Genomic DNA, 121,896 nt, shown 5'->3' on the forward strand with positions numbered 1-121,896 from the left:
TAATTGCCAGTGATGCTTCGAGGGATTAGGCAGCTTTGCAAAACTCCTCCACCCAATTCAAAGCATTGTGACTAACCCTCCTGCATACAGACCATTTCCTCAAAACAGCAATCAGAGGTTGCAGACAGCAGACAAAACCTTCCAGTGATGGGAGACTGGTCATGCCTGAGTGACGTCCTCAATCTTACCAGTTTAGTGCAGCACGGTGGAAGGAGCATTAAGATGGGTGTGATACCATGCCGAGGAATTCCAGTGTCACTAAGTAATTATTTGTAATAACTCAGAATAACAATTTCCATATGTAGAACACAAAAACAAGAACTGCAAGTTGGGAGATGCCTTCTCCAGCTTGTTAGATGAGAGCAGGATTTCTATCTCTTCTAAATTAAGATCTATCCTGTTTCCTATTCTGCTCTCCATTACACCACCGACATAAAATCAGCTGAAGACAGATCTGTCAGTGAGCAGAGTTGGAATTTTTGCTAGAGGCTGGAGGGGGTGTTGGCATGGGATGAACTCTCAACACCATGATCATATTTTACTTAATAAGGAGCTGGGACAGATGCACCTTTCACTTCCAGTGTAGATGAGAATCCTTATGGTCTCCTGTAATATGGCAAGTTTTGCTCAATGAGACTGGGAAGCCTCTGAAACAACCTTCCTGTATGGTGATTGTGCTTTTTTTCAGGTCTAGCCAGAATGTGGAAATTCTGAAACAGTTGGAAAGATGGAGGGGAGGTGGCGAGGAGGAACTAAAAAACTAGGACTGAGGGCTTACTGAGAACCTCCATCCAAAGAGGTCTGTGTGCTTCCCCAAATGGAGAAATGGGATTTTCCCTTACCCATCCCTCAGAGAGCTTCTATGTCCATCTGCGCAGTAAAAGCTAGGAAGCTAAGGGTTAATGCTAACAAGGTTATTTAGCTGAATGGTGTCTTTTTTTTTCCCCTCCCCCCAACCCCCCCCCCCCCCCCCCCCCCCCCCCCCCCCATCCCTAAGCAAGAGGAAGGAATTCCCTGTGCAGCCAGATGGCAGGACATGGGCCAGGGCCCTGTGACACCTCAAGCTGGTGCTGACCTCCTCCCGCTGTGCCCCCTCCCGCGTCGGGAGCCTGGCCACTGGGACCAGGGACAGGCACACAAATGCTCCTCTGTTCCTTGCCCGCAGCCTCATCCTGGCTGTAGCCGGCACAAACCCTCTGGCTCCTAGCCAGGCCTCAGGGTTTTTTCCCCCTCTCTCTGCCAAAATAAATTGACTTCTGACACCTTCCCTTACGTTTTCATCCTTTAAAGGGTGGAAAGCTGAAAGCCTGTCTTTGCTGTACGCACTTCCACGCCTTCTCCTTACTCCCCCAGCCAGACATTAAATAAGCTCTTTCAGGGAGTGCTGGGCTCCTGGGTTAGTGGTAGGCAGCTCCTTGCAGGCAGGGGGAGTGCACATCCTGCACGCCTGTGTCGGCCACAGCTGAGCCGCGTGGTCCTGAGACCACGTCCTGAGCCGGGGCCGGCTGCCCCGCAGCCCACCGCAGCCCACCACGGTGGTTGCCTCTGCAATGTCTGGTGAAAAGCGCTGTTTGGAGTGTAGGTGTTAGGCGTGGTGCCTAAAACTGACAGCAAGCAATGCTTCCATACCTAACTGCTTAGCGTTTGTTCCTGCAAGAATCCATCACCACTGTCCCTGTAGCAAAGCAGGTCTTGGAAAGACATTCCAGGAGAATCAGTTAGTCATAGAATTGATTAGTTATATTGAACTGGCACAGGACAAAGGCATTTTCTCCCTTTGCCTCTAAACATTCCTGATCCTTCTTTTCATGTTGCTTCCTTGTCATCTCAAAAACAATCACAAAAAAACTTAGACATTTGGAAATTCTTAGAAATGCAAATTTACATTAAAATTTAAACTGTCCAAAAATGAACATTGCAGGAGCACTCAGACCTCCCAGTTTGATCCTGGCAAGTCTTTGCAGTGCCAATTCAGTAATCCTCACAGCAGGTGAGAGAAAAAAATTGTTTAGGACCTCCTTTTCCCACCAGTGAAATGCAGTGAGCTGGGAGGAACAGATTGTCTGAGTACACAGTGACAGCACGCCCCAGCTCAGCTCCATGAGGAAGATACACTCAGGGCTGTGGTCAATTGCAGGCACAGTTTGTGGCATCAAAGTCTGTCCCAGAAACCTGTCACCCAAGGAGCTGATGTTGCTGCCCTAGGATTTGTAAAGGCATTGTGTGATGGGGCTGAACTGAAGCCCTGCATCTCAAATGTCACTCAAATGATTGACTTCGTTCTGAGTTACTATATTCATGCTTTTGACTTCAGCAGTGCTATTCTCCACATATATCATCACATATATCGTCACATTTCAGCCATTTCACGTGCCCATAAAACACCATTTTAAACCTCTCATCTCATTAACCCTCTAGAAGGTGAGCTGGCTGAATTCACAGGGCTAAGACATCTAAAGGATGCTTTTTATGCCAGTCGTCACTTACTTCTCTCTAATTGAAGAGACTGCTGCACAGCTGTGAAATAGCTGTTTCATGGGCCGCCATACCAGCAGGTCTCCAGCTGGAATCAATGACAAAGTTTGGAAGTAAATTGCTGACTGCTTAGAGCAGGAGAACCAGGAAACCCAGCCCTGCTCTGAGCTAGAAAAACAGAAACAGCCACCACCAGCCACCATGTCACATACCTCTCACGTCTATGCACTTCCTGCAGACCCACTGAGAGTGCCTCACTGGAGCATGAACCAGTGCTCAGGGAAGCATAGAATTCACAGGATTTCACACACAGCTCAGGGAAAACCTAACCTATACCAGTCCTGAGAAGGGACTGTCTGTTCCCAACCATGATTGCTTTTCCAAACATGAGCAGAGCAGCATTTCCCAGCCCTGGCTACTGCATCGGTTTGTTGCATATTTTACTCGGCATGCACTGAGCTATTCTGAAGCAAAGACTCTTACCCATGCTCCCCATAAATCAAATCAATTGACAAATCAGTCCTCTGTATAGCTATGGGGAGATTTCTTCCACTTTGTAATTCGCATCTACGATGGACATGAATACAGACTTTGACTGACAAAGCTCAGTTGACAGCAACTGTAGAACCAATCACATTTGCAAAGTTGCACCAGTTTCACCATGGCTGTAATATATTATAATACAGCCTAAGTAGTATCTGTTCTTGGAGCACTTCAGAAGTAAAGGTCAGGCTTCTTACTGATTTAAAATGGTCTGAAATTGTAATACATCATAAAATATGGCCAAAAACTATAAATAGAATACTCTCTCTCCATGGGTCTTACTCCTACGGAAACTTAAAACCCAGATAAAAGAAACCAACAGAGTTCATGCAGACACTTAACAGACATCTCACAGTTTGTTTTTTATGAATAGCAAAAGGGATCTAGTTCATTGTTTCTTAGATACCTCATGTATTCTTAGTTTTGTCTTGTCTTTAAAAAAAAGTTATATATTTTTTTAAGCTTTGGAATAGTTTTCAGCTAGCCCTTTCTTGACTTTTGACATTTTAAGATAATGATGTTTCTGCAGGTTTGAAAAACATGAGGACTGAGGGTAAACAGGGAGAACTTAATGTAGCTTCCACTTCAGGAAAGTATGCAATCTGGTCCATCCCTTTTTTGACGTGATAAAAAAACATAGCAGATTGTGACTGAGAGAGAAACCAAAATTATCTAGCCCTGTGGATTGTGGATCTCAGTGTCTTCTCAAAAAAAAACAAATAAACAAACAAACAAAGTTATTTATAACAATCCTTTAGAATCTGAGATAAAACCTCATGCTGACAAGTGGATACCTTGTCCTATGTCTTTCACATTAGCAGAAACCTAATCTGCTTTATAGTCACCAGCCAAAGAATTATCCTGTGTTTCCAGATTATATAGAGTGAAATGTAACAGTTTTTCCTCTTAGAAAGGTCCCACCTTGACTTCATTTACTAGGCATTGTTCTTTTAGGCAACTAAAGGTTTTAGAGACACAGGGCAAAAGGAATCAAAACCAAGTATCCATTTCTTTGCCCGCGCAACAAAGAAGGCCAACAACATCCCAAGCTGCATTAGGAAAAACATCTCCAGCAGCTTGAGGGGGGTGATTCTTCCTTGCTGCTCAGCACTGGTGAGGCTGCATATGGAAAGCTTTGTCCAGTGAATGGCTCCCCAGTAAAAGAGAGACATGGACATACTGGAAAGAGTGCAAGGAAGGGATACAAAGGTAGCTATGGAACTGAAGCAACTGATATACAAGGAGAGGCTGGAAGGGCTGGAGCTGTTCAACCTGGTAAAGAGAAGGCTCAGGGGGTGTCTTTATCAATGTGTACAAGTACCTGAAAGAAGCATATACAGAAGACAGTTTCTTCTCAGCAGTATCCAGTGGCATAATTAGAGGAAATGGATACAAACTACTTGTACAAAGTACAAGTACAAATTTCTTGTACAAAGTACAAGAAATTCTACATAAACATATGAAAAACTTTTCTATTGTGAGCGTGAGCAAGCATTGAAATAGGATTCTCAGAGAGATTGCACAATCTCTATCTTTGATGATATTCCAACCCTGACTGGACACAGTCCTGATCAGCCTGCTCTAGGTGACCCTGCTCTGAGCAGGGTATTGGACTAGCATGCTCTCCAGAGGTCCCTTCCAGCCTCAGTTATTCTGTGTTTCTATGGTTTCCATGTGCAACGTGATATATGCTACTGGTTTCACCTGGTCTGCACTGTCTGCCAACAGCCTGCTTGAGGATAGAGACAGTTTTGAACCTGTTCCCTGAAAATAACCTTCCTGATTACCTAACTGTACCCATAAGGCTTTAGACTCAGACTGTACAGCAGGCTACATTTTTTTAGAGACTAGGACTATGAGAAGGGACCATTTTAGGCTGAACTTGTCTTAAACAGCTTCTGTCGACATCTGGGAGAGTGAGAAGGGAGTCATTCTCTTGATTGTGTGGAGCATTGAATGAAAACATCACTTGTGTGGGAGCTAGGCAATATTGGTATAGATGTTTGCAATTTGCAGTAATAAAATCCAGGTGTTACTCTTAACATTTGCAGTATGTTCACATCTCACAGCACTCTCTGAGTTGCACCAGTCTGTCACAGAAACTGCACACACAAAAGTTACATACATAGTGTAACTTACATGATTGAAGGCTAACAGATCTACTCATGTCCTTGATCATATGTAGTTTGCAGTAATTTTCCCAAAAGAATGAGAAAGGAAAAGGATTGGCCAAGAACTGAATGAATTCTGCCTCTTCTACTCTGTATCTTTGTCTTGCATGAGATTAAGAGGGTCTCTCTCTTGCTTTGTGCTTATGTGAAATTTAACACTGGCATTATCACCATCCAACATAATGAACTGATTGATAATAAAGGTGATGTCAAAGCTAAATAGGATCATCTGACAATTTGTTTAGCTAACAGGTGCAAAAGAGCAAGTCCAGTGTCCAGTGGAAAGCAACTGTGAACGTATGTGTAATCCAACGAACTTGACCTTACCAACAAATCCATTAGCTTTGCCGTAAATGTAATCAGGATTATATTACCAGATCTAATACATGGAGAACTAAAAAAGCACTGTGCGACAGACTAGCATGAAAAAATGTGTCTTGCCAGAGTCTGTTCTTCCTTGATTTCTAGTGCAATTTTTCCTATTACCAAAGTGGTAACATTAATATTACAGTACTTAGCTGCACACCGCTGTGGTAAGGGCATCTCATCCCAGCCTGTAAAAAGCTCAGGGCCCAGAGGTAATGCAGTGTGCCACAAAAGATCAGAATGTGTCATCTGGCCTTGAAAAATGAGAAACAAAAAGCTTCAACATATGCAGGGACCATCCATGTCTTCCTGGGACCACATAGCAAGAACATAAAGAAACTCAAACATACATGGAAAGGAATGTCTCCCTTCCTCCCTTTGCATGTGCTTCAGTCAGGATGTTTGTACAAGAAGAAAGTCAGTTGAACAATAAAACCCATATGTCAAATGTTGAAGGGAAGTCTGGAGTCGAACATGCCAAAAAAAAAAAGAGAGAGACTGAGACCAGTTCATCCTTATGATAAGATTACTCACTCAAATATGCACATCACAACATCCTTGCTTGGGGACCAAACTGACATTAGTAACCATGTGGTATTTGGTATTTTGAACTTTTCAACCAAGAATTGCAAAGCATTTTACATACGTTGAAAAAGCCTAAAAATATCTCTCTGTGAGGTGGAGCAGGGAGGGCTCTAAAGGGATAATTTTGTTTATTTTGAGCATGAAAAACACAGTTCCATTACAACACAAAACAGAAAGCTCTAATCCACCTGAAAATGGTGCTTTTAATGAATTTTAATTGAATTAGACTCCAAGGCTAGTGGACTTGAATATTGCTAGGAAGAGAGTCCTAAGACTCAGTTTTTGAGGAATAAGCTGAATCCAGGGCCAGACAGCTTTATCTGAAGATGGAGCTACTCCATGGCCAAATTCAGACCTTCACAAAGATGTGAGTGTGAAGAACTGGACAGAAAAGCTCATGAGAGCCAAAAGATCTGCCATGAATTCTTGATGGCTTCCTGCTGTTAACTATGGCCGGAAATGCTGCAAGAGCAACTTTTCTCAACACTTTCTTTGTTTGGGATTACGTTTACTCACTCCTCAAATAATGGAGCAGGAAGGGAAGTGTTGTGGTCTGAGTCTGGCAAGCCATAATTTGAAACCAGGTCTAGACACTGGGAGTACTGAGTACATCTGAGTACTTGATTTTTTTCATCAAGTTTTCATCAGATTCATCAGTTTTGACTGGACAAATTTTGGCCTCTCATCTCTCTGTGTGGGAAAAGTTTTTGCTAACATGGTTTCTTTTAGCATGTAACCCAAAAGTAATTAAGCTCATAATTAAGCTTCCAACAAAGTTCTGGCAATGACAGTGCCTGGCAAAACAGTCAGCAGTCCTAACTGGATTTGGGTCATTAGGCTTTTCCAGAGAAAAGCACTGAGCATCTCTCAAAGTTCACAACAAGCCCTGCTCATCCTGCCCTCCCCAGCATCCTCCGGCTCCTTTTCATCTTTCTTGGCTGTAGGCAGCTCAAAGAGATGATAATATCCTGGAAGTGGTCCTGACGCCAAGTTTCTCTATTAAAACCAACTCCAGGCAGTGATCAGGTTTGCCACATGCCAGTTGTCCTCATCATTCTCAGGCAGTTTCAGCATTTCAAAGACTGGGGTTGGTTTCATTTCATGTCTCGTGCTCCTGCTGCTACAGTCCCCAAGTTCAGGATGGGCTGCAAACAACGGAGTGGGGGCTGCATCTTTATTTATCTCATCTGGCAGTAAATGCCTTACAAAATGTATCAAGCCAGATTCTGCAGCTTCCCTGATGCATTTCTTTTTCTTTTGTATTTCTATAGAAAGCTTAAGCGAGTGAGTATGGCCCTGGATGAGGAGTAAGCAACAAGGCCTGTTACACTCCGTGCTGTGGCACTGACCACCAGAGGCTTCTGGCTTCCTTCATACCCTTTGCCTGTATTTTTATACTCTCTTTAAAGTGGCATAATCTGTTTTTTCTGCCAGAAGAAGCAATCCTGAAAAAAGAGTTTGCATGGTGATCCCAGTGTGGGATCTTACCCCAGCTCAATTTAACACAGCAAAATAATGTATATATGTTACCCAGAGATCAGTCCTGTAAGCAGCTGTGCAAGCCCTCTCACGAGGACTGTGCTACCAGAGCATCTCTCAATTGTGTTGTGCTAGTCCAAACTCTTTGGGACAGGAACTGTGTCTCACTAACTGTGTATACAGCACCCTAACATGATGTAGCACTGATCTCAAGTGGGATCCCCCAGGTGGGATCCTTGGATCCTATACAGCATCACCTGTCCTTCAATGGCAAGGTGCACCTTGCTAATAATGCACACCGATACTAAAGGTAAAACAAGGAACACTAGAGCTTAAATAACACATTGACATGGCCTGTTGGTAATGAGGACTAGCAAGGAAAAATGTGGTTCTACTGCAAGAGGGCTTGTGACCCTAGCTATAAATAGTAGCCCCAATGAACGCTTTGCTGGTCATGAGTGGACAGCGTTGGAGAGACAAAAGCGTTCCCAGCTGATGACTGGCACAGGAGCTCTTCATGGGGGAGTCTTCAGGCAAACAGTTCAGAGACACTGCTGGAAATGTCTTCTAGTCCAGTACGAACCTGTAGGCTGCATTTTATCAGAGTAAAGAAACACTGCTTGCCTCAAAATGTGCTTTTTCTATGGAAAAGATGGTTTATATGGGCAGTGCCCTGCTGCTATTATCATTCCTGTTCTTTCAGTCATATATCCTCCTATCATTTGTTTTTTCTGGGGTAAGTTCCCTTGGCTCGCACAACCCGGTGTTATTTCTTTGACTGTGCTTAAGCTGTTCCGCCTTACAACAACTGAGAACTTGCTGCCACACTGGGAGATAATTTGGTGACCTGTGTAACATAAGCTGTTAGTCTCTTGTGGTGTCCCACATAATTGGTCCTCTCCAGCCCTTTTGCCATCACCCTTAAGATGGAGATAAGTGCTAGACCATGGAGGCACTCCCATGTTTTTCTGTTCCCCTCCATACTCATGCGTTTTTACAGATAAGGTAGATGTTACAGGAAAGCATGTGCTGGAAAACTCTTTGTCAAAGCTGCCTGGGCTAGATTTGTCCTGGCAAAGAAAAGTTGTTCTGTGAACATTTTCACAGTCCTGGAGCAGCAAAGGACAACTCACCACCACATCTCCTGAGCCTGAACATGCCTCTTCCTCTGGGTGTGCAGGCAGGAAGCAGTAGCCTACAAGTAGGAGGAATTTGGGGTGAAGGTTTGGCTGTCCTGCATTGACTGTGTGGCTGCTCTCAGCAGGACTACTTCCACTCCAAATGTGTTATTGCAATGAATAAACGGGAGATGGGTGTGGTTGCAGGGGCTGTATGGACAATAAAAGGAAATGCCTCTGCTCTGCATATGCTCTACAGAGGGAGGGTGTCTGTGTGTCCAGGAAAAGGGGACGTTGTGCGAGACAGAGTATGGAGGGGAGGTGTTTGCATGAAAACCAGAGGAGAAGGAAGTATTTGAGAGAGAGTGGGTGGGTGGGTGGGTGGTGGCCAGGGAGTGGGAACGGGACTAAAGAGTCTGTGTATGGCTGTGAAAGAAAGAGTCTGCTGAAAAAGAACTGGGAGCAGAGGGTTTGTGTGAGAGGACGGCAGAGGAGGGATGAGAGGCAGAATATCTGTGGGTGGCATAGAGATGGATGCAGTGCCTGCACCATGCTGCCAAACAGGACACCCTTTCATGGATGCTCTAGCTGTCCCTTGCAATCCCATGGGCTTATTTTGCCCCGTTAACACTCAGTATCATCCAATGTCCTCTTCTGAAGTTGGAAAATTCTTGCAGGCTGAGAGTGCCAGGGTTCAGAAAGAGCTGTCCATCCCTGCAAATGAATAAGTGCTGCATCTTTTCAAAACTCCCTTGAGGGAACAGGGAGATTTTAGAGTCACTGTAGTGCTGGTGGATTAAGGATCATTAGGGAACAGCCCATCCAGAACTGCTTCTCCTGATTTTTGAGTCAATCTTTTTTGAACCATCTTCTTCTTACCAAAGGCACTCTTTCATACAACTTTCTCATTTTGCAGTTCAAGGCTTTGTTTTGTCTGGTTTAAAAAAAAAAAAATAAGGCTTAGGGTTAGCACCCTGTGGTGCTAACTTCTCATGTTTAAGATTGGACACACCTCTAAGCCAGGGTCCTGAATCAGAGTTGGCATGTGCCAAGTAGATTGCTAAATAAAATTAACTCATTTGAAGCTGAGAGAAAGAGTGAAAATCAAGAGTGCTGATAAATATTCTGCAGAGAGTAAAAATATACAAACAGTGAGGTAGAAGAAGGCAGTATTCAAAATTCCAGAGGATCATGGTAATCTGATATTTACACTGACATCACGTGTTTGGAGTCCTCCTGAAAAATCAGACCAGAGCAACACACATTTTATTTCAGGCCCCGCATGTGATCTCCATGCCTAGCTATTATGATTCCAGTTTGCAAAAGATTTCTGTTTGTTCCCTTGGTGGATTCTAATTGCTCTGGATAAAATTCAAATAGGAGGGAAAATGTTGGGAAAAAAAAAAAAAAAAACAACACAAAGGGAGTCTTCAAAGGTCCTGAACATTATGGCGAGCTGGTGATCTCACGGCAGCAATGACCTCAGAGGTGTGTTTGGCTTGGTTCAGATTCACAGAAGTGGCTCTTGCCAAAGATATTTTAACTGGGCCAAAAACGTCTGTAAACACACCCATCCAAAAACACATGCTGCATACAGTCACAAACACACATCATGTATCTTGCAAAATCTTACACATGCTACTGATGGAAGACATGGGGTCTGCAGTCATAGTCAACCTGTCGCTGCTATTTATCATGCAGCTCAAGTGCCCCAACACACAGCTTAAATGTCAAGAGTTCAGAGCACACAAGCTCATCAGCTTGTAACCCATGCTGTGTGGTACAGCTGTCTCCTGTGCAGTTCATGGCACTGGATCCCAGATGGGGGACTATCCCCTATTTCTGTTTGTCTTATTTTGGCTGAAAACCAGTTCTAGGATAAGCAATCTGAACTTCACTGTGCTCCTCACAGTTAATCCATTTTCAACAAGAAGGAAGGTGTTCCCAGTGGTCCATTGGGAACAAATCATTCCTTTCATGCTAATTCCCTTCATTCAACCCACTTACTCCTCTTTTCCCACAGGATAAGCGGTCCAGGTTCAACAGATTCCAGATGTACTGCAAAAGCCAAGGATGCTGCTTAAGGCTCTTTACAATGGTTTTCACCATTGCTGTTTCATATCAGGAGAAATTCTGTGCTAGCCATACAGAATAAAACTGATTTTGCACCCTTTTTATGACAAAAAGCTTAAGAACAAGACTTCCTATATAATACATGTATTTCATTACCACAGCTTCACTTACATAAGCTATAAAACTTATATAAATAGTTCCATCAACTGCACGGCAGTTGACCCTGGTTTGTACTAAGTGAGAAAAGTAAGAAAAAACTCATAATCTGAATTCTGTTTTGTCTTACTCTGGATTTGTACAGGTTTAACTCCAATTAGATTCCCAGTTATTCCAAATCCACATTTCTCTTGCCTAGAGCAGAACTTTGCTCTGGATAGCTCACAGAATACCAGCTCAGGCCCTGCAGCATTTAATAAGGCATGCGGCATGCACATTTCTGAATCGTACCGGAATATTTTTTACCACTTAATAATCCCAGCCTACAAATTAATCCAGGTTTATAGATCCACTGCATCAACAGATTAATCAGAGGTGAAACCAACAGAAGGCACACTAAACTTAAAGGCTCAAAGCTATGCAGTGAGAACCCCTGTAGGCACGTCTTTGTCCTGATCCTGTTCCCAGCTACTCATTTCATTTATAGTGGCCTTGCCCAGTTTGCCCGCTCCCACCTGTCTTCATACAGCATAGGAAAGGCAGAGGTACACAATGAAAGTTACATGTCTGTGCTAGAAACAGATTATTTCTGTTAGTTGTGCAGACATCAAACCAAACTTGAAATGAAAACCATAGTCCTCTTCAGAGAAAAATGTGGTCCAACAGCCAGTCTTAGTATTTAATATTCACGCTGTTAACACCATTCACTGTTTTGTCCCTGTTGTACCAAATGTGGCAGACATGGTGAATGGTAGCAGCTATTTGCATATTTCTAAAGTCACATTTATATTCATCTAAGTATGAACATGAACCCAAGTTCTTGCTTTGTGCATCCCCAAATTGTGAGGAATGCAGATATCCAGATCTGTATTCCCCATCTGACTTCTGTGTTCATGTGTTTGTAGCTCAGCAAGTTTGAAATGGCCCCACGCTTAGGAGCAAACAATCCTACAGAAGCCCAAACTGTCATCTAGAGCCAACAGGAGAAGTAGGAAAAATGGTGAGGCTCAGAAAATGCAGTACTCAAGAGAAGCTAAATCTCTGGATAAACACTATGAGATGATACTGTAGATTCAGTGGGAAATACTGGCAAAACACCATAGAACCATAAAATAATTTAGGTTGTCAGGGGCTGCTGGAGGTCATCTAGTCTGTTCTGCCTCTCAAAGTAGATCCAGCTAGTTCAGATTGCTGAGGACCTTCTTCAGTCAAGCTTTGAATATCTCCAAGGATCAAGACTCTAGAACCTCTCTGGATAACCTTGTCTGTGTTTGACTTACCCTCACGATGAAAAAAATGTCAAACTGAAATTTACTGTTTTGCAGCTTATATCTGCCTGGCATCTGACCACTGTGCATTTCAGAGAACACTCTGACTGTCTTCTCTATACCCTCTCCTTAGATATCATAATATTAGGCAGTCCCACCCTCCAAGTTAGAAAATATGGAACTGAAATCACAGCAATGTGAAAGCAGATAAGAAAGGAGCTGGAAGGAAGGTAATCAGAGCCTCAGAATGATCCAATCCTAGAAGGTGACAAAGAGCGAAAGGAAAAGAATGGAAATCCTAGGCTTTTTTTTCTGAACATTGTGCTCCTCACAGCCATGAATGGTGGTTGCTTAAAACTGCAATAATGATTGCAAAAAAAAAAAAAAAAAAAGCACAGGTTGATCCCACAGGGAGCCCTCAGAGCTGTGCCTGCTTGACATTCTTGGTGCTCAACGCATGCAGTAAATCATTTTCACAAGCTGCTGTGCATTCCTCTCCAAACACGCACAGGATGCGCCGATTGCCTCTTCCTTTCCAAAGGCTAAATCATGTATGCAGAGCCAAGGCTGGAAGTTGGCAAGAGGAACAGCCCTGTCTGCGTGGGCAGAGTGCTACCATGGCAAAAGCTCCTACTCTCAAAAGCACATATTTTCCCATAAATGGCCAGTCATTAAGACACACCATGAACTGATAGGGGCGTGGGGAGGAGCCTTTATGTCCATTTATGATGAGGGAGCAGCTCTGTGACATGCTTGGATTGTAGGTGGCTTCATAGCCACTGAAACGCACACAGAGAGAGCTTGGGGCACTGCAGCCAGCACACAGGGCTTGAGACTTTCTATCTGCCAAGTGACCCCCAGGGATGTGGAGGAACCAAACCACAGCCATCTCTGATACCAGCACTGTTCTCCCTGTGGGCCACTCCTGCTCACTGAGCTAATGTGTGTCGAGGCAGAGCAGATACCAAGTCTCACCACCTCCTTTGGGAACAGGAAGGTGGTAACCATGGGCAGCACCACGCTTCTCCCTCCAGCTGGGGAGTACAGAGGAAGCAGGGCAGCTGGGCCCCAGGGTCTGCAGGCCTCTGGAGGTTTCAAGAGCAGTAGGTGCTTGGCTGGGTCCGAGTGGCACCATGCCCAGCGGGGAGCCATGCCTGTCCTGCCGCCCCAGCCAGCCAGGGAGGGCAGCCAGGCCACTCAGGACCATCACAGCCACTTAGCACCTTGCAGGCCCTGGCAGCGGGCTCTAGCCAGTGGGTACAGGAGGTGGCTAACCACCAGGGACAGGCAGCATCACACTTACCATGCTGTGACAGTAGCATGGGGAGGTACCAGGGAGTAATTCACATGCAGTCATTTTAGAGACCTTGTTTAGCACATGTAGGTTCTGCAACAATGCCCTGAGTGTCCAGACTGAGGAGTGCACTCCACTGACTGCAGCACCACCTGGGTACTGACAGTATGGGACCACATCCCCTGACTTAAATGAACCACATTTAAGTAGATACAATGTACCAGTACACTCTAACAATCACAGCAATTATTTTAGAAAAAATATAGCTTTAACTGATTGCACTATTTCTCAAAATCTCTGGTGCATAGTGAGTGTTGAAAAGGCTCCCTTAACTTTCTAATATTCAGCATATTTTGTCTCAAAGTGGTGTGTATTTCAGTGTGTTATTATGGCAGATATCAGCCTCACCAAGACAAGGCTGCAAAACAATGCTCATTGTCATCCAACATTTGCTTAAGATGCTTCCATTGAATATTTGACCTCATATTTCCCATGTTTTGGCTTCTCTCAATAGAGGTCATTTTGTTTTGAAACTGGGAACAAAATCCCAGTAGGTATTTTCAAGTTGAAGGAAAGTGAAAAGAAACAAACCCAAACCCCCCAGTGTGCAATCTTCTCCTCTGTAAAAATACTGAGACTGTACTTTTTTCAGACAGCCTCCAGCAAGGAGAGATGAAACGTAGTTCTCAGGATCAGGCCTGGAAACAGTACTTAATCCAAGGCTACTACACCTTTCGTGCACGTTACATTACATTGTTACACTGAGGTGTTGAAGGAAAGGTTGGACCTGGTGCTTAGGGACATGGTTTAGTGGGTGACATTGATAGTAGGGTGATGGTTGGGCCAGGTGAAGGTCTTTTCCAATGTTAATGATTCTGTGATTCTATGATTCTAAGAGAACGGTGGAATCTGAAGTGAAATCATTACCAGTGCTTGAAAATTCCCTCTGAGTGTGTCTGTTGGAGTTGTGTGATGCACCTTAATAAAGCTTACTGTCCTCAGTCTTGTGGACCAAGTCACTACTGATTCAGGGCTCCTGCTGTGACAGTTTGCATGAAGAAGACTTCAACATCAGCTGCCCAAAGCAGAATCCTCAGCAGACCTGTCCCCAGGTCAGGAATCAAAGAAGGTCACTGGTCTCCCTGCATGTAGGGAACTCCTGCATTTCATCTCCATTCAATAAGAAACGTAAGAGTGTGAGGAGAGAGACTACTGGAGATGTGCTTGTCTGAGTGGGGAATCAAGCCCTGGACTTTTATCTTTTATTCTACCTGAGATAAAGCAGTCACAACATAAACAGACATATTCCTGTCCTTTCAAACCAACTTTGTGTCAAGCTTTTTACAGCCAGGCAATAACAAGAGCAAGCATGAAGAAAGAGCCCTCCTTGTGCCATCACTGTTAAAGACCAAATGTTCTCCAGTTCTTTCACTCTCCAGTCTCTTTGCACATCAGTGCAAGACTGTTTAGAAAATACAGCTTTTCTAATCTGGTGGCATTCTTGTCTGAATTTGCAGGACTGCAAATATGAAATAGAGGCAAGGCAAAGCCTAATTAATCACATTACATAAAATCACAGCCCAAAGCTCACTCAGTTTACTCATGTGATTAATGTTTCATTGAAACAGAGAAAAAAGGAGCAACCCATGAGTTATCCCACTGGTCATGGATATTTGAATGAGTATTTCCAGCTACTCTTATGCTTAACCACACTGGAACTGGCTAGTTCAGTGTGCATGGAAATGCACAGGACAAGATTCCAGAAGTAACAACACCTTGGCCAAATAGCAAGTGCAAGGTATTTTCTAACCCTTTTTGCCTGTTTAATTGTGTGGCAAGGTACACTGAGTGTTTATATTGCAAACAGGAGCACAACTCAAAGTAAGAAATGGTTTTTAAAGATCTTCATGATGTCTGATTGTGTTCATGCTAGGAAGGAGCATGGGGGTGGTACCTGTGGGAGAACTTTAAATGTATTGTAGTCACGTTTTTCTCCTAGTCTAAATTATCCCTTGATTCTTTTTTCCACTCACATTCTTGTTTGGAAAAAAAAAAAAACAACAACAAACAAACAAACAAACAAAAAAAAACAACAAAAAAAACACACAACAACTTTCATAAAGCAGAAAATCAGTCCTTTTCCTCTTGGCTTTTGCAGAACCCCTACAGACACATACACATACATACACACGTCTAATATTTTAAAGTACATCTAGTCTCCATTCTCTCTCTGGCCCCACCTCAAAGAAAGAGGCCTCCAAAGCATCAGCCCCAGAGTATGATCTCTCCTGTACACTCACATAGGGATGTAGCTATATTTGCACTCTCCCATAGTTCCACATACACTCCCAGGCACATTCCCTTACAGCATCCCCTCCCTTTTTATTGGCCATGGTTCTGTGTGAGATCACAGGCTGAGTGTAAGAAAGGGCAATGACTGGAAACTGAAAACCTTAAATGGTGTTTAATAAGACTGTGGCAAGAAGGGCTGTTATAAAACAGACTTTTTGCCCTGAGGAAGGAAAGAAAAAGTAGTATCTGCCCTTAGGAAACATCTTAATTCAGTAGCCTTCATGGTCTTCAGACATGCCAAATCATTGCACAGACATCCTTATGGTATTTTCAGCTCCAAATGAAGCTACAGCAGAAAAATGAACCAGGCAAACAGGATGCCAGCAAGTCCTGCTAAAGGAAACACGATGTAAATCAGGGAGAGGAATACACAATGAATATAGAATGCATTCTTTCTATAGCAGGGGGCAGCTAAACCTTTGGCTTGAGAACAAGACCCAGCCTAAGCAGCCATTTTAAACAACTTTGTGTAGGAAGAAGGTGATGAGTCTTCATGCATCAAAGGTTATCATCAAAATTCAGGGCACAGGAACACAGACTTTTGTACAGATCTAATCTATGCCCTGGTTAACCCAATTTCCTGCTCCCAGTCACAGCCTATGACTTAATTCTTCAAGGGAAGGGGGAATTTCCCTGTGTTTCAGCTCCCAGACAGTGCAGCACTAGACACAAACAAGTTTCTTAGGTGATCCCTGCATTTACTCTGTAAGCATCAAATACAGACTGATGGACATCAGTTCATTACAAATATAGGTAGCAATGTTAGCAGTATGGCAAATGGCAGTATGCAATAATGAGTCAAGTAGTATTTCTTCAGCACTGTAGTAAGGAAAGCAAATCCAGGAGCACAGTAAATTTATTTGTTGATCACGTGTTGGCAAACTCTTTCAAATGGCTTCTCAGATAACAATTAAAAAAGAAATAAAATCCTATCTGTTGAGAAATTTACTTTTGGTCAGCACTACCCTGCCTCTGGTTGAGTTGCTCATGCCATACAGACACTTCATCACCTCTCCTCATGCAGCAGGGTCAAGAAATTTGGAGAAAAAAGAAGTTTTCAGCCATGTCCCATAAACTAGAGAAGTATTCCAGGGCTCTTCCCTGCCTTCACAGGAGGATGAGGAATGGACTATACTCTGTTTTGAATCAACTCCATAACCAGCAAAGGAAAGAACTGTATTGTAGTGGAATCCCTTGACTGGTCCTTTATTTTACAAAATAAATGTAGATGGGGCCAGTGGTGTGGAATTAGGTCAGACTGAGATGCCTCTGATGTAATAGTCTATAGCTTGCATCTTTCCAAAGCACAACAATTTGGAACAACAGTTGCCAGGCAATTTCTCTTGAATGTCCTTTTGAAAAAGAATTCCCAACAGTTGCTGTTCACTTTTTTTTGGTGTGGGTTTTGGTTGGTTGGTTGTGTTGTGAATTGTTGGTGTTTTTTTATTTGTTTGTTGTTTTTTTCGGGGCTGGGAGCAGTGAATAATTCTAAAAACTTATTCTGCATTCATTTTGATCTTTTTGCAAATGGGCTTCTCTGTTAGAAAAGGCTGTTTCAGTGGTGCACTGACATTTGGTGTCCCTTTGAAAGACATCAGGGACCTAAAGAACAGTGATGCTCTCAGATTTCAAAAGCTGAATTCCTCCTCAGAATATCCAGGCTTGCAGCCAATTTGTCTGTCTTGGAGCGGTTTAATCTTTAAAAATGCTTGATGTGTATTCACAATAAAAATAAATAAATTAAAAATACAAATACAAATACAAATACAAATACAAATACAAATACAAATACAAATACAAATACAAATACAAATACAAATAAAGGAAGAAATAGATTGCAGACTGATTCAGAAAGACAGGCATATGATGGAGTAGAACAACAAAGCCACAAGCAAAGACAACCCAAGAAGAAATGACCTTCCTTCCTAAATTCCATACCATCAGTTCTGCCTCTTGGAGAGAGTGCCTCAGCATTTGTATCCCAACATGGTATTCCCTTTCTCCATATCTGATCCTCTGCACAGCTGCTGTGATATCATAAAACAAACCAGTTTGAGAAACCAGCAGGCTATGTCTGAGCCCACTCTTATGAAGATGTACCACTCTTCAGAAAATGATTGTTCTTGCATGTTTCTTGGGAAGGATTCTAAGGGGAGGGAAGAAGATCCTCTAAGTTTCCTTGAAAATTTAGGAGAAATGTTCTTTTGACAAACTTTGCTGATCTGTAAGACACACATATCCTGAAATCCTATGCCCATGCAATGGAAGTAAAATAAAACATAGCTGAACTCTATTAAGCTACCACCATAAGTATAATAAGCTTAGAGGCTCTAGAGCACCTTTATTTAATATAAAGAGTGTTATTCAGCTCAGAAGTCACAGAAACTTCCAACTACAAGGAAAAACGTTTATGCTTGCTCTATTAGGAAAAAGGTACTAGCACTTTGGAAAGAAATGCTCGAGAAACTTTTATCTGGAGATCTTTGGAAAAGGCTGTATCATTTTAATTATAGTATTGTTGCTATAACAAGATAATGGGCAGAATTGTTACAGGATTGCAGATCCACTTCTATCAGACATATAAAAATATGAACGGAAAGCACTAGAAAGCTCTAGTATTGTTTGCAGTCGTAAATTTGTCTGGCCCGTTTGTACCTTTTGGCCTACAGGAAATGCCTCCAAAGGTATTTCCCATGAGAATGCAAGCCGATAGGGAGGGATTACATTTTTTTTTTTTTGTAATACTCCATGAACATATGCTGGCTGCCTTGTTTGTCCTTTTTCCAAAAGTATCTCTTGAGTATCCTATGCTGAAAAATATTTGTAAGAGTTGTTTAGAGACAAAGTAGAGATGTCATTACTTTTCAAATCTCGTATTCATAGAGAAAACATAAAGATCAGATCACAGTATACCTGGTGGCAAATAAAGCATTCCTCATATTTCTTTATAGTTTTTAAAAATCACTTGATTTTCCAAGACAGTCTGTGTGACTGAGATGTGGTCCATTTTTTTTTAAGAGTTCAGTTTATTTAACACTTTAAGTATGTGTTTGCATGACTGAACTTTTAATGTGGAAGAGATCAAAATCTTAGCATATATGAGAGCACATTCTCCCTCTGTATTCTTTTCAGTACATCTCCAGAGAGGATTTTATAGAACAGATATTTCCCCAAAGTGACAGAACTGTGAAAGTATCTGCCCTCGGTACATGTTTACCTTGAAATAGCCTCTGGACTTTCTCAACACAAATAGAGTTCCCCTCAGAGACAAAATTTTCCTGCAGAGCAAATTAGAAAGCTTTCTAAACAGAATTTCCTATTTTTTTTAAAAAAAACGCGGGGGGGGGGTGTGCAGGTTTGGACTTGGTTGCTATTGCTTTTCATGTCTTCTCAATGATGAACGGTCCCAGATACTTCAGTCTGTGAGACGTCCACACGGGCAGATCCCACTTTAAGCAGCACCAGTAATGAAGGATGGCAAGGAATTTGGGCATTTGCATAACTCTCAACTCTGTTTATGATGGCAAAACATTCCCATGACAGAATCTTTTAAAATCTTGGAGTAACAACTTAATAGAATACCTACTGGCTTTAGCTTAACTTTCAGCAGGACTTAAGTCCCTGCTTAACAGTGTCTTTCAGAAAATTCCAGCCTTATACATTATGGTAACACTAACAAATACCATAATGATAAAATCTATTATCACAATTGTCATTAACTTGCTTCCTTGCAGAAAGATAAAGGAAGAGGTCAAACAAATATAGGAAGGAAGGTAAGTAAGCCTTTCTCATAATGAGATAGCAACTCTCCACCTAGGGTCAAGCATGAAAAGGGAATGATATAGGAGAAGCACACGTATTCAATCTGCATTGTGGTAGCACAGTAAGCTCCCTTTGCAAGGTCACCAGCCTTCTACCTTCTATAATGCACAAAGAGTTGTTTAAAATATAAATAAATGAATACATTTTTTTTAAAAAAAATCATACGGAGTAAATAAACGACAAAATGTTCCAAGCAGATATTTAATGAAAGAGCTACAAAGGGGAACAATACAGGCTTTGCCAGCACACAGAAGAAAGATGAAAGATCTAGAAGATATGTTGATAAATGATGGCTTCCCACAAATATTCACCTAGTAATAATTAGAAAGGAAAAAGCAACAGGATAATCTAGAAATCTCTCCAAAACAAGAATCTGCATTGCTAAATGTCTTTCCGCTTTTACCAATACTCCCTTTAAGACCCATTGCATTTCTCATCCGTCAGCTCTACCACAGTGTTGTGAACATTACGCGTATGGTTGCTTCAAGTAGCAGGGAGGGTCACTGGTTAGCAAGTTCTCCATGAAAGGCACAGAAGAGTGGAAAATTGGATGACTGCCAACATACGTTATTTCTGATCCCATGAAACGTGCTGCAGTCATGACTTTTGTCAGTACAGGGGAAGCTGTAGGAATCTCATATGCTTTCCATAGTAGTTTCTGCCCAGCAATCATGGTGGAATTACGGAATTAATGTATGGAATTTCTACCTGCTCAGGAGCCCAAGGACACTGTCATTTGTGTCTGTTTCTGTATGCCATCAGAACTGCCACCACAGAGACATGCCCCTCATGGAAACATTATCATCATAGACCCTTGGTCTTCCTGACCAGACACCAGGCATCAGATGCCTTCCTTGAAAGTAGGAACCCACTCACAAGGCCTCCTGCATCTGACCGACCCCCAGAAAACTGACCTGGCCTGTACTCATGGGCTCTGGAAACACAAAGTTTTCAGATAGACAGCTGTGAAGCTGAGCTAAGCTGTCCAAGCCAAAGTCTTCCCTTAATGGGCTTTTGCCCTAGTTCCATCAGATTTGCCAGAACAAACATGTTTCCCCAAATGTGAACTATTCATCTCTTTCCACTGGGGAGAAAAAAAAAAAAAGAAAAGAAAAGAAAAAAAAAATCCACTGGAAAATTTCAGACCATTTCTTTAGTATTTGTATTGCAATAGATTGTAGACAGAATTATGACTGGTAGGTTGTGGTTGCAGTCTCTCCCCCAAACAGCCACAATCTAACTGGAGAAAAGATGCAAAGTAGAAAGCCTGAAATGAAAGAGGTGAGAAAGCTGGAAGGAGGAAGAGTGGGGGTCAGGAAAAATCATGTCATACAGAGGAAATGGCTACAACTTGATGGTCGCAAATACACTAATGTGTACCATTCAGCTGTAACCAAAATTTTCCTCCCGAAGGAATGAATGGACTGCTATGTTGGGCCAGATTTTGGGGGACTGTGTATGGAAACGTAAGGAATGATACAGCAAAGTGGGAAGCTGACTGGTGTTAGAAGCTGGAAAATCAGGTGAGCAAGGCTATTCCTGGTATATGGGCCAGTAGATATGGACATGAAAGTGAAGGAAGAAATTGGCAATACCTTGTAGAGTTGTGTCAATGCCCTCATGCTGAGGTGCCTGAACTTGTAGGGACAACTGCTTTCCAGAACAAGAACCTGACCATCTCTGGTCCCATCAGTTCTTGGCTCTTCTGCTCAGTATGCCCGCAAAAGCTGTCCGTTAGCATGATTTTCTGTGTAGCTTTTGCGCCGTATTTAGTCCCTGCCTCCACTCTTGGGCAATACCCGCAGTGGAAAGTGAGTTTCTGCACCACTGGGGGTAGCGAAAACATCGCCTAGCCCGCGTTCTATGCCAGGTTCTCTTTGCGTTGCTTCGTAGTTTTCCAGTCTGCAACAACTTGTGCTTAAACCCTGCCCAGAAACACTTACTTTCAACAAGCAGATCCTGCCCTTTTCCCCCAGCACGAGTCCTTTTTTTCTCTTTTTTCTCCGCAATGCTTTGAGCAAACAAAGGACCCTCAGGTGAACAAGGAGAGCGGTGGGTTCATCCCAGCAGGATGAGTCTGGCACATGCCAACCCACCACCCTCTTCGCGCTGGGTGAATTTTCCCACTCTGCCTTCCCCCGTCGCGTTTCTCGGGAGGGAGCGCAGGCTGGGAGTGCCGGCAGACCTTGCCGCTGCTGCTCGCCCACGGACCGGGTCGTTCCCCCGGGCACCCACGCCCGGGCGGGCGAGCGGGAGAGGACGGGGCTCCTCCCACGGGGTTTTCCGCCTCCGCCGAGCTCCAGCCCCGCAGGAGCGAGGCGCAGCGCTCGCCCCGCATCCCCCCGCCGCCCGCGCCCGAGACGAGCGCGGCGCCGCCCGGCCCCTCGGTCCCTCCCTCCCTCCCTCCGCCGCCCGGCCCGCCCCGGCCGCCGCGCCCGGCCAATGCCGGCGCCGGGCGGAGCTGCCCCGCTCGCCGCGGCCCCGCGGCCCCGCGGAGCTCCGCTCGCCGCCCCCGCCGCCGCCACCGAGCGCGCAGCTCCCGCCGCCGCCGCCGCGCACCATGCGGCGCGCCGCGCCCCGGCCGCGGGCATGACTCGGCCGCAGCGCCCCGAGCTGCGCCGCGGGCTCCGCGCGGAGCCAGGCAAGTACCGCGGCGGCGGCGCTGACGGCTGCCGGGGCGGCCGCCCTCCGCCGAGCCGGTGCCCCCCGCCGGCTGCCGCCCGCGCTTCGGGGGCAGGTCCCCGCCGGCCTCCCGCAGAGCTGCCCGCGGGGCGGGGGTCTCCGCCCGTCCCCCGGAGGCGGCGGCGTCCCTCGAGCGGGTGGTGCCGGGCGCCTCGGAGGGTCCGCCGAGCCGGGCGAGGGGGCGCTGGGGCTGGGGGAGCCGCCGGCAGCCGGAGGGGAGGCCGAGGGGCTGGCGTGCTCAGCCCGGCTGCGGAAGGGAAGGGAGGCAGGGGGAGGCGGGAGAGTTGGGGTGCGGGTGCGCACGTGGAGCCGGGGATCCGTCTGTCGTGGGACGGGTCAGGAAGGAAACAGCCGGAAAATTCCCGCAGCACGCAGTTTTGAGAGCGGTTTTGCTTGAGGTGTGTTCGCAGTAGGCTTCTCTAGAGCGGTGGCGGAATCGCAGCCCTTTTGCCTCTACGTGCTATTGCAGGAGACCCGTCGGATGCGTTTTACATTTGTGTCAGGTCATCGTGACAGGCAAAACAGCCCTTGTGTTACTGCCTCGTGTTTTCAGACTCACCAGGAGAAACTGCTGGCTCCTCTGGTGTGAAGAGCATGTGGCGCTGGCTCCAGCAAAGCAGAGAGCGTGCTGGTGGGGAAGAGATGCTCAGCCCGTACTGAATGGCAGTTGCCTCTAGTGATGCTTTTAAAAGCAGTAAAGCAAACAATAGAGTATCAAACTAGCTTGGAGTTAGGCTGAAATAATGGAAAATAAGGGAAAACCATAAACGTTACTCAAAATGCCAGTTTGAAATTCTTAGAGCAAATCATCCAGAACAAACAGTAGCTGAGTGGAACAATTTTCTTTGGAGGCTGTTTCCACTGGAATAAATAGCGAGTTCGATTAAACAACAACAACAAAAAAAAGGTCTGCAGTTAGCTGGAATACTAATAGTGCTTGCCAAGGGCTGGAGAGTGCCCACAACCAAGAGGGACTTGGAAAGATCCATACAATCCAGTGAAGTATTATTGCAGCTTTTACTGCCTGTTCTGGGGATGCTTGTAGCTTTTACCTACAAAGCCCTAACTGGAGCAGTTGAGACAGAGATGTCTGTTTTTCCCTTTCCTTCCTGTCTTCTACTTTCAGAACATCCCTTAGCATTCCTTTTCCTAATGGGACCCTCTGCTGATGCCTTTTGTGTAATCCAAAGCATGGCTGTGATCTATTTTACCTGCAGATATGGAAAGCAAGGGCCTCGAACAGTCTGTTCTTTGCCTCAGCAGCACAGCTGGCTGTTAGCTCACGCAGCCAGAGCAGTTGGGCTGTGGGCGCCCACTTCTGCAGGAGTGCACAGCTCCTCCATGAGTTGTGCTCCCTGGGATGCATAGGGCGCCACAGGGCACAGCACCCCAGCCTTCCCAGTGCTTTCTTCAACAACCTGGTCATCAGTTTGTTCAGCATGGCTTTAAGCTAATTAAGCCACCGTTACTCGATGGGCTTTGTATTAATGGCAGTGTTCTCTGTCACGGGACAGCTGCCCCATTATCTTGCTGACACCTGACACAGCTCATGCCCAGCTTCAGGGAAGTTCCAGGGTGCATTTCACAGGTCCCTGGGCTGGTGTTCTCCAGGACACACACTTAAAGAGAACCATTTCATTTGTGAATATGAGAGAAAGTTGTCAGGAGGTCATTGTGATATGCACAGATGTTTTAACCCCTCTCCTCCCAGCAAGATTTGCGACTAAACAACTTTCTCCAAGATCTCACCGCCTATACAGGCAGTTGGGTTGATTGGGAAACCTATTTATTTAACGCCCTCTAGTGATGTTTTAAAAATTAACACAGATTCCTTTCAAGAGGAAAACAAATATTAAATTTTATTGGTTAAAACAAACTTACATTTGCTGCAAGTCTACTGCTTCCCTAATCCCTATCAAACACGACACCACACGCTGGGTCGGTGTACAACCTCGTTATCGACAGGCGTGTCATGGAGGCATTGATAGTCTCAGCCAGCCTTGTAGACTCTCAGTGGTGATCAATGAAGGTCTTTCCACCAATAGCGTTGAACACAGTTTGCTTTTTCTTGATTTGTCTTTAAGTGCTGCTGCATTCTAGGTTTTGGCTGAACCCACACACAAATCACTTAATGTGGCTAGGCTTGGTCAGCATGGATTGTCAGAAGGGACAATTTATGCTTCCTGGTGCTTCTGCTGTGTTCATTATACTTCAGCTGGCCCAGAAATGGGAAGCCTGTGGCCTTGTCCTCCAGGACCTAGAACTGTTCTAGACTGTAACAAGGGGAAGTGACTCAGACATTTGTAGTCAGGCTGGTTTTACTTCATAGGTGTGTGAGACGCTGAGGAGTGTGAGGAGATATGGTTTCTCTTAGCAGCTTTAAGATCTAGTATGCATTTGTTCCTTATGACTAGCCATGAGGGAACCCAGATTGCCTCCTGCTTGTAATATGGGAGACTCTGAATTTTTGTTTTTAAAAAAAGGGGGGGCATTTTCCTTGGTATTTTGTACATCAGTACACCAGAGCTGTGAGACTGGCTTCTCAATATGAAAACTCTATCTTACTGTCAGAAGTGAGAAGTGAAGCTGCTGGGCAAATTTGTGGCTCTGATGATCCTTCTCCTGGATCCTTTCCCAGTCCCTTGTGGACAGTATCACACCAGTATGCTGTACTCTAACTTCCTGTCTGCCACAGGTTCACCACCCCTTTGCTCTTTCACCCTCTTTGTCATGCCAGAACCCTCACAAACACCCCAGACTCCTGTATTTGTTGTGTTCAACTTCATCCAATAGTACTCACTATTCCACACTTGCTGGTGTGACCATCGCAGCAAGTAGCACCCCAGTAGCACCCATCGCTGTAAATTCCTACAGCGGCACTCAGTCACTCGTACTGTTATTGCATCAGCATCCTGCTTACAGCTGTGTACTGTCACACCTACATCTGACTGTACCCATCTCAAACAAACACCCTCAGCAGCCTCCAGAGCACGAGCAGCACATCACCTGTTTGGCAGCGCTGCTCAGGAGACAGCCTGTATCCTCTGGCTGGAAGCTGATATGCAGAGGTCATCCAGAGGAGTTACTGCAGTATGGTACACAAGTGATCTGCATGGTCGCTTTCTCAGATAAAACATGGAAATCCAGCCTTGCTAGTTCCCCGCCTCTCCATGTCATTCTGGTAAGGGACCTGGCGTCTCCTTAGGATACTCACTTTGACTTACCTGTGAAAGCATCTTCACTATGATTACTTATGCCTTGAACAGCATATAGAAAGTATGCTTAACAGCACCTTCTCCATTTCAGCCACAGACCAGGCAGTTGCTGTGATTAAAAAAAACAAAAAACCAAACACTTTTGTTCATCTTCTTCTTGGCATTTTCTCATGAGGGGTGTTAGAGCTGTGGGAGAAAGGACTGGAAGAAGGATGGGTGTGCATGGGCATGGGGTCAATCCTTCTGTTCTTGTCCACACTGTGCTACCCCTTCTCACATTTCTCTGCGAGCAAATGACAGGACAGATAATGACGTGAAAGTTTCCAAAACCTGGCACTCATAGTTAGCCCCTCTGAAAACAGTTAGGGTGGAGTCCAGCTTGTGGCATGTGAGAGAGAAACTGAAGCAAAACAGGATGTTTTTGTGATTTAAAACTTATTTTTCATAATTCCTATTGAAAGGCTTGGTTTGGTTTGGTTTTGAAGTTGGCTGCAGTGTCTGTTGGGAAGTTTATGAACGAAAGAGCTTTGTACATGTATGTTTATGTGTGCGTCTGTGCACATGTGTTTGCATAAGGAAAATAAATAAAGAGGCTACACATGGCATTTTTTTTCCATGAAAAATTAATAAAGCTGATAGGGGCTAACAGCTAAGTGGTGGAAAAGATAAGCACTATCTTTATAGCTCTACTGTAAATCCTGCTGGACAATTGTTTTCAGCTCTGGATTCCTCAAAATCAGAAACATTCTGTCAGATTATAAAGTATTTTTCAAAGACCCACAAAAGCGCTCATGACTGGAGGTATGAGTTTACACATAAACCTGTGTTAAACCCAAGTGATGGGGAATGAAGTATAAGGGGAAGGTTAGGAAGCTTTTGGGGTCTTGTGTGCCCTCTAATGTGCCCTATGTTTGTCCTAGTTTAAGCTGATAGAGTTTTCATACTAGTTCCTGTAAAGATTAAGGCAAAAGTGAAAAAAAAGTAGTGGGGAAAAACAAAGGTGAGGAAGAATATATGAATCAGAAGAATCGTCTTTAAATAGAATGTTTCTCAGAGTTTTCCACTGCCAGCTTCTTTAGGCTGCACCAGAAATACAGGCATATAGAGTGACATGTCGGAAAAGCCCCACAGCTGCTTGCGCTCCCCAGTGCCAGTGCAGGCTGGGTGCGACCTCTGCGTCCCCATGGCTACTTTATGTCTGCCTGTGCTACAGAGCAAAAATGCCTCCCTGACCCAAGCTTGTGCCTGTGCATGGGATATGCAGAGTCATTAATGTATGTAGCCTTTGCCTGATTCATTGGTGATGCTGTACCCACTCTTATAAATCGTAGCGCCTGCAAAGCACTGGCATTGTATCATGGACTTGAGTGGAACAAGGTGTTTTCTGCCTTAGTCATTTCTTCTCCTTGGCTCATCTATGACTTTCTGCAGTAGCCTGCAGCAGTTGCTCCCATGGGATAATTATTAACAGCCTCGTGCAAGGTTCTTAATGGGAATAATTTCGTTCCACTGCTTATATTTTTCCATCTCTTCTGCCATCCAAAAACTGGAACATGTTCTTTAATACCACACAACTTTACTTGCATGGGTTCGTAGCAAGAGGTTTTTTTTACTGTAAGAATGTACATATTTCCTTGTGAGCCTCACTTGGCCGACCATCTTGGCTTCCAGGTTATTTGATCTCAGCTATTTGTCCTCTGTAATTAGCTTCTCTCCTTCCCTTTCTCAGTCCACTGGCATCTCTTCAGGCAGTGTTTTCAGGCCCCTCCTTCACACCTTCTTTTTTACATGTACCTTAGCCTACCTTTCCATTCCTGATCTTTGCCTAGCTGCTCAGTGATGTCTCTCTTGGCCTTTTTCGGTGTTACACCCCTAACGTCTTCCTGCAACTACAAAAAACTGGCAAAAATGTGCAACTGTTCGAGCCAAAGTCTGCTTTTATTTGCCCAGCTCGTGTAACTTTAGACTTGCAGCTCCACTGAAATTCATGATGTTTGGATCCTCATTTTCATCAACTGCAAAATTCTGTGGGATTAAATCCTGCAATTCAGCACAAACCTAAAATGAGCTTTGAGGAGGGGTTCAACAGGGGATATTACTAAGATATTAAGTGTGTTAGCCGTCCTGTTGCTGACAGGCAGATGAGCAAACAACAGAAAGCAGAAATTGCCTTTCATGGTGCATGTGCTAGAAAAAGTGTTGTTATTAGCCCATTTTTCAGCCACTCAGCTCTAAGAATGCCATTTAACAACTCCAAGTCTGTATAGTGCTAACGGGATACTTATAAAGGGATTAATGTTCAGCTCTAATGAAATCCAGATGCACAGAGCTGCCTCTTTTCAAGTTCTTTTCCAAGGCTAAGCTGCCAATAAAATGATTTAATCATTGTAAATGCATGTGAAACGTCAGGCTTAAACTCACAGGCACCAAAGTCTGCTGGCAGTTACCTGTTGGAGAGGACTGAGTTACCCACTGATGCTTTGCTTGCAACAAGATTGATTATTCATAAGGTGGGAACTTGGGACCTTTCTTGGGGACCACCGTTCATGCACATATTTTCATTTAGGCTGAGGGAAGGTGGCTTGGAAGTAAGCCTGCTTCTACCCCTAAGAGAAAGATAAGGCAAATATAAAGGTGATGTGTGTCTGGTCAGTCTCTGTCAGGGATGTGTTGGAGGTCCACTAAGAACTTGTCAGCTCACAATGAATGTGCGTCCTCTGGGGTGGCAGGCAGAGGGAGAGGTGCGTTCACGTGGAGATGTGCTGCCTGCTCAATGGACCTTAAGCGCTGCTGTCTCATAACTTTTTGTAGTTAACATTTTCACTTCCTCATGCAATTTGTATCTTGTATCACCTGCTGAGAACAGGTACTGTGCATTTCAGGTGCTGGTAGATAATCTGGTCCCTAGTGGAGGCTGGGCCTGCATACTCAAGCTCAGAAGCTCTGCTTTGGAAAGGCTAAAGTAATTCTGTAATTGGGCAGATCCAGCTGTCTTTGAATTTTTAATTTTTAATATGGCAGGAGGAGGAGTTTTGAACCAGGAGAAGGAAAGAAAAAGGGGGCTATTTTAAAGACACGAAGGAATGTTTTACATTCTTCTGTTCTTCAGGTTTGGCTGCTCTGCAAGCTTTTTATTTTTCCAAATATCAATTCAGTGAACCATTTATTTGCATTAAAAAAAAAAAAAAAGAGCCTGGTTCTTAATTTACTTTGGCCTCAGTGATGAATTTTTATGCTGTGAAATCCAGTAAGCTCCCTCCCAATATTTTATATATAAATCTAACGCTAAAGTAGAAACTTCTGCTCTGAATTACCCGCCTGCATTAAATGGTTTAAACGGCTTTTTAGAAGTGTGCACCCACTGATTTCCCACATGGGTCTTGTAGTTAGTCACCTGATGCTAGAGATCAAATGCATGTGTAGAGCTATGCAGAGGTTTTCTTTAGAGCTATAGAGGCAAGAAGGTGTTCTTAGTGAAAGGTTCCTGGGGTAGCTTTTGGCATTGATTCAAAGGAAGGAAATAGATGAGAAAAGAGTCCCTTTACTACTGTGAGAGATTTTAAAGTTGTATCAAAACATGTGAGTGAAGTCAGTTGCAGTGAGTTTTCACCATGGGCATGAGCACTGCAGGAAAACCCCAACAGGTGATGATGTCTAACCTGTTAGTAAATATTTCAAATTTATTTAGCCCTGGACATCAGAATTGCTGCCAAACCTTCAGGACCTCCAAGAATAGATTAAAATATTTTGCAAAACAAGGTTTTACTTTTCCCACTACTTTTGGCCTCCTGAGTTGGTACTAGCAGGGGGAAGTGCTTCCTCCAGTGGCTATTAGTTTTTCTGCAGCCCAGATGCACAAAGTACAGAAACATTTCTAAATCAACACTGATATTTATCGATCTCTTCTGTTTCCATCAATTAGCATTTTCTGTGCTGTGCTGGCTACAGAGAAGAGACTTGCATTTGTGTTATTCAAAGCTTTTCAGATTTATATCAATGTGAAAAAAGGTTTCGCCCAAGTGCACCCTTCAAATGTTCATAGCCTGATCCTGTTGTAGGTGATGGCTAGTAATCATCCTCACCGGGACTAAGCATTTCTTCCTGCAGTGCATTTTTCTGTTGTTGTCACACAATATGTAGATGCATGCTCTTGTGCTGTACCTTCAGATTTACAGAGAAAAGACTGACAACAGATTTTTCAGAAGCAGTTGCCCATGATTTTCACAAATTCTGTCCACTGTCACTATATCATTGGACAGGGGCTAGCAGTGTGGTTTTTTTTACATTCTTGTATTCACCAGTTATCACATCTGTCTAGTACTGAATACAAGCAAGGAAGCACAGAGCTCCATTTGGGTACCCAGGTGTTTACAGAGGCACAGTTTATTTTCCTGCTTAAAGCTTTTGGTGTCCCTTTTTAGGTACCTGTCCTGCAGCTTGAGTGGCAGCTAAGAGTTTTGCTTGGTTTTAGGACACCCTGGGCAGTGTTAGAACAAGGGACCAAAACCCTGTGCTAATCTCCATGCATCCGCGCTCTCTTGGTGGAGGCTGGCACTATGCAAGCAAGGCTCGGTTCAGTAACTGGAAACACAGGTCCAAGCCTTGACAAATTCAAAGTGTTTTGATTTGGGATCCAGTGCAGTGTCATTTAAGAACATGGGCCAATATATCCACTGTTCAGAAAGAACAGCTTCAGTCTGGAAGGTCTGTGGCGTTTCCATGAGGTGTCAGTCCTCTGTGTTTTTCAGGACATCCTCATTCTTTGTCATCTGCTGTAAATGTTGTGCCAGCAATCCTGAGGAAGGAAGGCCCTGCAGGCACAAATAACCCATGGAAGCAGGGGGAAAAAATGAGATGGAATGGATTAGTGTGAGTCAAACTAGTCCCCAGTCACCTCTGGGTGGAAAACTCCATTGGCCTTTGGCAGCCGAGAATTGTTTCTCCCAGACCCCTTATATGGGACATTTAAAAATAAACCAGCAGGGCTCCATTTCTTGGAAGGAAAAGGAAATGTTTCAAAGTGTGTCCTTGCAAACTGATTTAGTGCCATCAGGCCCTGCGTATTTTAAGAAATGTTTGAGTTTGTTTGGAGCTGCTTTTTAACAGTGAGGAAGAGGGAAGCAATTAGTGAAACAACATCTGAAGATGGACTTGTGTAAAACATCTCAGATAAATATTTACACCCAAATTTCATTGGTCTGAGTTCACGTTAAACTCTACTCCATCTCTTTGAAGGGACTTGCATCCACAGCAAAATACTGTGCTGTGGCCACTCAACATTATTTCAGTCTTCTTCCTCTGATTAAGCTAACTATGGATCTAAAGTAGGTCAAAGGTTAAAGTGGTGGCAGGAGAGCTGAAGATTCTCCATAGCGTTGCAAGGAAGTGTTAATGCTTTACCATGTGCCCTTGCTGACAAAATTCATCCCAAAGAGATCATAAAACAGCTGCACTTCTATTATTTTTTTTTCTATCTTCTGTACCCTGAATTTTCACCCTGTTTGGAATGAAGTAATGTGAACCATTAAAATGTAAATGGACAGACAGGCATGTCCTCACCTGAGTGCAGCAATATGGAAAAAATAGGCTGGATGAACTGGAACGGTGTTGCATTAGCCAGAAAATGTAATGGACTGCCAGTGTCTCGGTGTCAGGAGGCACAGGGCAGTTAGTGTAGTGTTAATTGAGATGTGTGTGCACTTAGAATTGCTCCTTGTTAGATGGAATGAGTCATCTCTGTTACGGAGAAGCTTCCCCAGTGTTAATAAAGGAGCCTGCTTCTTCAGACAGGTGGAGGATGGCAGATTTTTAGGTATCGGGAATTCCTAGTAATATGCCATGAGATTTGATCTGTTATGATTCTGTCTGCTCACAGATGTTATTGGTTTGTTCTTTGGATAAGCTCCTTGGGCAGGAACCATGTAGGTCTTGTTTTTTCAATTAAAATGTCACAATAATAACTTTGGGGGAATATGTAACTTTTGATTTTAGGAGAAAGGAGATCTAGCTTTGACCTCTCCCAGAAGGAAGACCTAGCTTCCAAGTCTGGCTCTGTCAGTACGTCTCTGCACCACCGTGGACATGCTAAAGTCTTTGTTCTGAGCCTCAGTTTCTCCATTTTCCAAACAGTCACTCTGAAGCTGAAGTAGACGTATATAGGATATGGGTAAAGAAGTGCTTGGCTGAGTAAAAACTGTAGTATGTTTTAGAACCCATGAACTAGAAGGAATCATGGTGAAACAGTTATATAGAGGGAAAAGCAGAAAGCCGCTTTGCTAAGGACACCAGACACTTTGGAAAAGAGGCTGTGCCAGTCCTTGTAGCACTGACACTAGTCGCAGTCCTAAGAGAGCTCCTCACTTGGCCACTTGTAGCAGTAGGTATTCCTCTAGACATTCAGGGTTTGCTTCTCTTCCCCCATTCACCTGCCCTGGAGTGTATCTAGAGCAAGGACAAAGGACTCACGCACTGCAGGGATGCCCACGTGGCGTCCATTTGGGAGCTGGGCAAGGGGTGGTGTCATGGCACAAGGCGTGGAGCCACTCCTACAGCTGCTGGAAACGTTTCTGTCCCTGGAATGAGAAGCTGGGCAGCTGGCGCGTGAGCACTATGAGCTGGATGTCTGAGCGTGCTTCATTTTCTCCTGGCTGTTCTGAGTTGTGGGAAAAGGCTCATCTGGTATCTTGGGGTGGAATATATGACAGAGGTGTGAAGCTTGCCTGCAAAGCCCAGCGCTGCACAGAGACAGAGAATGTGGAGCAACTGCAGCTGTGAATAATATTTGTAGAGGTGCTGTAGGCCAGGCACCAAGCAGGCAAAATACATTATTTTTTGGCTGGCTTCCTCTCAAAATGAGGTACTTGCTGTCACACTGAGGACTGAGAGGGGATTGCACCCTGAGGGGATTGCTCAGACCAACAAAGTCTGAGCTTATTGGTGGATTGCACCCGGAGTTGGTGCGCAGAGAGGTCTCAGCAGCTGGGGAAGTTGCAGTAGGCTCTGTAAAGGAATCCAGCTGTGACATCTCACAGCCCTACTGCTGTGAAGGGTGATCCTGACACCCCCCTTGGCAGAAGATAGCCCACAGGTATTAGAGACCCATTTAACACAGTTCAACCTAACTAGTGATGAAGTTGCAGGACATAAACTGAACTGCACAGCAACATGTTCAGCTCTTGCCCTGAGATTTCACGTGCTCCCTGGTGAAGCCAGCCATTGCAGTTGTTGACACTCATGGTCGTCATATGCACTCCAACTTGGGGGAGACTAAGGGAGGGACAGATACAGGAGGTTTTTTTTAAAATGTGCTTCTCCTTCCTCTGGCCAACACTTCCATGAATGTTTTCATCTCCTGCCTGGCTCACTTTGTCTACATCTGCAGACTCACTCCCTGTTACATGCCTTACAGCATGTGCTGCAGGCACTGCTGATCCACCTTCTGACATCATTCCTGTTTGCTAATGTCGATAGGCACTGCACTTCCACAGATAAAAAATGTTAGGCATAGCATAATTTCTGGATGTCTTCTGAAGACACCTACATTAAATGTGCGTAATGCTACTGACTACAGTGGACCAGAATTGATTTATCTCAGCTGAGGATCTTGTCATCTTTACTGGCCTCTGCTCAGTCCTGGAGATACTCAGCAAGGTCTATGACAGTCTCCTGTCTTTCCATCTCCCTCCCCCTCCACAAAGCCCCTGAGACCTTCTTCACTGCAAACACCGGAGCTGGGGGTGTTTTCAGCCTGCCTCTCGAGGCCCAACTTCTCTGGGACTGTCAGTGAGGTTACGTTCATGGTGGGATGGTGGAGCAGGAGGCAGAGGAGGTCTCAGGCCAGCAGTCTGTGCAGGACACAGCTGGTCCTCTCAGGACCTCCAGGTTCACATGCAGTGTGTTTTTTGGAGGACCTTCTCCCTTTTGGCCGTCAGGCTGTACTGGCCTGCATGACTGGCAGCAAGCTGGAAGGAAGCTGATTAACAGTGCCTAATCATGATCACCATCATAACAGATCTCTGCTATATATAGCATCTTCCTCTGACTGGGAACTGGTCAAAGATGGGGAAACCAGCATGGGAACCGAGCTGCAGCCCAGGCCTTTGTCTCAGTCCTAGGACTCCAAACATTAACCTTTTAAGGGATGATTGGAGGAGAATTAGAGAGGTTTTATCTTATTATGGGTAGCAAGCTGGGCAGGAAATCAAGGCTGCAAAGAAAACAAGTCCTCTTCCAAGGGGCTGGTGGTATGGTGTAGGAAAGAGTGTGGCTTTTCAAGCCTATATCACCCAAGATCAGACTGGCAGAGAGCCCCATACAATGGGCACACCTGGATGAAATTCAGAGCAGGAACACGTCTGAGGCTGCTTCCCAGTAAGGTGGTACTGGGCATCTTGCAGGGGATTTTGCCATCTAAGGGCAAACGGGGGATGATGACAAGGCAGCAGCTGTTAGAGCCCCTGCTAAAACTGCTCCTGGTCATGGGGTCACATTCAAGTCTGCAGTTTCTCAGGTGGCAGATAAAATCTGGAAACAAGGGGGAAGGACACAGCAGCTGTACAAATGCAGCACACAAGAGGGTAGAAGGACTGCAGCAGCAGGTAGTGCTGGTGGTGCAGGGAGGGCTGATAGTACATGGCTTCATTTTCCTTCCCGCTGTGCCTGGTGAATTATGCCAGTGGACCACTCTGCTGCACAGTGTTCCTCCTGGTCTTACACCAGTCCTGAGGATTGCGGGAGGATTTCATTTATAGAGTTATTAATCAAACACTTTTTTCTCTACGCTAATTTTAAATGCAAATCAGCATGATAAAATCACAAGCCTACTTCTTGTAACCTAATGCGAGATGTCCTTTTTTGCAGCGAGCAATCTCTCCTTCTCTTTCTTTATCTCCCTCTAATTCAATTTTCTAACTAGAAATGCAACTGCAGTATTATACAGGCACTTTGTAAATCATTCTACGTTCACATAAACAAGGGATATAACAGAGCTGAAGCCAGAAGTGTTTCACATTATCTCACATTAAGATACTTCTGCAGGAATGCTGCTGCTAACATAAACTCATTGGATGGAAGAGCAGCAGCAGTTTTTTTCACGTGGATGGATCTAAGCCCAAGCCATCAGTTAATTGTTTATGCACTCTTAAATGGATTCTCTAATATTTTTTAGAGCTAAATAGCCATGTGCTACATTTCTGCAGTAACTTTTGCTTTTATGTGCATTTACTGGGATCAGCTGATTAATAACAGAGATCAGCTATCTGCTCTAACACAACATACCAATACTGTGATGAGAGTATTCATAGGAAGAGAGTGTTTCACAAGATCTATCCAAGAATGAGAATAATATTGGTGTTATTGACTCTGAGCAATCTGTGATACTCCAAATAATCAAAGACATTGTGGCTGATGTATTGTTCTTTCTGACAGTGTCCTTAGCAATGTAAGCCTCCCTAACTGATCTAAATGTCAGCATGGAATTGACTTGGAGTCCACATTTATGAACACACATATATATATTTAAGAGGATATGATACCCTTTCACTGTCTTCACAGTTAGAAAGTAGACTGCCTAAGACTTTGGAGATTGACATGGAGAACCAAATCCTTCACGTGAAAAAGTAGCAGAAATTAAAAAGTCAGAGTGGTGGGAGAAGTGAGTTTCCTTTGGAATTGTGAGCTGGGTACCTACATCCATACTAGTGACATTTTGGTAGGGTTGCAATTCTTTTTCTCTGTTCAGCAGTATGCAAAGAACTCATGGTGAAACATCAATATGCTGAAAATAGGGGTAGACCTAAATTAACTCTCTCTCTACATCTGATCATACTGCTTTTAACTCCCCTGAATACAGGAAAGCTAGTCCAGTGTCAGGTGTGAAGTTGGTCTAACTTGCATATGACGGTTTGTAATAAAATGCAGCTTCAAAGCTCTTTAAATCCTGCTTGTCAGTGTAAGAGCTCAATAAACAATCACATAGAAAGGAGCAGAGAGGGAAATGGTTAAGCTAAATTCAGAGCTCATTGGGGTAGGTGGACTGTTCATTCACAACAGATTAGACACTGATGGGTGAAATGTCCTGGATCTAAAGTCGTCTTAATTTTTAGACTATGTCCATCTCTAGCAAGGGGCAACTAGTAAAGTCAGTGTACAATGCTTCCTTTGTCCAGAAAAGGGAGGTGGTAGCTACCATCTTCGTTTCAGCAGAGAGCATATGGGATGGACATAGGCTAGCTGACTGATCTTCTGCGTTCAGTGCTCATAAAGAACGTTTCCACTACTAGCTGCAGGGTGGCATGGATGTACCAGGCTAGTTTTAAAGCTGCTAGCTAACCTCGTGTAGTGGCAGAGGCTCTGCAGAGCTCCATATTATTATTTCTACACTGCTATTTGTTTTCAGGCTGGCTTGACGATCTGTTTTAGTGATGACATACCCCATGGCCAAAGAACTACCCACAAACTTTTCGATGGTGTATTTTTTCCCTGGAAAATGCAGATTCATTGAAAACAAACATTTTTATGGAAACACTGCTTTGGAAGAGCCTTCCAGTAAAATGAAAGGAGGGCTCTGAGGGAACTCTTCCTACCACAAAGAATCTTAAAGCTTTTTGTCCAACATGTTTCTATGGTAAAACATCCTTGTTTTGTGCCAGCTTACCCACTCGGTGCCATAGTCTCTAGTGTTGCAGAAGCCCGTATTGTATGGTTTAACATAGAATTCAAAGTCCTGTAGATCTGCCACGTCTTACCATGCAGGTAGTCATAGAATGGCCTGGGTTGAAAAGGCCTTTAAAGATCATCTAGTTTCAACCCCCCTGCTCAGGGCAGGGTTGCCAACCACTAGAGCAGGCTGTCCTGCCTGCATCCAGCCTGGCCTTGAATGCCTCCAGGGATGGGGCATCCACAGCCTCTCTGGGCAATCTGTTCCAGTGCCTCACCACCCTAAGTCCTGGGCTTGCAGATGGCCAAGCCAACCCACTGTCAGCCTTGGCTGCCTAGCTCCCACATTCAGTCTGGAAGTAGGATCTCTGATCCATGCCCTCATAACCTACAGTCTTTCATAGCACGAGCAGCCTGTGAGTGATAGAGATGTGTTTTCCTGCTGCTTTGCACTGACCGATAGAGATGAGTCTGACCAGGCAGCTTCCCACTGCTGCTGGCAGAATGCACTGGTCTTGTCAACTTACACCAGCTGCTGGGGTCCAAGAAAACACATGGTGTTTTTGTAAACATGCGTCAGTGTTTCTGAAACAAATATTTTAATTTATGTTTTGCATAGAAATTGAACTATTAAAAAAATTCAATTTCTGAATATGAACTAAACCAAATATGAACTAAACCAGACATTACAAACTTTGACCAGCTATCAAGAGAAGGAAAATCCACCCTGTACTAAGCAGGTGTCATTATTTTTCAGCTCCCTCCCACCTTAACTATCTGAAGAATAGCATTCAAGCACAGAGGTCAGGGAGGGGTGCAGGGGCATGGAATCTGCTCGTGCTGGCCAATTGAACTGATATTGCAGGCCTTACATGGGTTTGGAATGAGGGGTATTAGACTCACAACTTTCCCAGAGCCAAGAAATACACAGCTAAAATTGGCAGCTCTGAGATGAGTAATGCACAAACACAGTCCGGAGTGTTGCAAGTGTTCAAGCACTTTCAGAGTATGTTGGGTAAATGAGTATCTGTTTCCGTGGTAACAAAACAGCACAGATTATGGCCCTTTGACAGTTCTCTAATTCGAGTGCCTGGTTAGTGTGAACAGAGCTGACTTCCAGCGAAAACACTCCCTGGCTCAAACATGATGGAGCACAGCAAAGTGTTCTCTTCATCTGAGAATACTGCTTTTGTGGAAATGTGTGATGCTGTCCCGTGTCCAGGTGAGCCCCAGCAGCTCACCAGCAGCTGCCTCCAGGCTCCAGCAGTTCTAGAGGGCAAGGAGGCCGTGGCCATGTAGAGAGCTCCTGACTGAGACAAAGGCCTTGCGGTGTTTCATCCATGTAGTAAGATGGGAGGCAGGCGCTGGAGTTGCCCGTCCCATAGAGTGCATGGGAATGAAGCGAGTATCTGGGCCGCCTACCTGCCGGTCAGTGATGGCGATGCTGGTTCAGCGATTCCAGTTCTGGTTAGTGAAGAGCATCCGTTAAAGGCGGTGCAGTGTGATGCTTCAGATTTGTTACAGGAGTGGTCTCCGAGCTGTTCACGTGTGTATTAATAAATAATTAGCCATTAGTATTGATCACATTAAAGAAAAACGTGACCTATTTTTCTCCTGTTGTTGCATCTGTGAAAATGTTTACATTGCATTTCAGTTTAATTCTTACAAATGATTTCTTGACATGTTCAGAGATCACCTCAAAGAGCATAGCTTACATTACCACCATCAGTTGCTTAAGTTTAATCACAACCGCATGAGGCAAATAAAAGTTCTGCTTCACTTGTTAACAGGAAAATGAAGGCACCAGGAAGGTGACTCTCCTTAGTCTTCTTACTCTCGTTAGCAGCCAAGCAAGAGCAAGAACCCAAGAGTTCAGCCTCATACAACTTTTATCTGTCAGTCCGTAGTGTCAATGACCTGTAAGACAAGAAAAACATTCAAGAGGGCCAGTTGTGGTACAAGGTTTCCCTTCGGGCTTTGGTGTAATGAAAGCCCAATCAGACTCCTGCAAAGCTGGAGGCTCAACATCTAGAGGCAAGACTAGTCCACCAGTTCTCTGCAGCAGAGCTAGAGCAGAGATGCATGTACTGAATAGAGTGGCATGTCCTGTCCTGTAATCATGAGATTTAGAGTGCAGATAATATGAGATGATATAGAGCTGTCGTGTGTGGTTTTTAATGTCCTTCCATTAGTGACATATGACAACAGATGTTGGTATTAAAAGCCATATGATATTTAAGCAGGCACCAGAGCACTTTTTACATGTCACTGAAAGAACACGCAAAGTGTTAGGAGACTCTTTCCTTGTCCAGCAGCTTCTTAAAGATACATCATTTACATTGGCTAGCCTATGCAAACCAAAATTGCGTGAAATGGGGTATAGCTAAGGAAGGAGGAAGTGAGCAACTATTTAACCTTGCACAGCTACAGAAAATTTATTATTCCTCTACTAAATATGCAAATAAAGTATATTAAACATGAGATTATGCCATTCAGCTGTGTCCTGTTCCCTCAGTAAGATGCCACTTGTGTGATCTTGTGGCCGTCATCTCAGTGGTGTCCTGCCAAGGATGCTCGACTGGCTGAGGTCACAGAGACTTTGGATGAGGGTTTGGAAAGCAATTTGCTGTTTTCCCTAGAGTCTGTTTTGCATCAGATAACTGGACCTCTGTGCAACCGATGACCTCGGTGTTTTATTTGGAGATAGTGAGTATGGGGAATAACTTGTGTCTTGTAGTCACAACATTTCACAAAAAAATAAAAAAAGTTCTGTCTTGATTGAGAGGCTTTCATAGGTAGTCCAGTGGCTGCTGGAAGCAGTGCTAGTGAACAGGTCCTCAAACTTCTCTGGAGAAAGCATGGGCAAAGACAAGGCTTCTTGGAGGGTATTGCTGCCAACATTCAGATACAATCTGGAACCATTCCTGAAGGTTAGAAGAAGAAATCCACCAGTACTTTTTCCTCTATCAGCTGTATGGTAAATCCCGACTCTCTGATATCTCCCATGAAACGTATTCTGAGTAAAATGTCCTCCTACGCTACACACACGTCATGTATATCATTGCTACTCTTTACCACCTTATACGACAGAGAAGACTAGTTTTGGGGTGGCCGAAATGATTGTTTTATCTACAGTGAAGTTATTACGTGCCATAGTATTCTTCAGAGCAGAGGATTCCATCACTTGCAAAGTTTTTCTGCAGTGCCATTCAAAATGTTAAAATAAAGTCCCTGGCCCAGAGATGCATTAGATCTCCCTGCATGCCTGCTTTATTCATTCAAGAGACCTTTGCAGCTGACAGCCACTTGGGGTTTTCCACCAAGCAACCACACCCTATGATATGGCATTACTGATGCTTTACCGTACTATGTTTTGTAGGAACATTTTATCTTATTAAGGCACCTATGAAAGGCAGATGTTCTCTTTCAGTATGGACTTTAAAACTATATATATATATATGTATATTCATGTTATTTTTATTTAGTTCTGTCTGTGAAACTTCCAAGGAAAGAACATTGTTTGGCAAGGTCATATCAAGGAATGAGGGAGAAACTGCTGCCCATCTGTCCCTCAGTCTACATATGTACTCATACATAAGGAAACTACTTGGAGAGCATTAGGGATGTTGCAAAGCTGAGCATTCATACATTAGAAAATGACTTAATTAAATTGCACTTGTAACCCTGCTCCAACTTTGAGTTATATGACCATACATTATTTTTCACAAAGCCACCTGTGCTTTGGAGGGCTCAGATGGACATGATCAGGTATTATTCAACAGTCTGTGTTGTAGAAAACCATTGCCCGTTGAGTTCCCTGGTGTCTTGTCACAGGAGTCAAGAAGCGTATTGTATATTAAAAGGGATGTGAGTAAGCATGAGCCTTCCCTGGCAGCTGTATTCCACCCCTACCTCTGCCACAGATTTTCTTTCTTTAGTGTGGTAAATCACTTCCACCAACTTTTGAAGTGGTTACTAATGTCTTGTTCTTAATTTTTGGGATTCCTCACATAAATGCTAGGAGACAGACTTACAGATGTGCTGAGCCCTTGTAGCTCTAGCAAAAAATGAGCGGGGAGAGTGCTTCAAACAAACCCCCTAATCCAGTCTTTCTGTCTACGCAGAAAAAGCAGATCCAATGTGTAGAACAGTGGGCACCCAAATTCATTGTAATCCTTTGTTCTTGGCCTTTTCATCAATGAAATGGGGACAATACCTTCCTCTAACATCATAAGAATGCCATGTTAACATGATTAATATAAGGTACCAAGCTCTAATAGTGTAAAGTACTCAGAGATTGTACTAATGAGTACACATGAAATGACTATTTCTACATTCAGCATAGTTTGAAAAGTATGTGGTTAATAAAAGTAACACACTTTATCCACAAGACCTCAACCAGCAATCCTAGTTTCTTTTATTCTTTGGATAGTCCATATTTTAATATGTTCAGAAGTCAAAAGATCAATAGTTCTGAACATAATCTTAACCTCCTGGTACTTAAAGCTCTAGCACAAGTGAATGCTGAAATTAGATATGAGGTAAGGGAAAGATTTTCCCATGCTTACTAAGTATGAGCCACTGAAGTGCGGATTTGTTTCCCAGGCTAAAATATGGTATCTTTCTCCAGCACAAAATTCATTTAGCAACTAAAAGAAGACCCGTGACCTTCTGTGTGTATGTTGACATATACTTATGGATGGTTATCATGTCTAACTCACAAGTCTCACCATTACAGTCACCTCATTTATGTGTCATACAAGACTGTGGCTAAGGCTGTTAAAAAAGGTACAAGTGTCTCGAGGTTACATTACCTGGAGAGGGACATAATAATAGTCTATTTGATTAATCTATAAATCGTGGAAAATAAAGAGAGAGAGAAATCTAATAAGTAAACTCATCCATTCCTTCAGCCCATAAAATATGGCTACCTATGGCATTAAATGCTGTCCATAGCTCTGTCCAGTCCAGTTTTAAAGGGGACTTCCATGCCCTTCCTTAAAAGACTATTCCACTGTCTACGAGATAAGAGTGTTAGGAAGTTTTCCCGACCTTCATCCCATGCTTTTTTCTCTGCCTAATTTCGTGTCATTACTTTGAATTTTGGCTGTGAAAACTGGAAGTGTTTCAAGGTAGGAAAGATTTAAGTGTCTCACATAAATGCGAGACTTTACAAGTGTTTGAAAAGTAAGTATGGAAGGGGAAGTGTCTCACATCATGGCTTTCAGTGGTGAGGTATGATAAGTGTTGGCAAGATAAAAAGAGAACTTGTAGAGTGCAGTAAGCAAATCTGCTTCCAAGGTGGCCAAACTAACTGGAAGGTATTTTTCTCTTGCAGAAGATGAAGCCCATAGTCCAAAGGAGACGATCTACACCTTCTGCCATTACTAAAGCTCTCAGCAAGTCAAAGTACCATTCCAGGTAAAGGAAATACCTTTCTGACTCCTTTTTCACTTTTCTGCCTATACAGGCTGGAAAGAAACTGCTTTTAAAATTCATTTAACAGTGTCAAGGGCAATTGGTTTGTGGACAGATCTGGAAGATTTTCTTTTTTACTGCAACATACTTTAAAAATGCAGTGCAGAGGATGTAAAGTGACAGACAATGACATGAGCTGCAAATGAGACAAACTTCCTGTGCCATTCTAGCTGGGCAGTCAATGTGTGTTTAGCTGACAGATTCATGGCTGTTTAGTCTGCCGTCTAACCCGCAGCAAGCAGCAGTATGAGAAGGTGAACAGAGGTGCCCTAAGAAATGAAACAGCTGATGTCTCAGGAAGTGAGACCAGTACATGAGGGCCTCCTCTGTTCAACAGTGCATTGCCGTGGGTGAGAAGCACAATTGCAAATTGTCAGAAAACGGACTTCGGTGCAGAGAGGCTGCATATGGGCCTGCCTGTGTTCTGCAAATGTCCACTGATTTGGGAGAGAGCACAGTCATCCCCGTCCCCTTAGTCCTGACTGCAGTGAGGGGCTGCAGTTTGGATTAATGGGGAAGGGACCATAAACAGTCCCCAACTGAGCAGGTGTGGAAGGAGCTGCTCCAGGGAGAAGAAGGCTGCACAAGCCACAAGTCTTTTCAGGAGAACAGGCAGCCCTGGGGACACATCCTGGCCCTGCAACCAGGGGGACTCTCCACTGGGGGACTCTCCACAGGAGACCTCTGTCCTCTGCTCTGCCTGTTGGACTGCCTGTGGGAAGGTCTGGCTTTGAGATTTGGCTCTGTTTCAGACACAAATTCACTTGGGAGTGTGAAGAGGCTGGGAGCTGCTTTAGGGAACAAGGGCAGTGCTGGGAAGTCTCTACGAGAACTGTGTGTGTGGCATCATCTCTGGTCATTTGGTGAGAGAGGATCCATCCTTCCTCTAGGAGAATCATGTCCCCTGTCAGAAGACAGCAGCTTCTACTTGCTACTAGCTTGGGTGGACAGGTTAAGTGACAACCTTGACATGAAAAACTCCCTCTCTTGCCAGCAGCTCCAGTGTTGTCCTGATGGTTTGCCCATTAAGGTATAAAGCACCAGGAGTGTCAGCAGATAGAGCTAGGTACAAACATGCCAGACTTGCAAATCTTCCCCTGAAATATCAAGTGCTAGCTATGAATTGAGCTCCTTCATCCTTACATGGGAGCTGAACCCTAGTCAATGTCATGCTCTCTTCCTCCTGCAGCACCATGTAACTACTAGACATAGCTAAGGGGACACCGTGCTCCTTTCTGCCTTGCGCTGATAATGATCTTATAAATAACACTTCCTGAGGTATTAGTCTAGTTTGATCTTTTTTTCTTTGTAAGAAAAAGTTGATAAAGCTGAACTGCTTTACATTTTGATGCTGACCAGCCCTCCTGAAGAATACACCTTTTATGTTACGCCATAGGTAATTGATGCATAGTACATCCTGCTTTTCTGAAACAACCATCTGAGGTCAATCTTGCGGAATCATTTAAAATAAAGGTCAGGAGTGATTTTCATTTGGTCATCTCCTGACCAAATTATGTGGCTTCTTTGCCATTCCTCCCTCCTTTAAGTTGCACTAAGGGAAAAAAAAAAAAAAAGAGAGCGAGGGAAACAAATTCTTGACTTTATTTGGCTGAAGAATATCCTTGTGAGGGAGGGAAACTTTAAACATTTCTCATGATGGATTGCTGTGGAAGGAGCTGGTACAATGCCATCTTTGCTTAGGCCACCAGAATATCGGTGAGATTTTTTTTGCTATCCTGCTGTTATGTTTACAAAGCTGTGTAACTCCTCCAGCTTTAGGAAGTCCACTGCTGAGCTTGTGTGATGATGTGGCTCCCACTGCTCAGTTAATGCACATGGAAAGCTTTTAATAGCAAGTTTAAAGGTGATTTAGCTTCTCACTTGCAATGGCAACAGATGTATAAGCCAAGACTTCACTTGTTGGTGACTGTGGTGAGGAGGGAAGAATGTAGTTTTTCTGTAACTGGGGAATGATTTTCAAAAGCAGTTAATAGCTAGCTTTAATCTCACTCCCTTGAAATCAAAGAGGCCTCATTATGAGATTGGTGGAAATTGAGTTAGACTAATGATGTCAAAAGTAGTACCCCTAAATTTCATGTGTTTTCTGATTTGCCTGTATAGAGACTGCCCTCCAACTAGAGAAGTATTGCAGAGGGGTGGAGGGATGGCAAGTATCTGTTTTACATGCACCCTTGCCTGCAGGCAAGATGCACATTTTTGTCTGTGTAGAGACAGGAGGATCTCTGTTACTTTCGATCTACATAAATATAGGGCCATTTCTCAGAGGTTAGCTAGTTCAGTCGGGATCAGGTACACAAACAAGGTCTTTGAACAAGACTCAGCCAAGAACTATTGCTTGTTAGTTCAGCACAATCCTACCTGCAGGGTGAGGGTAGACCCAGGAAATGGTGGTGTGGGACCTGTTGTATGGTCAGCACTGCTGATGACAGGCTGTTGCAAAATAGTCACCAGTGTTCAGTCACAAAACCTTATGAGAAAAGCTGCTGACAGTCATACAATTATTGTCCTCTTCCAGGGAAACTACCCTGTCCTCTTCCCATTCAGACAATGGGCTGCCAAGTTGGATGTTCAGCAGCCCAGGCTCCACTTTCATCCTGGATGAGCGAGTACAGCTAACTGTGGGCTTACAGACCCAGGAGAGACATTTGATCTTGTTCAGTGACATGCTGATCATCGCCAAGTCCAAGTAAGGCATTTGCACTCAACTCATTCTCCCCAGTACGTGCTGTTGAAGCTAGACCCTGAGCTATCTGTGTAATGGGCATCAAAACAACTCTTCTTTACAAATGTGGATCTAAAATGCGGCATCTCCCCTTTCCACCTAAAGAAATTCTTCTTGGTATTAATGTTTCACTACATTTTTCTGAAGGAAAAGGTAGCTTTTGCCCTATTCCTCATGGGATTCTTGGAGAAATCCCATGAGGGCAAGAGACAGTAAGTACAGAAAACTGATTCTTGGTCTCACTGTTTCTGCCACAGTTTCATGTAACACATGGTTACAACAATAATTAGCCCAAATCATTACCTGCCTGTGATTCTAGTGAAACACATTGCCCTAAGCCACAAGTGGAGCCGCCAACACCAAAATCCGCTTGCAAAACTCTCCTGCAGTGCCTCCACATGCCCAGACATTTAGTTTTGGAGGACTGTTAGTGTTGCTGCATCTGCAGGACGACGGTGGCACGAACAAACGTTGGAGGCATAGTTGTTAGAATATGGCTTAAGAAATTCGTAATTTGAATTGCAGGTCTTCTGCCAGCCTGAAGCTGAAAAAGCAGGTACATCTGAGTGAAGTGTGGACCAGCACCTGTCTCAGCGAAGTGACAGAGAAAAAGATGAGTCCTGAGAATTCATTTGTCATCGGCTGGCCTATCATCAACTATGTTGTCACCTTCAGGTATCACATCAGACATCAGACCTCTCTCCAACCAGGCAGCTGCCCAAGTCTTCCATGTGTCAAGAGAAATGATGACTGAGGATGCAGGACCCTGAACTCTACCACAGCCCTTCTCCCCATTGAGTGCATGACTCATATTAGGCAGTGTGGTAAAAATTTAGATCTTGGGAGACAGTCATATTTTAAAAGTATCTGCAGGCTAGTCCCTGAGAGACTTTTAAACTAGAGGACCATGCCTTGCAAGTGGTGTTGTAACAAGGGCTGGCCCTGCTGCAGAACGTGCTGGAACATCACATCCAAATCAGCCATAGCAAACTGGCTTGTGCCATCATGTAACCTACATACATGTTGTTTCAGCACCTGTCAGCAGACATTTCATAGAATCATTGAACAGCTTGGGTTGGAAGAGACCTTAAAGAGCATCTAGTTCTGACTCCCCTGCCATGGGCAGGGACACCACCTACTAGATCAGGTTGCCAAGGGTCTTGAACACATCCAGCCTAGTCTTGAACACCTCCAGGGGTGGGGCATCCACTACTTTTCTGGGCATTTCTGTAGGAGATTAATCCTAGTTTGGGAATTTTTCACTACAAAGGATGGTTTAGTTACATTAATGAAAATGCCAGATGGCTTTGTGCAGGGATTAAATGCCTTTATCCACCACTAATGTGGCATGGGCAGCTCCTGGGTAAACCTTGCTCCTGGAGTCATCATCCAGGATGTCTTGTGCCCACAACAACAGCCTGTAAAGATGACAAGGACTGTCAAGATAGGTCTGCACAAGCAGCACAGTCCAGACCTGTTTAGTCCTTGCTAACCCAAACGTCAGAAATGCAGGGGAGTGTGAAGCAGGCTAGAGAGAAGCAAGATCATGTCCAAATGCCATCTGAAAGGCTATTCAAGTGCTGCTCCTGAGCTCATAAAGCTCACCAAAAAGAGTGTGACTTTTTTTTTTTTGCTTGAGCTCAGTCTAGCCTGGCCAAATTGAATCTAGAGCTGGTATATCCACAAGGAGCTCAGGTCGCTGCTAGCTCAGGCATCTCTGCTTCACAGTCGGTTGTGAAACTGGGAGGCCATCAATCTTCAAGGGTCATTCTGACCTTAGGGGTTCTGCTGACTTGGCTAGAAAGGGCTGATCTAGCCTGATGCTTTTCCTTTTGTGGGGCAGCTGTCCTTGTGGGAAAAGAAATGGGAACCGTACCCTACTTTCACACTTGCTGCCTCATAATTTCCAAGGGTCAGGATGGTCTCTTCTGGGTGATGGATTCCTGGCCTTAGGACTCATGCTCTGACATGCAAGCAGCCATTTGTGTCTTAGTCCAAACTCAAAAACAGTTGCTATTCCTTCATGTCACTGAGACCTGGGTAACCCATGTTGGCAGCAGAAGCTTCTAAGAACAGCAGACATTGGAAAGGAAATAATAGTAGAAAGAAAATTGTAATTAAAGGTCACCTCAAAAATAATAAAGGCCCACAAAATGAGTTAACTCCAGAACCACAGGAAGATATTTGTTCCTTATCTGAACATATGCCAGCCTGGGCGGGAAATGTAGTCTAGTTTGTTCTTGGGATTTTTTTGTCATGGTTATTATTGTTCGTTGAAATAGGACAGAAGTAGGAAAGGACTGTGCTTTTGTTCCAGGGCTTTGCAGGAAGGAACTTTGACTTACAGCTATATATAAATGAAACTGGGTAAAGTTTCCAAAGGCTGTTACCCACTCAGCACTTGTTTGATGATCTGCCTCCCTTTTTATCTTCAGCTCAGCTGACGTGAAGGAACGATGGCTGTCTGCATTACTATGGTAAGTGACTCTCCTTTTATCCTTCTTTGGGGTGGTTCCTCTACAATACTCAGAGGAAATTTGTCATGCTTGATATCAAATTGCCCTCTGATTTTCAGCACAGAGAGTGTCTAGCTACTGTTTGAAAAATCTACCTTTGAAGCCTGATTGTAGAATCCATTGGTGAAAGCAAACGTAGTGTTTACAGTCCAGAAAAGATGAACTCCACTAGAAGATATTATTATTGGAGCATCTTTATTCCTTTGGTGCTGGAGGTTGGCTTTGCTAATCACTGTGGAAATGTCATACCTGGTATTGATTCTTCAGATGTTTTTTGATTTGATTTAAAGTTTGTATTTCATGGCATCTGGAGGCTCCAGTTGTTTCTTTTTAATGTTATGTTTCTATATGTCATTTCCACTAACATTCAGGCAGAAGTGTTTGTATAGATAGAGAGAGGGGAAAAGGTTATCTCCTGATTCTTGGAGAACAATAATGATCCAAAGAATGATGGAAGGTGTTAAGCCAGGCACGTCTATCTGCATTAGCATTGCCATGTGGGGTTTTCCTAGCCTGGGGCCTCAAAGAAAGATTAATAAGTTAGCAAGAGCACATGACCACTCTGTAAACATTGCATGTTATTATTACTGTTGTAGTTACTCTGTATTTGTTGCAGTGCCAAGGAGCAGGTCTCTTGCATCTCTTGGATCCAAACTTTAGGGTCCTTCTTGAGTTTGCTTAGGAAATTGTATTCTCCCCTCTCTTTCCTTTGACTTTCAGGCATATCAGTGAGATAAAACAGAATGAATATCTGAAGAATCTAACCCTTCAAATCTTTGTGCTGGATGCTGATAACTGTTCATCTGTAAGTAAAACTACAGCAGCTGTTGCTGCTACAGCTATCCTTGTTTAAAATTCGAGTCCCACCTGAAAAGGTTTTAGAGGGTGCATATCTATGCAGCTGCACACTTCCTGCTGGAAGCCCACTCAGAGGGTTTTGGGTTGGGAAATCATGAGGTATCCAGACCCTTATCAAAGAATAGTAAAGTCTTAAAATTATTCTTGGCTTCTGGCTTCTGTACTCTTTTCCTTTTGCTTTACTTCATAATTGGCAATGTTTTGTGGTAGAGTGCCCAGTAATTCCTATTTTCAGTGCAGTAAGTGAAGATACTGATCCTGAAAGAATCACTGGCTTAGTCTCCTGAACTATTTTACTAGAATATGTCCTGGTCTCTTCATATTTATAGCACTCATTTCTAGGCTTCACACCAAGCTTGGTGGGTCACCTTTACCTTTTAGCAAGTCGTCTCTCAGAGAGGGACCCCAGGCCTTCTTGATTTATTAGCTTTATCCCATGTTCACCCTTTGAACTAACAATGGCACTATTGTCAGTCAAATACCAATGTGATCAAATACAGTATCTGAACACCACCCAGTTCCTTTGTTTTCTACAGGATGAAGCCTTTGTATGCTAATAAACCAATGATGGAAGTAGCTGACAATAGTTTTCACAATGTATAACCCTCACCTATAACAGTGATTCCATTGTAGTTCAAATTAACACAACTGTTCTAAACATCAACATTTAGTAAAGACAGACAATAGACAGATGAGTGATATTTTTTTGCCAGATTTTCAAGCTACAAGAAACTGCAACCAATCTTCATGCCTTCTTAATGGCTTCCTACATTTCCTCTTTTCCTTTCTAGACCACTGCAGTCAATGTGTCCAATGTGGAAACTGCAGAGAGTGTGATGAGGAAGACGCTTCTACAGATTGGACTTCCTGTAAGTGACTGTTGCATAGATTTGCCAGATCTTAGCTAGGGGCAACATCTAGGTTTTGGGACAGTGCAGATACGGAGAAGTCTACATTTGCTGTAGTTAACCATCAAGACATTGATACTCTCTGGACTAGAAGGTGAAGAAATCAGTTTGTGTGGATGCAAAAATTTAGAAAGACACACATGCTTATGTTCCTACATTAAATTCAAACTTTGTAAGGTGATCCAGCATTAGGCTTGAGTCTAGCTTATCAAAAAATTATTAATATAGCCATGAAATAGTGAACAAATCAGTGATGTTATCAGATGAGTCTTTCCGATTGCAATGGTCCAGCAATTACAGTGTTTGGTAGCTTTTACAGTGTCCAGTAATATAATACCAAGGAAAGGTGTGGAACACATTGCTGAAATAGTCCTGGGAAGTCTCATTCTCTTTCTGTAAAAAGGAAATCACTTCTATTGTGTCATATGCTTATGTGTAATTCTGTGGAAAGGTGTCTGGGCATACTCCATAGCATTGCAGTCTTAAGAGAGACATTAATATTTCTCGTCTTTCTTCAGCTTGCAGAACGTGTGATGCCAATACATCATACAAGTATGGCAGTGCTGTGGCATGCTAGGGGATGGGGAAGTAGGGAATAGCTGGGACAGCAAGAACCCAAATAGGCCAATCTGTAATCTGACCTGGAAGCAACACCTAAATGCATTGGACTGTTGAGGCTGAAAATGGTACTGCACTCTGCGTTCTCCATATACAGTGTGGGACACCAGCATTCCTGAAAAAGCATGTCGACTTGGCTGGTAGTGCTTCTCTGGTTGTGTCAAGGGATTTCTTCACTCAGAGCCTACTGGGTGGGTGGTCAGGAAACCATTATGTGGTTTTACAACCTCATGCTGCTCAGTCTATTCTTCTTCTGAACCTTTTCCCTTCCACTCTCTATCAGACAGAGTGACCCAGAGCACCCATCCCTCCCATCCCTGTGTCCTGCAGTTAGCTATACATGTCTGCTGCTTCTGGGCCTGTTCAGCCATTATCTCTGTCTGTTGTTTTCTGAGTAGAATGCAACCCCTTGGACCCTCATCCTGGTCCGCTTCACCTGATATTTTTCTCTTTTCTGTTCTTCAACCACCAGGGCAGGACGAATGACCATCATCTCTGGGTGATCTCAGGAAAAGATGAGCCTGCTTACCCTCTCATTGGTAAGAGCTCTCCCATTTTCTCTTAATTCTAGCACCACAGAAGTAAGTGAAAAATGACACTGGTTTATGTAGCAGAGAAATATCTCAAACAGTGCATTCTTCACATAAAAAGGCAATTGTAGGGGGACCGTATCAAGCTGATGTAGAATGTCACTTGGCTCTTATGGTGTCAGGATACACATTTAATGAAGGTATGTTGACATCTTTGAATATCTTCACACTTACGTCCCTTTTTCAAGCAAATCTGTGCATTTCTGGATCTGAAATCATGACACTTCTCAGTAGACAAACCAAATTTACAGGAGATTTTTAAGCTGGATGAAGAATCTCTTTCCTTTCGGTGCTTGTGATGCAAGGGGCTGTAGGCAGGACATAGAAGAAAGCTTGCTCCTATCCCTCTGGCTGCTGGTATGAGCTTTCAGGTCTGTTTGCTTGGTGACTGGTCATTCTGTCCAGCACTTCTTGGAAGGCTTCTGCTCCTTACAGACAGTGCCTGTGGTCTGGGGCAGCCTCTGTCTGCCTTCACTACCTGTGATAGAGATATCCACTGATGTCCATCCAAACATCATCAGGAGCATCTCCGGACACCTTCTCAGCATTTTGTATTGAGGCCCTATGAGAAGTAAAAAAAGTCATTGCAGTTAGGCCACTCAGCAGAAGCATGGTAGGTCCAGGGGAAAGCAGTTGAGCAGCTTTCTCCTGGACGTAACAGAAGAATGCAGAATTTTTAGGTGGATCCACTGGTGACTTGTATGCTTTTTATGAAGAAGATAAGATGTTTATCTAACTTTTGTGGTACTTATTTATCTTTCATTGCATTGCAGTTCACAAATAATGAAACTGTTTTATATGGAAGATCTTTATATGGAAGATCAAAGCCAATTTGTTTCATAAGGCTCCTTATAGTTGTCCTCTGAATCTCCACTTTAACCCAATACTGATCTGATCTCACACAAAGACATGGGACACCCAAGGCAATGCCCTTTGCAGGCTGTTTATTTGAAAAGTTTCCGTTTTAACATTTTGTGTTTTGTTTATAGCAACTCCCAAAGCTTGAGGGAAAGGAGGTGTATATTTAGAGGGTTTTGAAGACAGTCACAGTGGAGGAGAGTGATGGAAATCTGTAGCAGATGATACCAGAAAACAATAAATATTTTAAAATAAAACTCTGAATTTTGATTATTCAGTACTCAGCATCGATCACTGAAGCTGGAGTTTTCCAATAATTGTAATAATAATAATAACAATAATAATAATTTCCATTTGTGAACTGTTGGCAAAAACAAGACACCAAAGTGTAAGGTTAAATGCAAAATTAAAATAAGGCAGAATATTTAATTTGGCAAAGGATGCAAAACATGTCTCTGTTTTTCCTGTTGTAATACATAATAAATTCTATTATTATGTTTGTATTCAATGATATAACCATATTTAGGTATCGGCCATTAAGATAAATTAAGAATCAATCCCAATTTGAACTTTTCCTGAAATTCAGAACACTTTAGTTAATTTTCCTGGGAAAGGTGGTGGTGTTTTAGGATCATTTTCTTTAAATACCTTCTTGAGAGTTTGCAGTTCTGTCAGGGACCGAAAGAGCAGGAGGGTCCTGTTCTCTTGTCCTTACTGCTAGGTGAGAGCAAGGTAGTACTGACAGTACTCATAGACAGCCCGAACTTGCACTAAGCAGCTCACTATTTAGATCTAACCAGAGAGGGAAGCAAAGATATACTGTGATTTACCCAACATGTAAACCAAAGCTGTTGGATGCATTTAAACTGCTCCTTGTTTCTCTGAAGGATGTGTCAGTGGTTCAGCCATTGCTCACAGTGTTGTCCTAGAGCATACTGCTTAGTTACACCAAACAAGTAATCTCTGCATTAATGCTGCATTATATTTTCAGAGATAACTCAATAAATATATCCCCAGGCTGTCCAAAGAAGTTTATGCCTGTTAGTTTATTCAGGAGATCTTGCTCTGAAGACCACATAGTCATATTAAAACTATTATTCTGGTGTTCATTAGACTGCATGTTTGTTTATTTGTGGGTGCTTAAAGATGTTTTCCAACTCCTCATGCCACATGCTTATTTTTTGTATCTGTCCAGTACATACTAGACTGTCATAGGGAGCTGACTGCAGCACAGAGCAATGCGTACAGTATTTTGTTAGTGTAATGGGGTTCATAAGTCTATTACTATTACTGAACCATAATGTTCTGAAGAGCTGCTAATGAAGAGTGACTGGCCAGGTTTAACTTGATGAACTTATTTGTAAAGCAATGATCATACATGCACAGAGGCACCCTAGCCTCTTTAGTCCTCAGGTGGAGGTTTTGAGCAACATTGCTTAAAGGCCCGGCTGCAATGAGAGCCATTGGATGTGGCTGCTTCCTCTTGCCCAGGTTTAGATCTGTTTTCACGTAAGTCTGCATCTTTACTTGCTCTTTACACACCTCTTTGTTCCACAGGGCACGAGCATCCTTTCAGCATCGCGTTGTACTCTCTCCGAGATTCTGTTGACCAGCAACAAGGAACCAACAATAACACCCTGCTGGCTGATGGGTCAGAAACCTCCTTCCTTGAGCAGCTTCCAAAAGAAAAACAATGTCAGTTTGTCCTGAAACCCAGGCTCCAAGTTCCATTGCAGCTGAAGAGAGGTAGGAGCTGCAGAAGTGCCTCACAACCAGACAGATTTTTCTGTTTCAGTGGCGGTACCAAATTCTTCCAAGCATTGTACATGTATCCCAGAGTCACTCCCATACCTTACTGCATGCATAGAGGATGGGATTGCAGAGGGGCTAAATTTGTTGGTGCAAATGTTCAGAATTAGCTTTCAGTTCCTGAGTAGCTTTCAACTGCATTCAAACATTGCATAGATGGTAAGGTTCCCTAAAGAACAGTGAATGAATAAGAGTTTTGATGATGGTTGAGAGATGAACAAGTGTTTTCACTGCGGTGGTTTCTACCTGACTATCACCCTTAAAGGTGTATTTATTATCGATGAGATGGTAGAAAGTTCTTGCTTTGCCGGGAACTCTTGACTCCCCTGCAGGTCAGTCACTGGCCAGTAGGAAGGACGATCACATGTATAATGAAGGTCTGTTTCCTTTTAGAGTCACTGCAGAAACACACCAAGAGGAAGAAGTCCTTGATTGACTGGGCCCTGCGCCGTAGCACCAGCACACCCACAGACAGCCCTCCTTCACAGTCGCCTACCACCCCACGGAAGCTCTTTGGCCTGTCTCTATCCTCTGTCTGTCCTGATGGGATCCTTCCCAAGCCAATCATGGTAAAGAGCAGCCTAGGCTGTTCATTCTGACATAAATGTGATGCGTTCGGTCAAGAATTTAAAGAAGACAACCAGCATTTGCCTGTGGTGTCAGTGGACTACATACATCTACATCGTCTAAATCTCATTCACTGCAAGAGTCCACTGGACTCTTGCTTGCCACAGGATAGGAGCACCCATGTGAACTGTACGTGCAACTAAGGTGACAGGCTCTTGTCCCTGTTTAAGTCATGACAAACCTCTCCTGCGTCTATCCTCTTCCCAGTGCTGACTAGGTCTTACACTAATTGTATGTGAGGGATAACATACACAAACAACAGGATAAAGTATTAGGTTCTTATGTATAACTGAGCTTTCTCTTAGGATATGCTGCTCCTGCTGTACCATGAAGGTCCCTCCACTAGGGGCATTTTCAGACGCTCTGCCAATGCCAAGACTTGCAAGGAATTGAAAGAGAAGCTGAACTCTGGAGATGATGTCCAGGTGGACGGAGAGTCAGTCTTTGTGGCTGCAGCTGTCATCACGGTATGTTGGGCCAAGTAACTCACCTGTCTGAGCTAATCATGCCTTCCTTCTTTTAGTAAGAAAGCAACGTGAGTCTTTATGGGGAGGGATGATTCAAAGCAGGGCAGGGCAGGGGGGTTGCACAAACCATTTCTAGCGAGGCACATTCTCAGCTGACAGCTTTGTCCTCTATGTGCACAAAGGTATCTGTCTGACCCAGTGGTGGTTGCTTTAACGTGCAGGTATGTGCAGTGGCCCTCAGGCCAGTGTTTCATTTTGCACCTCCCTTGTACAAAACAGCCTTCACCAGCAGTTCTAGTAACATCTACCTCCAAAATAACCATGGCTTCTACGCAGGAATTATTTCACAGTGTCAAATACCATGACAGTGCCTGAACTCAGCAATTCAGATGCTGGACGCAGCAGTCCATGAAGCCTTGTGGTGACAGCAGTGTAATTGTTTTTTTGTCCTTTTTGGACACGTGGAAGAGCGTGGAGGGAGATGTGGGAGAACTAGTGCCATTTGACTGCAGCCACTCTGTATTCCCCACAGAGAGGCCGTGCAAAGGAGATGGCTTGTACAATCTAGGCTCTGAGCCTTCACCCTCTAATCAGACAGCAAGCAAGAGGAAAACTGCTGCCAAGTCCAAGCAGAGGCATTGTAGTTAATGGGGGATAAAGCTTGTAATAAGACAACAACTTTTGATAAGAAAAAGCCTATCTTTTGCATTGTCAATTAAATGTGGTCAGAACAATTCAGACAATTCAGTGCCAGAAACATTCTTACCTCTTGTTCCAGTTGGCCTAATATAAAAAGCCGTTGACTGGGAGGATATTCAGGCATTTTACAATGCAAAATGTATGTTAAGTTGTTACAAAGTCCTCTCATAAAAACGGCAATCCTTATTGATTAAAAATATTTCAGACAGACTATGCATAGCCTTAGATACCAGTCCTTGGCCTACTGTAGCAGAGATCAACCCTGTTCTGGAAGAGGGGCAGGCATGAGCATGTTCTTCTGCCATAAACTATAAACACAGTTCTGCAGTGCTGCAGATGAAGAGCTTGGTGGAAGTGGGGAGGGAAGGAGAAATGTATTTGTGTCGCATCTCATTTTATCTTCTTAATATGAATAAACACTAACTATATGCATCATGAAACCAAAACAAGGAATTCAAAACTGACCAGACTGCTCTGCATATATATATTTAATTCAGGATTTTCTCCGAAATATACCTGACAGTGTTCTATCCTCAGACATGCACGGACTGTGGATGGAAGCTGTGGATACAGAAAATCGGGCACATAAAATTGAAGCTATCAAAAGGTTTGTAAAAACCTTTGTAAAAGCTTTGTAAAAGCTTCTTTTGGTGGGAGAAGGGGAAATGTAGGGCCCTAATCATAGACTTCATCTTCTGGGAGACTTCTGTTGCTGCTCCAGGCCACAGTAGAGCTGTTGCTGGTTGCCAGTGTCACTGGTCAAAACCTTTCACTGGTCTTTTGTTAACATTTCTGACACAGAAAAAGAAAATTCTTTTCTGATGACCAATTCAAATTACCAGAACCAGCAAACTGAAAAACCACAGTAGTTCAGTCACCGGAAGTACATCAAATATTAGTGGAATTAGATCTTTAACAATGGTAACTTTTTTTCTATGAGCACAAAATAAAGATAATCATATTGGCAGTTAGAAGATATAGCCCTACCAGGATGGTGACTGGAACCTTGAAGACAGCTCTACTGCCTTGAAACTGCTGCCCCAAGCAAGAAAAGTGTATTAGGAGCAAGCGGGATAAGCAGTATATTGAATCTCTTCTTGTTAGTGGCTTTTGAACCTTGCTGTTTGACCTGGATCTCCTTCTTGCATTGTCTCTATAGCATAGGACACAGGCAATGGCATTGTCTCATGCGCTTCTGGCATGGAGCTGTATGCAACTCCTTTGGGTGGTCTTTATTTTGTTAAGACACTGTGGACTTCTACCCACAAGTTCTGGGTGTAAGTCCCTTGCTCTGCCCCTAAGGCTTTGTGAACAGAATGGTTGGGCAATATGAATGTAAAACTGTGGCTCTCACATACTTTGAAGAGGGAAGTGTCTTACTTTATTATCAGATGAGAATGTCTCAGACTGGTTACAAAAGAGCAGAAGGGGACAAAAGCTTTGGGAAGCAACCTCCAATATTTGAAGACCAGATTTTTACAGTCTGTTACATTTGCTGTTTTTCTGTTATCACTCCCTTAACAGCCTAGTCAATCAGCTCCCAGACGCCAACCTCATCTTACTCAGACACCTCTTTGGAGTTCTTCATCAGATTGAGCAGAATTCTGGTGTGAATCAGATGAATGCCTTTAACCTGGCTCTTTGTATAGCACCCAATATGCTGTGGCTACCTAGTCCCACTGGGCCTGAGGAGGAGAGCAGGTCTACAAAGAAGGTAATTTTTCATAGGTTTGGCCTCATGATTGTCTTTCCATTTTACCGCTTTCTATGGGCACTGTATTTTGTAGACTAAATGGAGGCATAGTTATCAGGGATATTGTAAGCTGAGTGGCATCTGAGCTTCATCCTTTCCCCTGTGCAGTCATGCCCAAGCTAGTGGGTCAGTTTAGCTACTCAGGTTATGTAGGATGGAAAGGGAAGCCATGGTTGCTTTACCAGATAAAGTACTTTCTGGACAAGCATGTTCAAGAAAGATGGGGCAGCTGAAGTTAGACACTGCCAGTTCAGCTGGTCTCACAGAGACAAAGTGAGCAATAAACATGATAGAGTATCAGAGGGGAGGAATGCTTGCTTGTGTTTTGTGAGGTGTTACCAATAGTAAGGAAAATCATAGAATGTTCTGTATCTGGCTCACTTCACCAACGCACACAGTTCATATTCCTGCCCCAGGTGTAGTTAATAAATAAGTATTGCTGCATCCTTAACAGCTTTTTGAGCAAAAGATTCTGTAGGAAATTGCATCTTTGTCAAAGAAAAAAGAACTTTTGGGGACTTATTTGATTTGCTATATATTCATGAAACTGACTGTAAATTCATGTCTTTGCCAGGTAGCTATGTTAGTGCAGTTTCTGATTGAAAACTCAGCAGAGATTTTTGGAGGTGACATTGCTTCCTTGTTTCAAAGATCAGATAAAAAGAAGTCCAGAAACTCTGAGGAATCTCTGGGTAAGTTTGTGGTACTGTATCTTCAAGAAAAGGTTAAAATCTTTTAATAGATAAACTCTTCATGCAGAAGAGTTTGTTTCTCCTTCACTGCCAAAGAAAAGCACTGAAAAACAACAGGTTTGGATTTTCTCTTGCCCTGTAAGACATAGGCAAAAAGCAAGGGGAAAACAGAGGGCTGAGGTGTGACACCTCAAACGTGTCCCTGAACGATTGTCTTTCTCTGTGGCTGCTGTTCAACCTATTCCAGCCATTCCAGATTAAAGCACTATCACGGGAATTTAGTGTAGCCTTAGCAATGCCATGGTCCAGCAATCTTCCAGATTAGTTCTGTAGAGCTAAACCAAAAGGTTGAATGGAAAAAAGATCCAGTTGTTAACAATCCTGGGTTGTCAACCCAGAATTTTTGGTATTGTTCCCAGTACTGTTCTAGTCCCTGGGAAAATAATAGATCATCTTTGCTTTCCTGTCGGCAAAATGCAGATGATAATATTTTCCCCTGCCTTGATTGTAAGGTGCTGTATGGAGTTGGGAGACATAGGCAGCAGATTAATTTGTGTTCTCTGCCCTAGGCATAGGCTTGGCTCAGAATGATGATTCCTCCGATGAGCTGGAATTTTCTGCTTGTGACCCAGAAAGACCAAAGCATTGCCTGGTACCTGAAACAGATGCCATTTTTGAACAATCTAGCAGCTTGTTACTCGATGAGGAGCAAGAAGACTGGGACTTGTTCAGTGAGATCACAGCCTGCTACCAAAGCAAAGCCCAGAATAACACCAGTGCGGATAGCTATGACCTCCTAGAAGAGGAGGGCTCCTTCTGCTCCATTGGCTCAATACACTCACTCAGCCCAGCCAGGGACCGGTGCTCGTCAGAGCCCAGTGTCTGCCTTAGCTCCCAGCTTCCTGCTCAGAGCCATGAGCCTGTGGCTCGCCAGTCTAGCTGTGATGCGACCATCATGCACAGCCATACAGACTACATCCACAGGCTCAAGCAACTACAGGTGGAGAGCCAGAAGTTGATTGACGAAGGCCTAAGCCCTGGGGGTAATAAGGTCAGGCAGAATTTGTGGCAGTCACCTCAGACCAGCTCTAGGGTGAAGAAATCCAGCCTGTCCAACAGGTCCAGCTTCTCTAGTCTGTCCTCCACCACCACGTCCCCATCTGCCTCCTCACTTAGCTCCTTAGACAGTGCTTTCTCCTACTGCTCAGAGTCATCAGCTGTTAGTCCTACAGATGTCTCCTCCCTGCCATTCATGTTTGGCACGTCTGCCAGACTTCATGCTGTGTCTCCCAAGATTGCCAAGAGGTCCCCAAAAGAGTGGCACAAGTCTTTCACCTCTCCTATGCCCTTACATCTGTGTGAACTGGACAGTTTCCATGAGTATGAACCCAAGGCTGTAGACAGCAGCCATTTCGGGGGGGAGAGGAAAAGTTCTGCATCTGTCAGCAGAGCTGCAGTGGGAAGCCCACTTACCAACACTGACTGGGAAAAGGAGGAGAGACAGCTGAGTTGTGCAGGGGGCTCTGGTCCAGTGCTCAGAAGCCAGGATTGTGCCAAAGAGCTAGAACAAAATCCCGAGCCCTCAACTGGCACCCCAACCAGTGAGAAATTCCCACCGATCAGCCAACAGCAGTACAGGGAGAAGGCGGTGAAGCACATTGAAATCAAAAGCGTTGATGACTGCCCTCCAAGTCAGGAAAGCCTGAAGCGCACCAAGATAACTTTTTACATGGCCCCAAATAAAGAAAGCTGTCGGGGGTTTCCAGTGGAAGAGGAAGAGGAGTGTTCCAAGGCAAACACCAGCAGCAGCGACTCACCCAGTAGCAGCAATGAGCAAAGCCTGTCTAAGAGCTTGCAGACTGTGAGAGTCCATATCCCCCAGACAGTTTTCTATGGGCAGAATACCCCCCTTGTCCTCCAGTCCACCTCCAGGCGACACCACCATGAACCAACAAGCCTGTCCTTACAGGCAGAGCACAAAGAGAGTCCCCGAAGTGCCTCCACTCCCAGTGAGCTGGAGAGCAAGCCAGTGGAAGTGGTGCAGGCACCAGCCCAGAGTAAGGGCTTCAACACATTCAGCCACACCATCCGTATCATCCTCCCTGCCTCCATTCGAAACACTGTCAGGGAATATTTCAAACACGATGAAACCAAGACCTGTCCCATGGCTGAGGCAGAAGCAGTGGAAAATGAACTTCTTCGGAGCAGGATGGAGTGGCTCAGGAGCCAGCCACTGGCAGAGGTGACCACGGAGGAGTGTGATGCAGTTGCATTTGCAGAAGAGATGTTTGTCTAGAGAGAAGGCTGTGGGAGAACTGAATATTTTTTGTGTATATGCAGCAGAAAATATTCTGTAAGATATGATCAAGGTGTGAAGAATCTAGTGGGCTGCACTGGCAATAAGTGTAAAGTTACTCTAATGTGTATGTAATATAATGTTGGGGTTTACAGTTCATTTTGATTGGGCTGGGGGGGAGGGCATCTTGTTTTTCCTTTACATGCTTTTTATACTTCAGAGACTTCACCGACTAGGTGTCAATTGGTCTGAATGCCACCAGACTCCATCCCTGAATTAGCTGATGTACAGAGTCTGATCCATGTCTTTTTAAAGCAGGAAAGGGAAACTCTGCTTTGTTTTCTCCAGTCACCAATGTGTGTGGATGACTGGAGAATCAGGACAGCAAATACTCCATCAGCATTAGTTTAAAGAATTTAAGCTTGCACAAAATTCTCTACTATTTGCTGTTCATTGTTACATGAACAGTTAGTGCTGTTCATTCATCCAAAAGAAGACCCTTCACCCCTATCCCACAAAACACTGCTTCCTCTCTCTGCTCATCTTCCTTTTGTCCCCCCGCGGTAACAATTTGCGTTCATTATTGCTTGAGGCAGAAACACCAGATGGAGCCTAAAGCCCAGCTTTCACTGACAAGGCACGTATAATGTTTAACCCCAAGATGTTTTTGTTTTTGTTTTTTTCCAAGTTTATATTGATTCTCCCTTGTCATACCTCCTCCAAAGCTAGCATTTGACAGAGCCACAGTTACTATAAAGGGCACTAGTTCTGTCACTTCAGAAGGGCTATGAATATTTGTCTTCTATGGTATTCTCTGGGAGCAGATGGTCATTTCAGTCTCAGTAAAAGGTGACATTTTTCTGTGAATGATGGTGACATTTCAGACAGCCCTTTCCAATGGCAGTATGAATGGGAATCCTAATCAAATCCCTAGTCATTCTGAGGAGGACTCAAGCAGTATTTGGCTTCAGCATGAAGTTAAGGAGCTGTGGAAGTAGTCAGGAATGTTGTTAAGTGGATGCTGCAGCAAAGCCCCATCTAGCCAGAAAGCCGACAGACACTGTATAGGCTGACTGTCCAGGCTTTGACAGCATTGATGCTGTGTTAGAGTAGTAATGAGATCCCACTCATCAAAGTGCATAGCCCAGTGCAGTCCAGCAGAATTAAATATGGAAAAGTGACAGGCAGGGATGTGTTAAGAAGCCCGTTGTACCACTAAAGCAATGCAGCCAGTAAACTCCTGGAGCATCCCCATGATTCTACTCAAGACAATGCTCAGAATGGCTTTTGCTGTGATGCGACTTAGAGGATTTTGATGCTGCTAGCTGCACCCTAAAAAGAAGCTAAGAGCACCACATTAGCTTGACTGGCATTAAGAAAATGATGGGAAAAGTCTCAAAGGTTAAAATGTTCAGAATGTTTCATTTGAAAGTTACGTGAGAGTTTTCTACAGTGGTTTCTCTCAGAGAGAGACAGCCCTTTTACTCAGTTACTAGTGAATGGGTGAAGGACAAGAGAAATACATGAATCTTAGTGATCAAATGGCTATCCTTGTGCAGTAAGTGCCCCGTGCAGGTTGCCAAGTGTATGCCATAGCCATGCCTGGGATTGCTTGGCATCAGCTGTGGTTCAGCCCTTGCACAGAGGGGAAATCACCTTTGTAAAATGATCCAGTAAGTATCTTCCAGATGTCAGTGACAGTCAGTGCCTGTGAGCTGGCCCAGCACTCGAAGTTCACACACCATTCCTGTAGGGATGGAGGGAGCCCCAAGTCCACTTTACAAGGTGTATAGAAAATGATTTGTCATGTTCAGAGTGTTTAACTCTCAGATGTGGCATTCTCTGTCCCAGCTCACGTTGGTGGCCCTTATATGATGAATGGTATATATAATTGTAGTACAAACCACCTGCCATCATTTTCCGCACACACAAACACTACAGAGGCATTCAGTTTTTTTTCCAGAGCTACGGTTGTAACTATTTCAATAAAAAGAGACACAGTTTGCTTGTGATGTGGCAATTGCCTTTTGTTCCCTCTTTGCTCCTACTTTCCCTCTCTTCTGTGCTTGGGTGGGCGTGCTCGCAACCATGCCATGAACCAAACCATGCCATGATACATGCACGTGCGTCCCACTCGAGCTGTGAGACTGGGTCTTGCTCACAAGGAACCCAGCATCAAGGAGAATGCAGGGGATAACATTACTGCTGTTTTAACAAAGTAGCCCACAGAAGACTGTGGTTAAAGTACATGTTGGTCTTTTTCAGGGAGGTTTAAATGGATGTGAATACTTCCAGGTCAGGGGGGGCACATTGAGCCTGACACTGACTACAGCACAGTGTCTGCAGCACTCTGCCCTGATAGGCCAAGCAAGTCCAGCTCATTTACCTTGAGGAGACAATGAGTCATGCACTTTAGCCTCTTTTCATTTCTGTTTGGCATGTATAATTTGTTCCCTTATCCCTCAGGCTGACCGAAACTGATGGAAGTGCCCACGGGCAACTACAGTTGTTTATTTTAACTGTCTTAATTCCATTTGTGATATCCCAATAGAGTCAGGAAAGCCAGGTCTCCAGAGACAAATTCAGAAAGGATTCTACCCTCATCCTTTGCAGATAGCCCCTTTGTGCAGCATACTCACTGCTACCCTGTGGCAACTTTGAGGGTTAGACTTGCAGAAGGGAAGCACAGGCTATTTTTGCTACCTGCATTTCAAAGCAGCCTGCCCTAGAAACCTTTTCTTTGAAGGGCAACAATGCTCTGAAGAGGAATGTGACAGCCACTCAGACCTTTTCAGCCACTAGTTAGTGCCTCACTTGCCCTCCCAACAGCACATGGCTTCAATGCCTCTGTGCAGGGAAGTGACGTCTTAGACTGTGGTCCAGCTTCAGGCTTACAAACAGGAGGTGACTGACGAGAGGGACTGCAAAGCCACAAATCATCTCTGCTTTGCTAAGGGAGAGTGGCAGAATCAGGGAGACAAAGTGGTACCGAAACCGGTGGTTTCACTGCTTTCATTTAACCTCTTTTACAACTTATGTTAAGTCACAAGCAAGTGTGCAGCACCAGAAAAATCCTCCCATTGTATACCCTTGTCTTAGTCTCCTGGCATAAAATTTTGTACAGATTTTTGCACAATGAATGGACCAGAGAGGAAACCAAAGTTTGTACCTGGGGATATACAGGTTGTCACTCTTCACCTGTGAGCCCCACACTGACACTGGACCACGCTTAGTGGGGCAGAACTCATGTCAACATTACTTCTGCCCTAGGGAAAGGTATGGAGGTAGCAGCTGAAATCAAACCATGGATAACTGCTCTGAGCCTTCCAAGACAGAGCTAGTCATGACTCAGTGTAAGAGATTGAGGAAGGAAGAATAGAAATAAGACGAAGTCAAGGAAATTCAGGTTCAAGTCACGTCCTCTTCCCTTCTGCTTGCTGTTTCACGAGCTGCTGATGTAGGGAGAGCTCCACCTGGTGTCTGGTTGAAGCCCTAAACCGTCGTCATCCCTCGGCCCCTGTCGTTCAGATGCAATCTGACACTGTGAGACACGTTGCAGTGTTGGCATTTGATGCTAGAGACTAAAAAGCTGTGGGAGGGGAGAAGATTATGTTCTCGTTTTGCTGAACTTTTCCAGGTGGATCCTGCCTTGCAAACCAAAAGCTCAAACCTGGAGCGTAAGGAGGGAAAGCTCCAGCAGAAGGCAGAGTTACAAGGCCATCCCAAACAAAATAATTTAATATACTTGCAGAGATCCTGGCCTTTAAAAGATGTTTTCTACTCTGCACCAGGATGCTTAAAGTTGCCATATGTTTTCACCCAGTTACTTCAGCAGAGCACTTAAGCAAACACTTAATTTAAAACACGTACTGAAGATCCTAGCATCAAGCTTTATTTAAAGAAGAGATTTGCTGAACAGTTGTACATACTAAATCAGACTTCCATTGTCTACTGCAAGCCAGCCCCAAAGAGCACCAGTGTTAACCAAAAGCAAAATGCCCTGCCACACCTAAAGGAAGTGGGTTGGGCAGGAGTCGTTTCCAGTTACTGTTTGCTTTGCTTTCCGACCTCCAGCTGCCTCCTGATGTCTGATACCTCCATGGGGACCTGCACTGTCAGACCATCCATCGACTTCTTAATGCGCACCTGGCAACCGAGGCGAGATCTGACAAGAAAAAGATTAAGTGAGGTTCATCAGTTCCCACAGTAAGGGAAGAAATTCCCAACCCACATTGGAATGTCTGGTCCAGGCTAACTTTTCATAAAAGTTCCCGTTAAAGACAAAAGACCCAAGACAAAGCAGCTCTACAGGCATAACTGCAATACAGGATAAATCCTGTCTCCTTGGAAATAGGTGCTGAGATTCTGTCGGAGAGGTTTGACTATCTACTGCAATCAGCAGGGATGCTTACGTCTCAGTGAGTCCATATGCCAAGTCCAGCATGTCCATCTCTTCATCTGAGATGGCATCCAGCTTTTGAAAGGCATCCTTCTCAAAGACGAGGTGACAGGTGGAGCAGGCTAATGTCCCTTCACATGCACCTGGTGCAGAAGTGGGGGGAATAACAGCAAATCAGAAAAAAAAAAGGTGGTAAATGGAGATCATCTTTGGAAACACTGGGAGAAAGTGTCCTTTAACAGATCTAGAGCACATCAAAATAGATGCCGGAAGACAAAACAGATGGAGGCAGACTTCAGCCTGCCTCTGCTCTGGGAGGATCACATCAGTTTTCAAATTCATACTTCAATTCCAACCAACCACAGTACCACTGAAATCCCAGCAGCCACAGGGTTGAAGTCACACTGCCACGTCAGTGCAGTAAGCCAGCCCAAGCAAGCAGCTGTTGGGGAAGAGAAGCTTGCCAGTGGGTGGATACAAATTAGGGCTCCAAGTTCAAGTAATTTGAGTAAGCTGACTGAAGGGCAAAAGTGCTGATGACCAAATTAGCAAAGGAAGCATATGCATCCTCCCTGTGCTCCATGCTCTCATCAGAACACAGTAGCATGTGTACAGTTGTACTATTCCCAGGTATTCACTGGTCACAGCACGGACACAGAACTCTTAAGAGTACATACCCTTCTGCAACACCTACCAAATCCATCAATGGCCAAGTTTTGATTGACTACCACTTCTAGCAAACTCTCCCCTTCTTTGGCTGTGGTTGTAAGTCGCTCTCCATCCCGATTTATAAAATGCACTGTCACCTGGTCTGCAGAGCTGTAATAAAAATTTGCAAAAGAAAAAGACATATCAGAGGAACCTACTTTCTTCTGCACATCCACTGCCAAGGTCTTTTTTCTGAACACTAGAGCCATGGCATTCAGAGGGAAATATGTATACAAATACTGTTTCCAGAAGGATTACGCTACATGTGCTAAAAAACATTAAGGTTGTTGGTTCCCAGTGGAAATGGACAAACTAGAACAGTTCAAATATGAGCTGACCAGAATATTTTCCATTTTACCAAACTTCCCTCAAAATACATGTTGGCTGTGAGTCAACAAGTGCAGATGTTCTGCACTGCCTCTACTTGGTCTGGCTGGCAGAGGAAGCATTTGTAGACAAGGAAAGCATTTGCAGCTCCTGGAGCCTGGGATGTAATCCTGGTTGGAGTAATAAAAAAATCTTTGGGATCAGGTACTAATAATGAAATAAGGGATGCTGTCATTCACATGGTGTTTCCCAGTGGGATTACTTGCTGACTGTTCCTTTTCTGCTCTTTGTTCGTTCATGAAGTGCCCACTCCTTCCCCGAACTCAGTCTCAGGGAGCCTTGTTGTGATGAGACATGCTCAGCCCCAGTTTACAGAGCAACCATGTTGAATAACCTCCTCTGAGCTAACACAATCCTTGTTTGTGAGAAACCACTAGTTGTATTGACAGCCTGCAGAATTTAATCTGGTGATGTGTTAAGGACAAGGCCATCAGCATCGCTCAGTGCTGACTTGCAGAAACTGTATCTACAAGCAAGAAGGAAGCAGCATCCACTTCACCTCCTCCAGACCAGGCCCTCCCTACCAGTGTGGAGGCTGCCACCCTGACGAGCAGCGCCAGGGATTTCTCAATAAGACTGTGTATTCTGAAACTATCTGTTGTATTTGTCATGGAAAGCACCAAGCAACAAAACAGCAGTCTTTCTTAGTTCCCGCACCCAAACGGTCATGTAGGAGCAGGAGGTCCCAGTTATCCCAAACCCTACCTCCTGTGCTGACACTGGGCAGCACCCCAGCAGCAGTGGGTATTTTGTTCAGTATCTCTCAATGTGGCACTGCCCAAGTGCCCATCATCTCAAAGTCCAGGACACTCTCCAGTGGCAGAAGCTGGGCCACATTCTTCCATGAGGCCAGCAATGCAGACCTGCCTCCCAGATCTCTGGAAAGAGCCATAGCTCTCCCCCCACAGCTCTGGTATGCTTCTGAGGACTGGAAGTGTCAGTGCTGCCCCATGGCCTTTCTGCTGTCATTTCTGACATCAGAAGAAAGAACTATAGCCGTGAAGATTCACAGTGAGAACAGGCCAAGTTCACAATCCCCTGATGTCCCACTTACAAGAGGATGAATGAGGCAACATCCACTTTTTCCAATAAAGGTGTTGCTTGGAACACTCAGTAAAGCTTGGTAAAATTACTTTCCCCTGGGGCTACTGAAACATGTAGCAAGTGTGGCTCAGAGCTCTGAGAATTTCTAATATTGTGGCCCAATTTCTAGCAATATATTTGCTGTACACAATGAATACAAGCTGTCACTGCCAAAAAAGACATGTTACAGCAAATCCTCTGGCCAAGGAAGCATGACAGCACCTGCACTCCTTGTGCTGAGCATCCTCATGAAAGTCACAGAGATTAGGAGGAAGAATTGGTTAAATGGGATCTGTGTCTGAGGCAGCAACATCAGCAGCAACTGGAAGGACTTAACCTGTCTGCTCATGCCTCTCTGCTCTGAAGCAGATGAAAATGAAACGTGCAGAGATCTCTACTCGTGTAAGTTAAGAGAGAGCAAAGGAAACTGCTCAAACTTGATTCTTATGTATTTCTGTACTTAAAGGAAATCAGCACAGTTGGAGTACAGGGGATGTATCCAGCTGAAGAGGACACAGGAAAGAAATCCTGTAAAAATTTAATGGAGAAACGAGAAGAAATATTTTCTTTCAAGTTTGCAGGTCAGTTCATCCCCCTTTCCATAAATCACAGTCACCATCTAGATCTAATCCCCTTTACCTGCCAACAAGTCATTGCAGGATATCTCTGAGTGACTCAAGATGCCGTCACTTAAACTGTTGACATACAGATTGTATCAGCAAGCCTACAGGAGTAGAAATTTTCAAATAATTCTCTCTTTGGAAAGGTGGTCCCTCTATTTCATCGAAATTTAGAAGTGGAGAAAAGAGATTATATTCATGCCTTCTCTGATCCTTCTTCAGCTGTGGCTTGATTCAGTTAAAAGGAACGGAACACAGGGGCCACTGTACCTTCATGTGAGGAGATCAGCTTCCTGTTTTTCTGAAAGCTTAGTCAGAAAACAATGCCTGGGCCATTGGTCTGTGACAGGGTCCCCTGGTTATGAAAACAGCTGTGAAGTTAGCACTAAGGCCATGCTGCAGAGGGAAGTTTCCCATGCACAGAAAGAAAAGATCATGTTGCAGTCAGAGGACCAAGCAGGACCCCCCTATTTCACAAAGCAAACAGCCAAAGAACATCTCCAAGACATTTCAGTCTCCTTCATAACAAGACCCACAAACATTTCTCTGTAAATAAGCAATTTAAAGATTAGTTCTCAATTGTCAAAATAAAGCAAAATCACCCTTCCTCTATTTTGATGAATTGGACCCATTTATTTTTATTTATCTGTTTACTTTTAAATGGCAAATATCCAGTTTTCCCTTCAGTGTTTGTTTTACAGCTATGGGTGAAATAATTTGTTACACAATAGATATGGTAAAGTCATAGGACTTCACTTAATGCTACAACTCGACACATTCATCACAAGGATTATAGAAGGCAGCTGCCTGCAAGTGCAGGCTTCTGGATGCAGCAGTCCCCAAAACTGCACAGAGACTTATGGATAGAAAAACCCATTCATATTATCTTGGAGGCAACCTGAATCTTGAGCCAACATCCATGCCAGAAGGATCCCTGCACTTGGGCTCCCACAAATGCTAGGGGAATTCATTCCCTGCAGTTGCAACAGTTTTAGCTGTTGCCACCAGTTAAATGAGCCATGAGAGAGCAGAGTTGCAGCCTGGGAAAGCACACAGGGTATTCACTTAGATACAAGGAAGTACAGATGCTATTGTCATTGACCCCCTGCATGACTTTGGACAAGCCTGGGTGTAACAATTCACCATTTTAGAGAACAATGTAGGGATGATGACAAACACTCCTAGACCATTACACAGAAAGCACCTGTAAGCATCTTCTCTTTATTTGCTGGCTGTAGGGGAAACTTAAGTTGCTTGTGTTCTTAATATAGATGCCTCTGTTGGGGGCATAAACCCAACCTGATTAGTCCCTGTTTTTACTGTTCAGTTATCTCCTGTAGATCCACTCGTACTGGCCTAGCCATCTTCATATCCCCTGAACTAGTCCCAGTCTCAAGTCTCCTCTGGTGGACTCCTGCTTTGGGCAGCCAAGGTCTCAGGAAAGACAGGAAAGAAAATAGATATCTTTTGTTTTCTATTTAGCATTTGATTTTGTTTGAAGTTGGTTTCAAAAATACCAATAAAGAAATCATGAAGAAAAAAAATCCTTTCACATTTTGTTAATAATTTTGAACCAGGATTTTGAAAACAACTCAAAATTGATGAGACTGACTTTTGCTTTGTTTAGGCTGAACTATTTTGCAATGGCATTACTGTCACACTTGTTCAGGGCTTTGGAAAGATGTCATCCAGACATAAGCTCAGCCCTGCAAATTCAGCACATGCCAACTGATTACTCCCCTTTAAAAATCTTAAACTTTCTGTGACAAAAGGAGCTAGTGAAGGGGGTTAAAGATGGTGTTTCTTCTCCTTGACAGTCTTTTTCCCTGAAAGATACTCTCCATATAGGCCATATACTGCCAGCAATAACTTCATATGCAACAAAAAAATTAGAAAGAAAACCCATTGATGAGACTTCATAAATCCCATTAAGTAGGATTATCAGCATAATTTTTCAGGAGGAATGTGCCAGAAAGGCATGAGAGCTTACAGTGGGGCTTCTAATGACCTAGAGAGGGTGTTTTTGCTCCCTGGGACTGCAGAAAATATTAGCTCCCCACTCCGCCTCTCCAGCAGCAGGTACATGAAACCTGAGAGAATCTTCAATTCCCAGAGTAACCCAGCAGTCATCCCAATTTCTGCCCAGACGACTGACCTGCCATGCCCACCATCCCCATTCCTCAAAGGCTTATGACTGGACCCCAGCAGTCCATGGACTCATGTGTCACATTGTCATCTCTATGCCACTAGCTGTAGCCTCTGTGGCTCCAGTAGCAGGGGAGCTGCACCTCTCACATCAGCTCCCTGTACCATCTTCATCTCATCAGCATCTGCTTAGCCTACACTTCCTCATTCACTACCCCTTTACAGGTCATGTTTTATACCAGCCTCTCCTCTCCCTTCTGTGGGGTGAGGTAGAGGTCAGTGCATTTCCCTCTTGAAAAGGCCCTTCCCAACACAGTGATGTATGGTTCATCCTTTTACTCACCTTGACTCCCCGGGGGCACCCTGGAGCTTGCACGTTGAGCTGAAACCCCTTCTTGACACCTGCTTTGCTGGCACACGATTCTGTTCTGTCACCCCACAGAGGAAAATAAAGCGAGTCTTGCTCACATTCAGTCCACTGCGCAAGGGTCGCATGAACCCCAAGATGCCTTGAGCTATCATGCTACTTAGGTCTTGCTTCGTGTCTCCTGGGCTGTCTTTTGTTGCAAGGCCAGCTAGATTAAGAGTTATAAATACGGCTGAGAAGGGGAAGAAAAAAAAAAAAAACACATGAGGACAGCCTCCCTGGGGGTGGAGGAAGGGAGGGAGGAAAATGAGGGATGGATAGTGGGATTATGCTTTGATCTTGCTGCAGTCCAGCCCACTTGTGGTTGTATCAGGGCACAGGTATTGAGAAAAGTATGGTAATAAGTATTGTTACCACATACCCGCCCCCAAGCCAGACTCACCTTGTTTTGCCTTACAGACTTCCCTTTTAGGAACTAAATCTAAATACAAGTTTGGGGAGCAATATTCAATGCAATATCTAACGACAAAAGGGTTTGCAAGCTGAGGATTGGTAGAGCAGACTAACAGGAATACTGAATGCCTGGATGACGCCACCTTGTGAAGGCAGGTTGGGGTACCAGTTCTTACAGCAACAAAGTGAGAGTTAGGCTTATGGAGTCCGCTCCTGACATAGATACCATCTGGCCACATCGTTGCCTTCCCCAGTACTGCAGGCTCAGTAAATATTTCCCAGTAATACTGCCTTCCCCAATACTGCAGGAGATGTAAAATGTAAATATTCACCTACTTTGCTGGACAGCCATGAGAAGCAGCCACTGTTTGTTCATTCATTAAATCCTGTTGAAAAGTGCCATAAAGACACAGATAAGTATCACTCATTTCAAGCTAACTGATATTTCATGCAAGTGAGACTTCCTCAGAAGAAAATGCTTTAATTTATTTTCAGAAACACTGACACTACTTTAGCCTACACCCTCCGCCCCAGGCTAATTAAAATTGCCCCTGAGGACCAAAATGCTACAGTAGAGACAGGTTCACTTCCTGTTTTTTGTGGAGTTTGAGAACAACTCTCATCTCAGGAGCCTTAATTGCCCCTAATACCAAATTAAAAGCTCATATTTTGGTAGAATGCTTACACACACGCCCTGCCCAGTCTTGTCTTTACTTTTCAGGCACCATGAAGAGATGCAGCAGGCAGCTCAGTTATCCAAACAAACAAGCCACAAAGCATCTTATCTCTCTAGCAAACCTTGAAATGAGAGATACACTAGATATATGTGCAGCAGTTCTCACAGCAAGGACATTCATGTGTTTGCCTGGCACTGACTTCTCTCCTTGCCAGGAACTCTGAACACAGCAAGTGAGAGGTCAATGCCACCAGAGGAGAGCACAGAGAGGGAAGTTAGGTCAGAGATCAACACATCCAGTCCTGTAGGGAAGAGAGAAGCAGCAAAGAGGACAACTGTCCTCTGGTGAAAACAGGAACACCACCACTAGGGCAGGATAGAACCATGCCCTGCACTAGACTGATATGTTATTTTAAGGTCTTCGAAACAGGGCAAAGAAAAAACAGAAGTAAGGTCTGTCTTTCCCCCCCCCTTTTCTCCAGTTCCATCTAACAGCAAGCCTAGAAGTAAACTCAGCATTTCCAGAGTAAACCTTTGTTCATTTAGTCCAGGCCACAAACAGAAATCCAGTCGAATAAGTATTCATCTCACAAAACACAGCAAATAATATAAATCTCATATTTTGAAAAAAAACCAAAAACCTCAGAACATTGTTTTTTTGGTTTGTTGGTTGGTTTTTTTTTTAAAAAAAGAATTTTCCAATACTTTATGAGCAGGACAGGCAGAGCCGAAGTGAATCTTTAGCTCCATTTCATAGAAATTTGGCAGAAGCCATGTTTCCACTAGCAACCACACACAGACATGCACACACGTCCCATCTCACTTGCCAGCAGGTCACACTGCCATCAATGCAGTGGCTGTGCTGACATGTTTAGTAATGTCTTAGCACACACTGGGAAGGAAGTGGTTTTCTAGCCTGAAATACATCACCCAGTTTCTTCTGCGCCACGCAAAGAACAGTTTCCCCTCCTCCCCAGTCTAGGGGCTCTCACAAAAATGGCCAAAACAGCTAAGAGGCACCATTATCCCCCTTGTCCCCAATTGCTACATAAGATGTAAACATATTGATATCAGCACAGGACTGCTCCAGCAGGACATTATACAGTGGTACTGCAGCCCTCCAGAGCCAGAAGCACTCAGACTTCCTGGATACCAGACCCAGCTCCTCTGAGCACTGTTTCAATCCTTCTGTGGGCCAGTTCAGCAAATATGTATGCACAGTCAGCACAAGGTAGACTTGCATCTGTTCCCTTAGGTAGAAAGCACTCTGTGCAATCAACTCTAACCAAAAGAGCTCTTCTGCTAACTTTGTGGCTTCCAGGAGACCCTAGATGGATGGTTTCAAGTTACTCTACTAGTCTGCTGCCTCTCTGAAAGCACAGATTCACAGAAACACAGAATCATCTAGGTTGGAAGAGACCTCCAAGATCATCTAGTCCAACCTCTGACCTACCACTAACAAGTCATCCACTAAACCATATCACTAAGGGCTACATCTAAACATCTTTTAAAGACCTCCCATGCTGAAAATAAAATCATGCTTTAATCCTGTAGTTATTAATGTAAAAAGGCACCACAGTTCCGTCGGAATTAATCCACTACCATTTGAATCAACATTTGACAAATCTAGTAAATTAAGGGAGGAATAAGTCCCTCCTGAGGGAGTGGGAGGAAGAATCAGAAAAAGCAGCCTGTCCTGCAGCAGATCAGCCACAAAGATAGGAGAGGGAAGAGACAGAAATCAGACATGCATCAGAAATAACCTAGTCCCTACCCATGAACAAGCTGCAAGACACGCAGGAGTACAAACATCATCCAGGTCAGCACATCGGCAACCAGTTGCTCCAATGTGCTCAACAGTGGAACAGGAAATGTGTCTAGAGGAAAGAGAGAACCTGAGTAAACAGTTCAATAAATCGTGACAAAGCTGAAGGTCAGCACTCTGTTCCAGTAAAGAAGTGGCTCCGTTCATGTTTGGAGCAAGCAGGACTGATCCATGCTCTCCTCCAGGTTTGTGGGAAGGCAGGCAGTCTGGACACGTGTGAAGGCAGAGCTGGAAGTCTGAGCTGAGTTCCATGAAATGGGCCACTATGTTCCTTCACAACTGTACTGCCATGGAAGAAAGGCATCATCTTCTGTACCATGTTTTACCTCTCAGATAAATGGAGAAAAAAGATTCCTGGTTGGCCTCTGAGAAGCATGAATGAGGGATGATCGATAAAATGGATACCTGAGACAGAAATTCTCTTGCGAGAGTTGTACAGAGCTGCTCTGGAGTAGTCCCTGCCAAGAGTCAGGGAGGGAGTCAGGCCTTTGCTGCTCCCACAGGTGAAGTCTCGAGGACTGCAGAGCAGCTGACACACAGAACCAGGAATAATGAAGGCTATCAGAATACCTCCTACCAAAGCCCATCACCTCACAAATACTGCAGTAAGGAAATAGATACAGGCTGCTTACACAGACAGAACTAAGTCCACTAAACAAAACTGAAAATCCCCATCCCCATCATCACCACAAAAACCTACCAATGACCATTTTCTGTCCCCAAACAAACTGCTAATAAAAGCAAACTGGACAACTTGTGCTTATCCTGCTTTCTCCAAGCCCACAGGACCAGGTACAGAGGGCTGCCCCAAAAGCAATGTGCTGAACTCAGACCTGAAAACACTTGATGTAAGCACTTTGCAAGTCTCAGATACTGAGTGTTATAGGCTGGAAGGTATGTGGGAAGGCTTTCAATGTGCCTCAGTTTCTACATCTGTCAAATGAGAAAACCAATTGCCCACTCTGACCTCTCTCTAGATGTTCAGCAACCTCTTTAGTATTGCTATAAAGAAAAGGAGCAAGGGACAAATTTTCACCACCGGAAACAAGAGGACAGTTATGCTATCAGATATGAGCTGACAAATTCATAACAGGGCTCCTTGATAGCAGCCACCCCTGGCAGAGCAGCTGCTGCCTGTCTGGGTGAAGGCCACTAGAAGTTACAGTGCCCCAGTCAAGGCCTTCATTTGCAACTACAGCTGCTTCTTCTTGTCAGTCAAGGATGCTTCAGAGATGGATGGGAGGGCAGTACTGCTACATGTGGAGTATAGACAAGCTTCACTATAACCTCTCCACTCAAGAGCAGTACATTCCACATCCCCTTGACCCTTAAGTCAGTCTTGATGGAAGAGCAACCCTGGCTTTAAAAGAGCACAATCAGAGGCAATAACCATGATGAGAACTTGTAATTTTCCAACTAGCTCTGCTCACCAGCAGGCTGTATCAATGGTATTAACATCTATTCAGAGCAAAAGAAGCTGGAGGTACAGCCCCTTCCAGGAGTTCCCAATATCCCTTTAAGTCTCAGAGACACTCTTTCCTTTCTCCTCCTTAGTCTTTCCTCCTATTTTCTGCATACCAACTTCATCCTATCATCTGAGAATATCTATCCTAAAATTACTAGTAACTTTAAGAGAGCTATTACTTAGCACCAGATGTTTGTTTAGGCATTGCTCTGTAGTAGGAACCTGCATGCTTGTCCACAAGCTGCACTTAAATTAGAGCTGCAGACCAGCGAGACTAAAGCCAGCCTCACTTTAATGCGCAACGCATTGAGGTCCAACTCATTTTTCTTACAGATGAGCTGTATCCTGCTTGTCTGTTCACTGAGAATCTCGCACCAAATCACTTCCAGTCTGTCCCTGTTTCACAGACAAAAGCATCTGTGTCCCCAACAGTTGTAGGTGTAGCCCAGATTAGAAACGTTATCACTGATAGAACAGCAAATAACAGCAGAAGCTATCTATGTAAACTAGAGTTTAAATACAGATTTGATTCTAAACTATAAAATATCTTCCAACAGATTAGAACAATCTGGTGTTTCTTTTACTGTATGGTCCTGCACAGCAGCCTTCAGCCATTAGTGCTTTGCACTTCCAATTCTTCAAGCACAAATTTAGTATAACTATACTTTTTTGGAGAAGTAACTAAACATCTAAAGTTTCCAAATACAGGCAAGGGAACACCATGAAAGCCATGGCATTCATGCAGAAGAATAGTCTGACTGCAAGCACAGTCTTCAGGAACTCCAGAAATGTAAGCACAGGTGGTATTGTTCATCTACATGTACATGCATTAAAAGACAGAATCCCATTTGTGAGAACTGCATCCCCAGGCCAGTGTGCATTCCCTTGAATAATGCAGTACAGTAGTATTCTAGTAGATTTGTGCAGTTAATCCAGTGGTGTTCAGGTATTTGGAATCCTGGAAGGAATGAGGAAACCCACCTACAGAAAACAGATCCATGTCAAGCCTGATGTGGATTGCAGAAGTCTCCATTGCTCCACACTTCACATTGTGTTTGTAGACAAGCTCAAGTTTCTCCCACAGTAGCAGATCTATGAGCACTAACAAATTTTGATGAAATCTCTGCCTTACTTTACAGTGCAGCAAGCATGAGGCAGTTTCTGCAAAGCCCCTCTTGACAACCACATGGAAAGCCGATACAAATGAAGATCACACAGCTCATTAGCAGAAAGTTGGCAGTAGCCTTGCTCCTCCATCACTGGGCCCTGTACTGAGACCTCATGAAACATGAAAGATGGGCCTGTGAAACAAATCAGATTAAAATCTCTGGTACAAGGCTAGTCTTGGACAGACCCAGCAGCAAGTCTGGGACATGCAGCAGCAGCACCGAGCCTGGCCACCCTCTTGTGTGCTCACCTGGTGCTGGATTCCTCATAGGTCAAGGCACAGCAGACACTCACCAGTGGAAAACTACTGCAGCAGCTCTTCTTCCCCAGTTTGACCCGCAGTTTGCAAGTTAAACATGATACAAATATACACTCAATTTCTCCACACAGAAATCTGAATTCCAGTAGTAGCTCCAGTCAGACAGCTGGGAAGGTCAGAAGGGGCATTACTTCAAGCAGTTTCTTGCTTTTGAAGGATGCAAGTAAGATATCCCTATTTGTGAGAGTGATACGATCATGGCTGACCTCTCAGGGGCCACATGGCAGACCTCTAACTTGGAGACACATTGCTAGACTCAAAGCAAGCCTTAAGCAATCATCCAGACACCATCTGCTGAATTTCTCTAAACTTTATTGGCACTGTAGGAAGAACAGGGTATGGATTTTTAACAACTCCTCCAAACGGGGAAAAAAAGCCTTAACATCAAGGTTCTCATTGCAGATAACCACATGGACCCATTAATTACTCCACAACCCTAAGGAATTGACATTTTATTATAATCCAATAAAAAGACTGGTCAAGAAAAAAACACCATAATTTACAGCAACAACAAAAAAGATGAAGCCAGGCAAACACTTGATAAGGTATTCCCCCCCCCCCCCCCATTAGGAGTAGTTAACCAATTAAACTGGGACATGGAGAGGAAGAAAAAAATTCACTGTATTCTAACAGATAAAAAATATGCCTACAAATCTCAACATAATACTGAAAGCTTCTTACATTAGTTTTCTTGCAAAATATCATTTCTTTACAATACAGTATACATTTCCAAGGGAAGGAGGACCATAAACGTATCCTCCGTCCCATGACTAATATTTTCTAATTGTGCATAGCTAGAAGTATTGAAATCAAATATCATTAGATACCACTAGAATATAATACTGGTTAAGAAGAAGAGAGGGCTGAAACAACTACAAAGAGTTAGGTGGACTCACTGGCACAAGCCGTTCTATTCCTATACTGGAACTTTAGGAATTAGAACGACATTTAACAAAAAAATCAAAACCCTATAAACACAAGTCATGCCAGCATCATAACATGAGCTCAGCAGTGTTGTGTGACTCAAAGCAGTAAGGCTTACTAGTTTATTATTTGAACACATTTCAGGCACTGTGTATCAGCTTGTTAGGAAATTGTTTAAATGTAATAAGGGCTTTTTTCCCTGCAAATGCACCAATAGTTGCTACAGACAGAACAGAAGTGCTGAGAACCAGCTTTAAAGCACCAGAACAGAAGTGTAATGGTTGTCTGCCCTGCCAGTAATGAGACTCATGCAGAGTCAGTGCCAATAACCCTTCAGTACAGAAATACACAAATCAGTTCTGACAAGTTTAACTGCAATCTTTCATTTGTGGCTTTCAAAGGACTGGAGCATGTGTTTTTGGCCAACCAAAAACTTCCTGTTTCCCCTGCCCAAAAGCATGTTGTATTCAGGGGAGAGAAGGGGGCTCTCACATGACTAATCTGGGTGTTCAGAAGTAACACGCTAAGTTATGCTCCCAACAGTAGTTTGGTTGGTTGGTGTGTGGATTTCCACAGACTTGTGTTGATTCTAAAAAAAAGCAGCAATGGTGAGGTTGTTTCTATCAGCCCAAGGAATTCTTGGGGAAATACTGCAGTTTGTTAACACTGACATGGACATTTCTTTTTGGCACACTCCCCCTTTGCCCTTTACTATATTTCAGGGAGGTGAAAATGCTTCAGCGTTCAGGTACTTTCCTTCCATCACCATGAACAGTGACACCATACAGACAATGGGGGCATCCACAAAAATGAGAAAGTCACAAGATTTAGGATCATGTTAGGCAAGAAAATAAGTCACAGGCGGCTAGCCCAATGACTTCCTATAGGGACAAGCTAATCCAAGGAGGGTAAAGCAAAGGAGGACTCCGTTATAGATGGAATCCATTCTAAGAGGCCTCTTCTAAAGGTTAAGGTTTCCTTCCATGAAGGATCAAGGCAAAATCCAATTCAACCCTGAGCATACATGGCTGTTTTCTCCCCAGAAATGGGGGGGTGGGGGTGGGACAGAAGCATGGGTAGGAATAGATAGCTTGGAAGACCGGAGGTGATGGGCATTAGAATAATTGATACAAATGGTTCCTAGGACCAGTCTCCCCACAACCACTAGTGTCCTGTTTCTAAGAGACAGATTCTGTGTTCAAAGCTATAACAGGGGCAAAGCATCCTTCTGGAGATGGAAAACCATTTGAGCCAGGGATCTGGCAAAACACTACTGAAGATTAAGGCAACAACTGGACAAATATCTCATGACCCTCTCCCATAAAATGCTGCTGGTAGCCAGGAAGACAGCTGCAGTCTTGTTTCTACATGACCCAGATACAAAAGTAGTTTTTGGTCCCCAGCTGCTAATCACTTTTTATGATTGTATCTAGTTTAAACAAAGACACCTGAGCTACAGTAGATCTATACACCATCATAAGGCACTGACAACTATGTTCTAAAAAGGCTTCATAGAAAAAACTGAAATCCCATTCACATGACTGAAATGAACTGGTTCAGCAAGAGAAAATATAGTTACAGGACTTTGTAGTCATTTACATTTCTGCTTACCTCTTTTCGTTTTCAGTGGTGACCCAGTAACGGAAGGCAGTGTTCTTTAGCTGTCTCTGCCTCACTAGTTACATTCAAGTCAGACAAATGACAGTGAACAAAGCCATTTACCCAGAGGAAAACTTCTGGAAAACAGGGAATTCAAGGCTCTGATATACACCTCATTAGTGGAAATACTCCAAAGGCCTCCATGTGACTAGGAAATTCCAAGTTTCATCATTAAATAAAAAGTAACAACAGCAGGAACGCCACAGATTCTGTTTGGTCTGCTTAAATTTAAAGGACAAAAGCTTTGGTCTTTTATAAAGAAAGTCCATATTCTACCTCCAACCCTTCTTGCCACACTCCAGCCTCTCCTTCTCGACTATATGATTCAGACCCTTAATGAAGTCAGAAATGGCCTTTAAGCTTAATAATGAAGCTTGTGCAAGTTAGTAGGAATGTCAAACTGTTAGCACTTTACTGTATGTAATTCAGTGAAACTATCTGCTGGCCTCCCTACCCAATGGGAGAGGACAGCAACACAGCCATTTCAGTAAGCAATACAAAACTAAATGCAGTAAGACTTTACCCAAAGCCAAAGAATTTCAGATTTGCCCCAATACAAGTTTGCTTTCCCAAGCTGCCCCAGGAAGGTGTTAAATGTTGTTCTTTCTTCTGTCGCTGAACTCCAGCATTTGCCCAAAACTCTATAAATAAGACCATGGTCACTCTTCTGTAGTGGTTCCAGCGCAGCACAATTACGAGTGAGTGATGGGAGAGGATGGGAAAGGGGAGAAGAGAGTGCAGGGCAGCAGGTGCAGAGGAGAGTTTACATGGACTCAAACTCATCAATGCGCTGCTTGGTGTTGCCCTGCCGAATCTGACGAAGGGTCTTGTACTTGTCTCGGCCCAGCCGCATGTTCTCAGCGTGGATCATATCATTGGCTGTCTTCTTGGTTTCATCCCGAGCATTTGCCAGCTCTGAGGAAAGAGCCTTTGTAGAAAGAGAAACAGACAGCAATGGGTTAGCCATGCCAGAGACTCAAAGCTAGACAAGGAGCTTCCTTGCTGATCCTTCTAAACAGGAAACAGATAAGCCCAACTGCATACAGTCCTGGGCAACCTTGTCTAGCTGACCCTGCTTAAGCAAGGCAGTGGGTCTAGAGGATCTCAAGAGGTTCCTTCCAACCCAAACATTACTGTGAAAGTTGTTAATATTTTTCCCTAACATTTGAAGGTAGAAAATTTCAGGCGCTTCCACCTTACTTATCTTTGTCTAGCACAGTAACAAAGACGGTCATCAGTTTATTTCAGAAGAAGAATGAGAAAGTCCAGTGGAGAAATCCCTAAAGACTTCAGGAGCATTTTGCAGAAACGAAGCAGTTACAACCTTCTAGCACAGAAGAAACTTGCTGTAGATGAAAAAGGGCATATCTCTATCACTCTGCCTGTACATAACCATCACAGCATGATACAGAACAAAGTCTGCTGCAAGCCGGGCAGCTAGCAGGCAGTGTGGGAAAAAAAAAAAGAAAACTAACAAAAACACTTTGTAAGCATCAACACTGGAACACCGGCATTCCCATTCCTTACAAGAAGGAGGTGCAGCATTGCTTCCCCCATGCTGAGCCCTAGCGGACTGCTCTCAGGATTTTGCAGTGAAACCCATTCAGACAAGAAAGACAGTTACAGCCAGCTTCATGATAAGAACTTGACCAAGTCCTCTGACACATTGCAGCCAGGGCTATGAACAGCTGTCAGATGGCTGGCAAAAGTTACACAAGCACAATACATCCAACAGATGCTGCTTCTTGGCACTGTTTGAAAACACTTTGCTGTTTCCAATGAAATGGACGTCAAGTGTCAGGAAACAAGCTATGCCCCTCTCCCCAACGGTAAGGTAAGCAGCCATCTGATAAGATAACAATCACCTTACCTCAACCACCTCTCACCCCCCCCCCCCTTTTTTTTTTCCTTTCTTTTTGAGGAATATCAGTAAAACCTTCCAGCTGTATTAATGTCAAGAACAGAAGCAACACCCAGGCACACACACTCTCTCCTGCCAGCTTCTTACCTTCAAGTGTTTCTGGACCCGTTCATTCTTCTCTGCTTCAGTGGTACGCTGCTCCTCACTGCGGTCCTTGATGGTGGCCTCTGATCGTAGCTCAGCACTTGCTTCTGCTGCATTCTCATCCTGTTCATCATCATGCTCATTCTCAGACTGCATGGGTTCGGTGACATGAGGGGTGCTCATAGCAGTCTTCAATTCCTCTTTGGTCTTTTCTAGGTCCTCCTGCACCATTTGTGCCTGCAGTAAGACACGCCACAGTGAGTTAGTGAACGCAATCCTGAGCATGAGGGATTTCTCACACAAGTTCACAGAAGCAGTACTTAGTGCTTATTATAATCAAACCTTGTAGTTCTTGCACACTGAAATGATACGTTCCAAAGCTACCCAGACACAGTCACTTGCAAAATTTTCTGCTGGCTAGCACATCAGAGATTTGAGAAATGCTTATAACTCATGGAAAATTAGCTATAGGTCTAATCGGTCAAATTGTTTCTAGATATGGGGCACTCAATCTACCTAAAAAAGCAAAGCTAGATATCCACAACAGCCTGAAGCTTGCAGACAATCAGTCTAGTATGGTACCTAGTGCAGTAGTTTAGGTCACAAAACAAAACAAAGATTAAACCCACAAAAAGTACTGCTGTTTGTTTAGATTCTGTTTTACCTTCTGTTGCCACTCCTGGGCCTCACTCTCTTTCTTCTGCCTGGCCAGCTCCAGCTGTGTGATCCTAGCTGTGAGTTCTGCCATCTCAGCAGCCTGCAAAGGAAAGACTTTAAGTGGGGACAAAACACACATACTTGCTAAATGAAGCATTAAAAAACAGTATCTCTCTAACATCGTTTTGGTAAGGAGAACATCCTTCTGTATACTTCCCACTGATAACTACAGGATTAAAGGGAAAAGGAAGTTAAAAAAGTTTTGGGTTTTGTTGTGTTTGTTTTTTCCTCCAAACAGAACTGGAGAACTCACTTCTTTGAATCCAAGCCAGGGAAAGCAATTAGTGAGTTCTACATGCTGTTCTCAGCATCACATACTGTTGAAAGCAAAAAGCACAACAATCCAAACCTACTGTACAAAAAGATACAAACATCTGTATTCAGATATAAGCTCATCTACTTGAGGATAAAAATTAATGAACCATGCTATTCTGCCTTACTATGTTCATAGCCTGGTTTGTTCTATGAGTTTAGACCCCTACATTGTCACTATTTGCCCTACTCAATTTTCAGCTCACCCACTTACCAGCTGTTCCTGGGTCTTTTGTTGATCATGGGATGCTTTCAGCAGGGCCTCCTTTGCCTCTTCTGCTTCTCTACGTTCTTTAGCCAGTTTTTCTGCTTCCTCTTGAGCTCGTTTTCTTTCCTGTTCCAGCTCCATGGCTCTGCGAGTCTGTTCTTCCAGTTCTGAAAGAGTAGAATTGTACATTGAATAGAGAGCTCAAGTAAAGAATGGCAGTAGAAGAGGAAAGTGTTCCTATCGCTACCTCCTGAATGAGACCTTTCCTTCAGAGAGACAAGAAAGGTGCAAGAAACTGTCCCCTTTCTTCTCCTTCACATTGTAAATGGAGGCTGGAAAACCAAGAGTCAGGCCTGTTCCAAACCAGCAGATTACTTACCTCATTGATTTGTAGGGAAGTACCTATCCCAAAATGATGTCCTTAAAGACAGAGAAGCATACAGCACTTTGATTGGGCAACACTGCTTGGCCAACATTACTATGCAGCTAGACTGTAAGAACCAGAGCACTGGCTGGTGGGACCCCTGCTACACTTTCTTACTCCTTCCTCTACAGGTGTGCTGAGATAAAGCTTCCAGCCATTATTTGAACAACTGCAACATAGTTTGGCTGCCAGAGAGGCAGCTTAGCTGCCACCCACCTCTTTAACGCAAGCCATACTTCAGTAGGTGCAGTTGGAGAAGTTATATTCAGCTTCAGAAGGCTAAACTTGGGCCCTACCGCACCAATTTGGGCACAATACCAGAGTCTGAATGGCTCATAGATGCTTCTAGTTTTACTCCTTGAAACCTTCTCACTCAGATTGTGCATCTAAATGGAATACTGGAGCATTTCATCTCACCTTGCTGGGCTTTCTTGGTTTGCTCCTCAATTTGCTTGAGTCTCTCCATTAGCTCCTCCTTTTCACGTTCAATCTTCTCCTTCTCCTTTTCTGCCAACTCCCTCTTCTTCTTCTCATTCTCCAGGAGGGCTCTGATGATGGGAAAAATCATGATGCAATTTACAATTAACAGATATCCAGTCTGGAGTGCTTCCTAGTGAAGCTATAAGCACACAAGAGATGTGCACTAGATCACTCAGCTGATGAGCTGTACTCCAGCTGTATCCCTTTAAACTGAAGCAAAGAAACAAAAAACTGTGCCAGCATTCACCTCAGTGGAAAGTTCACAATAGCAATGATACTAAGGGAAAGCTCCTTATATCAAGATCCAGATTAGTCCTTTCAAATAGACAGACACATTTTTAAATCCAAGAAAGTGGCAGTGGGTCACACTTGTGATGAATGCTGTTTCCATCCTCCCATTAAATCTACTGAAGCAGAAAGAAATTTGCCCTGTTTTTGGCTCAAGCAGATTAGTGTGCTGCCAGCAATTTATCTAGCACATGGTGCTATTGTGCTGTGACCAACCAAGTCCAGGTTACTCAGAACCCTACACCAACCTCTCCATCTGTTTCTGATGCTTCTCTTCCCGAGCCTGTGCTTTCATCTGCTGCACCTCAATGGTATCTGGTTTACGTCTGCGCATGTAGAGCTCATGGTTCCCCATGCAAAGTGCCAAGATTCGTTTGTTAATCCGTAACCGAGGGGCGTAGAATACAAAGTCCTTGGGACAAGGAAAAGGCAGCATTAGACTTGTTCCTTTCGCATAATAACCCCCTGAGTATGCAATACGCTCCAAGACCCTAAGCTTTCTAGAACTGCTAGCCAGCTTTTCTGCTCAGCATCTAAGTTCACTCTTTCAGGAGTGAATTTCAACCTGATAAACACAGGGCAGAAGTGCCCAACTCCTTGTTACAGTGTACTCAGTTTCACTGTAAAGCATTTCTAGTACACAGAGTGCAGAGTGACTTGCTCCATTGTTTCATTGCAAACACAATCAGGAGTTAGTTCACCATGCATATTGAGACTATACCTTCTCCCATCTTTCTTCCCACTTAGCTCTTTAGTATAATAGTCTGGCCATCCACAAGTGTAATGCTTTGTCTTATGTCAGAAAGGGTGTCAAACATTATGCCCTGCAGATAAATAATTTTGTTCTGTTAAAAACAGAAGGTATCAGCTCACACAGGAAATTAATAAGCCCTATAGATGAAACCAAGCTGAATTATGTCCACTAAAAGTTTGTAAGAAAAAATGCTCCCAGTGTACCCTAGAAAACAACCTGAATCTTCAGCTTCAAATAAGGTGGAAAACTGTGAAAGACATTTCACGCTACTAAAGCCAACAAGATGCAAGAGAAGCTTTCAAGGTTAACATGGGTAGCTCAGATCAGTAATTGTATCAGAAAAATGGTATGGTCTTAGGAGAAGCAGAAACCCTAAGCAGAAAGCCTCGCTTTCCCACTGACTTTAAACAGAATAAGGTTACAAAGAACAAATTTCTCCCCTTGTGGCCAGAACCAAGCTCCATCTATCCCCTTACTGCTATTAGATCCATTCTGGGCATACTGCCCCAAACATATCAGGTAGTAGAGCACTGCTTAAGTCAATGTTGACATTATTGATAAAAAGATAATGTACAATAAAATAAAAAACCACACAACAAGAAAAAACAAAAAACTAACAATCAACTGATCATTCAGCTAAGAAGAAACTGAAAGTTTAAAAACTTTAATTTGAATGCTGCTTCTTACCGGTGCTTTCTTGTCAATAGGCTTGATAACAAACTTCTTGTCATTGAATGAGATGTTTCTGATCTCGCTCCAAGGGAATCCAATTTTCGGTGTTAGCCTGCAGAAATAGAAAGCAAAGGAGATGAAAGTCCCAAGTCATTCCAAATTCTTGACCTACAATAAAAAGCTTAAAATTCTGCCAAACATGCCCTCATATTTCAGTATTCTTAGGTTGACTGGAATAAGCATAAAAAATTAGAATCATTTAAATGAACTACAAACACAGGGAGTAATTTTACATATATTTATTTATGGAAAACATAACTGAAGAATTCATCTGCATCATGAAGACTAAGGATGCAAGTAAAACTAGCTTGATAACATTTGACAATGTGTTGTGTTTTCTGGTCCAAAGCAGCACGTTTTACGGAGCATTCTGGCAGCATCAAAAATACAGCCAAGAATGATACAGAAGTAGTAGAGTTTAGTAAAAGACTAGAATCCCAGAAAAGACTACCTTTACTAGAAAGGAGTTGAAGGCAGTGATTGGGGGGAGAGGGGGGGTTAATTACCTGTCATTCTGCTCATAAATGTTGAGTCCAAGAGCATCTACACCTAGCCAGAGTTCAGAGCCCTTTTTGTTCTTAATGCTGAAGTAGTTTACACCATACATTTCCAGATCCTGTGCAATTTTCAGGTACTCCAAGACAGCATCTTCTCTGCAGCATGCAAAAAGAAAGTAGATATTCCTTCTGAGTCAATAAAACATTAGATGAAGAAGGCGCTGTCTGCCTACATGGCTAGAGCAGCAATAAGCTGGCAAAGATTCTAAGAACCATGCTTGAAGATGATAGCAAACAAACTCTGTTTTGTTGTTGTTGTTTTCTACACTAAGGACAACCAGCTAGGCCTAGTTAATCCCAGCAGAATAACCTGAAGAACGCTAACTCATCCTGGAGTAAGCCACAGATTTTTATACAACTTCATACTTTACACACTAGCATATATCACAATACCTTAATACAGCAGTTCCACATGCATCAGTTACCTAATCATTCCTCGATGTTCCTCGTGCCACACCTGGATCCTCTCCTCCCACTGGTCTTTGTTAAGCTTATGCTGCTCCAGAACTCTAGAAAGAACACATTGCATGATTTAGACCAGCCACTGCATTTATGCTCACACAGTCGCATCACTCCAGAACAACACATTATTAAATACTCCATGGGCATCACAGTTTCCCCACAAAAATGTTCCAAGAAATAGAGTTCTATAATAAGGCTAGGTAGACACACACTAGTCAGTGTTCCAGACTTCTGACAAATGACAAGCTATGTTCACCTTGTACCATAATATTTTTGTTTTTGTTTGTTTGTTTTGGAGCTTCTCCCACTACTTCCAATCAGAGTTTCTTCAGTAGCAACAGGACCTTTAAGATTAAAGCTCTTAAAGAAATAAATACCAATCCTCATCCTCAGAGAGGCACCAGACTATTTTATTCTGAAAAGTGCAGTCAAGACCCCAAAAAACTGCAAACCTTTTAAGGCAAAGAAGAACTAAGACTGACTAAGTTCACTCACCTCTGTGGAAGCAGTTTGTCACTAGCAAGGTAGCCAGACTTATGCACCTCTTTGTTGAAGTCTCCATATTTTGACTGGACAGCATAGGAAGCCAGCAGGACAGCTGTTTCTGGAGGACAATAAATGTCATCATTCAGAATTGCTTCCTTTACTTGGAGGAAGAATAGGCGCTGTGTGATGTCCTGGATCAGCTCTTCTGCCACATCCTCTGGGTAGAACTTGGCTCGGAATTTGAAAAGCAGAGGGCTTTCTTTGCGTACATCCTGTGCTGTTACCTGGAGCAACAAAGTTATTCTATTTTATAGCCCACATACCAAGTGAAGATGATCAGGTTTATGGACAGGAAAAGACGACAAGCATGCATTTGAAAAAATTTTTCCTTTCCAACACAGTAGTGAATGGACAAGTATTCACATGAGCATCATATTAACAGTTACTGGGGTGGGTAACAGATCTTCCAGGGTGGGGAAGATGGACTGAAGAAAGGTGGTACCAACTTGCTGTAATTTCAGGTGTTTAGAGAAGAACAGATCCCTGATCAAAGTACAGAGACTGAATCTTCAACAAAAGGGAACCAAGGATAAATGAGAGGTTGAAGCAAACATACCTTTTTATTTAATTTCAGCCATGTTGAGAATCCTTTTGTGTCCTGATACTGGAGTCCAAAAAACCAGACCTCTCTTAGACCAATTGTCTTGACAACCTGGAAGAAAGATAATGATCAGGAATCCCAGCCAGACAGGCTGATCTCACTGGTGGTGGAGAACCTGTCAGAGGTAAGAACACACAAGCGCAGAGACGACCAGGGCCATAGCATTCTGACACCCCTGCTACTTTTCACAAACATAGATGACAGGGCATCAGAGGAGGCCCACGTGGCAAATACATTCATCCCTCTCCCTCCTATCTTTAAGGTTTGTTGCTATGTAAACACAGCAGCTGGGACAGAGTATTGTTTAGCCACTTATAAGCCAATCTGTTGCATTGCATTTTAGCTATACAAATCTGACAGGTGTAATAACTTTAAGAGCTTCTACAGGAATTAACTACACCGATACAGGAGCTCTCTCCCTAGTCATGTCTCTAGCCCACCGTAAGGGGTGCATAAATAAGAGTTAAAAGTGTTTTACAGACATACTGTAACAGGAGACAAAAGCCTCATGGGGGGGCAAGACTACTGCAGTATTATGCTGGTATAAAGGAGGGGAGAAGTTTCTTTGCCGAGCCTGCTCACTAGCATGAGGCCACCGCTTTGGACCCGCCTGCCATGGGGTTCAGCAAGTCAGGGGAGGTTCAGGCTTGATATCAGGAACAGGTTCTTCACCGAGAGGGTTGTAGCGCAATGGAATGAGCTCCCCAGGGACACAGTCACTGTACCAAGCCTGTCAGAGTTTAAGAAGTGTTTGGACTGTGCACTTAGTCACATGGTCTGAATTTTTGGGCAGACCTGTGTGGTGCCAGGAGTTGGACTCGATGATCCTTGTGGGTCCCTTCCGACTTGGGATATTCTGTGATTCTAAGTCTAGAAACTGAAGTTTGTCTACATCCTTCCTGACCTACCCCCCCCCCCAAGTTGTTCTTATACCTGTGAATGAGGAATGAGGCACTTACCTGTAACCTCCATTATTAGACAATGGAGGAAGGAGAAGACACTTGTCTTTAGGTCTACACTGTACCTGGAGAACTGCTTTTAACACAGCTCCCACCCCTTGTGCTCCCTCACAGCTTCCCTCCTTCAGGGCGCAAGGATCTGACAAATAGCTGGGGTAGATTTAGCACTGCCTTGTCCCATGTTTTATATGATCTCTCCCTAACCCCCTACTTGCTTCTAAGTTGCTTCCACACTGATTCTGATTCCTAAGGATGCACTATATTTGCTTCTAATGTGGTCTCCAGATTTGTTGATATACAACATTAAGGACATAGGTTCCCTGCAAACACATTACTAGTTAGATAACTAAGGGCTTGGATCAGACATTTGTTCTGGCTTTACAAAAGCAGCAGTAGGGCACAAAAAAGGGGGGGGGGGGGAAGTTTTCAGCAGAGGCATGCTATTAGTAGCACATACAAAACCTACACAAGGTCATGTAGTGTATATACATCATTCCATTGAAGTCCATGAAATTATTCAGCCTGTCCTTGCTTGAATATGGAGAACTGGCATTAAGCCCAGAGTAAACACAGGGATCTGTGGGCCTTCACTTGCACATATCACATAGCAGGATGCCCACAGCTAAGGAGGCTTTCAGAATAGCATTAGAGTTTGCTGTATGTATTGAAAGCACATGGTAGGAGAGGAAGAAGGGCTGTCCTAGAGCCTAAGAAAAGCTCTGTTCTCGGCAACATTAACATTTGAATGGGATGGAGGCTCGCCCTCCACTGCTGCATGTGTCTGCTTGCCTCATTTTCATTTGTCAGCAGCTTAAGCCTGGGAATTCAACAAGCTGAACTGCCAGCAAGGAACTGAATGGCATCACACTGCGGCCCCGCACAAAGGGGCTTTTATTCCACAGCAGAGCAATAGCGGTGATAACAATGGCCCGGACGGGGCAAGAAGAGCACAGCACACAACATCACACCCCCAGATTGCTATTGAATCAAAGTAAAATGCAGTGCAATTCCTGCTCTAGGAATTATGCGATCTTGTAAAAAGCAAGGCATGTTGTGGCTTCTTAGCCTGAGCATAAATCTGGCCCGTTTAGCCTTCATCCTGAAAGTAAAAGACACATGATGATAGCCTCTGTCAAGTGGGGAGAAGGAAAAAAAGATAGTCCTCCCCACCTCTGCTTTAACAGTATATTTAGTTCCCTTTGGGAAAAGGAAACAAACAAACAAACAAAAAAAACACACACCACATGCATGAAGAAGAAACAGCTTTCTACATCTGCAAGGAGTCTGGCTAGCAGTTAGCAGCTCAATTTTGTTTGGGGGTGTACAGCATTTAGAGCCCTGATGAACCGTGAGATGTTCCAAAAAACAAACAGCTATTGGCCGTAGCTAGGGCTGGAAAAGGGCTGGCACACAGAACAGGAGAATACAGAGAGTACTGCTTAACACAGACCACTATACTTAAATACCAAAGTTTACTCTCTCGGCTGGACAGTGACATCTTTTCTTTGTGCCACCGAGAACATTAAGTCAGTCCCAGCGTCTTGTTTAGCACGCAGTACAAAGTTTAATCTACAGTTGGCAACAGATTACAGGCAGACTTAAAATCCAGCTGTTGCACAAAACCTTGACCAGCCACAACAAGGCTCTTAATCAAGCACCTTTAGCTTAAAAGGCCACTTTTGTGAGCAAGTTTGTCTCTCTGCCTTAGGGTAGGTGGTGTATTTCTAGAGACAATCTAAACGCACAGTACCATTCTTCACAAATGTTCAGAGTAGAGACTCAAGGTGTTCCCGACAGCCTTCTCTCTCATTTCTCCTTACTCTACTTTTTCCAGGTCTGCATGGCTCCTGAACTTCCCCTCACCAAACACTAATCTTCCTCCCAGCTACAGATCTTGCCATTAAGAGCTATCCCACAGCAGCAGGAGGGCCATAATAGGCAGGTCTCCTAAATGTAGATTTTAGCATCAAGATGATTATTGAAGATTGCCCTTTTTCTCAGCCCCAGGAAATATACTACCACACTTGCAAACAAGTGTGGATCTTGCATGAAAGCAATATCTACACAAAGATAACAAAACATTCAAGCAGAAAGATGTTCCACTCAGAACAAGTTCCTGCTCCAGAGGCCAAAGCATCCTGGACTATTCCACAGCACACAAATCTGCCTTGAATCTTACTTCTTGTCCTGCCTGAAGATGAAGCAGGTCTTGACAGGCATGTCAAGTATTTCTAAGAGTAAGCCGCTAGCAAACAATATTGCTGGAGTAGCTCTGACCTGGTGCCACACCTGCAGTTTAACATGCCATAGTTATTCTGTTCAGGCTAGAAACCAAGGCACCTAGTGGATAAAGGTCACGTGATTATCCTGCAGTTACCGACATTCAAAACCTCTATGCCACTCCACAAGTGCCCTTCCTTGATTAAACCATGGATTAGGATTACCAAAAGATTGCCAGCAGGCCCAGAAATTATTTCATTTCATTTCATGCAGCGATTATGGTAGGGTAAGTGTTCTCTCAATTACTGTTCAAAATTGAACACAGCGTTGCCTCAGCTAGCGACTTAGGTGTTCACACCCGTGTCCACAATGAAGCACAAGTGCACAAGAGAATGGAATTTGGGGGGGGGGGGGGGGGGGGGAGGGGCGGAAGCTCTTTTTTAATTCAATTGCCAATTTGGAATGGTTTATGAAATTGAACATATATATAGTCCATAGGTAGATCACACTGAGATTCAAGTCATGTCTCTCAAGCAGACTCAAGTTTCTTCATCATGTGCCTTCAGTCTGGCTATGGGATTAATCTCTGCAGGCTTCATCTGTGCCCAAGAATAATCCCAGAGATTAATCCCAAGAATCCCAAATCATTCAGTTCGTGCTACTGTCACCATGCTGGTTCTTTTCCTAGCCTTCCTACATCCAAACTGCCCATGCAAGATTTTCATGCCTTAAGAACTTACATCATCAGATAGCATAACCATCTTAACGCTGAAGCCACCATCTCTTGGACTTCACAATATCCAGAAGACAGTATTGGAAGGACTGAAGTTTACATGGTCAACTACGGGCTCAGAGAGCACAAAGCATATAATTGAGAAGCAAATCTGAAGTCAGGGAAGTGGAGTTCATTGTAGGTTGGAGAATGAAGCACTGACTAAATAGTTTAGTAACCACAACTCATTGTTAAAAAATAAAGCCTGATGTAAGGCCTATCAAATAGGTAGATCCTCACCCATCTATTGTACTTACCACCCAATAGATCTAGTATTGCAGACAGCTAAGACGCTTCTACAAAAGACTAGAAGACGTAAGAGGCTCTTAAGTGGGAAAGAACAAGAAACTAACAGGATCCAAGGTCAGAAGTGATCAGAAACAAAGCATTTGAGAAGCTGCCTTGTAGAAGTGATGGGGCACATGGAAGAAGGGGGTATGTTTTCACACCACAGAAGTGCTCAAAACAGATGAAGGTTCTGTGACTACAGTCTGTATGCAGGCTGTCTGAGGAGCTTGTAAAATCAGTGTCCATTAAACTAGGGCATTTCTGAGAAAACTTTCCAGACAGCCAGCTGTGAAGCACTTGGGCCAGTGAATTACTGTTACCTCTCCCTGCCCAAGGCACAGGCTAGCCCCCCTGCCCCAGTGACAGAAGACATCTGCTAGAATCAATTTATCCCCTCCCCAAAAACAGTTTGAGAGGGAATTGAAACTGGAGGGACACAACTGCAAAACATTAAGTAGCTACACAGTTTTACCACACACACACACAAAAGTTATTCTTTCATAGAATATCCAAGCTGGAAGGGACCCACAATGACCATCAAGTCCAATTCCTGGGTCCCCAAAGGACCACCCAAAAAAATCTGATAATGTATGTATAGGAGACATACAAAGCAAAGCAATGCTTTGTTTTACACACTAGCCTCCAGTCTAACTACTCTTCAATCTGATAAAGAAAAGGGTCAAAGAAGGAAAACAAGCAGCTATCACTGCTGCAGCACCTGTACCCTACATCCCAGGAAAGCGATATTCTAAGCTGCCCATGAAGTAACCAGAGTCATTCACTGCATGTGGGGTAAGCAGCCCTCCCAATAGCCATAGCCTATACTCAACCTTGGCAGAGCTGTTTTTCCTGGTGAGTTGGCAAGCACTAGAATCCAGCATCTGATGCTAAGAGGCACATAAGCAGAGCTGCTAAAGGCAAGTTTGCATAATCTTCCTGTCTCAATTAACACAGGTTTTGTCCGTGTAAGCTATTTAAGATAATGCTATACAATTACAATCCTAGGGGATGGGATGATGTAGGAAGACCTCTAGTATAAATCATTATGTTATTACACCATATGTCAGCTCATAAGGATATTTCTAGTCAGGTACCTTGGGGCAGAAGATGCCAACACTACAAAACTTCATTGTGGAACTTAATCAAGCATGATAGAGGAAGACAGGACCTCAAGCCCGTTCACTTACTAATACTATGGAACTTTATCTCTAAACTCAAATTGTTCTTGCTCATGATGCTACATAGGTATAAGCTTTTCCAAAAATCCTTTGAATCCCATTCAGAGTAGGACAGAACTACATCTTGGATAATGAATATATTTATTGTACCTTTAGACTCAACGAGTGGAAACAAATACTGTCTAAACATTACTGAACAAAGCCAACAGCATGCACTAAGATAGTTGTGTGGCCAGAAACCTTGGGAAAACTTAGTAGCTTCCTTTTTGCCTGATTCAGAACTGACCCTGCATTCAAATTGAAAGGGCACTCTGGGGCAAAAACATTCAGGATCTCTAAAAATTCTTCTGTGAAAGAGTAAAAATCAGGTTTCACACCAGAAGGTCAATGTGCTGCAACAGCAAAAGCATAAACTGGCTTTGTAGAGAAAATTCCTACCCTCAGAAAAGCCCTCATGAAGGCAGACATTTTTTCAGAACCAGATTCATGCAAAAACCACTAGTTTAACACCATAAGGAGTGCGTGATATTTTAAGGGAGCTAGAAAATATAGTTGAAATGATATCTTTTAGGTATTCCCTAAAAAGGAAGGGATAGAATTGTCCACAGAAAAATAAAAGATGTGTTAAGAAATAGTGAACAGTCCAAAATTGAACTGCATAGTATTTAAATTTATTTGAACTTAACACACACTAAATTGAGTTCAGCTTTAACTTTGTTCTTACACATCCTAGTACAGGACCCATGAACACCTCAGGATGGAAACTGAGATAGAGTGAGAAGATTATTAGTCAGACAGTCATTCTTTAGTCCCTATTAGTAGTGCCAGCATGGAGAACAGCTCTGGACTAGTCCTTTACAAGAACTAATCCACACAAACAGCTCAGCCATTTGAAATATTGAATGCATGCCTGTTGACAGCAAAAAATTTTAAGAAGAGGGCAAGCCAAAAGTGGCTAGACTACAAAAATCTCACTTTGTCTAAGTTCTCTTAAGAGTGAGGTGAACAGGCATTAGTTTTTGAGAATCAGTCATCAGATGAGATGATTTGGTTGCAACATATCAAGTGTTCTAGTATAGCAGACAGAAGTATTTGCATCACTGAGAGCAGCACTCCCCACTCATGCGTCTGCCTCCAGATGACTTTTGCTAGATAAAAGAATGGTAGAGGCTCCTTGTGATTGATGAACATTTCATCACTTTACACTCAGCAAGAGATTCCTCACATACTGATCAGTAAATTCCATAGCACAATAGTCCAATATGTTCAAAGCTCTCTCCCTGTATTAAAGGGAGTAAGTCTAGCTATGCACTGTCAGGTCACTATACGCTCTCTTGTTTGGATATACAGTTAGCTCTTTATGCACAGATCAAGAATCTGAGCTTGACTAACCACAAAGTCAATGCCTGGACATCTGCCAATGGTAAGGCTCTACAACATTCATTTCAGAATCAGTCCTATCAGAAACCAGAAGCACTACCTCTACAAAGCATATATGCTAAACTGTAAAAAAATTTAAAAATAAAAAAAGTAATTCTTACGACTATAGCACCCATCCACCAAGCCTCTGATATATGGGTAGTATAGAGGGATAGTGTCCACCAGATCCTTTAAATATAGCAAATGTTTAACAGCTAGCTTCTGAAAGTTTTTTCCTCCCATAGTATTTCTTCTTTCAACTCTATCTACAACCCAAGTTAGCTGAAGTAAACAGTCTCATCTACATCAGCACCTTCAAAACTTAGTTTTGCAACAGCATTTATTTTCTCCCTTCACTGAGGGTTTATGATGGAAAAAAACAAAACAAGACTTCTGTTTAGACAGGTGCTGTGTGAAACACATTGCACAAAGAAGAATGTACAGCTGTTCCAGAACATGACATGAAGGAGTGAAATCAATTACTAAGACATGAAGAATTCCCATATGGGAAACATGATCAGATGCTTCTCAAAAACAGACAAGTTGCTGAAGTTCAAGTTTGACACCACAATTTCAGTTTGTACTCTATGTCAAGTGAGGCAAAACCTGCAGATGGTCTAGAGCTGACTGAAAAGTTTATGTACAGATTAAAAAGTACTACTGATTTCACTAGTAACACTTCTTAGCACATGATGCTTTATCTAGAAAACACCAGACATTAGATAATGAAAAATAATCATAGAAAGCATTCAGCTGAGGAACATACTCTCTAAAGGAAAACAGTTCACGCTTTGATGAACTTTGGAGTACGTCATGTCAGCTTTATCAGAATATGGTTCCATAAACTAACTGTGGTGGAGCTCCACGTTGCACACATATATTCTGGATGGAATCCAGCACTCACTTCCATTGAACAAGAACTGTCAGACTTGAGACCACAAAGGGCTAAAATACATAGGACCTACTACGTAGTAACATGAAGACAGCTGAGAAACCACATCGCAGCACAGAAGTTTCCTGAAAGCATTTTTTGGCTTTCCCATCATGAAAGGGTGCTCTTCACTAACCCCTACAAACTCTCTATTCCACACACACACACACACACACACACCATTTCAGGGCTGGGCTACAGAGAGCAATACAATATCTAGTGTTAAATCATCCAGACGAGTATGAGAGAAAGCAGTAATTTGTGGATAAACGTCTAAAAAAAATTAAATTTGGTTTGTTGGCCCCATATGAGACAGCTGACCTCTATGGGTGGGTCAGGCCTTAAGTACCTCTCTTCATTAAGATAGGCTCAGTGTAGAGCTCTGAAGCACACCCATATCTGACATATCTGGTCTGACAGTTCCTTCATCCCATCATTAATCTAAGATTCATCATACTTTTCTTTAAGCTATAAACTTACAACTCAGATTACTCTCCAGTTCGGAAACACTTGATTTCTTCCTCAGAGTTCTGACAAAGCCTCCAATGTCTACAAGACAAGACTACATCACTTCCTAGTAGCAGATGCTTTGACTGATGGGGCAGTTGCCTAGATATGGCCTTTGGGATTACAGCAGAAACACATAGAGGAGCCTGTCGAAGTTTCAGCAGCTGCAATTGATAAAAATCTGTTTTCAGCTGCTCCTAATTTGGAGTGCACTTGACTCCCTGCTTCAGTTTGGGCCAAGGTAGGAGGAAATATGCCTAGTCACTGAATGAAGAAGGCGGCTAAAACACCTAGATAAAGATGGCCTAATACAATACAGTACATAACTTATCTTAAAATCTCCCTCAGACCCTGATGAGAGTATAGAATAACACCTGCACCTAAGAGTTGCAGCAATGTTTGAAACGCCAGCTAAAGCTCTCCTGTTCTACAGAACACCTATTCTTTGAAATCAATTACACAACAGTTGCAAGTAAGCCAACCAACAATAGCTTACTAGCTCCCCCAAAAGACCGATTTTGTGAGTTATGACTGCAGACATCTATCCAACCCATATGATGAGCTATTCAGTTTGTTAAAGGCAAGAATAGCTCCTAACACATTTCTGAAGCTAAAAAATGGTGTAGTTTTTAAAAGTGTGCCATTTCTTATTTTGCTGATTTCTCTCAGAATGGATCCACACACTGTCATTTAATCTTTGAAGCCCTTAAGAAATTGATTGCTGTTGCCTTAACAGAATCACAGCACCAGTATAAACTTTAGATCTTCTGCAGGTCCATCACTTACCTGATCAAAGAGTTGCTTCCCTGTAGTGTTGGGCTGGATGGCAAACTCCAGCTCAGCATCCATGGTGGTAACACGCACACTGATCTGGAAAACAGAAGAGACATCATTACAATAGATGCTTCAACTGACACTACACGTAATAACGAATAACATCATTTGCCTCCATCCAGGAACCTGCTCCCAAGCCTCCGTGAATTCCGCTGCCGGTGGTTATAAAGTCATCTGCACTGCCAGGACAGTGCTCCCAAACCCCATCACTTCAGTTCGCTCACAAAATGTAACCTTCCCGTTTCCTAGTGTAAGAATTTAATCCTATCTGTTCCAATTTATATTCCCATCTACATACTGATACATATGAGACAACTATTTACAGCTTATTTAGTTGTATTTCTCAGTGTAGAACAACACCCTGATACCTTTCACTAAAGCAGAGACGTTCCAAACAGTTATACACAACCAGACATCCAACTTCTTCCATATGAAGGATGAATGTCAAGGAAGTCCCTAGATGCATTAACAACTCAGACTGCTGCAGAAGATGAGTGAGTACAGAACAATATTGTTCTAGTCTCCCTGGAGATTTTAAAAGAATATAAAGCACAATCCCTGGTATACTCTAAGGACTAGTGGTACAAAGCAGACAGGATGCAAGGATGACCTCACATGCTAAGGCAAAAAGGATGCATACTGAACTAACGCACACATTAATATGTGCAGGCACTTCACAAAGAAGTAGAAGTAGTCTCTATGTAGTTGCCTACTACCACCCAGTTCTTTCAGGGAGGTGAAAGATCTCTAAACAATGAAGAATTGGTTATGTTTTCACTTATTATGCAGTCAAATTTCATAGCTGTAGATGCCTACACAAAAAAAGAAGTGAAATCATGAATCGTCTTCCGGAAGAAGTGGTATATGATAGGCTCTATATTGACAGAAAAGTCTCATATTTTCCACATGAGAAATGAAAGTGGCAAGGGAATTGCATAAGGGAGCTTGCAGTTTCATTTCACAGAAGCAGGAATATGTCTGTATCTTTCAAAAATGGTTTTCATGGAACAAGTTAAACAGAGGCTTCTCACCTTAAATATTGGTGTAAAATATAGCCGATTCCATTCTACAACTCCTGATTATTACCAGAAAATGTTATGTAGATCCTTAGAGACAGGTACTGCCTGAACACAAATTACTTCACTTTTAACCAGGTAAACCAAAGCCTCCAAATATACCAAGCTTCCTGAGAATTCATTTCTATTTGCATATCTATCAACTGAAGAATGATATTTCAGTTTATGTACACAAGTTGCAAATATTTTAGAACCAGAAGTGTTTTAATGCTTTTCAATCAAAGCAAAAGTTTGAAACTTGAAGTTGCACAGACGAGATTTCCAGTGCACCAAATTCCAGCATACATAATTCTCTTCCTTGCCAACAGCCATTCACTGTACATCACCAAATCCTCCTTTATTTGCTCTTCCGTGCAATCAATCCTCTTAACCTAGTCTACCAGCCTTCCAGTGATGGGAGAAGTATGCTGTGAACAATTTTAGCAAGAATAACCCTAACTGCAATTTACACTATAAACTAAGTGTGAAATTAGTGACTAAAAATGCTAGAGTAAGCACAGAAATATCCAAGGAACCACCCAAGACTGTTGTAATTGCAGCCAGTTCTGATCCCTTTTTTTTCTACCAAGTATATGGATAGATTTCATATTTCCCTTACAAAGACTGCAACAGCAGACTGCAATAGAGCTATGAACAGATCTGTTCACATGCAAGAAGCACTGCGCTAGTTAAGTTTAAATCAAGTGCTTAAAGAGACTACCACATCCAAACACATTTTGACGTTTCCCAAAAAGCCTTGAACCTACTTGGGACTAGTCATGCCACTACTTGGTACTTGATAACCCTTGGTGATGAACCATGGAGTTTTCTTGTTTTAAGTTCAGTTCAAAATCTCAGTATATGCTATAAGAAGTTGAAGGTAGCACAGCAAAGCTGAAGTCATTAAGAGCTGCAGTGCACCAGGAAAGCTGTTTAGACATTGCTGTAGCAAAGATCATCAACAAGCACATTAGGAATAAATTGATTTTGAAATTTCTGAACCTTTTGACACAAAAGAAGTCAAACTGCAGAACAACCATTCCTTAGAAGTAGTAAGGAAAGAGAAAAAGGTTGGTAGCTTGTGAGTTCAGGTTATTTAAAATTACCAGTTTTCAGTAGTATGCAGATGTCTTAGGTTCTCTTGCTATACCTTCCCAAAATCATAGAATGGCTTGGGTTGGAAGGGACCTTAAAGATCATCTAACTCCATCCCCCCGCCAGAGGCAGGGATGTCACCCACTAGATCAGGTTGACCAAGGCCCCATCCAGCCTGACCTTGAACACCTCCAGGGATGGGGCATCCACAGCTTCTCTTGGCAGCCTGTTCCAGTGCCTCACTACCTTTACGGTGAAGAATTTACTCCTAATGTCTAATCTAAATCTATCCTCTTCAATTAAGACCATTCCCCCCATGTCCTATCATTACCTATTTGAGGTAACGAGTCCCTCTCCACCCTTTTTATAAGACTTCTTTAAGTACTGAAAGGCCACAATAAGGTCTCCCTGGAACCTTCCCCAGGCTGAACATGCCCAGCTTTCTCAGCCTTCCTTCATAGGAGAGACACTCCAGCCCCCAATCATCTTTGTAGCCCTCCTCTGGACTCGCTCTAACAAAAATCATTCTCCCCAGATTCTAGATAATTGACAATTTGTTAATTTCACAGTGCTTCAGTGAACCACAAATCCAACTGCTTGCTAGCAGGGCTGCGAACCCCCAAACCATCTTTTCTACTTATAATTGGAAGCAGTCTTTTGTACCAGAAGGAGTGCTGGCTTCTATGACTGTCTTGCCTAGGCCACACACCAGCAGCAAGAGTAAAGATGTCCATAAACCACAGCTAAGAGGGGTTAGTTAAACTAGTCATTAAGCAAGAATGTTGCTTTAAAGTCGCTCCTGTTCACCTACACCACTAATGTACCAGCTACCATGAAAAGAAATAGTCTTTTTGCTCCACTGTTTATGGGATTAAAAAAAAAAAAAAAGTAGCTATCTTGGCTGAGAACATCTGCATAAGTGATTGAATACTAAAGTATCTGAGCACAGTGGAAGCACCAGAAAATGAACATTTGTGGCAGCTCTTTGCAACTAGTGCATGAAAAACTTTAAAGCTCTTCATCACAAATTTTAAAGTAGAGCTGCTTCAGTAAGTATCATCACAGAATTGCATAATTCTTGCAGAATTATTTGTAAGATTCACACCTTTGTTAGCACAGTAAAATACGGACCTATACTACAACCAGTACACTGTACAACCAGTACAATTCCTCCACTGTCATTCACTTAAATGTAGTTAAGCTCCCTGACCAGTTATCCTTCAGTTAGTACATTCAGTAAGATGAAATGTACTTTTTTGCTTAGTAGAAGCCTTCTGTTCTCAAGATGAGTAGCAATCTAAGGTTTAGGAGTAGTAAAGTCTTGAATGGGGTACACACTTCCAATTTCAGGCTATGCTATTTTAGAAGACAGCATGAGCTAAGATACCACAGGAAACAGCCTTGTTTTTTGTTGTTTTTTTTTAAAAGAACCACACCCCGGTAATGTTAGCTTCCCTGATCTGAACAAAGTTTTAACAAATTAAATAGCAGACTGCTGTTAAAGACCGGGATGGTGGCGCTTTGAAGCACGTCCTGAGATGTACCACTGACATTTAATACAGGGCTGAAATGCTGCTGTAAATTTGAGCTTTGTTAAGCCTCATTGATGTGGGGGAAGAAAAAAATTAAAAAAGAAAAAAACACACATATGCTACCAAATGGAATTTTTAAGCCAGTTATGAACTGGAAAAACAAAGTGAGATTTCCACCATTACAGGTAGCGGGAGGCACTGGTCTGCATTCCCAGTTAGCAGGTAAGAAGCCATTTATTCAGAGGAGATGCAGCTTTACTGGGGTGTTTTTTTCATTTCAAGAGCCTAAGTACTGGTACAGAAATACGAATTGGTTCTTCCAGTATGTAAAAGAGCCTGAAAAAACAAGCACCAAAGAAGCTTTGTTCTGAAAGATACCCAGGGATCACCCTACTCTCAGGCAGTTTCACTGTTCCCTTAATGGGTTCTGTCTGCCGCTCAGACAGAAGCTACCAGAGATCTATAAATTGCTGTAACCTCTACCTGACAAGTAAATGCCAGGCACTACATGCTTGCCTTCATTCTCCTCAATCATCTGAAATACTAGTTTTAGTTAAACCATGTTACTGAGGCACGCACAGCTGAGTACTGCCCAACACAGATGTTGCGTACCCCTTGTGTAACAGAGTGCTGTATCAGAAGAAAGCCAGCATAATCCAGTCCCATCATAATTTAGACTCATCTATTTGTCCTGTTCCTTGAGTTACCCTGCCAAAGTGCTTTTAAACCACTAATTTATCAGTGCTTACTCTAAGCAAGAAGAGCCTCAAGATTCACTAGCATTAAGCTTTTATACTTTTATTTCTAAACCATTTAATGAGGTTTTATTAGAATAAACATCCTAGCATCTACGAAGCAATAAACATAGATGTGTCTCCTCTTGAGAAATAACTGTAGTGTAATATTACAGCTCTGATCCCAGAAAAAAACAGTGTCTTCCAAGTAACAGTGCAGAAATGGTTAATCACTAGGCCTGAATTAAGACACTGCAAGGACCCTTTTGTCTACAGGTGCTCAAACTTTGCCCCATAAAGACATGCATGAAAAATTTAACTGCTTTTCCCAGGGTGAATGTATCAAGACCACTAAGAATACTAGAATACTCTAGAACACAGTCAGTTAGACATGGAGACTGAACAAGACTGTAAGAGTCTGATTCCTCATCAACACCTTCATCTGAGGGCAAGCACAACCATCAGTGTGCTTACTGTTCTGGCTGCAAACAGAATAAAATGCTCCTCAATAAGATAACCAACTTGGACTGCTGAGCATACACTGCTCTAGCTCTGTCACCCCAGACAGGCAAGGCACATACTTCTTCGATGCTAGCAACAGGAGAAAACACAGTGACAAAAAGATACTACCCACAACTGATCAGATTACAAGCACCAGAGTGGCAGCACTCGTTCCAATTCCTTTTCCAGAACTGACGGTTACTAAACTCTTTTCTTAAACTTTCAACTTTCAGGATGTATTTTTAGAGGATTTACTGAATTTCATCATCAACCAATTTACCAAGAATGCTATCCTAATGCAGTAAATTATACTGAAGCTCTATTTAAACTAACTGAATTTTTATCATCTTAGCATATATAATGCATGCACTGACGCATCCAAGTGTCTGAAACCCTCAAGTTCTGCTTAGATCTTAAACTAGCAGAAGTTTTACCGTGGTAGGTGGCCTCTGAATAGGCTTTTGTCTTTCCATTATAATTTAATAAAGTATTTTGTACACAAACAGCTAACAATATTGTATGAAAAGCTTCTAGAGAAGCCCATCTTGCACATTACAAGAAAGTTTAACTATTGCATTTCAACAGGCAACTTTACATTCACCAACATAAAAAATACTCAAGAAAAAAAGCCCATATTTAACTGATTTGTTTCATAATGGCTACAGGAAAGAGCTAGAAACCTAGCAACTCTTCCTTTTCTCTTTTTGAGGAATTACCATTGTTTTTACCAGTCTAAGCACAGCTACAGATTGCCACTACCAAAGCATATTAAAGCACTTCCTGTAGCCAAGGACAGTGGCTCTAGGAAGACCCCCTGCACAAACAGAAGCTCTTGCATGGAAAAGACACTGTTTTAGCCCCAAGAGCAGCCAAAGCAAGCTCCTTTTGGTAGAGAAAAGCTTTCGTAACAGCACCCTCCTCACATGGTGTCTAGCAGACTACAGGAAACAGACTTAATAGCAGTACCATGCACCTATTTGCAACACGTCTTTTCAGAAACGTTAACATTGCCCACCGGTATATCCTCAAGTTTCACTTTTTGCCCCACTCAGATTCCCAATAAACTAGCAGCAATGATTATCAGTTCTCTTCCAGGTCTCTAAATGATCCCTACTAATAACCTGTTATAACTTCTTCCTAAGATGAGAGTTTGTTGTTGTATATGAAAGAACAAACAGGAAGGACTGATACCATCACACTAAATAACAGATGTATTACTTGTACTAACACCACAGTGTATGAAGCAGTGTAAGAGGTAGAACAGACAATTCTGTTTGTCAGACTGAGACAGGAACAGAGCACTAGGAAATTCATGTCAGAATAATAGGTAGAGTCAGCACAACAGAGTATCAACCTCTACAGAACTCTGACCCTGAGTTAAAGCTTCTTTCCTCCCTGGATTTCCTGAATGCAAGGAGGCTGTTACACAGTACTGGTCTGGAGACCTCAAGCTTCAGATACTGTTTTCCAGGTTCAAGCCACCAAGTGGACTATTTCTGGATAAAGTGGCATAACTACAACTAGGGAAAAATAATTTTTTATTACTCATTTCACTGTCACAGAAAAGAAGTTAACAAGAAACTCCTGGCTAGCCAACCCTTATAGAGCATCTGTTCAACCAAGAGCTGATGCAAGTAACAATACTGGAACTAACACCATGCATTAGTGGCACAAGCTCTGGCTAAAGAAGTACATCATATCCAGCTGAAGATGCAGGAGGAACTCAAGATCTCACAAGGTACCCTAGAAATCAAAAAACTTTCCCAGTTTTGGCTTTCAGCAAGACTAACAGCAGTCTAACAGGTATAATTAGAATCGTGTCACTATCTAAAAAAACGAATGTTTTTCTGAGGTGACAAATGCTTCTCAGGGCCACATATTCCACTCCCTGCTGCAGCCACCTAACATGGGCCCTGCCACCTTCCATGCTTGTGGGCGCAGTGCCCTGCTGGAAGGACAGGAGTCGCACACCAATCCACATAGCACTTTGCTTTGCCTCTAAACAGCGTCACAGGTAGTGACCCCCATCTGCAGAACCAGCGATACTCACAGACATCTGGCTCTTTTCTGAGTACCAGCACTCTTCCAAAAACAGTCCTGTGTCCTTTGTGTCAGGGTGAGGCTGGACTCAGGTCATATGAAAGTGCTTGCAATTTCTAAAGGGATTACATTTAATTAAACCAGCCCCCTTCCAGCAGTCTTAAAGGGCCTTTTCATACCCCTAAATTCATCAGGAGCAGAACACCAGCAGGGAGCAGGCACACCCCAGGCACCAGCCCTGGCCCTGCCAGGCTGCAGCCCCCACTGAGAATTAACCCTGCAGATGGCTCCCCAGCACTTCACCACTCTCAGCCACCTTCCTCCCCATTCAACTGGGAAATGGCACTACTCACTTGACTGGAACCATAGGGATCCTAACATGGCCAAGGAAGGCGTCCCATTCCCACTCCACTGTGACAGTTTGAATAGAGTCACCATAATAAAATGGAGGAGGAAGCTTGCCCACCTTTGATGTACTCAGTGCCAGTGCGACTGAAGTACAGCTTACGTGCTACATAGTATGTGCTATAACATCCCAGACACCAATTCTGTCTTGGCCTTTTTTTGGAAGGAATTCACCCTTTAAGGGATTTCTAGTGATTTCAGAGCAGACTCTGAAGATAAAGAGCTGATATTAAAGAAAAATTCAGCTTCCTTCCACATATATATCTTAGCCATCTCCAGGTAAAACTAAAAATAGACACAAGCAATCATCATTATCCAAAAACATTTCAACAGGTAAAGATACCACCATGATTGTTGTAACAGGAAAAAAAAAAGTCCTTTCCCCATCCATCTTCTGTTCTCTTTCCACATTTGACAGCACAGCATGTAAGATTATTTTACAGAAGTAATAATCAGTTAGAACTATTTTTAACGTCATTTCCAATAAAACCAGACAGATTTTGAGTTGACTGTACCTTTCAGTGATACACTAATTATAAACACATCCCAACTTCCTGCATCTGCTGCATACTAAGAAGCAACACATGACAGTCACTTATAGACTGTGGCTCACTTTTCTGAAGGTACTGAGATGCCTAAGGATCTTGTAAGCATACTACCTTTCTTTAAACCGCTGTTTAAAACTAGCTCAATATTACAAATTTCAGACTACTTTATACAAAAAAGAGAGATATAGCTGTCATTACTGCACAACTGTAAGAGTTGGACTCAGTAAGAAATAGCAGGTTTACACAGATCTTACAGGAAAGTTTCACCTATTGTTTTGCTGAATTCCACAGTACAGTGTTATCTACTGAGGAAAAATTCAGTTCACACCTACAGTAAAACTAAATTAAAAACACCTGCAGAGGGAGGAGTGGCTTCCCTATAAGCAGCCAGATACAAAAGGAACAATGGACTACGTATTTGGATCTCAGTTAATGGGCTCAGTTGCTGTCCAAGTTGAATCTGACAGACATCAAGAGCTGTTGTCTGTAGGCTATGAAAGATGCTCCACTTACTACCTTTAATAACAGATATTTTGCTGCCCTGTTACCTTATCCCCCACCACTGCCATCCTTGTAGGATGGAAGAGACCATACATGCAGTGTGCTATGAAACACATCACTGGGCTCTAGACCAAAAACATGAGAAGCTGGCAGCATCCTCCAGACCTCACTGGAAAGTGCTTATTGCTGCTGAGTGACCTAATGTGATCTGACAAGTCCTCAAGGAGAGTGCATAGCCACTGGCTTTATGTGCATAGCCCTGTGGTAATGTACACAGTGTGCTGCTGCTCTATCCTATGTATACCCACAGAATCACGTGTTACATGTAAACACAGGTGTTACTTAAAAAACAACACCTTTCTTAATTTGAAAATCAAATGGTAGATGTGCTTGAGTCCCTTCAATAAAATCTCATACTTAGGTCAGTATCTGAACTGAAAATGATAAAAGAATAAATCATTTGAATTGCAGCATGATTATCATAGAAAAGCAAGTTGGGTGAAGAGTAAACTGAGGAAAAGCTAGGAGAAGGCACCCCATGAGCTCACATCTCAGGACACAAAGTTACTGGTAACCGTGGTACCCTCTGAAGCCATTGAAGGCATTGTGAGCTGTGTGCCCCATCCCACTGCCATGCAGACCAGTCTGGAGGCAGGGAGGTTGCAGCTGCTGGAGCTCCATTTGACTGTGAAGCCCTGTTCTCTCACAGGTGCAAGCACCAGCAAGCCAGGCTAGAGAAGTGATACAGATACATCTAACTGGATCTAGGCTCAAACAGTCCTGTTCCCTCCCCATGAATAAGCACAGCAACAAGCCAGATCAGTTCCTAAAAACACTGTAGAGCCACACCTCAAAGCCACATGACAGCTGCAGCCCCCCTCCACTCCTTCCTCAGTCTCCAGTGAGGCAAGATGGCCTATGTGGGCAGCAAGTTGCAGTTTTCACACAGATACCGAACAAAGTTGTTGAGAACAGCAAGACTATGAAGCTGCCACAGGAAGTGAGCTGCAGTGACAGCAGTGCAGATTGAGAAAGTTCACAGCTTTGAAGAGTCTACTTGCAGAAACAGAACCGAGAACGGGTGGAGGAGGCATAGCCTGAGCAGGAGGAAACCAGACATGCCCTGACACAAGTACATGTCTGACAATTTGTCTCACTTCAGCAGTGACACAGGGGGAGCATTGCCAGTGCAGAAAACGCTCTCTGTAACTTCCAGCAAAATGCACCTTTCTGGATGGATTTAGCAACACTGGTGGGGTAGGGGAAGAAGCGACTTACCCTAATACAAACCCTGTCAAACTGTAATGTCACAGTCCTAAATATTAATTTACTTAGCTGTTACCACAAGAGATGATTTTTGAACCAATGATTAAAGTAGCAAGTTGTTTGTCCACATGAACACAAGAGTAGAATTCTAGGATTATCCCTGCCCCCCTCCCAACCACCTTGGACTCACCAAGAGGCTTTGCAAGTCTAACTCCACAGAATTTATACGTTAATGACCATTGTTTACTGCACACTTACTATCCCCTACTTGTCTACTTTGTGGAAAAAAACAAAACACTATTAATAACTGGGCTGAAAAAACAATAATGGTACAAACTGCATTCTACCTGCATGAGTTTTGTCTCTACTCTTTATTCTGCTCATTCAGCAGATTGAGATACATACTATAACCAATTACAGTTCATCATGTTGGCAAACATCTCAAGACCTTTCTTGCCACATTATGGAACTTTCTAGCTGAAGAGCAAGGCCTCTATGCTTACTGGCCCAGCAAGTAGCCATCTAAGCTACACATTCACGAAAATACTTATTCGCCACAGTACAAAAAAAAACCTCTTTATTAGACTTATGGTGGCAGGAACACAAGCTGTACACTGGAACTGAGTGCAACAGGCTTAAAAAAAATTAAGCACTGAAAATAAAGATTGAGTTACGTGAAGAGGCCTATCAGTAAATGCCCCATGCTGCCAGTTCTCAGCAGAACAGCCTCTTATCGGAGAAGGTCTACCTATCTTTGACACCGAGCAGTACTCCAGGGCACTAGCAAGAGAAACTAGTTACCATGACTGCCCTCATCAGCAGAGCTACAACGGACAGCAGAGGCAGGGCACAGGTTTTTTTTTTGGATCTTTTCTGTACCAATGCATAGGTTCATGGACGAGATACTCTACATTTCAGTTCCTCCTTCTCATGATCAATTCCTCACAAATCCATTATGCAAACGTTTTGACAATAAAGTGCGGCAATAAGCTGTACCTTACTGCATCAATTCTAGCATTTAAACACTTATTGCTGCTGCATTATTTCCATTTTCCATTATTTCCATCCTTTCTATTATGAGATGAGCTAGAGTGCTCATCCCCCAGTGATAAGAAAAGTAAAATTCTTCCATACAGCCAGGGGTAAACTTTTTTTTTTTTTAAAAAAAGGCAGTTTCCTTGAAGACACCTTCTGCCATTGAAAAATTAATGTCTACAGAACAGAGCAACACAGCAGTACTTTGTTGCTTTTCTGGTTCTTGAAACCAAGTGTGAGAAGCCACAATTTGCTTCCTGCTGAAATCCCCCTTCGAAACTGATCAATACCTGATATTCATAGGGTCCTGAGTACAGGGTAAAAAAGTTGAATGCAAGGAGATCCTCCCTGCAGGACAAGAGATCAGTTACTCATATTAAATCAGGGAGTCTACTTCAGGCATCCTTATATAAGCTAAGGCTTCTCCCCCCACTCCCCCACCCCACAAGAGGTAGAGAACCAAACTTACTGGTTCCAAACTTAGAGACTTACCCCCCTCTTCAAAAACTCAGATCTTCTTCAAACCACATCCACAGAGCTCACAAGAGGGACTCAGAAAAGCTTCTTCCTTATCCAAAGGGACTGGCATTTGCAGCTGCCTTTCTTTAGAGGCTACCTTCACTGAACCACTCTGCCTCAACTTTTCTGTTTTCTCATAATCGGCATTTCAAAGTCCAGGTTTCTTACTACAGTGCTACCAAGCATGCACTAGAACGTGGGGCCATGCAAAGCCAGGGCTATATATCAATGCCTCTTAATGGGTTGGAGAACTTGGAATTTTAGAACTCTATGGACATCATTTACCCAGCTTAACTAGTGATCAGATTTGGGCTCCCAGGGAACATTTATTCCTGAAAGAGTTCTATTTCATAAGAAGATTACTACAAAGTAAGTCATTCAAAACAATAAATAAATAAAAAATAAAAAAATCACACAGGGAATTTCCCTGCACCTTACATATCAAGTCTTCCAGAGTCATTAATGTTTCCAAGTTAAATCTACTTGAATATAATTCCTTCCTTTTCAACCATATAGATGGTAACTAGCTACGTCCCACCAGTGGTATTTCAACATTGTGGCTGCTAATAGCCTGTAACCCTGTCTGAAGTGCAAACAAGTTTCAGTTTGACAAGAGGAGTTGCAAGATAGAAGTACTAAGCCAGTAAAAGCAGCCATGGGTGGATCCCCAGATTTGCAGTCAAGTACAGATGTTTGCAGGACATTTATTACACAACTTATTCACAAGTTTGTGCAATGGGTCAATTCCTCTATTTTTGCCATTTCCTCTCTCATAAATAGATTCCTCATACACCTCCCTTCGCTTTCCTGTAGCTGCTCCAAGCCATAATGTTGCCATTTACTATTCCTTTAGAGCTAGTTTGAAGTCAGGCCTTAGAACAACTATTTTTGTACCTGCTATTTAGGCTAGAGACAACATACTTCATTAGTCAAATCCAGAAGATGAAAAAACATGGGGGAAAAAAACTTCCCCCTCTTCTACAACTTTTGTATCAAGAGGGAAAACTCAAAGCAAAGTCTAGCCATATGCAGTTGCCATCATTCAAATTCTACACTCTGAGCTAGATTTGGGTTTGTTTCACTTGTTTGGAGTGGGGGGAGTGTTGTTTTTTTTTTTTTTTTTGGTGGTGGTGGTTTGTTTTAACACCCATTTGTTTTGTGCATGTTAGAAGGTGCTATTCTCTAGAGAAACAGTATATGCTTGTTTTAGCCTCTGTACCGTAATAGTGGGGTTGGCCGTTGTGCTTCACATGTCTGAGCTTAACCACATCCCTCCTTAAAGCTCTTCAATTTAATGGCAGTCAGCAGGACAGTGGGCATGTTTGAAATGCCAGCAGTGGTATGTGTGACATTCCTCGCAGCTATTGCATGCACCCCCTAGACAATCCTAATCACAGGTTACAAACAAGTATTTTGCTCCCTCACCACCACTGGAGTAAAATCTATGCCATACACTAGTGTTATGACCCTGTCTGTTACTGCAGTAACTTAACTCACAAAACAGTTCCATTACCCTACCCCACCAACACGGAAGCATATCAGATTTTCTGAGAAGACTTAGCAGCTTGTTCCCCCCTAAACTTGCTTAAGTCCAGTTCTTCTCTTCCAGCAGAGGATTTCCCAGTATCATTTAGCAGCTGCAAAGACACTGCAAGTGTTTAAAACAGACAAGCCTAGTAGTCAAGATGCATTTCCAAATAGCCAATAAGCTTTCCAAACCTAGCACCCAGTGGATACCTGCCAAAATTACAAGCAGCTTTCGGCTGGAAATAACTCAAAACAAGATCAAGACAGGATGATAACAATACAAGCATGAGCTGTATAAAGGAATCACATGTACCATAAGTACCTGAGGTTCATGAGCTAATAGACTAAACAACTCACTCCCTATGTAAAGGTCTTCAAATTCACCTGTAGTTAAGAACTGTTTTAGCAGTAACTTGGAATTTAGGGCGGTAAAAAAAAAAAAAAAAAAAGCCATACTCAGAAGCTCCAGTTATCATTCAAGAGACTTTTCCACAGGGAAGACAGCACAGAGATCACTGCTGTGACTGAGCTCATCCTTCCAAAAGGATTCTCATGTGTGGATGAACAAGTCAGAAATGTGCTCAACTGTTTCACATGCTTCTCTGTTCTTCAACCAAGAGTCATCCAGCACTTAGGCTCACTGATAACAAGAAGGGCAGCTGTACACAGGGGCTGCCTTTTTCAGACATCCAAGGCAATGCCTGGGTGTGGCATTTCAAGTTCTTGGCCAGCTCACAGAGCTCACTGAATATCTGAACAATAGCCAGATTTCTAGGAGCTAGAACACAGCCTTACTGTGGGATCTGACTGCCCAGACTATGAGCTATCCCTCCAAATTTAACTGCAGGCAGAGTCAAATGTGAGGTAAAGCTGTTTCATCATCCTGTGATTTTCAGCTTTATCATAGCCAGTGTGCTAGACAAATCCTGCAACTTCTTTTTAGTACAGGGTCTCATGTAGTCTCACTGCCTTTTCACATCTATTTAGGTCATGGTTCCCTAAAATACAGGATTTCCCTGGAACAGCTCAGTTTTACACTACTTTTTAAGTGTAAGTTTCCCCACCCACATTCACTTCCCTCTCCACCAACCTATTTTAGGTTTTAAATAGTTCTATTGGGACTGTACATAGTTTATAAAAGACCAGTTTGTGATTGCTGAAGTACCTTTTGTTATTTTAAGCTCCGTCTAGTTCAAACACTTGAGTTTTCCTAATATAGAGCAGAGTAGCTACAGCACCAGGATAGAGAGAGCCCTGTGTCCCAGAAGACTCAAGTGGGTGTAGAGCTGCTGGCGGCAGCCTGGAGAGAGCAGTGCCAGCACGCTCTGGGTGTGGTCCCACCACCACAAATCATCCCAAAAGGCCTGTCACCATGTTGCACAGTCCCACTGCCTTCTTTGGACCAGTATTAGCACTACCATGACTACACAACAAGCAGGATCAAAGAGTAAGTCAGGCTGAGAATAACTTATCTGTTATTTTTTCCAGCAAGATCATTTCCTTGGTCCCATTCACTATACTGACACAGAAACACTGCTACTAGCACAGATTACAGGAAGGTGGAAGTGTAAGATGACTCTCTTTGGATACAATTGGAGGAGACAATCGCTTCTTATTCCTCACCCCCAGGCAATCCTATTTTATCCTGTTTTATTGCAGAGAAGAGCAATAAATCCGGTGAAGGGACTAGAAAACAAGACTTATGAGGAGCAACCAAGAGAACTGGGGTTGTTTAGTGTGGAGAAGAACCTGAGGGTAGACCTCATCCCCCTCCACAACAACCTGAAAGGAGGTTGCAGTGAGGAGGGCACAAGCGATAAGACACGAGGAAATGGTCTCAACTTGCACCAGGGGAAGTCTAGACCGGATATTAGGAAGAACTTCACAGAGAGGGTGGTCAAGCATTGGAGTGGGCTGCCCAGGGACGTGGTAAAGTCCCCATCCCTGAAGGTATTTAAGAGATGCGTGGACATGGCACCGAGGAACATGGTTTATTGACAGGACAAGTTGATGGTTGGACTTGATTATCCTGAAGGTCTTTTCCAACACAGATGATTCTATGACCCTTTGTAGTGACTCAGGTTCTCACACAACCCCCTGCCAAGATTCACCCCCTAATCAAGCCACATGCGAACTTGCCATTAACCCAGCTTTCTGTTGTGCTAGCAAGTCAGAACTGATTCACTGTTGAGTTGAACTATCAGAGCCAATGTAAGGCAGGACCACACAGATGTGAGCAAAACTCTTCAGTGGCAACAAACCATCAAAGCTCTTAAACAGGAAACCAAGTTAACTGCAGCCTTTAATAAACTAGATCAAGGAGTTCACACTTACACGATTTTGAAATGCATTGCTTAAAATTGAGTTATTTGAAAAGAATGCCTGATATCAAGTATCAGGTATCACTTTGCATTAGATACATACATGAAGACATGGCTAAATGCCTCGCAAACCAAATGGTAAAGTAAGATTTATTAACAATATGTCTTCCTTTTAAGTACAAGCTCATCACATACCACCTTTACTACATGCAGATTAAAGTGCAAATGTTAGTTGACATTTATAGATTGGGCAGACATCACAGGATGCCATAATGGAACCACAGTCAAAAAACAGCTGTAGCAGAGGGCATCATTTCGACCAATAAATAGCATTCTGCATCATGTTGCCTTTCACAGCCTGACTAAACAGCAGGAAAAAAAAAAAAGAATTCTGAATGTAAGAAAGCACTTAACTACCCATTCCTCTCCAGAGTATTTTCATCTTTAATGTTTCAGGGTGTTCTAGCAAAGCCTATTTAAAAAAAATGTTACAGTTACCTGAATAGTATTTGTATCTGGTAAACTTGATAAAGTCTAGTTGTCTTTACAGTTCTATAGAGAAACTGGATTACAACTTAACACAATAAAGCTTTAGACTCCCAGTGAACTGCTACTGAGAAAAACTATTCCCAGTTTGCTACAGGGCCGCATCTCCTGAAACAATGCTATAAGCAATGCTAAGAAGCTATCCTGCTCAGAGTTCTGACAGTTTAATGTGATCTCCTGGCCTACAATACCTTTCTGCGGGAAAGTGTTTTTAGATTACTGCCTGGACACGACCAGAGACATTGCATGGATCAACTGTACCAGCAAACAGAACAGATAAACTAGCCATACTCAGTAGTAACTGGGCTTATACTATGTATTTCTTTTAAAAGGGGTTGCTTTTGATACATTTTTGTCATTATACATGACTAGCTCCTTCACTGTCTCCATGCCTTTGCACTCCTGAAGATAAGGTTAAGAACCTCCAGTCACCTACAGAATATTTTGCAAATCCAAGTACTTTCCAAACTATGCTTGTGAACAAGTTAAAGAAGTATCATCTCAATTCAAACAGCTCAAGAACCTGAACAATCCAATCCAACTTAGAAAACGATCCAACCTTGAAATCAGCCTTGCTCTGAGCATTGGGTGGGACCAGATTTCTTCTAATGACCTCTCTTGGCTTAACTTTTAATAATTCTACAAGACTGCAGAAGTTGCTGCAGAGCTACCCTGTAATAACAAAAGTCTTTACAATGCTCATGGTGGAAACTGACTTCTTGTATCAAGTGGGCAGGAGCAGTTTCCTCATACGATTTACAGTTTCAATATCCAGGTCTTTCAAATCTCCTCAGCAAACAGAGATGATGTGCGCTATCTCCACAGTCAAACATATACAGTAGGAGGAAAAATAGCCAAACACTGAGCACAGCTCCTGCCAGCGTTCATGCAAATATAACCTATGAAAGTAAGCAGTAGAACTAACTAGACCAACCTGAGGCAAGGAGCCTGCAGAGCACCTTCTGCAAGGGACATTCGGAGTTCAACTTGAGAGCTTAGCTCTTTATTCAGACCTGCAGTACAGGGTTGGTTTTTCTTACATTTTCAATTCCCACCCCACCCCCCATAAGCCAAGGAACAGCAGCAAGGATTTATAGGCAGTACTTCAACTCTGATCAAAGCCTGGGGCTCCTTCAAGATTCCTGCATGCAGAGACCTCACACCAAACTGCACATCTTCAGAACACTGGAAACAGTAAAGCTGCCTGCTAACCACTACTCTTGCTCAGGCTTGTCATGAAAACAGATAGATCCACATGAATGCATCTAATAACCCTTCCTCCTCTAATGGAATGGCAGACCAACAAAATTGCTTGTTTTACAAGATTTTCTGAACCCCTTCAGACTGAAATTATTTTCAAATCCTTCCTAACACTACCACACTAAAGCTGCCATTAGAATATCATAAAAGCATTTCACTGAAGAAGTCCCTTACACCAGACTTTCCCGAGACCAAGGTGTTTGGACACAGTCATTTGAAGAGAGATGAGGAAAAACTTGAAAATACAGAGTAATGCAGCATATGATAGCAAAATACAAAAATAAAGTCATGTGACACCTGCCTCCTCCTCCCCTCACCAAGAGGGAGGGAATCAGCTTACTGAGAAGCAAATTATGATTTGCTTGCAATTATTTTTGCAATTATTTTGCAATGAATCCTAAACTCAAAATGCTTCATGCAAATTTGAAGGGTTCTATCCAAAAAACACCTGCAGAACAGCCTTTTTTTACATGATAATTTTACATGAATGAAAGACACTTTCATCAAAGCTTAGCCATGAGAGAAGTGGCTGGACATTTCATCTGCATTTGGTCCCTACTGGTAGAAGAGGCTTTGCACAGAGGTGAATGAAGTACTGAGAAATCAACAAAACTTATATATCGAATGCCAAAACCGAAGCAGCAAAAGAGAAGCAATCCAGACATCTGACAAATGCTGAATGATCAAGTAAAAATCTGACAGAACAAATACTAAAATAGCATCGTATTTCCTGTGTATGATGCTGAAGCAAGTATTGTTCAGTACTGCCTCTCATCTTCAGTTGATTGCTCTGATATTTACTCAAAGTCCTTCCATTCGTTCTGTCTTTTGACAGAGAGATTCAGGACACACACTACAGGGATATGTTCTTACAGCTGATGATGTTAAAGTGCACCCACATTTGAAAGAAATCTCTATTCTATTAGGTGTGCAAAGAAGTATTCCAAGCATAATACATTACATTGCAGCTTGCAGTAGGTTCTCATCTTGAGATGTTAGCAATGAACCACAGAAACAAGATAAAGCAAAAGATTTTTTTTTTCCTGAGCTTCAACTCACTTCCGCATACGCGTCTGTCACCACAACATCCTAGGTATACATTGTGCCCACCAGTAGGTATACATTGTGCCCATCAGTATCTACTGATTTTTTGTAGCTGACAACACTTGCTCTTTTTTTTAATGATATGCTGTTGCAAAAAAACCACAAGTCTTCAGCAACTTACTGCTTTCAGGTTTGCAGGGGGTGGGTCAAAATTCCATCAGTTTGGGTTCACTTTAGTGTTTTATCCAAAAAAAAAAAATTACTTCAGGAGACACTAGACACTTCTGGATTTTTTGAGCACCAAATACAGGAAGAGAGGTTCCTCGCTTGTTTTTTTTTTGTTGTTTGGTTTATTTTTTTTTGGTTGTTGTTGTTTTCTCTGAGCAAAACACTAACACTGCAGTAACAAGGAAAGCCTGTCATCCCAGGAAAGAATATGTTACAGTCCACCCACCATGACAAATATACACCTCTTGCTTACTTTCATAAAAAACAATTCACATAAAAACCATTCACTAAAGTAGGCTTATTGATTGAGGGAGTTGTCATGCCAAAAGGACTAACAGAATTGTTCTCATATCAGTGTCACTCATATCAGTGAATCATGAAGTATTGTGTGGATTTTGTATCACTACTTTTATGTTGAGTGACTTGAATACGTTGGCAGTAGAACTACCTTACTTCTTTAGAAGGTACCTCCAGAACCATTTGCCACCATGCTGCAAGTCCTGGGGATTATAATCATTTTAAAACTACAAGTTCTGAATTTTAATAGAGAAAAAAGTACAACCAGAAGCCTCTTGTCCGTCCAGCCTGAAAAGGCACATAGTATATTGAGGAAACAGAATCAGACTTTTTTATCCACTATTCCAGAATAGCATATTCAGAGGGTAAAAAAATTCCACTTCATTATTCTTAGACACATTATGAACAAAAAGCCACAACTCCATAGGGGAAAAAAAATACTGGTATGTGTGTTTGCTGAGGGACCTGACGCTTCACCCTAATAATTTGTCTGTCAGCTCAGTTTTTGCACTATAAAAAAAGTGCAGAATTAATACTGGAGAGCCAAGTTCAGTACAGTTTAAAAGCCATAGCAAGGAGAGATTTGGCCCATAATTTCGTGCTTTATTAGACTGTTACATAAAACCAAGTACTTTTATTAAATGGTGTGACTAAATGATTGATTGGACTGTAATGGCAGATTTTTTTCTCTCTACTTAGTCACTTCCCCACCTTAAATCCAGAGAAAAAGAAGGCTATGAATCATAAAGGCTTACTAACAAGAAAAGGACAAGTCAGTGATATACAGACAGACAAGAATGGCTCATGGCTGCAGGAAGACATCAGTTTTGCCGCTGAAAGAAAATACCTGGAGAACACAGGAATGCACACAACAGCAGAACTGCAGTTCTCCAATATGCTGTATGCAAGATTCTCTGACATTGACTTAATCTCAAAAAAACAGAAGTGTGGTTTTGCAGTATTCGCACTCCAATACACTATTGAAGTCAGTGTCCTTTTACGTAGTCTTTCTCTAAGCAACAAACTTGTTGATCAGTAGTGCTATAAGCTTGCAAGAGAGAGCATAGATCAGTCCGGACCACGCATACTCTGCCATTATGCTTCACTACTTCAGTTGTCCCTTTCTTGATCTTCTCAGAGATTTCCTTCTCTCTACACAGAATTGCTGCTGGCAGAGAAAGGAGCCTGTCTCTTCCCTCCCACACCACCATCCAATTCTTGCCTAATCACGTCTCTCCACAGAGCTGATCAGCTTCAGAATTTTTTCATTCATTCCTCCTTTTGCAGCACATCTGCACTTTTGTCTGTAGCTATTAGTCCACCAACAATGGCAAAAGGGAGAGAAACCTAGTACGGCCAAATACTCCTATTTTTTTTTTAGCCTGGGAATGGGATGAGAACAAAACATCATTCCTCAAACCTAAATTTATCTTTTTGAAAACTGGTTCCTCAGGGCAACTACAGCTTCAGAGATATCAAAACAAATAGGAAAAAAAAAACCACCTTGCTCAAATCATACCACTAAAAAACACTTTGGAGTGTTTTCTCCCCAGGTTCAAAAAGCTGCTATACAGAGACCAGGAATTTCTGACAGCCCCACTACTCCACTGGAGGATCACAGATTTACAGAAGTAAAGATATCGTTTCACAGATGCACAGGAGGGAAGCAGCACTAGATCATCTGCCCTTGCATCCATGGTTACTACAGCTTTAATTGCCTCAGGCAAATGCAAGGCCCAGATCTCTGCATTTTCAGATTTGAAACCTCCAACCAGTTGCAGTTGATCCCTACGGTTTTATAACCACCAAGGCTGCCAGTGACTGTTTTTCTTCCTACACCACTGCCAAGTATTTGCTGCACAATATATTACGTGTTACAGTAAGAGTCAGCATTAACTGTTGGAGTCAGAAGGATGGGTTTTATGCCCACAACTTCCAGAACACTTGAATGCTCCACCTAGGCACAGCTGTAGGTGTTGTTATAAAGAGGTTTACCCAGGGGTAGCTTTCCATGAATCTAGACTTCAGCCTGCTTTAGATGTTTCAGTTGGGATTAAAAAAATTAAAAAAAAAAAACTTCTTTGATGCAGTAATATTGTCTGCACTACACAAACTCCTGCTGTTCTCAAACACCCCCAGGGAAAAGCAAGCAATTAACTGGCTGCATACTACTGCTCTTCATTTACATCAGTTAATTGCCCTGGATTATTCCCAGGCAGGGAGGGATTTCCTCTTTTCCAGCAATATGTCTGCAACAGCAGGGAAACTCCTCACAGGGTGATGTTGAGTTCCAGTATCATCATCTAGCAGGCAAACTAGACACCTGGGGGAGGGGGGTCAGGAGTTAGAGCTGAGATCTTGGAACTCTTTTTGAAGCAGACCCCATTACAGTCCTCAGAACAAAAATTAAGCACAGATAACAGTTTTATTGTGCAAATTCAGGGAGGCCCTCTTGCTGCGCAGAGGCAGAAAAACAAGTCAGCCAAATAAGGCTGTTTGAGCTGTACCAAGCCAGGAAAGAGTCCAGGAGATGACGTAGTTAGAGGAAGCTTTTAGTCAGTTTCCTTTATAGCCTGGAGCAGGGCCAGAGCTACCTCTTCCAGACAAGTTTCTCAGTGAAGTGTCAGTTGATCAGAAAGGACATGGAGAGCCCAGCAACTCAAGAAGGGTCCTGTTCCCCCCTCATCCCAGCTTCACAAGAAGCAAACACAGAAGGTATTTGAAGCACTTGGTTTCAGTTTGCCAGCTGTCTTTCAGATAGCTACCTAGAGACTTCAGTGAGCTCTGCGCAAAGAGAGGTTCACACCAGCCATTATACATAAAACAACTGAAACAAGTTTCCTCTAGAGGCAGCGATGCCATTTCCTGTCAAAAAATGAGTCCATATTAAGCCATCTTATGAAGTATCCCCTTGAGAAAAGCAAGGATTGTGATTAACATTCAGGGGTGATTAATCAGATGAGGCAGTCACCCAAAGGAAAGTGCTGCAACCCCTTGCAGGTCCAAAAAAGGTAGTGCCTGCAAATGCTAAGGGGACAGGGTATTTGCTAGAAGTGATGACCAGCCCCCTGATATTAGGCACTATTTTCAACACAGGATTCTTATAGCAGAAGTAGCAGATCTAAAGCTTTCCTTAGGCTGCTTTTATTATACGCACCTCGCCAACCTCCTTCTTGCTCATCTGCCTCAAGTAACAAATCAAGAGGTCAAAAATGAAAAAAGGACTCAACTAACATTCAGTCCCATGGAACCTCTGGTACAATAAACACTCTTAACCCTAATAATCTGTGATGTTAGTTTTACAGACTGGATCATGACTACAAATTCATATCAGGCACTCAGAATAGTTCTTGCTCACTACAGTTTAAAAACACTAACTGATGCCTTCTGCAGCGCACTGCCAGTTAGGTTCAGGGCTTTCCATAAGAGGGGGAAGTAAAATTTTACAATTATGCATTAACTGAGTGAATATAAAGTTTATTTTTATTCTATAAAACTCCTGTTTAACTTCAGCATAAAAGGCTCGGAAGTACTGAACAGAAGCTTTTGCTCATTGTCAGTGTTAATTGCTTCATCTGCACAAAAAGTAAAACCTTGCTATTCTTGCATAATCTAGGAACCAAGATGATTAATACAATACAAGCTGAGGTGTAATTGTCTTTCCTGGTTTGTTACATCCCACAACAGGTATTTTACTACAGGTAATTCATTGTACTCCAAATTGGTAGTTTACCAGGTTTCAGGACACTCTCCGCATGCTTTGTAAGTTACTGTTGCTCCCGAAGTACAAACTTATCTGAAATTCACCAACAAGGGCAACACGGGCTTCTGTGTAAAGCAAGATCTTTGGGAGCTCTCAATCACACCTTTTTACTGCAATTCAATGCATGTAATAGTGTTAGAAGAAAGATACAAGGGATTAAGTTCGACCAACAAGCTAGCACTAGTGCCAGACCAAAGCCTGCCTAATTTTGTTCAGTGGTGACAAGTTTCCCAGGTTATACTGAGGGACAGAGAGAGGGAAATACACCATCTGAAAACCAACCCTTGGGTAAGAGAGAAGACATCTGAACTGTTCCTTGTGTTCCTTCATAGTTCACAGCACAACAAGATTCAAATCCTGGGCACCAAAAGTACAGCATCCATCCATTACAAGTCATGGTTTGCATCACTGTCCACCCCTGTCCTTCCAGCTTTCAAGAGCTCTAGCAAATTCCACAAGAAAAAAAAAAATAGGAATTACTCAAACATAGTACTCTGTTTACAATTGTCATCTTGCAGTGTTTAGTAGCAAGTTGCCACACCTCAAGAAACTAATTATCCAGAGGGTTCTCCTCATACTTGATCCCTAATCTCTGTTATCATCCTTCTAACCAGACCCATGCCATTCCAAAAATTAGAGGGAGATATGCTTCAAGGACCTTTGGAGTCCAATGGAGAATTAGGACCATCAATTTTCACTACAGTGTCCTTGAAGGCCTTAATGGCCACCACTGCATTGAATTTTAGAAAATAGAGGAAAAAGGCAGCAGTATTGAAGAACTTTTAAAAATCTGAGCTACCACAATAGAGCTGAAATCCACAAATCCCACTGTTCTTTTGTGCTTGTCCAAGATGATTTTTTCTGCAGTAATACTTTGCCCTAGAAACCTGAAGACTTACGTTCTCAACATCTAGAGAAAAGCTTACTTCTGCTAATAAGGTAAGGAGTCCAAACTTTACTACCTCAGTTTGAAGCTGTTTGTAACATTCAAGCTCTGATTAAATCCATTTCTCTACAGTGAGTGAAGGCTACATTACCTAATACTGATTTGTTCAATAAGACAGTTTTAAGAGTTGAATACACACTTTATACAAGGCAGATGCTCACATTTCAAGTTCTCAGTGATATATCCATTCATATAGCCACTAAGCCAGTACATTCACAGACAAAATAGTTAACGAAACCTGATATAGAAACGCTGCTTTTTCCAATAGCTAAAAATACCCTGAAATATCAGCCCAGTTGTCAGACATGACTGGTACAAAATGGTGGCCTTCCCCTCTACTACTCTTCTCCAGCTAAAAAGTTTTTTGTAATATTGAAGTGATTAACAATGTGGCTTGTTAATATGACATCTCATTCACTTCTATCAGGATTTGGAACAGAATGTGACATTCAGCTCTACCCATCCCAAAATGACTCAGGACCAGTCAGTGAGCATGAGATCAGAGCCTACTCATGACCATACTTCCCACAAGCGGGGGAGTTTCGGAGTTGACAATAGCTTGAAAGAGGTATCTTACCACCTAACTGCTTCCACCCCTTTGCAATACAAATTGTGTGTGGGGATTATTACATGCCCCCTTTCATGTGCACTTTAACTGTTTACATCCTGCAAGTTTTTCAGAATAAAAGAGTTACGAACAGGAGTTGGTTGCCTTACTGTAAGAGCACTCGAGATAAAACAACGAAGCCTTCCTGTGGAGAGCATGGCAGGATAAGCAGGCTGATCTGTGATGGACTTTCTATAGTCTACAAGGCCTCCAACAACCAAACCCACTCTGACTGTGCAGACATTATGCTTCACAACAGCAAAATCATGTGCCACTAGTTCAAAGGTTACCAAAGTTAATCTTGGATTCCTATTAATAGTGCACTAAAGCATAGTGCCACTGAACAAATCTCACGTTATGAAGAGGCAATCTCTAGCTACATGTGTTAACATTTAGCCTAGCTTAACAAAGAGTAGGGACTCAGAACTCAACAGGTTTTGCTGCTCAAGCCACACAGCAGCTGCAGCAGCATGTTCTGTAAGCTTGGTGAGATGAATGATAAGAGCTACCAAACACTTTAGACACAAGTGTTTTTCCTGCCCAGCCAGAACTGTTCCCTGGAACATTTCCTCCATCTGTCTTCTTCACAATGGATTTATTTTTGTGATGAAGCCTACATATAGCTACATCTAACTGCTCAGGTTTCACCCACATTTGACCTTGATTAAGGAAAGTCACTTGCATTTTACTGTTTTGTTAATTAAGCAGCTATTAACAAATCTAAAGCTAGCACACTAGTAGTCATGTTTCTTTCACATGAAGAACTGATTACACAGTTATGCCAGCATTTCCTGTTCCTGCAAACCACAGCTCAAAAAACGATGTTTAAAATATTATTTCAGTTGGGTCTGCAATTAGGGCAGATGGGGCAGGAAACCAAAGTGGCTGATATAACAGCCACTCTCTACCTCAACAGGCACAAACACGCGAAGTGCTTTCTGCAGAATCTGCCACATACAGCTAAGTACCTGAATGTCTTTATTTGTTCCAGTTTTTAAAAGCTCTTGAAAGCAGAACTGCTCCATCGTAGCCAGAAAGCAGCAGATTGTGAAAATGAATCCAGCCTAGGGTGTGTCTCCAGATTCAAAGGCTAAGAGCACCTTGTCATGCAGTGGCAGAGCACTTTGATTCAGCCTGTTAGCAGGGAATCCTGCCTCATGAGCCTCTCTGCAACATATGCAAAATTTTTGGCTGATTCATACTAAAAGTCACTCCACAATTGTAAACTCTCCTCTGGCTAAAACATCTCAACCACATTTTACACAGGAGTTCCCTAACCTGAGCCACTTCTGTTTATCTTACTGAAATTGTTGCCTTTTTTTCAGAAGTAACTCTTCACTAACAGTTGCTGTTGTTTGAAAAAACACTTTCCAAAATCTTTTGAAAATACTGTCTTCTCAACCTTTAAGTGACTGAGTTTGATATCCTTTAAGATGATGTTTAAACTTAAAAAAAAAAACAAACTACAATAATCTCAGATTTTTTGTCAGATATATTGTCTCAGAGAGACTGCATTTAAGACAGCAGGAAAAGCAGAAGTCATTCAAACAGGCACCTAGTATCTAAAGTGATAAAATTAAACTACTTAAAAAATTGAGGGTGGATTCCGTTTCAACTTCCACTTGCAGAAGGGTGGGGGTTTTTTGTTTGGTTCTCTCCCACCCATGTAAGCTTAAAGATTAGAAGTGCTTAGGCCATTTCAGATCATTCCTAGCGAGGAAATATCTAGAGCCTTCCAGCCTGCTCCTTCCTGTGTTATCAATGAAGGGCGAGGACCTTTTACTCCAACCAGGAGAAATTAAGTTGGAAAACAAAAAAAAAAAAAACAAACCTCCTTATTAGTCACTGAACTACTACTGTAAGAGGGAGAGTCAAGTACAGACTTGAACAGACTTTCTGAAGTACCAATCTCTCTCTAGCCAAGAAATACTTCAAGTCAAGCTGGGGCATGGCTCCCTAGCAACTCAAACTGACTAATTAGAAGTTGTGAAAACCCTGAACTTCTCTCTACAAAGCACACAAGAGGTAGCCATAGATTTAATTAGCTCCCCGCCACGCTCTCAAAAGCTTCGTCCGACACGCTGAGCTCGGAGCACACGTACTCGAGCAGCACGCCCGCGTGCAGACTGCGGAAGACACGGGCGAGGCAGCGGGGAGGAGGAAGGCACCTCTTTATTCAGACATGTTGGGGAGGAGAGCAGCGGCCAGAGGGAGCTGCCCGGCGCGCCGTTACTCAGGCAGCTGCGGCGAGGTCGCCGCGGCGGGGTCCCCCGGCCCCGGCCGCCCCGCACCCGGCCCGCCCGGGCTCCGCCAGGCGCGGGGGTGCCGTGACGGGACAGGAAGCGGCCGGAGGCGAGGGGAGCACAAGATGGAGGGGCGGGCGGCTCCGCTCCGCTCCCCCCCGCCCGCCGCATCCCTCCCTCCCTCCCTCCCTCCTCCTCTCTTCCTCCGTCCCTCCGGGGGTCGCGGCCGTCCCGCGGCTGCCGCCGGCTCCGCCAGAGCCCCTCGGGCCCCGCCGCCGCGGCGCTGGGGCGGCCCCGCCTGGGCAGGGCGCGGGCGGGAAGGGAAGGGAAGGCATTCCGGCTCTCCATCGGGCGGGCAGCCGCGGCTCCGCCATCCCCTACCGTCGCCAGGCCCCTGGGAGAGCTCGGGGCGGGGGAACCGCGACGCCCGAGCGGCCGCGGCGCGCTCACCGTTTTCGGCATCTTCCCGGCGGACTGGGCACGGCAGCTCGATCCTCCTGCGCTGCTGGGGCTCTCCGCACCGCTTCTAACGGGACTCCGCGCCGCGCCTCTCGCCCGCCTGTCCCGGCACAGACCCCGCCCCCGGCCGCCTTCCTTCGGGGCCGGAGCCGCGGCGCCCCCGCCCTGCGCGGCCCGGCCCCGGGAGCTGGGCGCGGCGCGGCTCGCTCCAGCCGTGCGGCGGCGGGAGCCGGGCCGGGAGGCGCCGCCGCGGGAGGGCGAAGCACAGACGTGCGCCCCTGCCCCGTCCGTCGGTCCTCCGCGAGGCAGGCTCGGGAGGGGAGCGGTGCTGATGGCAGCGGCCCGCCAGGGCGAAAGCCGCGGGGGCGGGGGGGTCCCGCATCCCTGACATCGGGTACCCGAGAAAGCCCCGGACTCAGAAGCTTATTTACATACCAGCTGTCGCTGGGACTTCTGGTCCTTGCTAAACGCGTTCTTTTAAAAATAAACGGATTTTATGGGCGATTGCGCTCTTCAAAATAAGACCCCAGCGCTGGTGCATGACAGATCCTTTTGTCTTTCATTTCGTCTGAGTCATGCACGCTGGGTACAGCTCAGCCGTGGCGCTGTCAGTGCTCTTCCCGGCTGAGTGGGGCGTTTGCTGAGCATGCTGTGCTTTACGGGGTTTTCATAGCCGGCTCTAACTAAAAAGCACACATCCAGCTTCAGGTATTTGGAAAACATAAAAGACACAAAGGACTGCGGCTTCCAGAAGCACAGCAGACTCACCACTTCTTGTCCTCAAGCCTCCTCAGAGGCCACCACCAAAATTACACAGTATAGAAGAGCAGTCAAATTCATGGACTGAAATAGGCTGAGGACCACTT

At 43.4% G+C, this 121,896-nt stretch overlaps 3 protein-coding genes and 1 long non-coding RNA gene across 7 annotated transcripts; 1 reads left to right on the plus strand and 3 right to left on the minus strand.

Moving 5' to 3' along the window:
* Positions 1-22,203: 22,203 nt before the first annotated feature.
* LOC106045561 (rho GTPase-activating protein 20-like) lies at positions 22,204-61,172 on the plus strand. 2 transcript variants are annotated; one of them, XM_067005311.1, is made up of 15 exons: positions 22,204-22,343; positions 41,594-41,676; positions 44,270-44,440; positions 45,002-45,151; positions 46,912-46,953; positions 47,713-47,797; positions 48,642-48,719; positions 49,849-49,915; positions 52,382-52,570; positions 53,027-53,202; positions 53,566-53,727; positions 54,924-55,033; positions 55,951-56,140; positions 56,754-56,871; positions 57,441-61,172. In XM_067005311.1, exons 2-15 carry the CDS (start codon positions 41,597-41,599, stop codon positions 59,165-59,167), a joined length of 3,345 nt encoding a protein of 1,114 aa, XP_066861412.1. In that variant the 5' UTR covers positions 22,204-22,343; positions 41,594-41,596; the 3' UTR covers positions 59,168-61,172. The 2 variants fall into 2 exon arrangements, with proteins under 2 accessions (XP_066861412.1, XP_047931650.1); XM_048075693.2 differs by lacking the exons at positions 22,204-22,343; positions 41,594-41,676; positions 44,270-44,440 and having other exon boundaries at positions 45,012-45,151; positions 46,794-46,953.
* A 1,865-nt stretch (positions 61,173-63,037) lies between these two features.
* On the minus strand, positions 63,038-71,798 carry LOC106045559 (adrenodoxin-like). 3 transcript variants are annotated; one of them, XM_013196121.1, is made up of 5 exons: positions 71,780-71,798; positions 68,853-69,108; positions 64,261-64,385; positions 63,580-63,709; positions 63,038-63,332 (listed from the first exon to the last, which is right to left on the minus strand). In XM_013196121.1, exons 1-5 carry the CDS (start codon positions 71,781-71,783, stop codon positions 63,212-63,214), a joined length of 636 nt encoding a protein of 211 aa, XP_013051575.1. In that variant the 5' UTR covers positions 71,784-71,798; the 3' UTR covers positions 63,038-63,211. The 3 variants fall into 3 exon arrangements, with proteins under 3 accessions (XP_013051575.1, XP_013051574.2, XP_047931669.1); XM_013196120.2 differs by lacking the exon at positions 71,780-71,798 and adding an exon at positions 69,666-69,696; XM_048075712.1 differs by lacking the exon at positions 71,780-71,798 and adding an exon at positions 69,319-69,583.
* A 3,278-nt stretch (positions 71,799-75,076) lies between these two features.
* Positions 75,077-121,181, minus strand: MSN (moesin). The gene is made up of 13 exons (XM_048075707.2): positions 121,022-121,181; positions 94,511-94,594; positions 85,406-85,501; positions 84,799-85,073; positions 84,267-84,350; positions 83,791-83,937; positions 83,240-83,336; positions 82,047-82,210; positions 81,448-81,578; positions 80,613-80,773; positions 80,034-80,126; positions 79,373-79,606; positions 75,077-78,292 (listed from the first exon to the last, which is right to left on the minus strand). Exons 1-13 carry the CDS (start codon positions 121,031-121,033, stop codon positions 78,128-78,130), a joined length of 1,743 nt encoding a protein of 580 aa, XP_047931664.1. The 5' UTR covers positions 121,034-121,181; the 3' UTR covers positions 75,077-78,127.
* On the minus strand, positions 98,110-121,015 carry LOC136791888 (uncharacterized). Its single transcript, XR_010834888.1, has 2 exons — positions 110,616-121,015; positions 98,110-109,985 (listed from the first exon to the last, which is right to left on the minus strand). It is a non-coding gene; the product is annotated as an uncharacterized lncRNA (long non-coding RNA).
* Positions 121,182-121,896: the final 715 nt, after the last annotated feature.

Source organism: Anser cygnoides, chromosome 13, assembly GCF_040182565.1.
Source record: "Anser cygnoides isolate HZ-2024a breed goose chromosome 13, Taihu_goose_T2T_genome, whole genome shotgun sequence".
Taxonomy (NCBI): domain Eukaryota; kingdom Metazoa; phylum Chordata; class Aves; order Anseriformes; family Anatidae; genus Anser; species Anser cygnoides.

Bases quoted from the DNA above. Each gene is read 5' to 3' on its own strand.
- LOC106045561 (XM_067005311.1), top strand. From the start codon at position 41,597: ATGAAGCCCATAGTCCAAAGGAGACGATCTACACCTTCTGCCATTACT. The intron at 45,152-46,911 runs GTATCACATCAG...TTTTATCTTCAG, and splicing joins AACTATGTTGTCACCTTCAG to CTCAGCTGACGTGAAGGAAC. The intron at 46,954-47,712 runs GTAAGTGACTCT...TTTGACTTTCAG, and splicing joins TGGCTGTCTGCATTACTATG to GCATATCAGTGAGATAAAAC.
- LOC106045559 (XM_048075712.1), bottom strand. From the start codon at position 69,568: ATGTGGCCAGATGGTATCTATGTCAGGAGCGGACTCCATAAGCCTAAC. The intron at 63,710-64,260 runs GTAGGTGTTGCA...CTTCTGCACCAG, and splicing joins CTTGGCCATTGATGGATTTG to GTGCATGTGAAGGGACATTA. The intron at 63,333-63,579 runs GTAAGCATCCCT...TTTTCTTGTCAG, and splicing joins GCATATGGACTCACTGAGAC to ATCTCGCCTCGGTTGCCAGG.
- MSN (XM_048075707.2), bottom strand. The intron at 81,579-82,046 runs GTTGGTGTAGGG...TCCCATCATCAG, and splicing joins CATCAGAAACAGATGGAGAG to AGCCCTCCTGGAGAATGAGA. The intron at 80,774-81,447 runs GTGAGATGAAAT...CTACTCTTTCAG, and splicing joins AACCAAGAAAGCCCAGCAAG to AACTGGAAGAACAGACTCGC.